Consider the following 118,297-nt stretch of genomic DNA (forward strand, 5'->3'; position numbering starts at 1 on the left):
AAAACAAGATTAAATTATTTTGGGAATCTAGTTGCAGTTTTTATATGTTTCCTGCTTCAAAATGGCAGGAAATTGCTTTATTGATTTTTTACACTTGCACTGTTAAAATCCAGTGGTACGATGGGAGGAGGATTAGATGACTGAAACCTGCATGGAGCTTTGGGATTGTAGATTGTAGGTGGCCTAGCCTTGTTACAAGATGCCACAAGTCCTTGTTAATCTGGTTCCAAGACAGTAAGTACAGGGAAAAGAATTTCCTATAGACAATTCTACTACAATTTCTATCTTTCTCTACAATGAGAAAACTAGCTCAAACTTCTTTTTTTTAAATTTAGCTATTGCTTAATGAGGCTTGAGGAAAAGAAGGAAAATTATGGCACAACATTCAGCTGTATTCCACGTCTTCCCCACATCCTAGCTGCTTTGTCCTGTAGCAGGCAAACGAGAGGCATTGTGCTCTTCTGGCAATAGCTTTCTTCTCCAGGAGAGGCCTAGTTCTCTGAATACCACAGCAACTGAATAAGCACTCCAGTGTCACTTATTAAAAATGCCAGTTGATCTCGTAGCAAAGAACAACTTCCTCAGAAAAGTAAGTTTTTTCAGACAATTGAGATTATATCTACACTTACATATTGACCTTTGCTACTCTGTCTTTCAAATTCAATTACATTTGATACCTGTCCTCCAAATGCTTGCTAATTCTAAACGCCCAGTGGGTGGTGAAATACAAAAGATTATGGGCTTGACAGTCCTTCCACTATACTTTTGTTATTAAAATTATACCGTCAGACTTTACAAATCTGACAAGCCCAATGCCTTTCCACATATTGGCACAGATGCTGAAGAATTAATGGTTTGCCGTTTCCAGAGTCTTTGCTTAAGGCAATTTCTCTTGACAATTACAGGATTAGGGATGTTCAGCTAGTCCCTACAATTAAATAAACTGAGGACTAGAACATCCCTAAGGCATCAATATTATAAAAGTGTTCATGTAGCTAGACTTATTTCTGATTATGTGTCTTCCTAGGTTGGCAACACCATTTCTACAGTGTAACTATTGTAATGGAAAATGGTGCTGGGCAACACAGACAAAGAAGGCTTGGCGGGGATCCAGTGAGTTGCCAAACAAGTTCTTGCCTGGGAGGAAACATTTTGGATTTAAGAAAGCAAGCTTTCATCTCATGAGCGTATTCTTTTTGAAACCAAAGAGAATTTCACAAGTCAGATGAGATAAAGCTTGGAAATTCTGTTATTTAAAGAGGAAGAGAATTAAAAAAAATCCCACTAGACTTTGGATATACTCACAAAACTGGCTGGATTTTAGGCACAGTACCTCTGAAATACATCTCATGTAGAGACATATTTCACACTTGGCAAAGCTCCTGTTGCTCTCTGGAGGCTAAAAAAGTGGAATGTTTGAGCATGTCTGACTTCTTAGAGCCAACAAAGGAAAACAGGAAAACCTTTCAAAATGAAGAGGATCTTTCTTAACAAGGAGAGCATTTGAAGCCTTGTATCACATCATATTACTCTTGAAAGAATATGGTGCAAAGAATCCCCCTTCCACCCTTGCTTATGTTTTTACTGAGACTGTAAGTTACTAAGGCAAATTTTAATTTTAATAATTTTAATGGGCACTAGTATTGCTTAAATCAGACAATCAACATGAAGCTTAAATTATAATTGTACAGTGGGCCTCGCCTAACATTTGTTATAGCCTTTCAGATTCCATGCCTGTGCCCACCCCTGAGCCCCCAGTATTTGCAATAAAAACAGAATGTGTACCCAATTTCTATTAAATTACATCTTCACCTTCACAAGTAGGGCACACTTATCTTTTACTTTAAGATCGAAAAGACAAAAAGGTTTATAGATTTGATTTGCGCAAAAGGCAAGTCCTCTTAGTTCTGACCACATAGTTCCCAGATAAGGAGTCTTTTTATGATAAAGAAACAATGAAAATGGAATTAAGAGCTATGGGAAAAGAATGTAGGAAAGGAAAATACTAATTTTACCTGCTCAAGAGAGCTTCCACAGGATTAACCCACAGGCTGCATATAGGATGTGACATTCATCCTTTGTATGAAATGTCTGAAAAACAGCAGAAATAAAGTATTTTCACTGTGTAAAAAAAACACATTTACAAGGGGCATAAAGTTGAAAGTGACCAAGGATCTACATAAAGTTTTATTTCAGTCTGAATTTGCTGACAGTGAAATACATACATTGGATCCTCAGGCACATTACTTTAGACTATTCTCCATGGAACTTAAGTCTTAATCAAAAACTCTGTTGCCGAAACTCAATTAAGTCTCCTAAATTCAATTAATTTCCTAAATCTTCCCCAAACAGAAAAATCCTTCTTTGACAAGAATGTACATATCTGCTTTCCAATTGTAAGCTTATGACTGGACTGGTGTTTACCTTCTTTCTTTATGCATCCAGGGTATCTGAGAAACTGTCTTACCCAGATACAATTATCCTGCCTTACTAATTCCAGTGGAAAGGGCCTACTTCAGATCCTATCAGCCAAAGAATTTCAGCTGGCAGGGTCAAGGAGAAAAGCCTTTTCTGCTATGGCCCCTGACCTCTGGAATATTCTCCCATCAGTGGTGAGATCTACTCCCCCCACATCTGGCCTTCTGGAAGAGCCTAAAAACTTGGTTTGCTGCTTGGCCTGGGCCCCCAATAAGAGCCTGCTATATGGAGGGTGGCTGATGAGATGGAGAAGATTCTCACCCTCTTCTTGCTGCCCATCATCTTGGGTCTTAACTTTTAATCTTTTTATTCTAATTTTACTTGTTTTCAGCACTTTGAAACTTTTTATTATATTGTATGCTACTCAGAGTCACTGTATTAATGAGATGAATGTCATAAACATTTAATAAATAATTAATAATAAATTATAATATTCATGAAAGCATGTTAATTTTAATTGAACCACATTGGATCTGTTCAGGTATTACCATCAGTAGGACGCTTCGATAAACTGATTTTGGATAATATCTAGTTTTGATTTTTTTATAAAGTACTCTGTCATATTGCTATCATGTTTTTCAAGTCATAAATCTCTGTAAACTTCAACACGTAGTTAAAGCAAACACTGCTACAAATTCTGGAAGTTGACACTTCTGGAGATAGGTCAGGGAACACATAATGGATAAAGATGTGAAGATAATTTATTTAAAAAAACCCAAAAGTACAAAAATATCAACAAACCAATTAACAGAAAAAAAACAATTAAACAACTACTGATAATATCATCACCAGTGATATGAATTTGACTCCTAGGCTAGTTAAGCAATAAGGAATTAGACTCAAAGTTAATTCTGAAGGTGGTTGTTTTTCCAAGTAATATATACATTATCAAAGACATTCTGGGGAAAAAGGGGGGAAAATTGGCAATAACACTTAGCATATTATTTATCATATGAGTAGGAAGTATGTGATGTTAAAAATGAGGATGAGTAGGAGAGAATGGCATGAATATTGAAAGGTGACTCACTGGCCTGCTGCACTAGTTTGTTGTTTTTTTTGTTTTTTTTTTTTTGTTTGTTTGTTTTTCAAGGTGGCAAACATATTAAATACACCTACCTCCTCTTGGTGTCTTCAGAAAAACAGGAAACCTGGCTGTCAAAATGTATGTAAAACTCATTTTCCAGCTTCGTGTTATAATGAAGCGTGGCTGCTTGCTGCTGAAATTAGACTGATTCAAGCAAAAGATGAAGTGGGACCACTTTACCTCAGAAGCAAAAGAAAGAGGTATAAAGGAAGTATTTCTCAGAGTATTGAATTAATGTTTTATCTCCATGGTGGTCAAGTCATACTCTTAAATTTTAAAATGGGGGTGGCTCCTATGAATTGCTCTTTATAATTTATTTTATAGATTGCACTTTTCCCTGAAGCTTAAAGTTAGCTATAGTAATAATAACGTGTGTTAGAGTTATAGAATATTATAGGACATTTTCTGTCTTTTTATAGAAATGTTAATTTATCTGGCAACATATTTGCAGTGTTCTTTCTAAAACATAGAAAAGATATTTTTGCAATAGCAACTCTTGTGTATTTTGAATCTCATGGATGATTGATCACTTACTAAATTTGAAATCCACACACACACACACACACACACACACACACACACACACACACGGTAGGGTATGTGGCTGACCTCTGATCTCAAGACAAAGGGAAACAGATTTAATTTCCATCTGCTCCATTCCCTGGGGTGGAGCAGATGAGTCTGAACATGATACAGTATATTCCATTGCAGTATTGAGCCTTAATACTGGTCTGAACTGTTTTTCTGAGAAACAGATAGTAACACATAGGATATCCCAAAGATGCTTTTCAAAAGGCAACTGGACTTTCTTTTGTTTTTTTCCTTGAAGACATTTCACTTCTCATCCAAGAAGCTTCTTCAGTTCTGACTGAAAGGATTCCCCACCATTCCCCACCATTCAGTCCCAACTTAAGAAGCTTCTTGGATGAGAAGCAAAATGTCCTCAAGGAAAAATAAAGAAAGAAAGTCCATTTTCCTTATGAAAAGCACCTTTGGGACAACCATGCCCTGGATGACTGAGAATCTCCATAGATAGATAGACTCACACCCTGGACGGTATCTCTTTACTCTCCTACCATCCGGTAGGAGATACAGGAATATAGCCAGATACAGGAATATAGCCAGCCGTACCAACAGGCTGAAAAATAGCTTTTATCCGTGGGCTGTTAGGCTTTTAAATGGGACATAATCTTATGCAGAATTGACTTGGGAGGCCGGTGTGTGGTGTAGTTGGTTCACATAGTGTGGTGGGATGGAGGGTTTGTTGTCACTGTGTGTTGGGGGGAGAGAGCAACGGGGGGAGGCTCAGCTAATCTCGATGTACACATGTTGTACTTTGACAATAAAGGTTTATTATTTATTATTTATTATTATTATTATTATTATTATTATTATTATTATTATTATTAAGCATAGGATAGTAACTGTTGGAGGGAGGGAGAGAGGGAGAGAGAGAAATTAGACATAATGACTAACAGCCATGCTTTGAAATGAGCATTTTCCAGTCAGACCACCTCTGTCAACTCAATAGTAGCATCTGAGCAGATGGATGGAACATAATATAAAGAGCTTTTGTAATTGTATTATTTACTCCTTGTGGGTATGCATGATTGTTGTCAGTCTGTCATCCTGATTACAATGATCTTCTCCAAATTGTATTGCTAGCTGATTTGATCTATTAAATAATTTATTTCTCAGAACAGACCAGAAAGTTAATCCCTATGCTTCCTTCTCAGCCTTTAACAATGATCTCTAGCTTATTTATGAAGAGTCATGATTTCCTTTGCAGTCTGAACTTTGGCATAGCTGTTCCCACTAAGTTACCGCTGCAAATGTCATCACATGTTCTCCCCAATTGATGACATTTAGTAGGTTTTAAAGAAGCATAGCTCAGCCTACTTGCATCAATCTCTATGACATTTGGCATGTTCAATTTTCTTACAAAACTGTAACTTGTCTGCCAACGTTACTTCAATTTAGTGAGAATTTTGAAAAATGTATAGTTGCTCATATTTTCTTTGTGATATATTGAGAGAGAATGGAATTACATGCTTTTACAAGCTGGATTGGGTGAGCTCTTCTCACTACTATCATTTAGAGATGCCATTCTATTCAAAAAAGTTCCTTTGACCCCACACAGCGTTGGAAATAATGGAGAGGTAAACTTAGTCATATCCTTTACCATAAGACAGAACAAAGCTAGTCCCATACTGCCTGACATTCTGAGCACACCTCCATTCCCCAAATTCAGCTAAGAAAAGGCCACCTGGACCTCTTACCTTCAAGAATTTCACAATCCATGTTGGCAGTATATAATTTTTATTTATTTATTATTAAATTTCTATGCTGCTCATCTCACCAAGGTGACTCTAGGGCCAAGTTCTGTTAATCAAGAATTAATTATTTCAAACAATGTATCCAGAATTAGCTTGTGCCGAGATGATGCCTGCCTCATTAAAGCTTTCCAATCTGGTGGGGGGGGGGAGAGAATCAGTGTCTTCTCATGTCTTATTGGAGTAAGAGACTAATCTGAATTCTGATACTGGTGTCCAACCACTTTTGTCCCCTTCAGAGCCCTCCTTCATAATACTTTGACCATCTCAATTTTATAATAATGCAGTTTTATTACAATTTGTATTTACTATTTCAGAAGTTATTTTCTATCTTTTTTTTAATTCATACATGGCTGTAATCAAGTTTATTTTATTTTTAAAAATACTTTTACTATTTTTTAAAAAAAACATTAAAATACAAACTAACATCAAGGGGAAAGGGGGAAGGGAATAAATGAGCAAAATTAAAAAGTGACAAAAATACATAAAACACATACATATAACAAAGGTGACCTCTGACTTTTTTTTAGTACACAGACAATAATTCAGTACAACTCTCTCTAAATTGAATTAAATATCAATACTTTAAAATCCTTAGAATACTAATAATCAACATTAGAAAACTGCAAGCAAATCTATTGATTATTGATTGATTGATCTCTTCTTGCACAACTGTTCTAAGAATGCAGTTGTATGCAGAATTCTGTTCCTCATTCTAATTACTGCATTGAATTATTATTGTTATTACTTTATTATGGCTGATCACTCCAATATAATCTGGGCAGCCTGCAATATTGAAACATTACACTAGAAAGAAAAGAATGAAAAGAAAAGCTGATTATTTCAGTTTCTCTGATTCAATCAGAAATTGGGTTCTTGAGGAACTTAAAGGTGTAGATTCAGATTTAGATTGGGGTGTTAGATCACTTAGGCTTGTTAGGGTTAAATCACTGATTCAGTGGCTCTGTATAAACTAAAAACTCTGACTTAATCTAGATTCAAATCTAGTATATACTGTATAACTTTGATTCTGCAGTTGACTTTTATAAATAACATTCTGTATCAATGATTGTGACAATATAATTAATTATGTGGAGTTGCAGGTCTGGTTTCTCCAAATCCTATTCAATCTGATTTCAAACCACTTCTTCAATATAAATGAAGAACAAAGTGCAGGATTTCTAAAATAACTGAGAAAAATTGACAGAAATATATAACTATGTGCATTATATCATGTACACAGTGCTTTTTTCCTAAAAAAAAAAGGTGCCGGAACTCTCATCTTGTTAATCTGGCATGGGTGTGGCCTACAGTGTGGGCGTGGCCAGCTCAACGTCACTTGCGTCAGGTGCACTTGTTTGGAGCTGGGCAGGACTGGGGCAAATCTGAAGGTCTCTGGCGAAGGGGGAATGGGACCGGGGCGAGCACCAGGTCATGGTCCATTGGAGGAGCCTCATTGATATTAAAGGGGGTGGGGAAAGACATGATATTAAAGGGGGTGGGGGAGAGAGATTAAAGGGGGTGGGGGAAGACATGATATTAAAGGGTGGGGGAAGACGGGGTGAGCAACTTCAGGAGCTGGGAAACGAGGAAGGGGCTGTCGCCTTAGTGGAACCTGGATCTGGGAAGCTGCACGTAACTGCTTTGGGTAAGAAGTGGAAGGAGGCATCACCTATCCTCAAATTTTTTACACATTCTAAAAATTATGTCACGAGTGATGTTTTTATTATAGGTATATAATTGACAGTACAATTGGCAGTGCAGACATGCCAAATGCTTCTAAAGTCAGAACCAAAATACATATATACACAATTTTTTCTCCCCTAAATTTTCAGCTAATGTATCTGTTCCATATAAATATAAAAGCATGATAGGCTCTGTATTTGTACAAATGGCCAATTATCTCAGTGTGCAGAAATGTGGATAACTACAACCAGAAGTTGCAAGCCCTCTCCTTTTCACAGCATGGGAATTCAGACCCGAGATGAACTGGGCTGACAGATCTAGAATCTCATATAATTATTTATTGACTAGCAGTCTATTTTATAACCGTGTAATAATATCAGACACAGGTATGTGATATACTGTCCAATTCAAAGATTAGTTGTGGATTCAAAGAAATAAGAAATATTAAGTTTCAGACTATCTATCTGGATTCTTTACTGACCCAGATCTTTGTATTTGCATAGTGTGTTATCAGTACCTCTGATCACAAGGAAGGAGATGCATGATTCTGCCTCCTGGCCAAGGATTTAGTTTATGAAAAGTGAGCATCTGTAAACTCTAGTCTGGCTCTTAAAGCTCCATTGATTGATACAGGCCATAAAATTAGAAACTGAACACTCCAGAAGGTAGAGGTCAGCCGGTGATTCATTGTGATCTAATGTGCTGGGCAGCAGCTCTTTATGGTCGAGTAACAGGCTGTGTGAGGAATGGAAGGGTGGGACAATGGAAAGGGATCAACCTGCACTGCTAAGCAAGGCAAGAACTAGTTTGTTTTTCACTGTCTTGACCTTGGAAAGTAATAATTGGGACCCACATTCTGCGGCTTGCTTGCTGCCGGCTGCTCCAGCTGAGGGACCTCTCGAGGCTCTCTAGTCAGGCCCTCCCTGATGGGCAGGAAGATGTTCATGGGCTTCTACACCCCGGAGGCGCCTGCCAGTGGCTGGGTGGAGCACCCATTCCAGCCGGCCCCAGCCCCGCTGATGCCACCCTCGACAGCCCGGCCAGAGAAGGTGAAGCAGCCCATGAACACCTTCATGGTCTGGTCGTGCATGCAGTGGCGGTGGATTGCACAGGAGCAGCCCCGGCTGCACAACTCAGAGATCTCCAAGCTGCTGGGTGCCGTATGGCAGCACCTCGCCCCTGCCCAGAAGCAGCCCTTCATAGAAGAGGCCAAGTGGCTCTGAGTGCGCCACATGCTTGACTACCCAGACTACAAGTAGCGGCTGAGGCAGTGGAGCCGGGCCAGTCAGGAGCCCAGCAGACACTCCCCCAGGGCTGGCCCCAGGCAGCAGCTGCATGATAGGGGCCGCGGCGGCACCCTGCAGCAGCCTGGTCTACAGCATGCCAAGCCCCCTCCCTTCGCCACCATGCCAAGGAAGCTGGACACTGGCCTTCAGCACCCACTGGGGGACTTCCCGGACATTGTGGCTATTTATGGGCTGCAGGGCTGTGAGGTGTCTGACACAGCCACCCTGGGCTGCCTCCCCGAGCCCCCTCCCCAGCCCCTGGGGTTCAGCTGTGCTGCCCACTTGGCCCCCCCTCTAGCAACAATGCCTGCTGCAGCTCCATGTCTGGGTTTCATCACACAAGGAAGGCACAGCCGGGAAAGACCAAATGTGGACGTAGTTTGCAGACGCACGCTAACCCCCGAGGTCCAGCACCGGGTAGGCCACCAGCCTGGCTGACAGGTGAGCACAAGGAAGGAGTGCACATGCACTCCGCAGAACCCACCTCCCACTCCTTGCCCTCTCTTACTTAACTAGTTGAGATGGTGTAGTTGGGCAGCAGGAAGAGGTGCAAAGTTCCTGACAACTGGCCTTCGCTGCAGACAACTTGCCTTTGCAAAGTTTGCTGGCCGGGTCTTTTGGCGGGCTCAGCAGCAATTCCTATTGGCTTTCGAAAGCCAATAGGCTTTCGAAAGCCAATAGAGGGAGTAGCACAGCTTGTGCAAAAGGGATTTGTGTATGTGTGTGTGTGTGTGTGCAAAAAAAGGTGCCAGAACGCCATTCTGAGCATTCTATGAGAAAAAAGCCCTTTATGTACATACTTGAATACACACATATTCATACCTCTATATTTATGTACATACATACATGTAAAGAGATTGATAAATAATACCACTAAAAGGCAGAAAGAGAAATATGGACTTAGATTTGCATGTAAGAGAATGAGGTTGGTGATATCAGACACTGAGAATGTTAATGTAAATTGTAGGAAATACCAAAAGTGTGAGAAATTTGCAGTGCACTCTCTTCAAAAATAAATTATATGACAAGGAGACCAATACATCAGGAATTCAGAATCTAAGCATGCTATAACATAATGTAGAATTGCTATATTATTATGTGAGAAACATTTTAGAAGAGACATTATAGAGGAATTGTTAATAACAAATTATATCTTTCAAGCAATAGAAATATGTTACTGCTAGAATGAAAAAAATATTTTCCTAGGCAGGTGCCCAATAACAAGTTTATTCTTTTTAACACAGGAGTGTTAATGAAGTAAAGAAACACAGAATGAAATAGTCCATGCAGGAAGGATCTTCTGAGTTGGTTAGTATGTAGAATGATTCTAACCTGGCCTCTTAATAAAAAGATTGTCAACTTCTACATTTCTGCTGTGCAAGGAAACATTATATCTGCCTGTATTACTGAGCAGAGTGAATACAAAAAACCAGGGCTGGTGCCAACACTTAGGTTACCTGGGCAACTTGCTCAGAGACTCAACAGACAATACCAGAGGCACATGGCAACTTTGGAGGAGGGGAAGGCCTGCTGCCACATTGCCATTGGCATTAACACCAAATTAGAATCAAATGTAACATATCCCATATTGTAGCATAGTCAGAAAGTCATTCCAAATGTTTTCTGGTTAGCATTTTTTTTTTGCTGGATAAAGGCCCACACTTTGGAAACAGAAATAATGCTGCCGTGGCCTCCAACTCTATTGCTTGAAGCAGAATTTATATTAAAAAAAAAACTGGGATCAAGGACAGAGACACCACTTAGCTGAAAGTGATTTCAAAGAGAAATTAAAGTTTGGGAACAGGATCTTTGGGGTGTGTTGGAAACTGGATGATTGGCAAAAGTGCCATGTGCAAGTCTTCATCATTAGCAACTATTATTTAAATTTTAACTGATGGTGCACTCTTTCATGTCCCTCGGAAATAAGATCCACTATGTTCAAAGATATTGACCCTTGTTAAATGAACAGAAAATTGCAAACTGAGTGATGATCTGAACTTGAATCAGTTGAGTCAGGGCTGTTAAAATTAGAAGCTTGGGTTCAGGAAGGAAGGAAGGAAGGAAGGAAGGAAGGAAGGAAGGAAGGAAGGAAGGAAGGCAGGCAAGCATGGACACATGGACATGTAGCTGAAATCAGTCTTCAGCATTTTGTTCCCCTCAGTATATATTGGATGACAACTCATCACCTTCAACTAGTATGCTACCTTAGGATGATGGTAAATAGATCAACACAAATGGAAGGCAATCGACTGGCAAAGTCAAAATTGCATTGCCATGGACTGATACGGTTCTCTAAGCTGGAAGGACTACATGTTGGATTTGAACTTAACTTCTCTTCATTGCTCAGCAACAAAAGTAATTGGGCTATATGAGGAATATAAAGAAATCTCCCAATGAATTCAATGAACTCAAGGAAGAACACTTGGAGGCAACCTTTCTAGCCTTGCTAATCACTAGAACAGCAGTTGGTGCCTTTTTCCCTCTGAAGGATTTCCTAAGGATGAGTTCTCTTGAGGAGGCATTATGATTATGCAGCATGCCATCTTGAACACAGGACCTCTCCCTTTCATTGTTAGTAGCATAAACATGGTAATCTAATAGTTTTATTAAATTGAAGCTTATCTTTCTGTTAGAAGTGTCTGACAACTGAATTCAATTTATGGAATGTATAGTTTGATCTGTTTTCTACCAGGTCTTTCATCATAAATAATAAGGATGGCAAATGGATACTTCTTGCTTTCAATAAATTGCAAACACATGCATCTTTTATAATTTATTCTTATTATATTTTTCATACATGCAATATTTTATTAGAGATCAGAGTTATATCCAGGGAAAGGTTCAGTGTCTGGGATAAGTTTCATCTATATTCCAAAAAATAAGTTTGGCATTTCAGTAAAAAAACACTGGTTTAAAAATATACATCAAGTGAAACAATAGAATTCTAGGGTAATAAAACCCTAGACAGGATTATTTTAAATGGAGGAATGGATATCAGTCAAAGATGTCTATAGAGCTAAACTTCAAAATGCCTACTTTATATAAGAAAAAAATGGGACTTAAACCAATCAACTACATTCTGATTTTTTTTTACAAATTCCTTAAAGCTAGTAAAATAACTGGACTAACTTGTCAATGCGTAGATCAAGTAATTTTCTTAAGAGATAATAAGCACTGGATAAACACGAAAAGGACATTGGGATCTCAATTTGCATGCAGTTATATTTAGAACTCAGATGTTTTATATGAGTGCTTTTATGTGGTATGTCTTACATACACACAATGGCATCTGTAGGGCCAGTTAAAAAAAGAAAAGTTAAGATTAAGTATTCATAGCAGCATGAAGGAATCCCTGATCCTTTTGCAATTAATCAGTGCATACATGTTGTTGCAAATATCACCTTAATTTCTTTAAATCTCCCCTACATATTATTTCCCCATCTGTATGCATACAAGGGTATGGGCTTGTGCAACCATATATTATTACCAACAGTTGCATCATAGATATGAGGTCTGGTATAATCACATTGGGATGGGTGAATAAGAGAAGAGCTATGTACCACGTATGTGCTTTATCCAGGACAAAACACACATCACTATTATAAATCAATTAAATATGCCTGACAAGATTCACATGCCATTGACAAAAAGAAAAATCCAGTAAGCTCAAAACAATGGTGCTATATCTCTGGCATATACCCAGCACTTTTTCGCCATTTAAGCAATATGTGACACAACAGCGGCATCAATCCTTCAATCCAGCATTGACCGAATTAGTCCTCATAAGGGTTTAAATCTCTTTGTATTCCATGGTATGAATCATTTCCAGTACAATAACTAGAAGTGGAAAATCTTAAGGGTATACCTACATATATGCTTGGTAGTATGCAGGCAAATAAAGCCATTTTGTTTGTTCATTAGATTCATATTTTGCCTTATCAGCATACTTCATGTGCCTACATTTGCCCCTGTGAGGTGGATTGTACCATAAGATATTGACTGGTCAAAGACAATCTGTGATTTTCTATGGTTTTCTATGCAAAGTATTATATAAGCACAGCATATCTGAGCCAAACAAAGGATTATGTCATAAAGCAATAGAGTGACCTCTACATAGGCCAACTAGTTCTTTTGACTCATCTCCTCCCTTTCTGGGTAGACCAGTTCTACCAAGTAGATTTCAGAAGCCCCCCCCTTTCTTTCTCTTACAACTCTCCAATTGATTGCTAAGATACTACAGTAAGTGCTGAAATCAAATAATAAAGGGGCACTTCAAAAATACAAATGATTACATTAACTTTTGTGTGTATTTTTCTGTTTTAGCCTAATACTTTGAGTATGAAGTGACATCATCAAGCCTTCACAATGGAATGCAGGAAGATATAAGGGAATGAAGACCATGCATCAAGTATAATATAAACATGAATTATTTTTAGCATTGCCCTTTTTCATTCAGTTAGTTCAACCTGCCTTAATATGGATTTTGCTCAGGGAAGGGCAACTGAGTCATATGTCAACAACATAAAACAATAGCTCCAGATGGTCTTGGCACGTGGGGACATGGGTAAAGGTAAAAAACCATTGCATAATGTGACTTACATCTTATAATTATTTATTTTATACACAGTAATCAGTCATTTCTATATTGTGTTTTCACCTTCAAATGATGTATTTAACATTACAAATTAATCAAATAGATATAACTAGAAAGAACTGAAACAAGGCATCAAAACAAATCCACAAGGAAGTATTAAAAGAAATCCTAATTAAAAATTAACAATGAAAGAGCCAATTAGAAAGAAGACTCAAAACTGGACTACTAAAATCAAAAGGCCATGTTCCAACCTAGGTTGTTCATGGATGAACATTCTCAAATGTATTTTAGAAGTTTATTGCTTTATCATAGAGAATAGAGAACAGAACAGTGAAATAAAATGTAACAAAACAAAAACATGCATTCAATCCTAACCACAAGAAAATAGAAAAAATAGTGGTCAATTAAATTTAACATTTAACATGTAGGATCCACCCTGGCTGAGTGCTGAAAGAAAAGAAAAAAGCAATAAATTCTCCTCCCTTTTTACAAATGTGTGTGTGTGTGTGTACATATACATATATACATATACATATACACATACACATATATTTATTTTTCTATCCTGGTGCTCGATTCTTTTCTTTCTAACATACACACATCCAGGATTTGCATTTTTAGTCTTATTAAGGATATACATAGCTGTCTAGTCCATTATCTCTAATCAAAGAAGTTAGTTTTACCATCTCTACTAATTCAGTCAATTTCAAAATCTATTCTTCAACAGTCGGTATCTCTTTTTCTTTCCAGTGTTTGGTAAGTATAATCCTCGCAGCTGTCACCATGTGAAGGCATAGCATCCCAAATTGTTCTTCAATTGACTTGTCCATCATACCTAAAAGAAAAGTTTCAGGTTTCATTAACATTTGTATTTGTAATTTTTTTTTGCATTGTCATTATTATGTTTATCCAGTATGTTTTCACATATTTGCAAGACCACTACATTTGATAAAATGAAGCTGGATTTTGACTACTTAGAAATCCCTTTATATATTTCGCTAGTCTATCTGGGGTGAAGTAAACAATGCATCATTTTATAAAAAAATTCTTTATAATTTAATGTAAATTTTAGTCCTTTAATCCATACATTCTCCTATTTATCTAGCATTATATTATACCCATTTTTTGCCCGTTTTACCATACACGCTTTAACATATTCATCTTTTAGCTTAATCTTAATAATTTTATATACTTTAGAAATCATTCTCAAATGTATTTTTGTTGAGCCAGTCCTTGAAGATCAGAGTATGACTGAACTTCTACTGACTTCAGTAACTCTGACAGGAATATTCTCAGTTGAACTATTTTACATTTATTTATGAAATGTGTTTAAGCATTATCCATTTCAGTGAAATCAGACTGAAAGAATCAACCTGACAAGCATGAGGTTTCATTCTTCTGGCATAGAAGGACAATAGTACAATACAGCATTGATGGTTTGAAATCAGCGGATTGCCAACACTGTGGGAAATGGTAAGATCATCCAGGGGCAATTTCATGAAGATGGCAGTATGGATAAGATGGATAGGAGATATTGGCTAATCACTCTGAAAGGGAGGCTGGACTTCAAGGTACTTGAAAGTGTCAAGTACAGTGTCCCAGTACAGTAACCATAAGAGCTGCGTAATCCACAGGAATAGGAAAAAAAGACTGAATTCTATAAAGTGAACCTCTTTGCGATATTAAAAATATATACTTTTTAAAATTACACAACTGTGAGTGGAGATACAAGTGTCTAACTTTCCTTCTAAGAGGACAAAATTGTGAACTGAAAGGGCATTATTGAGTAGCTACTAAACCCATATCTCCCGGATCATCTTCCCCTAATACAGGGGTGTCAAACTCAATTTCATTGAGGGCCACATCAGCATTGCGGTTGCCCTCAGGGGGCCGGGTGGGTATGGACAGGGTGGGCATGGCGTACTGGATGGGCGTGGCCAGCTCTACATCGTTCGCATCAAGGGTGCCTATGGGGGCCTGGGCAGGAGTGGGACAGATCTGAGGGTCTCTGGCAGAAGGAGCGTCTCTGGGCCATGGCCAAGGCAGTGGGGGCCGTTCCCTCACTGTTTCCAGGATGGCTTCGCGGGCCACATGAAACCACTTTGCGGGCCGGATCCGGCCCCCGGGCCTTGTGTTTGACATGTCTGCATATAGAATCAGAATTCTGAGAGTTGTAGTCACAACATATCTAGAGGACAGCAGACTGTCTGTTATGGAAAGGGACAACTTCTCTCTATATGGCCATTGATGCAGTATATTATTTATACCTCTGTACAACAAAGGGATTTGATTGCAATCATGCTAATTCATATTTTTTTATCTCTCAGGCTTTTGTCCTGTAAACACTGAAAGTTTAAAATATTATTTTAAAGCAATTTATGAGTATTTTTTTAAAAAGCTGATGATATAGTTGAGTAGGATTATAAAATATTTTGGGGAAGAGTAGACCCAGGTAGGCAGTAGCATTTAGCCAAGGATGCCTGATTCCTAAATGTTAAGCAGGGCTGCTTTTGATTTGTACTTGAATGAGAGATCCTCAGCAATTATCAAGACTGTAGGGTCGATTGCAAAGTCAAAAATATCACTAAGGCAATAGGAAAGCACTGCTGTATGTTGTCAAAAATAATTCCGTGGATATGTTGCTGAAGTTGTCAGGAGCTATATTTTTAAAAATATGTAGACTTCACTGCTCCCGACTACTATCATCAAACTGATGCATCAAACTATAGTATCGTCTGTTAATTTTCTAGGTAACTGTTAAAAATATTGAACCATTTTCTTCTCTCACTACCGTTAATCTCTGAAACTTCTTTCAATCTGCAAAACAGCCATCCATAAATTTAGTAGTACATTTCAAAATCCCAATTAGACCCTATAGCTAGAAGGCATGAACTATACTTGCAGCCTTGTCTTCTACTTACTTGATTACTTTCACATCTTCATAGACGGATAATCACTTGAAAAGGGCTGTGTTCAGTGTATATAAATAGTTAAATCACAGGGTGTGGATCCCATATTATGTTAATTAGGCTTTATGATTAACTTTTGCTTTGATTTTAGTGGGATTAAAGCATGGCTAACAGCATATATCCCAGCATATATTGTTAATGGCACATTTGTTCAGATTCATTCAGTTTAGAGCATTTCTTTCACTTGTAAAGAAAGAAAAACTTAGTCTTAGAACATTTCCATGTCACCATTATTTTCAAAGCAGTTTGTAAGTGACCTGCAAATGAGGCTGCCAGCCTCAAAGGGAACTTTCTGAGATCAGGGTGATGCAATCAAAATTCCCTGTAGATGACCTGGAGGAGAGTGCAAAAATATCACTTAGCCAGATTCCCCCAGATTAGTTTGGAATCAGAAAAAGCTGAGTCGGCTCTCAGAATAAGTCAACTTCATTTGATCAAACTCATCTAAAGTTATTTTGAAGTGACACAATGTCTTCAAGCTGAGATATCCTTTCTCTGATTTCTATCATGACAAGTCTTTATTCAGTTTTTACTTTAATTGTTCATATGGAGATGTGAAGCCTTTAATCTCTTCATAAATCCTACATCAGCCAACAGTTCTTTTGGGGAAAATAAGAGGCTTAAAAAAGGACAGTGTCATTACATGCTAAAAACAAGTAGCATGAATAATGATGACATAAGAAAACTGCTGTTTTCTTTTATATGAACCGATTCAAAGTAACGTGTCAGACATTACTCAAACTATCTGAAATATAATATACAGTGATATTCATGAATGATGACTGAGTGGAGTAGAAAGAGTACTTATTTTTCAGTTCTTTGCTAAGAACAGGACACAGGGTTTAACAATACCAGCTCAACAACTTTTCCAGTATAAAACATGTGTTTCTAGCCAGTAAAAATGAACTGAGATTTCATGTTTTAACTTCACTCCTGCCAACTGGAGTATTGTATGTATTGACCCAGAATTGTGATCAATACAGCTTTCAAAGGCATCTTCCCTAATCTAGCATTATAAAAGTAGTCCTTTGGATTCAAAGAAGATATCCTGTTGTGCAGTTTATCTGTGCACATGGAGCTAGTTCTACAGTCCCAGTCTGGTACTTCAGAGTCTAGCGCAATGGAGGCTCTGGAAGTCCATTATTATAACAACGGTGAGCGTTATTCTGTGATGCTGTTCGTGGTTTTCTATGTTTTTGGTGATACCTGTCTTCAAAACAGATTCTGTCAGCAGCTGCAGCTTCTATTTCCCATGGCTGGATGTCACAGTGGCATAGCGTTTCCTTCACAGCATCTTTGTAGTGCTTGCATGGGTAGTCTTGATGTTTCTTCCCAGTCTCTGGTACACCATAGAGCAACTGATGAGGCATATAGTGGTCATCCATTCTGATTGCACATCTCACTCACTGCATCTGGGGTCTGATAATGATAGACTCAATGCTGGAGGACCTTGGCCAATCCAAGACCTCCAGGTTGGAGACAACCTTGCTAAAGAATTACAAGGATGGAACAGAGAGTGGGCATGTGAAATTTCTCCACTTGTTTGATGTGTTACTGGTACAGAATCCAGGACTCATGCATATAGAAGGGTTAACCACAGTTCTGTAGACTTTGTGGAGATATCGGCATTGTATTGAATAAGCTCTCTAGTACACAGTCTCCCCAGAAGCCTGGCTGGCTTTGCTGATCCTGGAGTCAAATTATTTATACAACATTGCTCAAGGTCATGCTTCCAAGTATTTGAAGCTGTTTACATTTGTCAGCTGGGTGTAATCAACAGTGATTTTGGTTCTGGTATTTGGTATGGGCTGGTAAAGTACTTCAATCTTGTCAGTCTGATAGTCAGACTGAGAGCAGTGTCTGAGAATTTATTCAGCATCAACTATACTGTAGTTCACCACCTTGGGTTGCCAGGAGAATACAGTTATCGGCAAAGAGAGTTTCCTGAATGAACACAGAGGCACTTCATCCATGTGTTCAAGTGGCAAAGTGAAAGAGACAGCTGTCCAATTAGTACAGCTGGCTCAGGAATTCTGGGAATTGAAGTCCACGAATCATAAAAAAGCCAAGGTTGCCTACCCCTGAAGTAGTACAACTAAACTCCCTACTTCGGAGCCTGGACAGCAAGTGATAACATGCAAGCAAAGAACAGACTGAACAGTACTGGGGCTAGCACTTCTTCACCCCATTGGATGTGGCATATTCAGCTGACATATCATTGTTGTGAACGACCTGTCCTGTCATTTTATGTACAGTAACTGAATCAACTTCACAAATTTCCTCAGGCATCCATAATGTCTTAGGATGGTCCAGAGAGTCTTCCAGTTTATAGTGTTAAATGCCTTTGCCAGGTCAATGAAGACAGAATAAAGAATATAAAAAAATAACACAATCCTGGATTTCCCTCACAGCAAATCATGCCTGCTGTACAAAAGCCATGTTGTGGCTGTGGAAGGTTCCTTTTGAAGATAGTGACTAGCCTGTTCAGATTTTGCCTGTGATGGACAGCAGTGAGATTATCTTCTAGTTTCTGCATTAGTTATTAATTATATATTAGCATAATTAGCATTAGAGAGCTATAAACTGGTAGAGAAGTCATTAGAAAGGTAGCTGATTTATGAAGTGCTAACTAATCAGCTAACATAATGAAGAGAAGGGTGAGGGGTGACATGATAGCAATGTTCCAATATCTCAGTGGCTGCCACAAAGAAGAGGGAGCCAAGCTATTCTCCAAAGCACCTGAAAGCAGGACAAGAAGCAACGGATGGAAACTAGTCAAGGACAGAAGCAACCTAGAACTAAGGAGAAGCTTCCCGACAGAACAACTAACCAGTGAAACAACCTGCCTCCAGAAGTGGTGACTGCTCCAACACTGGAAGTTTTTAAGAAGAGACTGGACAGCCATTTGTCTGAAATGGTATAGGGTTTCCTGCCTTAGCAGGGGGTTGGACTAGATGACCTCCAAGGTCCCTTCCAACTTATTATTATTATTATTAACTGCAGTTCAAGCCCCTATTCTGCCAGAAACTGGAGTATTATATTATCATCCTGAGAAGAGGCTGGCTGGGAATATTTCCTTTTGTTTATTAGCTAAAGTAAAAGGCCCACCAAACTTCCTAGGTCAAATTTCCAGTTCCATGGCACCATCATACAGGATGATTTTGCTTCCCTCTTCTGTTGCTGGTGAAAGGTGGGGGAGGGAACGTAGGTCTCCTAATCATAGTTTCCCCATTCCTCCTGAGAATGAGGGGAGGAGGAAGAATCAATCTGTCTCCTTTCCTCATGCCTTGGCAGGCAAAGTAAGGAACCAAGGAAGGGAAGTGGGTCCCTTTCCCTATAGAGTTGCTACCTTTTGTTTGTTGTTGTTGTTGTTTTGGTCTGGACAGAAATCCAGGGCATGGGAAAATTACTCTTAAACGTACCTTGATATGATGTATTTTAGAAAATATTTCTAGTTCAGGGTTGAACTGCAGACTGATGATGCTACCTAGTTTGGTAATGGAATGTCCGCAAGAAAATAAACAAGCTCAGAGAGCACCAGTGACCCCACATGATGCATTTTAGACAGACCGGGTTTGTGATTTGTGGTGGAAGAAGTTGGAAAAGAATTTATAACTGTGGGAGGAAAAGGCCATCTCGACTGCTTTCTTGGCAAGTCATTATTTGCTGAAGGACCTCTGCTCCATGATTAACAAGTTGTGTGGAAGAGCTTAATGTAACCCCCACAGTACGCCATAATTAAGAGTCAGGCAGTTAACTTGTCCATTCAAATGTGAGGCAATTCCAAGCCCTTCCTTATCAGTTTCCGATGTTGGATAGTTGAAAACACAATTTCTATAAATTGACTCTTCCTTAAAGAACACAGAGAAGCCTGGCAGCCATAAAACATGTCTCCAGAACATGCTAAGTGATGTGTGGTCAGGCAATGGGAAAGGAACCATTGATGTAATGAAGCCTTGCCAGGTTTTTGAAGTAAGCCAGGAAACAGAGATACGATGGAACTATCGGAACTCTATACTTTATTGCTCTACGATGTAATAACAAAATCTTGAAAGTCATACCAATAGCACATTTCTCTCTCCCTCTTATAACAAAGAGAATCAAGGTGGGGCAACCTTGAGTTTCTACCTCAGCCTTTCTTATCTTTCTGGGCTAGATTTATGTTTCCCACTTGCCATATACTTTCCTCAATGCTATTTTAGAACTCTTCTACACTAGTCAGCCAGTTAATACTGTAAGATTTGGCATTTTGTTTAATTAGTTACACTAATCTAGTATCTTCATTGAATATTCAGTCAAACAAGATGAATGCCATCAGTATGGGTTCAGTTTCTATTTTAAATAGAAATTAAATTATTATTATTATTATTAAATCAAATCAGAAGAGAAAAATGATATATAAATGAAAATTGCCAGGTAGCTAAATCACGATAGTATTGCTATTAGAAAAGTCAGTCATGGATGAGTAGGAGCAGGAATATTTGATTGCAATTAAATGTATAATCCAATCCTATGAAACCTACTTAGTGTGAAGCTAAGTTAATATAATTATGCAAATGTATTTGGAAAAAGTTCTAACCAGTAACAATTTCCCCCCAAATAAAGTTAGGAAAGCTTAGGAAGTAAAACAGGAATGCTTTTTCTATTGAAATAATCCGCACCCAAACCATAGTTGCAAACTATCAGAAAACTAAACGTTGATGTGGACTGAATGACAAGCTGCTTGATTTAATGATTTAAAGAAATCAGTACATCAACCACATTGCTTGAACGGTATACGCAACCCAACAATATTCAGCAAATAACAAATGTATCACAGCGTGTATAGCATTGCATGCAGACGATCAGACAAAGAGACGTCTTAGAACCGCAACTCTGTCGGAATAATCAAGAAGAGAATTAATCGCGCCGCACCGACGGCCTGATCTCAGACTGCAGGTTTAAAAAAATAATAATAATAACAATTTTATTGATATACCACCCTTCTCCCGAAGGACTCAGGGCGGTGAACAGGGCAAGCATTAAAAATACAAAAATAAAGCATGTAAGGGGGCTGTAGCCCGCGACCAGCGACTGCAAACGAAGAATGGAAGGGGGTTACTGACACTCCACGCGCGCAGGAACCCGGAGAATCCCCGAGGAACATACGCCCAGCCCACCGACATCTTTCCAGGCGGCTAAAATCTCTACATTCTCCCAGTCCCGCATTACGAGCCGCATGCAACGCTCGGAGAATGCAGACCAGTTAAGTGGCGCGGCTTCCTCCGCTCCACCCCTCGGCGTCCTCCTGCGTGCCGCGCCTCCAAACCCCCCCCCCCCTCCCCGTTCCCCGAGCCGGTGTGTCTCGAGCGAGCCGCTTGCGCGTTGCGTTATTTTCTGCTTTTCCCAACTCTCCCACCTTCCCTTGTTCTCTTCTTCTCCTCCTCCTCCTCCCCGCCCCTCGCGCGCCAGCCTCGCGGCGCTTCCAGCCTCGATTTATTCCCTTCCCCCTCCCTCCCTCCCTCCCTCCCTCTCCTCTCCCTGCTATTCCTTCCCTCCCTCGACTCCCCGCTGTGGTCGGGGTGGGCCAAGCAGCGAAAGCGGAGGGTGCAGGCAGCCGAGTCAGCCCGAGGGTTGCCAAGGCAGGGGACTGGCTGGCGCCTGAAGGAGAGACCCCCCCCCCTCCCCGCTCTTTTTCCTCCTCCTGTCCTCGGCGCCTACAGAGAGCAGCAAACCGGGCCGGCTCATAAGAGAAGAGCGAGGAGTAGGGGGGGGGAGAAACGCCCCCCCCGGACCTCGAGCAGCAACATGAGGTGAAGTAGGGGCTTCTTCGAACGAGAGAAATCGCTGGGGAGGGTGGGGAAGGCGTCTCTCCCCCCCCATCCCCAAGCATTGGGCTCGTCCTTTCGGGGTGGTGGGGGGGGGAAGAGAAACGCTTGATGGAAACGGTGTGCGGCGGCTAAGTTTGAGAAGGGGCCCAGCCCCTCAACACGAAGCGAGGGCTTGGCTGGGAAACCCCGGCGAAATGGAGAAGGGGAGAGTCGTCCTAACAGGGAAGCCTCGTGTACTATAATGTACTTCGGTTTAGACCAGGGGTCGGCAACCTCGGCTCTTTTATGACTCGTGGACTTCAACTCCCAGAATTCCTGAGCCAGCTATGCTGGCTCAGGAATTCTGGGAGTTGAAGTCCACGAGTCATAAAAGAGCCGAGGTTGCCGACCCCTGGTTTAGACGAAAAGGTGCATGAAAGACCACCATGAGTCGCTTTGGGGCGGGGAGGGAGAGTGTTCCCCACTCCCTCCCCCTGCTGGACACGCGTGTTCATTCACTCCCCACACACACACACACACACACCCGGTCCCCTCTCCCCGGTATCTGGCGATGAATTTCTATTTATCCAGTGGTTGTGTTTGGGGCTGCCTTTCACGAAAGTGGGGGAAGTTTGTGACTGTGTGTTGTTAGTCGATGGAGGAAAAAAAAAAAGGAAAGGGGATGATGCTGTGTTCCCAAGGACCAAAAGGCTTCGTTTGACATGTACGGCTTTTTGTTGCATTAGCAGAGTCGTGAAAGAGGTCTATAAGGCTATGATAAGAGGAAGAGGGAGGGAGGGGAGGGGAGGTCATTGCATTTAAAAGAGTTAAAAGAAGCGTTTTTAAAAATAAAAAAAACAGGAGGGAAGGATAGGAACTCGAGGAGGGAAGATGATGAGGGCCTGGCTGTTTTCCGAGATTTGATGTGCATTTTTTTCAAAAGCAAAATATTCACCTTTTTAGATGGTGACCATCGCTTCAGGAGATTACATGGAATGAAAAAGTAATTACACCCCCCCTCAAATTGACGCGTGTTGCATTGCAGTAGCTCATACTGGGTTTTTTTTCTTTGTGTGATCAATAAATAGGAAAAAGTCACTGACATAATACCCCAGCAACGGTATGTATTTGCATGTAGAATTTTTAAAGGGGCCCCGTCAAAGCGTTATTACTAGTCGGTATTCTCTTGTCTTTCTCCCCCTTCACCCATGCCGGGATTCCTTTCATTTTGAAACATTTTTTCCCCCCTGTGTATTTTGCATTCTGTGACCACCTCTCTGGCTTTGACGCAATACTTCAGAAATGGGACCCGGTAGGCTCTAAAATCAGCTCCCAGGAAACTATCCTCTTAAATATAAACAGTGCAGGTTAGGTATAAATTATCCTTTCTTTCCAGATAGTTGACATGATTTGTATAAAATTCATGTAAATGTTGGTAAGCTTTTATAATACAGTAAAATTCACACGATACAGTCTTAATATGTTGGCGAGATGAAAAGAATCTGACTCTACATAAAATTTAAATACTTTCCCGATTAAACTGCCCAGGAATTAGTGCCCTTTCTCCCTCCGTGTGAGCTGTATAATCTTCAAAACTTCTTTTAACAAGATGCCCAGTTACTCCTTTTGATTCCTAATACTCCGCTTATAAATCTTCAATATTCTGATCGCCATTGGCTGCCCTGTGTGTGTTTTGGGACGAAGATTTTTCCAAGTTGTTATTTTTTTGTATTATGAAAAATCAATTAACTATATGTGTACTTGTTGACAAAACAGGATGGTTATATGCTTTAACTGAATTTGAATGTATATCTTAAATGTCTTGTATCTTTAAAACATTTTGGTCAGAATATTTTGGTTTTTTAATACTTTGTGGGGTTGTGGCTAGATACTGCAAAAACTATTTTCAGGAACTTGTATTGCTTTTAAAATTTCAAATAGGGTGGCCACTATTAATTATAGGGTGTGTCTATATGATGAGTTGAACACATGATACAAAGAAATATTAGTACGTCTTCCAGTAAATACCATGTCCTATTTTCTTAAGTTTTGCTCTATTAATACCTCTGAAAAAAGATTGTAAATTCATTGGATTTATTGTAAGTATGATTAAGAAGGTAGACACAGAGATTATCCTAATCCAAACAAAGGTCTGATAATTTATGGCTTTTGGTCAACTGTAGCAGTAAATAGTGTTGCTTATTTTGGGGCGAATTATCTCATTGGATTCTCCAAGTGGTCAAATAGATTTTTAACAATATCACCTTTCTGCTATTTATTGAGAGGAGATATTCTTTTGATAGGTAACTTAAGACAATTAGAATTTCAGTTCTGTGAAGAGAAATTGAAGAAGCTGGGTATATTTAGCTTTAGGAAAAGACAACTGGGATGTGGTTGTGTGTGTGTGTGTGTGTGTGTGTGTATGATAGCATTTTTAAAATAACTTGAAACAATGTCATATAGAAGACTGCAGGGCACTTAACAGTAGATTTTAAGTTACTTTTTCCTAACTTAGTAACAGAATTAAATCATAAAGAAAAGTAGTTGATAACCCATACTGAATATATTCAATGTATCTGACATGAATTAAAAACAAAGGGAAGGCTATCTGGAATGCTCTACTTTGGACTCCTGTGTTGAGGAGATTATTGGACTTGATGGGGTAAACTTTGATTTTATTCTGTTCCCCCTCCATAAAATTGGAACAGTTGTTTAAAATACTGATGACCACAGTTTAACATGTAGAAGAACTTTTATTATATGCTTATATGAAACCAGTATTGCTAAGATTTGTCTATTCTCTCAGGAAATGAAATCCTCTCTTCTGCCTTCTATTTAATATGTATATGTATGTAATGTAGCAACTTTGGTTACATTCTTTTAGGATCAAGGCACCATGAAAAAACAGGCTATAGTACTTAAAGGTTAATGTGCTGTGATAGGCAGCAGGCTAATACAAAAAAATGGAGATACTACTTTTTTCTTCCTTATTTAAGATTCTGGACAACTGTATGAGAAAATGCTATGGCATTCCCTGCTTCCTCTAATTATTTCACTGTACTCTATACCACTGTAAACCGGTATAGGTAGTCCTCGTCTTACAACCAGTTGTTTAGTGAGTGTTCAAATTTACACAGGACTGAAAAAAGTGATTTACAAGCATGCACTGAACATCATTGCAGCATTCCCATGGTCAAGTGATCAAAATTCAAACACCTGGCAACTGGTGTGTATTTATGACATCTTGGGATCATGTGATTGCCATTTATTTATTTTATTTTAATTCCATTTATATCCCGCCCTTCTCCGAAGACTCAGGGCGGCTTACAAGCTTACAACTTTTGCAGCTAGCTTCTGACAAGCAAAGTCAATGGGAGATTCACTTAATCACAGTGGCAAAAGTCATAAAGTTGGGTGCAAGTCACTTAACAACCACCTTGCTTAGCAATAGAGATTCTTGTCCCAATTGTGGTTGTAAATTGAGGACTATCTATAATCCAAAAAGGTGAGGTAGGAAATTTAATAATGCAGAATTAATATAGTTTTCTCTTTTTAGATCTTTTATCAGTGACTGCTAAATTATGAGAGATTCTGGAAGTTTATATGATGAATTTTAAAGGCTTTGACTAGAGATGTGCGAGAATTGTCTGAATTACCTTGAGATCAAATCCTCAGTTTGGAGATTCATCTCCCATATGTTGTTTAATGGATGGCATGTCTTGACTGCTTTGGATTCTAGAGAATAAATCTGAAAAATGCCATCATCACATGATGTGTCGCGACGTAGCATGATTTTTCCCCCATTGCCGGCAATGGAGTGGGTGCGGTTTTGGCATCCGGCCTGCGGGCTGGCAGTTTTGACACCCTGATCTAGATGGAAAAAACCCTATGGCACTTTGTTTTTTATTAGTGCAGGATGAACTTCGCTGGATATTTGGAAAGCAGAGAAGTTTTTGAGCTAGGTTTTCCCCCCATTTTTTTCTTTTTTAAAAACATCCCTGACAACTTTATTTGGTGATAGATTATAATGAAAATTGCATGAAGAATGTCTGTAGCAAGTTTCAAGCGGGCATGTTGAAGAGATTTTTGCAGAAAAAAAGTTGGTGGAAAGAAATAATGTTCCTTTGTAATGATTGGTGCTAAGCATAGTAGAAGAGAGTCACTCATCTTTTTTTTATAAAAATATATCTCTTTAACAAGATGGGTGAGTTATCTACAAAACATCTTACAACTTGTAAGAGGAGTTGGGAAATAGTTAGGTGGACAAACAGTTAATGTAAGTTCTCTTCACACCAATCTCAACATGCTGCAACTGATGGCAGCCTGATTAAGGCATATTTCTGATTTGAGAGAAGACCGTTTCAGTCATTTGCATGTACTACTGCTATTCCCTCTTCCTTAGTAAGAATTTTTTTTAGCAGAAGAGGACATATGTAACTCAGGATTGAACTATGGAATCCTTGGTGCTCTCTGAGTTTGGTTGTTTGCTTCCAGATGTTTTAGAAACCTAGTTATTTTTTAAAAACATTAGAAAAAGCCAAATATACCTTGTCTTTTTAATATTGGGGGAGGTGTTGTATCAGTTATTTCCATCCAGTACACTAAATTGTATTCAGTTCATGCACTGAATTGTATATGAGAGGAATTTGTACGGGACTTGAATTTTAGTACAGGACTTCAGGAGCTAAAGACACCCTAAATTGCTCTGTACTTCTTTGGAACAGTTTTACAGTAAGATAGTACTACAATCTCAGTTTTTACCATTAACACATATTTCCATAAACGGGTTAGATATGAAGATAATATGCTGTTAATTATTTAAATTACTTGTGGGAAATTATCATTGATGCCTTTCAAAACATTGTTTCAATCTATGTTATATTCAGCTGCTCTTGATAAGCTTTAAAATAGGAATTGTTGTTGAAAAGAGAAAATGTTTATAAATAATCTGAAATATTTATACGTAGACCAGTTTATATGAAGAGCTATTGGGGTTAAGGTTAGTGGTGTGTTCAATTTTAAATGTAAGCTTATACTGGAATATTGATATTAATAATTGATCTTGAATTCTGCTTTCAGTATAACAATAGCAATAGCATTTAGACTTATACACCACTTTATAGTGATTTACAGCTGCCTGAAATACTGCATTCTAACTTGTGCCACCATGGCCCAGTGGTTAGAACACAGTACAGTATATAGAATACTATATAATTTCTATACATTTATTAAAACTTTGAATTTAAGCAACACTATAAATGTATTCATTGCCACTACAGCTATTCAAAATGTAAATACTTCCACTCTTAAAAAGAAAGTATTTTACCATTACCCTAATTAGAAAAATAATGTATTGTTCTGTAATAAGTTTATTAAATAGCATTGCTTAAATTTATTTTGTAATGAGAGAAGTGGAAATAAGTACATATAATGGTGAATGCTAAAATGTTAAAATTGCTTGTATGTGAATCATAAATGTTTTCTCTTGGAATGTAAATGAAGGATAACACTTCTCAAATGCAATCAAATTTGAGCAAGAACTCATTATCAAGTAGTGATAGAGATAGGAAGCAGTTTTTCTTTCACTATTGTAGCTTTTTGGTGTCATCCTGCAGTGCTTTCTTGACCGGGATGCCTTGCGTACAGTCACTCATGGGCTCGTGACTTCTCGTTTGGACTACTGCAATGCTCTCTACATGGGGCTGCCCTTGAGGACCACTCGGAGGCTTCAACTGGTGCAGAATGCAGCCGTGCGAGTTGTGTTGGGGGTCTCCCGATACTCCCATGTTACACCTCTGCTCCGCGAGCTGCATTGGCTGCATGACCTATAAAGCCCTACATGGCATGGGTCCGGATTACCTACGGCAACACCTGCTGCCGGCGTCAACCTCCCTCCGTCCAGTGCACTCCCACAGAGAGGGCCTCCTCACGGTGCCACTGATCAGAGAATGTTGACTGGTGGCCCCCAGGGAGAGGGCATTCTCTGTGGGCGCGCCAGACCTGTGGAACCACTTACCGGTTGAGCTCCGGATGGCCCCCGACCTTCGCTCCTTCCAACGGGATCTAAAAACCTATTTATTTGAACAAGCCGGCCTGGTCTGATGGGTTTGGGGTTTGGGTTTTAACATGGCTTTTAACTATTGTATTATATTGGGCATAATTATTTAATGTTTTTTAACTTTTGTACTTTGTATTTTGATATTTATTGCCCTGTACACCGCCCTGAGTTTTTTGGGAGAAGGGCGGTATAAAAATTTAATAAATAATAAATAATAATAATATTTGGCTTTTAAAGATCTGTTTCACTGGAAATTTGACAGAAATTTCACTCTGGAATATAATTGCCAAACAAATATATTTGTATTTGTAACTTTGAGCTCACTTCATATAGCTTAGTTTGTGGGGTATCCCACATCACTATCTGATCAGATTTAACTAAATAGCTTTAAATTTCTTGATGACTATAAAGTACTCAGTATATAGTTGATGGGATACTTGTTTGCTCAATTCTTTTTTTGTAGGGTTTATTACATCTAGTAAGGAGAGGATCTGTTAAACAAATATATCACTGGAATATTTATGGGCTGTTGTTAACTTTGTTCTTTGTTTCTTTTGCTACACTGAAGAAAAGCTATTATAGCCATTGCTTGCATATGATAGAAATAGTTTGCTAGAAAGTCTGGAAAATACCAGATTTGGCAAGGATTTTATATTTTACCAAGGATTTTTATGATCTGTTTATTTAATATTTAAATAAGGGATTACAGGCAGTAGCAGAAGCAATGCACCTTAATATAGAAATATTTGTAAATTAAAAAATGATTATTTCAAGTCATACATTCAAGGTAAAAACTATAAATTAAATCATGTAAGAATGTAAGAATTTCAGTTTCTCTCTCAGTGGTTGTATTATATAAATAATTTTAGTTTCTACTTTGAAAAAAGATTGATCATATTTGTTCTAAATTCAGCAAACTGTCAGAATGCTTCCTTTGCTTTGGAAATGTATATTTTCCATTGATTTTTTTAAAAAGATAATATTTGATATATCAAAATGATCCACTCTGTATCATAGTTAACAAATTCCATATTCTTGCATCTTATGTTCATCCATTTTCTTCCAAGTGTAATATAATGCTAAGCTTGTAAGCCGCCCTGAGTCTTCGGAGAAGGGCGGGATATAAATGGAATTAAAATAAAAATAAAAATAAAATAATTTAATGGAACTTCTGAGGAAGTCTTATTAAGAGTTGTAACTAACAAATACAATTTGTAGGACTAGTTATCTCATAAATTGAAATATTAAGTAGTAACAGATATTAATAAATTTGCTGAGACAGATTGTTTACCTTTTTGTTTACAATTTTGTGTTGGCAGCTTAATATATCCTTCCAGATGGTAGGGAAACCAATAATGTATTAAAGTCAAGATTTTTCTCCCTTTCTTTTTCAGTACTAATAATAGAGCTTTTAATATTGTGAAGCCAGTACACTCACATGTAAGCATAATTATGAAGAAAATGTTTGGAATATAATCTCTGAGATGATTTAGTTCATAATTTGATTAGATATGTTAAATATGCCTTTTGGATGTAGTCATTTTTGGTATATGTTCTTCTTTAATGTTGGTTTATTTATTACAAAACTTTATGTGCCACTTGGCATTTTTTAAACCTTGATAATTGCGCCTGTTTTTCCAGAAGCAAAATTACAGGTAGTCCTCAACTTACAGCCACAATTCAGTCCAAAATTTCTGATGCTAAAGGAGACATTTGTTAAGTGGCTTTTTGACCCATTTTATGACTTTTCTTGCCACAAATGTTAAGTGAATCGCTGCAGTTGTTAAGTTAGTAACACAGTTGTGAAATGAATCTGGCTTCCCCACTGGCTTTGCTTGTCAGAAGGTCACAAAAGGTAATCACATGATCCTGGGACACTGCAACTGTCATAAATATGAGTCACTTATCAAATGTATGAATTTTGATCATGTGGCCATGGGATGCTGCACAGTTGTAAGTGTGACAAATGGTCATAAGTCACTTTTTTCAGTGTTATTATAAGTTTGAATGGTAACAAACTGTTTTAAGTTGAGACCATCTCTACAGCAATTCCGTGATCAGCATATAATAAAAATATATAGGAAAAAATGGTCTTCAGACATCTATTTTAGCAGTATTTCCTGACAGTAATTTTACAAAACTTAACACAAGTTTTATTAAAAATATATCAGTTATCTGTTTAGAGATGGAGGTCAAGAGGTTGCATATGGAATTGTGCATACATAGACATATGTTCTCTCTAGAAATAATCATTTTATGCTAAGCTGCTATAGAGCTATAAATCCAACTATATACTATTAAGCAATAAATTGACATTACTCACCCATAAAACCAATGGATAGGTTTAGTATGCAGACTTTGCTAAGCAATTGCAAACCATAATTTGCTTGTTCAGATGTAGTAATGTAATTCTGAACTAAGAAGGTTCTGACAAATTAACTATGTAAATAAACTACCATTCTATGGTGAATGTGATATAAGCAAACTTTATTTCAGTGTTGAAACTGAAAAGTGATAGTATTTAGATCAGGCATGTCAAACTGCCGGCACACGGGCCGGATACATAACACCAAAACCGTGCCCACCCCATTCCCTGCAATGGAGAAAAAGTCACGATACATCACATGATGTCAGGCGAGTTTGACATGCCTGATTTAGATTGTCTGGTAAACTTTTCAGGTTTGGAAGAAGAATAGAGGGACATTTAGGGCATTTATGTCAGTTGGGAACAAATTGTCAAGTTCTGTATTTTTATGCTTTAGTACGGGAAAAGAAGACAATAAGACAATTTTTTGACTGCTACACTATATATTTCTGTGCAACAATGGCTAAAAATGGCTTGCTTTGTTCTACCTTTTCATGTGGAGGCATAGAGTTCCTTAAGTGGTCTTGTCAAAGGGATAAAAGCAAAAGAAAGTGGCTGCAGAACTTGATCAGCTCAAGATTTCATTGTTTTTAAAATCTGCAGACACTGGACATGTAGATAGAATTTCCACAAAATCTTTAACACAGATTTTGACTGTCACTCCATAAAACAGAATTCTAAAAATATTTAAAAACAAACAGTACCTAATTTTGATTTATGACTGGCTTGTAAGCATACGTTGTAGAAGACATTAAGCAGTAAATTGCTAACCTTGTTTCAGAAAAAAATTGCTTGCCATTATAGTTCAGTATTTGGATTACTTAATAAATTCTAAAGTTATTTCCAGGAGCCTTCTTCAGTGTGAAGTTTTCCAGAGGGGTTGAATGTAATCATCTCCAATCACCTTTCAGGTATCTTAGTTACTTGAGCAAGATCTGCTTAACAGCACATTAACAACTTCTAAAATAATGAAATTATTATTGTTCAGGTCAGCATGGCAATATTTGAATTTTAATTCAGTTGCCTTGAATAATGCATAGAGTTAAAATCTTGGTTGCTGAAGGGAAGGAAAAACATTGGTTCAATTCACATTATATGGAATGTATATACAACCTGAATGCAGTATCTGTCTTTTGTTGCTGTATCCAAATTTGATAGTTGGTGCACATTATATCTTCACTGCTAAATATAATTAGAAATTATTATTGAAATGGGGTTTCAATTATGGTTTAGGGTGCAGGCTAAAATGATTGAGAACACATTCTTGATAACTAGATTATAGTTGGACAATGACATCAGCATTCAGGCATTGTTACGAAACAATATGCTGGGCTGGTGTTGTTTAAAAGTTTAGTTACCTGTATTTATTTTGGGTATAAAAATATTGTTAGTGTACTGTATTAGTTTTACATATATAGATAATATATGCCTGAGGAGCTAAATAAAATTGTTCGGCAGAAAAGGAACAGGCGGTGCCATTTTGGGATATGACATTTCAAAAATTGATTTAAAACATGTTCTTCGTGTATGTTACTATTTTTTTCTTATCACAGAGTGGAAAGAAAATGGAAAATATTCAGAAAAAAATCTAAGAAAAAGTTCTGACCATAGAAGCTTTAAGAAATAATGTAATTTGCTTAGCTTAAAAAGTTTTATCCTTCTTAAAGTAATTTTGTATATTCCAAAACAGTATAAAATAAAATTTCAACTAAACATTATTAGAGAATCTAAACTTTTATGTTATTACTGATACTTGCATTATTTTCTATTGGATTCTGAAATATGCCTTGGATCTTGAAGTGCTAGCTAATATAGAAAAGGCTATATTTTAAACCAGAGGTCCCCAACCTTTTGGGCACCAGGGACCCGTTCCGTGGAGAGAGGTTTTTCCGCGGACCAGAGGGTGAGTGGAGGTTTGTGTGCTGCCTGCGTCCCACAGATGGGGCTTTGCTTGCTTGTGCAGACTGTTTCCTGGCATGTTGCAGCCCGGTACTGGTCCACGGACCGGGGATTGAGGACCCCTGTTTTAAACCTTAAAGAAAAGAGTTGGTAGACTTCAAGGCTTCACAAACTATTATTTTTCCCTTAAAGGGCATACATTTTAAGTCAAGGTTGAGCAAATTGATGTTGTCCAGATGTTTTGAATGTAGTTCCCATAAATCTTATTATTATGGGTATTGGTAAGAAATTATAACAATTATTCAGAAAATTTGGAGGACACTAGTCTGCTGATGTTGCACTAGGAACAGTCACTGAACAGAATCAGTTCTGCTTAGCCCTAGCAAGGTCTTGTGCTGTTGGACTGAGATATAAATATTATTTAGTTTGCTCTCCTCTCTTAAAAAATCTGTGTGCTCAGACCAAAGATGAAAGTTTAGATATAGTCACTATTTCCAAAAATGACTGATTAACCCATGCTTGTTTCTTCTCAGCACTCTAGAAGACCAATCTTAAGTGCAGCATGTCTTTGTAATGACATTAGTGGTTCTTGTTTGTTTGTGGTGGGCATTGAAACTATTTTCAGGTTCACAATAAATAATCAAAAAAGAAAATGTACACATGGAATATGTGGTGTTTATAAGAGAAAAAAAATCCATTTGTTGCAAAGTTGTGACAAGATAAATAATTTTGAAAACTTATTTATTTGAAATTGGGTACAGCAGAATTTCTGAAATGCAAATAAGTAATATTGTATAGATTTCTTCTTCCTAGCATTATTCCTGCGCTATGGTAGAGTCCACTTGTTGGCAAAGCTATCTCCATTTGGGTAAATCCAGGGCATCTACAAGAGCAACGCCCACATATTTCGTGTCCTCCTTGATGTGATCCATCCACCTTTTCTTGGATCTGCCATGTGGTTGCTGGCCATCAGGATCCAGAGGAATGGCCGTCCTTGCCACTAAATCATCTTTACTGCGTACAATGTGTCCATACCATCTAAATCTTCTTTCACACATTTTTGCAATGATTGGTATGACTCCTAGTCAGTGTCGGATGTCGTCCTTCATAGTGTGGTCAGATCACATTAGTCCATGGCACCATTGGAGCATTCACATTTCCATCACATGTATGGCTGCCTCATGCTTTGCCGTTGCTGACCAGCACTGTGATCCATAGAGGGCGACTGGGTGCACTGTTCTGTAAATCTTTGACTTGAAGCATAGGGGCAGCTGAGGACCACACAGGACTCCAGTCACCTGGCACTGCTTCATCCAGATGGTGTTGACACGGGCGCAGGTACCTGGAAAGCTATTGCTGTTGCTGCATAAGAAGGAGCCGAGGTACTTGAATTGCTCTACTTTCTTAAGGTCTTCTCCACCAGTGCTAATGGTTCCATTGGTTTGGGGGCCACATTCCATATATTTGGTTTTCTTGATCTTCAGTTGAAGTCCAAATTCACCAAGCTGTTCAGTCCTGTGTTTGCTCTTGGAAGTCTTCACGTTGCTTATTCACCAAGAAGACAATGTTGGCATAGAGAAGTGATCGTGGATGGGGCGATTGGAGGTCAAGCATCACAGTGTCCATGCAAAGGACAACTAGTAGGAGCAAAAGTGCCAATCCTTGATATACTCCGAGGTTGATAGTGAAGGGAGGCAATGTTCCCATTGCACATCAGACCATGCTAGTGACACCAATAGTTGAATCCACTGGATGTAGACTTCTGGGACATTGTGGGATCATAGGGCGTGCCAAATGAGTTTGTGTGGGATGTGGTTGAAGCCTTTTCCAGGTCAAGGAATACCATGTGGACAGGCTTGGTCTTCTCACAATGCTTCTCTAAAAGCAACTGAGTAGCATGAATGGCATCCATCGTTTCACTCCCTTTCAAAAAGCCATATTGGTTTGGAGTGATGGAGACAATCTTGCGGAGTCTAGTATCAAAAATTCGTTCAAATATTTTTCTGGTGTGACACAGGAGCCAGATTGGATGATAATTTGAGTATTTGGACATGTCACTCTTGCCCTTCCAAATTGGCACCATGGTACTGGTTGCCCAGGATGCTGGGGCTGCACCCTCCTCGATTCGGTTAAAGAGGACAGCAAGAATCCTGGCACCTTGGCTGAGGATTTTCCACATTTTGGCTTGGGTGTTGTCGGGGCCAGTTGCCTATTCATTTTTCATCTTCTTCATTGATGGTATTAGTGGCACAGGTCCAGAGATCAGATCGGCATTTTGGATTGAAAGGTGGTCAAATTCCTCATTGCTAATTTTGGAGAATAATTGCTCCATCAGCGGAGGAAGGCAGCTGGATCTCGAAGGAGTTGGTGGTCCTCATCTTTTAGGTGCTTGACTTGGTCACTGTCCTAAGTGGTTTGACAACATGCATTGGCCAAGCGGTTGTTATTGTATAGGTTTAATAACATGTTAGTTAATAATATGTTTCTGAGAAACTCAGCCAGATTATTTTTATTTTTATTATTTTTATGATCTGAAAAAAATGCCAATATTGGGAAAGTACATCTGTTGTTCATGTATTAATTTGTTTCTTGATTTGATGTGAATATTTCAAATGCAAATTTCTTCAAATTTTCTTTCAATAACCATTTGAAATTACAACAGCACAAAACGGGGAGACTTATTATGAGTCTTAGTTGCGGACATTGCAATGTCTGTGGTCATATAATCGTGATCTAGGTACTTGGCAGCTGGCTTGCAATTATGATGTTGAAACATTTTGTGGTCACAGAATTATTTGTGACTTTCATTGTTGGTTTCTCACAAGGAAAGTCAACTGGGAAGTTGACAGGAGGTCACAAATGATCACATGACTGGGATACTACAGCTGCACAGTATTCATGTAATGGTAGCAACTGGAACTGCTGCAACTGCTACCTTAAATCAGCGCCGTTACACAATGTGGGTTTTATGATTGTCTCTTAGTGATGGAGTTGCTGATTCCAATTACCATTATTAAGTGAGGACTAAGTGTATATAGTTGCGTGTTTTTAATATGTTGAATATTTGTGTGTATATGTATGTGTGTGTGTGTGTGTGTGTGTGTGTGTGTGTGTGTGTGTGTGTAATATATATATATATATATATATATATATATATATATATATATATATATATATATATATATATATATATATATATATATATATATATATATATATAAAATGTACAGGTCTACCAACAGTGTTCATTGTAGTAATTTATAATTTTAATCTGCCAACTGCCATCATGGTAGCAAAGGATGAAGATGGCAATGTTCAAGGACCTACTGTGGTTTTGCTAAGAATAGTTTTGAGGAAAACTAATAGTTTTGGGGAAAAACATTGTCGATTCCCATTGCAATTTATTCTTATGTTCTTGAATTCTGCTCAGAAGCTGCAGCTGGTCCAGAATGCAGTGGCGTGGGCAGTTATGGGTATGCTAGCCACAGTACATCCATGTAATACCTTTGTTTTGGAGCTGTTCTAGTTATTAGTAGGATTCTGGATGCAATTCAGTGTACTCATTATCATGTATAAAGCCCTTTATGGCACGGCTTTTCAACCTTTTCACAGATTGTACCACTTTTAGAACATGACAATATTTGAGTATCACCAGTGCTTAGCAAGGTGTCAAAAACTTGATGACTAAAAAAAAAAGGGGGGGGGATTTTGGGTTTTATTGATTAGATTCATTTGTTGTTATAGAAATGGCTAGTTTATAATACTATGGAAAAGTAAAAAGTTGAGGTTTAATGTTGATGCTTCCTTCTACTGCAGCAGAGGAAGTCTGTTCTTTTTCCCTTCTCCCCCTCACTTTTCTCCCCTTTTCCTCCCCACTGTGTCCTCCTATTTGCTTTTGTATTATTGTATTTTATTCTATAATCTAATAAAATATTTCAAACTGTAGAAAAAAGGGGGAAAAAGTACCAGTTTTAATTTCTTTGGTGGCTGTTCCTTTGCTGAATCACTTTCCCTTTGCGCTGACAAATGTATGATGAATTTATCCATGTTTAAAGTTGCTAAGTTTGTAGACTCCTGAGCTAGCTGGTCAGCCCTTCTTCCTCTCTCCCTTCTCAGCTCTTTCCACAGTGTAGTAAGAATGCACCCCCACCCACCCAACCCCTTACTGTACCCTTAAAGACACAGGAATCAAGTGCAAAGCAAGAAAGGCTGGCAAAATAAAGAAACACATAAACTTCATTTTTTCCCCCCTTTAAGCTGCCTCAGGCATGTCAAGTGTCACAGTGTTGCAACCCGAGACTGAATTTCAGCAATTGTGAAAAGCTTTAGCTTGAGATTAAGCATGTTTACTTTCAAAGAAAACTTTCTGAAAGCCATACACAGACTCAAGTAAAGGGGGGTAAAAGTAATTACATTTGTTTAAAGGGATCAAACCTTTCCCTGTGGTCTTTTTTCCCCCCCTTTCCTGTCCAAACCACCTCCTTTTATAGCAGGGGTCTTCAAACTTGGCCCTTTTATGACTTGTGGACTTCAACTCCCAGAATTCCTCAGCCAGGGTCCTTGGCTGAGGAATCTGGGAGTTGAAGTCCACAAGTCATAAAAGGGCCAAGTTTGAAGATCCCTGTTTTATAGCGTCTCCTCTCCCCCCTCCCCTTTTCTTCAGTTCATCTCCAGCTCCCAGCTGCTTTGGAAGCACCAATCATCTGGAGCCAATCAGCTGGAGCCCTGCCGGCTCCTGGAGCTTCTGCCGAGGCCAGACAGTGCTGCCGCTGCCTCTCCCTCAGGCTTGGGTCCGCTTCTACTCATTCCCCTCCCCCGCTACACTTCTCTAGAATGGTCGCATACCATCTGCCACGTGGCAAAGTACCACAGGTTGAAAAGCCCAGCTTTATTGCATAGACTAGCGCAGGGGTGTCAAACTCAATTTCATTGAGGGCCGCATCAGCATTGCGGTTGCCCTCAGGGGGCCGGGTGGGCGTGGCCTACTGGGTGGGCGTGGCCTACTGGGTGGGCGTGGCCTACTGGGTGGGCGTGGCTAGAGTGCGTATGGCCTACTGGGTGGGCATGGCCAGCTCTACATCGTTTGCATCAAGGGTGCCTATGGGGCAGGAGTGGGACAGATATGAGGGTCTCTGGCAGGAGGAGGGTCTCTGGGCCAGGGCCAAGGCAGTGGGGGCCATTCCCTCACTGTTTCCAGGATGGCTTCACGGGCCGCATGAAACCACTTCACGGGCCGGATCTGGCCCCCGGGCCTTGTGTTTGACATGTCTGGACTAGCGGTTCCCAACCTTTTCTATACTCTGCACCCCTAGAACATTTCTGATATACTCTCACACCCCTTTGAAAAGTTTGAAATAACAGCAAACAAATTATGCATATACACTATAATTTTGAAAACCCAAGTTTTTGCACCCCCTGGAATATTGTCTTGCACCCCTGGTTGGGAACCCCTGGCATAGATCCTTGTTAGGCCCTCTGGCTTCCATAGTGTTTATCTCTACCATACAATTGCTAAAGTTCATTTGCTTCAGAGCCCATTTAATTAAAAGGCATATGCTGACGGGACCCTAGAAGTGGGCCTCTGTCGCTGTATAATCCCTCTGGAATGATATTCTCCCAATTTTATGTGGCTCTTACTTGGACTCTATTTAAACAAGTCTTAAAAATCTGACACTCAAGCCTTGGGCTAGGGTGGACCCTTTGTTGAAAGTTTGGTCTTCATTTTATAAAGAACTTTGGCTATGTTGAACTTGAGGGTAGAAATAAATTAAGTCTTTAGATGTTAAAGAGTGGATTCCAGACATTTATTCTCTATCTTTGAAATGTTCTTAAACAGCATTTTGTTTTTATATGGTCTACATTTAATAATGTGTTAAAAGAACTGAGCTTGCTATATATTGAGCAGCTGCCATATAATAAATTGCCAACATTGCTAGTAGTTATTTATATAGTATATGTTATTGTGAGATGCCCAGAGTCAGTTCGAGTTTGGGGTGTGAGTGCCTAAATTGAGTTTAATTAATATTTTTAGCTGGGATTTGTTATATGGATCTTTTTTCTCTTTCTTTTTTCAGTTCATTCTTTTGTTATATTATTGTTGTTGTATTACTTTGCCATTTAATTTTACCTATGAAATATTTTAAAAAATCAATATTCTTTAATTAATTGTTTTGAGTGAATGGAAATGATACATAGAATGAGTCTGTGTAACAGCTTTGCAAACCATTCTCTATGATCGTGGATAGAGAACATAGGATTCAAAGATTTGAATTGAGCTGGAGGCCGGGAATCTTTTGAAGGAATTTAGGTAAATGGAGAGTTCTAAATGTGGAGAAGATAAAGATAGTGAAGCAGAAGAATATGTACAGAAGAGTGTGGAATGTGGAAAGAAAATTGTGGAAATGGAAAACAAGAAAGAATAAGGAAGGGAAATTGAAACCGAAGAAAGAAAGAAAGACATACTTCTGGCGTGCAGCAGAGAAATTGTGAGAACGTGAGATGAGAGAGCCATACAGACAAAAGAATGGACATTTTTTTGTATGAGATTAATATAGAAAGTAAACGGTGAGAAAGCATAAATGGGGCAAGAGGTCTAAAGAAATCAGTAGAAATCAGTGACCTCCTGCATCATTGCCTGTGGTGAATAAAGAAGGGATGGTGTTAGGGAAAAATAAAAGAAAGTTGCTGACATTAGTGAAGAGGAGGTTCAGACTCATGGGTGAGGGAGGCTGTGTGGGAACTGCTGCAGCTACCACTGCTGGCAATTTATTATACAGCAGCTGTTAAATACTGAAGTTCTTCAAAAACATTTGTTAGGAGACCATAGAACCTGGCATGTGTGACTCAACAAGCAGCTGCTTGGCTCCCTCAGAAGACACATCCAGCAAAGTGTTAAATGGGGAATTAAGTGGAAGGCTCCCTGTTTTCCAGAACTGAGGCAAGAACTGAGCAGTGAATTAGAAGGGGCATTAGAGTACAGTGGTATCTGATTGACTGAGGAAGTAGATTTGTTTGTTGGAAAGAAAAAGTACAGAATGGAAGATGGTGAGCTAATTGGAGGTGGTGAGCTAATTGGACTGGAGAAGTTGGTAGTGAATTGGATAAAGTATGTGCTGGAGTTTTTATGCCTCTATAATTTGAGCAGTGTGGATGGACTGGTGTTGGTGTCACGAAACTTCATATGTGGTGATATTAGATTATCATTCCATCCAGAATACTAGTTCTGGAAAAATTTCCCCTTATGTGACCTTGGTGAGAGCAGATCCTGGGTTGGAGAGATAAGGAATTTGTAGAAATACAGGTTGATAGACATTGTCTTCGATTGCAGTGAAGGCTTTTGCATAATCACTTCTATACAAGCTTCAAGCCTTTCCTGTATCGGGTGGCTTTAATTGTTGTCACCCATGCCCTTTCTGCTGGATTGTTGTAGGGTGCTGCCCTTGAAATCATCTGGATGCTTCAGTGGGTGCAATATGCAGCAGCCTGTTTCCTCTTGTAATACTTCTACTGCAGAAACTGTTTCCAAGTACAGTTAAGATGCTGCTTATCATGGATGGGTAGATTCAACTTTGTCAAGGCAGGTAGAGAAATAATGTAAGTGCCATTGCATAGTTGAGTCTGCCCTTCCAGTAAGATCTGGGATTGAGACCTTGTTGTGGATTCTACCAGTGAAGAAATGCTATCTTAAATGACTCTGGGTTAGAATTTTCTCAGCAATGTTTTCTTTACATGGCATAGCTTACTCTGGATAATCAAACTACCCCTTCTTTATTTTTGGAGAACTGTAAAATGTGATTGAGGACAGGTAAAATCATATTGCCCAAATGGTGCTGCATTGGACTGACAGTTTATCATTAATTTGTTTTAATCTACATCAGACATGTCGAACACAAGGCCCGGGGGCCGGATCCGGCCCGCGAAGTGGTTTCATGCGGCCCGTGAAGCCATCCTGGAAACAGTGAGGGAACGGCCCCCACTGCCTTGGCCCTGGCCCAGAGACCCTCAGATCTGTCCCACTCCTGCCCGGGCCCCCATAGGCACCCTTGATGCGAACGATGTAGAGCTGGCCACACCCACCCAGTAGGCCATACGCACTCTAGCCACGCCCACCCAGTAGGCCATGCCCACCCTGGCCATACCCACCCGGCCCCCTGAGGGCAACCGCAATGCTGATGTGGCCCTCAGTGAAATTGAGTTTGACACCCCTGATCTACATAGTTAAAATTGTTTAAAGAAATTAAGAAATTTCTTTAAAATTTTTTTTTAAAATGACAGCTGCCCTCAGGTGACCCTGAGGACATAGATAAACTTCCAAATGGCCTCAGCAACTCTCTAAAAGAATGCAAATGACCAGCTGTCTGGTCCTGCCATTTCCCACCATCTAGTCAGAGCTGAAGAAGCTTCTTGGATGAAAAGCGAAACGTCTTCAAGAAAAACAAAGTCCAGTTGCCTTGTGAAAAAAGCTCCTTTGGGACAACCAGGACCTGGATGACTGAGAATCTCCATAGACAGGTTTACTGTGGACAATATATTCGATTATCATAAGTTCCATAAAAGCATTATGTATTATGGACCAGTATATAATGATGAATATGGGTATGTTGTTGGAAGACCTGGTTGGGACAGAACATCCTGGGCAAGACTTAGATGATTGTTGACAGTTCACACCAACCATGGCACACAGTCAGATATAGTGAACACTGTCGTTATTAACAATAGTCACTTTTGGTGCTACCTAATTATTAAATAAGGCTGCTTCATATGTCGTTATTGATAACGGATGCTTTGGAGAAATTTATAATGGTTTAGATGCCAGTTGGGTGACTTTGGGCCAATCATTCTCACAGGGTTGTTGTGAGGAAAATAGATGTGTTGGATATTTTTGCTGCCTTGAGTTAGTTGTAAAAATAATAAAGGTGGGATACAATTAAATAAAAATAATCCTGTTTAACTGAATGGAGCTTCCTTCCTAAGCAGAGAAATGCATGATTATATTCTAACTAACTAAAAATTAACTTCCAAAGTAGAAATCTGTATCTCAGCTGCATAAATGTTAAAGAGCAGGTAGAAAGCTGATTATACTTGTTTTTCAATAAGATGTGTGTAAATGACTGGGTTTCAGTGCCCTTTAAGGATGCCATGACCTAACTCTTTTGAAAAGCCTTTTATTTTTAAAAGCCAGATTTTTATTGATCTGGAAGTCAAACTGTTAGAGCCAAAAAAAGCTAAGCAAATAACAGGTGGGAAACTATGTATCAAATACCATAAGCTAGTTTGTCTCATTCACAACAGATGTCCTTGAAGTTTCTTTGAGGCTGAACTAAGTAGACATTGTTTCTAATTTTTCTGGTTCATTTTTTATTATGCCTCTAAAGTCATAGTAGTAAGCTTTCCTTGTAGAAGAATAGAACTTGAATGGTGGGCAGTTTATATTAAAAATGCAGAGGGATGTGGTATAGTTTCTTGGCTTAGTACAGTGTTATTTATTTTCTAGATTTGAATCAACATTTTGTTTACACTATCTTAAATTCATGAAAATTTGTCTCTGGAGTTATATTTAAGTTTAATAAATAAATGAATAAAAGCTGATCTATGTACTACTAAAACTCTTGTGTCTGTTTGTAACCTTTAATTGGGCGAAATGGTGCACCGTAGGGCAACAATTTTTGAACCAAGGTACCTCAAATGGGTTAAATTACAGAATGTCAGGACCCATTATTCCTGTCGGAATGAAATTTGGGAAAGTTGTGGCTGCTTCAATGCTGCCATAGACAGCTGTGGTCATTTCCAGCACTCCCTGACAACTTTCCACAAGCAAAGTCTTTGATTGTTGGGAGCTTGCAGGGAGTGTTAAAAATGGGGAAGCAGCAGGAAAGGTTACAAGTTGTTTGGATAGTGTCCCCAACCCATGCAACCTTCTTAATCCTTCTGTGCTTGCACTGCGTTGGCCACTCATACACCTCCATGCACTCTTCCTGATCTGTGTCACCACTCCCGGTGCACCCTCCTGACCCACTTAATACCTTTTAATGTCCTTGTGCTTTTTTCCTGACCTGCAACACACCCTTGCATGTCCTCCCCGCCCCTGCAGTTTCCCATGCACACTTGCATACTTTTTCCAACCTCTTCATTGGGGAGGAAGTGCGGAGGTGTGCAAAAGGCACTATGGGGTGGGGAGTGTGCAGGGGTGCACGGTTGTTAGGTAAGAAAATGTCTCTGAAATGATGACTCAAGGGTCATGGATTTTCTGATATACTGTAAAATTATCGTAATGCTTTATTAAATGGCAGACTTCTTGAAATAAAACATCTGTCTAGAAAATTTTTTTGATTATGATGCTCAGAAAAAAATGACTTTATATAGTTTTTAGGGGTAGTTCTGAAAAATATAATTTCAGCCTTTGATTTTAGATGTAATTATTGATACATCTATTTGAATTTCTTATTTTGATTAAATGGCAACATATTGACCCCTCTGCACAAGCATTTAACAGCTGGTGTGGGGTTGTCCACTACTCCTATAGTGTTTCAAAGTTGTCACTTCATTTGTCCCATATTGGCATGTATGGAAATTTATTGAATTGATTAAGCAAGTATATGTGCTGTTTGTATTGTATTCAGCTTTGCCTGTTATCTTCAGTTGCTAACTGTGTCTCACATTCGGGCCAAAACCTTTTTGGACCAAAGAAGTTGATGGCCAAAGTTGAAGCTGATGTGATATGTCCACATTAATACAGAAGAAAAAAGGAAAATATACATGTTCCTCTGTCTCCAACTTTTGCTAAAGAATGAAGGAAAAATAAATATCAACTAAAGCAGTGGAGAAGGAAAAAATAGGCATTTGGGTAAAGAAACCATCATGGTGGCCAACTTTTAGCCTGTGGTTTGTTTTCTTACCAGTCTTTTTTTATGACTAAATCTATATTTTTAAAGGCTAGTAACTATTAAGAGGGTTATAATTATTTTCTATTAGAGCTGTGAACCTTATTACTTCTTATTCTTATCTGGACTAAGTAATGGTCATATAGGATTAACATGAAGAATAGGTGTTCAGGAACAAATAGGTTATTTAAAAGTTTCTTCCCTAAGAAAAATATAATATAATTATCAAAATAAAGAACTATTTGAGAGGTCCTTGGTGCTCTCTGAGCTTGCTTGTTTTCTTGCAGACATTTCATTACCCAAACTAGGTAATATCAGGATGTTATCTAGTTTGGGTAATTAAACATCTGCAAGAAAACAAGCATGCTCAGAGAGCATCAAGGACCCCCTCATGTCAACCCTGACCTATAAATGTTGTTGTTGTTGTTAGTTGCGAAGTTGTGTCCAACCCATCGCAACCCCATGGACAATGTTCCTCCAGGCCTTCCTGTCCTCTACCATGTTGTCCTTTAAAGAACTATTTATATCATGTGACACAAAATTTAACCAAATAGGACATAAGTTCTTTTCAGTCAAATAAAAGAAATTCTAGAATTGAGTTTGATGAGCTGAGTTGAATGCTATAATAATGTCTTTGTCATAGGATGCTATTTTCATGAAAACATTTCAGATTTATGCTTGTACTCTTTTCTACCCATTTATTTTTCTTTGCCTTAATAGTGAGCAGAGCATCTGCCAAGCACGAGCTGCTGTAATGGTCTACGATGATGCCAATAAGAAGTGGGTACCAGCTGGTGGGTCTACTGGATTTAGCAGAGTTCATATATATCATCATACAGGCAACAATACATTCAGAGTAGTTGGCAGGAAGATTCAGGATCATCAGGTGAGTTATTTAATAATCTTTTTTTACAAATAATAAACATTGTCTTTTTAGTTGATTACAACCAGTGCAAAGAGAAAACGGATGAAAGGGAAGTTTACTGTATTATTCAGACATTAATGATTTCTAAAAAGCCTTGGTGGAACAGTGGGCTAATGCCTCCCTAAGTAACACCAGCTGCCTGCAATTAGTGCAGGTTCGAGTCCCACCAGGCTCAAGGTTGACTCAGCCTTCCATCCTTCCGAGGAAGGTAAAATGAGGACCCAGATTGTTGGGGGCAATAAGCTGACTTTGTAAAAATGCCGCTTGGCCCCCCCAAAAGCCCTAATAAGCAGGCATATACATAGAATGAAGGCTATTGCTAAGCACATTGATTTGTGCTTCTTAGATTGTAAGCCGCCCTGAGTCTTCGGAGAAGGGCGGGATATAAATGGGATTAAAAATAAATAAATTAGGAAACCAATTAAAATTTGTTATATTGATCAGATAATATTAACTGAAGTAAGTGGCTGAGTGTTGGAAAAGTAGTGGCTGAGTGTTGGAAAAGTAGAATATAAGGAATATTATAGGATTGGTTGGGACCAATATTTCATGTACTGATTTATCCAAGGTATTTTTTTGGTCTCCATCTTCTACTTAGAAATGTTCCTTTTGATTAAAAAAACAACAGATTGTTTTGTTTAAAGACTTTTTCATCCTTCCATTAATAAATTAGTTTTGATAATTTATTTATGCTCTCAGGGTTATTTCAATACTGTAGATCTTACTGAAAATATTCTTGCCTCCATAAATAAGAGGATGTATGTTTCCAGAACTGAATTGTTATTGGGGTACAATTTTAGTTTTATATTTATTTCATGGGGAAATCAGAGACTCTGAAAGTTAATATTATAATAATTTATATAATTATATTTGCTATGGCAGATTATGGATCTGAACAAGGGCCTGATTGCTTGCCTAATTGCTCTGGGCTCTGTACAATAGGACAAGGAAGGGAGCTCCATTTGGGGACACTGCTATGTTCACTGTTTCCTCAGGTATACCAGTTTCCCTCATTGCATACCACTTTACCTCATAGGATTTGGTTTTGATTCTGTGCATAACTCAATCTCAGATCCTGAAGTTGAAACTCAAATACTTTGGCCACCTAATGAGAAGGAAGGACTCACCGGAGAAGAACCTAATGCTGGGAAAGATTGAGGGCAAGAGAAGAAGGGAACGACAGAGAATGAGGTGGCTGGATGGAGTCACTGAAGCAGTAGGCGTGAGCTTAAATGGACTCCAGAAGATGGTAGAGGACAGGAAGGCCTGGAGGAACGTTGTCCATAGGGTCGCGATGGGTCGGACATGACTTCGCAACTAACAACAACAATAACTCAATCTAGATGGCTCTTGATCAAAAGCCATCAGTCTTTCAGAATACATGCACCCATACCCAGGATTTGTCTCTAGCCATCATTATGCACACTACCAATGTTCCTGCCAGAGAAGAATTGTAGGCCCCAGCTTAAAGCTTCAGATTATGTTTCTGATTTTGATATTCCCTCATATCATTCATGAACAGCCTGGTTTTTCCCCCCTAAATTAAAAAAAAAATGTGGCTTCTGCCATTTATTTTATGGAGTTATCATGCTATCTTCTGGGCTAAGCTCACCCCAAATCACCCTGTCATTTCTAAGGCATCTCCCATGTTACACCATACTTTTATCTTCTTTTCTAGTATTTTAAAATACAGGCTCTGAACTTGCCATTACCATCCTACCTCTTATTTTTTAGGATAGTATTAACTACATCTGTCCTTTCCCTCTTGCAGAATGTGATTCATATCCATAGACTTGCAGGATGATACATTAATATACCTATGGTATTTATCTTTAGTCTTTCACTGGTTTATCGTAATAGATCCATTTATCTATCTTTTGTTTTACTATTTGTCATTTCTGAGGCAAGAGGTTTTTTCCCCTAAATGCATGACATACATTCTGTTTCTCTGCTTCCTTGGTATCATTTTATTCCCTTATCTAGATAACAGGCTTTTACTGTCTATTCTCATACTGATCTGTTACTTAGCTTACGTATTTCTCTTTGTATAGCATGTTAGCCTCCAGATTAATTATGAGAACTCTTCCATTGTTCTCTTGCAGTTTATGTAGTTCACAGGCACAATATACCACTAGAGGAGATGTTTTCCTACTGTTGCTGCAATTCCATTTACCTCAAGCTTTTCTACATACCGTTTTCCCCCAAAAATACGACCTAGACATAAGACCTAGCTTATTTTGGGGGGGGGGTTGGGCTAATATAAGACCTACACCAAAATGTAAGCCCTACTTAACCCCACCCACTCTGTCGCACTGTAGTTTTTTTTGGCAGGCCTCCCCCTGCCTTACCTGCTGCCTGTGCCACTGCTGCGAGTTCAATTTTGCGGCTCAGCTAAATTGTTCAGCTGCGGTGGGCTGCAGTTCCCATCAGCTTCAGGAAACCTTAGGTCAGGCTTCTCGCAGCTGAAGCAATCTGGCTTGCCCAGGGTCAGGTCGGCTGTCGTGGGAGGTGTGACCTGTCCCCATCCTCCAGCTCTACTGCACATGCAGGATGAGCCTCCCACGATGGCCAACCTGACCCTTGGCAAGCCGGATTGCTTACAGGGAGAGGCTGCGCATTGCAGGAGGACAACTGCAAAGGGCACGCCCAGATCCCTGAAGCTCCTGGAGGCTCCAAGTGCTGCTCTTCGTGCCACTCAGTTTCCCACCCATCCCTGCCAGGCTGATATGGTGGGCAGGACTGCCTTCCTTCTTCCCCGCTGCTGCATTGGCAGCTGACGCTGTCCTCTTGAGAGGCGGCGAGGCGATTGGACGGCAGCCACACTGCGAATAGGGATAGACCATCCCCCCCAAAGCACCACTGAAAACAGTGAAGCAAACACACAGAGAGACGTGGGACCAAAAACAGCGGCGTGAAAAGGGCGCATATGGATCCCTGCAGCTTCTAGAGGCTCCGAGCACAGCCCTGGGGCGGCCATGCTGGGCGGTGGCGGGAAGGGTGCCAGAGGCTCAGGGAGGGAAGGTGGTGAAGTGGGTGGTGGCGCGCACGTGCCCTTCTTGTGCCAGGCCAGCCCCTGCAGCCCTGGGGTGGCTGTGCTGGGCAACGGTGGGAAGGACGCCGAGATCTGGGTGACCAGGCTGGAGGCTCAGGGAGGGAGGATGGTGAAGCAGCCAGGCATCCTGCTGTCAGCATCCATCAATTCAATTCAAACTTTGTGAGATCTTTTTTTTTTCACGAGAAGTTGGAATTGTTTGAATTGACCTTTTCCCCCCCCCCAACAAATTTCTTTTGTTTTCCTGCATGCGACGGCAGCAGATCATGAAGGAGAAATGGTACGGGCGTGGGAGTCAGGTGAGAAAAGGGATGGGTGCTGACAGCAGGACACCCCCCCCGTTTTACCACCCTCCCTCCCCGAGCCTCTGGTCCTTCACCTGCCGCTTTGTTTGGCCTGGCCACTCCCACCTCAGCACCCTTCCCACTGCTGTCCAGCACGGCCAGCCCGGGGCTGCAAGGGCTGGCCTGGCACAGGAAGGGCACACACTCTGTCCTGCCCCGCTCTGGTACCATACATGTTCTGCCACCACGCTCTCGTTGATGTGTTGCTTCTCCACCCCATGCACAGGCCCTGCCCCACCCTCACTCGTGATCCACCAGTACCGGCAAAAAGTAAGCCCTCCCCAAAAGTAAATCCTAGTGCTTACTTCAGAACCCAAAAGAAAGTAAGACCAGGTCTTACTTTTGGGGAAACACAGTAACATCTCCCTAAAAAAAATAAAACACTGTTTTGGATGTCAGTTGCAATCTATATGGTAGTGTCGTTTGGTCATTTTGCTTATGTTTAAATATGGCATCTCTGTTTTTCTTTGGACACAGATATAATATAGCTCCTCCTTTAGGTTCTACTCTCGTTCAAGGAATCCAGTTGATGGCTGGTTTCAGTCTTATTTGTTTGTTCTATTTCAACATTTCTGAACCATCCCATCTCCCTCCTATAGAGACCCTGGATGGTGTACATTAACCAACAAAATATAAAACAGTATATAAAAATTAAAATGTTAAAAGTAAAAATTTTAGAACTAAATTTTTAAAAAATTGTAAATTTTTAAGAAGACAAGAATTGTTGTTGTTAGCTGCAAAGTCATGTCTGACCCATCGCGACCCTATGGACAATGTTCCTCCAGGCCTTCCTGTCCTCTACCATCTTCTGGAGTCCATTAAAGCTCACTCCTACTGCTTCAGTGATTCCATCCAGCCACCTCATTCTTTGTCATCCCCTTCTTCTCTTGCCCTCAATCTTTCCCAGCATGAGGCTCTTGTCCAGTGAGTCCTTCCTTCTCATTAGGTGGCCAAAGTATTTGAGTTTTAGCTTCAGGATCTGGCCTTCTAAAGAGCAGTCAGGGTTGATCTCCTCTAGGACTGACCGGTTTGATCGCCTTGCAGTCCAAGGGACTCTCAGGAGTCTTCTCCAGCACCATAGTTCAAAGGCCTCAATTCTTTGGCGCTCAGCCTTTCTTATGGTACAGCTTTCACTGCCATACATTGCAACTGGGAAGACCATAACCTTGACTATACGCACTTTTGTTGACAGGGTGATGTCTCTGCTTTTTAGTGTGCTGTCTAGATTTGCCATGGCTTTCCTCCCCAGGAGCAAGCGTCTTTTAATTTCTTGGCTACAGTCCCCATCTGCAGTGATCTTGGAGCCCAGGAAAATAAAATCTGTCACTACCTCCATTTCTTCCCCATCTATTTGCCAGGAATTGAGAGGGCTGGATGCCATGATCTTGGTTTTCTTAATGTTAAGTTTCAACCCAAGTTTTGCACTCTCCTTCTTCACACGTAACACGAGGCTCTTTAGTTCTTCTTCACTTTCTGCCATTAGAGTGGTATCATCTGCATATCTTAGGTTGTTGATATTTCTTCCGGCAATCTTAATTCCACCTTTTGATTCATCTAGCCCTGCCTTTCTCATGATGTGCTCTGCATATAAGTTAAATAGGCAGGATGACAGTATACAGTATACACCCTTGCCGGACTCCTTTCCCAATTTTGAACCAATCAGTGGTTCCGTGTCCAGTTCTCACTGTTGCTTCTTGGCCCACATATAGGTTTCTCAAGAGACAAATAAGATGGTCTGGTACTCCCATCTCTTTAAGAACTTGCCACAATTTGTTATGATCCACACAATCAAAGGCTTTAGCATAGTCAATGAAGCAAAAGTAGATGTTTTTCTGGAACTCTCTAGCTTTCTCCACGATCCAGTGTATCTTGGCAATTTGATCTCTAGTTCCTCTGCCTCTTCGAAATCCTGCCTGCACTTCTGGTAGTTCTCGATCCACATACTGCTGAAGTCTAGCTTGTAGGATTTTAAGCATAACTTTACTAGCATGTGAAATGAGTGCAATGGTGCGATAGTTTGAACATTACAAACTGCTAAGTTTGTAAGCCGCCCTGAGTCTTCGGAGAAGGGCGGGATATAAATGGAATTAAATAAAAAAATTCTTTGGCACTGCCTTTCTTTGGAATTGGAATGTAAACTGACCTTTTCCAATCCTGTGGCCACTGTTGAGTTTTCCAAATTTGCTGGCAAATTGAGTGTAGCACTTTTACTGCATCATCTTTTAAGATTTTGAATAGCTCAGCTGGAATACTGTCACCTCTACTAGCTTTGTTGTTGCTCAGTTTTTCTAAGGCCAACTTCACTTCACATTCTAGGATGTCTGGCTCGAGGTCAGTGACCACCTCATTGTGATTATCAGGGACGTTAAGCTCATTCTTGTATAGTTCTTCTGTGTAATTTTGCCATCTCTTCTTAATCTCTTCTGCCTCTGTTAGGTCCCTGTCATTTTGGTCCTTTATCATGCCCATTTTTGCATGAAACGTTCCCTTCATCTCTCCAATTTTCTTGAAAAGATCTCTGGTCCTCCCTATTCTATTGTTTTCTTCTATTTCTTTGCACTGTTCATTTAAGAAGGCATTCTTATCTCTTCTACCTATTCTTTGGAATTCTGCATTTAATTGGGCGTATCTTTCTTTTTCTCCCTTGCCTTTTGCTTCCCTCCTTTCCTGAGCTATTTGAAAAGCTTCCTCAGACAGCCATTTTGCTTTCTTGCATTTCTTTTTCTTTGGGATGGTTTTAGTTGCTACCTCTTGTACAATGTTGCGAACCTCTGTCCATAGTTCTTCAGGCACTCTGTCTATCAGATCTAATTCCTTAAATCTATTTGTCACCTCTACTGTATATTCAACAGGGATATGATTTAATTCATACTTAAACCCTGATAAAAATTAGCTGACAAAGGCAAAGAGCAGGGTGTCATGGCACCAACCAACCCTACAACTCTGTGGTACTTTGGGGTCCCCACACACGGCCACAGAGCCATGTTTAAACTCCCTTTCGGAAGGCCAGGAGAGTGGGGCCCCATCTCAAATATTCCATTGAGTGTGGGCAGAGGCAGAGAAGGCTCTCTTTCTTGTGTAATTGAAGGGGTCTGCAACATGCCTTTTCCAACTGACCCAATGGGACAGGCCAATGTGATGGGACAAAGCTGGTTCCAGAGATAGACTGGCTCCATACCATGTAGGACTTTATAGATCATAACCAATAACTTGAATTGGACCTGGAAGTCTTCCTGGAAATGTTTCCTTCATGTCTATCAAACTTTTCCCTGGAAACTGGATTTGAAACAATTCTGCCTAAACTATTAAGGAGATGGACAGTTCTATGTTTTGGTTGAAACTCAGTTGTCATCTTGTTTTGGCAGTGGCCACATCTGATATCCGTATGAGAATTAAGTCTCATGATGCCTCTCTTTCCAAGATTTATTGTCAATGCTGATACATCTTGGTTTATAAAAGTAGTTGAGTCATCTGCATCCAAAACACTTAGTCCAGGACAACAATAAACAAAAAAACTTGAGTTCAGTGCAGCTTGGAAGGTATTCTTAGACGTTCAAAACTAACTTCTGAGAGGTTGAGGTTGTATCAGATAAACTCGCGGTAATGTGGTACAAAAATAAGGTGGTACAAAGTGCACCCCTAGTTTGCAGCATATGTTACAGATTTAATATTGGTACATTTGTCATTTCATTTTCATCCTGGAAAACTATATGCCTAGAAGCAACAAGAACCAGCTCAGACAAATCTGAATGGCTACTTATAAATAGAAACTACATCCATAAGCAATGGCTTTCGTTAAGTCCCACTAAGGAAAACTCAAGTCTTATTTTTTGCATAATGGGAGATAGGCAATGTCTAACCTTTTGCAGCTAGGCGGTTTCCAAGTCTCTTGCTAAAGCTTTCCTTTTGGGATGTTCATTAAATGTTCCTGCCCATTCTCCAGTCTCCATTAATATCAACAGAGAAACTGATTTCAAATGAATTGCCTTGTTGTGATTAAAAAAAGCAAAGCACTGAAAGATGAACCAAAGCAATGGAGATCCCAAATGAAGTTGTTTATATTTCAAAATAATAATTTATTGGGCTTCTAGATAACCAGATTGTGAGCCCCAAGTGCAGGTTTCCAAAGTATTATATAGTACAAGATACATTATCACTTATGAATAATTATATTTTCATAGATAAGATGTATATATTAGTAATAAAATAATCACTAAATCCAAACCTTGAAGCTGGGGCCTTAGTTTTGCTATTACCCTTTCACTATTATAAGTATTATAAGATAACCAATTTTGCATTACCCTTTGTCTTACATTTTTACGCCTTGTTTTCTGGCTGCTTCTATCTTTGAGGTCACATCACATTCTGACCAAATTAAATTACAATACCTGTGGTCCTCGGAGCTGTGATGATTTTTAAATCACATTCCTAATCTATTTATATACTGAACTGTTGTAAGTTACACTCTCATGGAAAAGTGCTTTTGTAGTTTAAGATTTTTGTTATGTTCTCTGTACAATATCAGTGGATACAGGTACTCCTTGACTTACGACTATTTGTTTAATGACAGTGCTAAAAAATGTGACAACTGACCATTGGACTTATGATGGTAGCAGTGTCCCTGTAGTCACAGGATCAAAATCAGGATCCTTGCTAACTGGCATGTATTTACACAGCTGCAGTCTTCTGGGGTCATGTGATCATCATTTATGACCTTCGCAGGGGATATTCAACCAGCAAAATCATTTGGAGTCAAATTCACTTAACAGTCTGCTTAACAATCATTGCAAAAGAGGTCATAAAATTGGAAGCTACTCACTTAACGACTACATTGCTTAGAATCTCAGTTATGGTCCTAAGATAAGGGCTACTTACTCATTCAGAATAAGCTAAGGAAAGCTGTAAGAGTTAAGTTCCCCCCACTGGGACCCAATCTCCTGTTCATTTCTTTAAGTTTGAAAATGCTACTACCAATATTATTTGATATTATTATTATTCTCAGTTTAAATATCAGAGCAATTATTTTTTAAAAAATGGTTCTTTGGTTGTTAAATTTGCCATGTCTGAGTCTCTGGCATGTCCTCTATGCTCACTGAGTACTCTAGGGTAGTGATCATTGGATACGCAACAATTATGGGAACAAGTGTCTTCCCTTAAGTGAATGCTGCATTGTATACTTTGTGCTTAAGTAAGAGACATATTAGGGACGCGGTGGCTCAGTGGGTTAGGATGCTGAGCTTGTCGATCAGAAGGTCGGCAGTTTGGCGGGTCGAATCCCGAGTGCCGCATAACAGTGAGCGCCTGTTACTCGTCCCAGCTTCTGCCAACCTAGCAGTTCGAAAGCACGTAAAAATGCAAGTAGAAAAATAGGGACCACTAGGGTGGGAAGGTAACAGCGCTCCGTGCGCCTTTGGCATCTAGTCATGCTGGCCACATGACCACGGAGACGTCCTCGGACAAGTGCTGGCTCTTCGGCTTTGGAACAGAGATGAGCACCGCCCCCTAGAGTTGGAAACGACTAGCACGCATGTGCGGGGGAACCTTTACCTTTACCTTAAGAGACATATTAATAATAATTTGGATAAAGCATTAGCCCATATTGCTTTAACTTAATCCAGCAAATCCAAGGAACTGCTTATTACAGCTGGGACCATAGATTCGAGATCAAGTTCTGGAGACAGCATATATTATACTAGACAGGGCCAGCCTTTTATGAAGAAATCTTCACACCTTTATTGCACAATGGAACCAAGTGCTAAAATATGTGTTGCTGAAGTATTGGATCTCCCTATATGTTTTTGGTTTCTAATCATTGCACAATAGCATCATGTCTCAAACTTCCCTTCTTAATATATTGGTATTGTATCTGTGGATTTTTGTATTCAGAAAGGTTTAAGATTCTCTAACCAGTAGGGTGAGGTCAAGACGAAAAAGGAGTCTTGATTTAGTTTCAGAATCCTCATATGTGATCTCTGCTTCTTTATGCCTATGTCAGAGATTAGTACACTCTGCCTCCTACAGATTCAAAGCAGATTCTCTAAGTAAATACAGTGCATCCAGAAAATATTCAGACCCCCTTCACTTTTGTCAATTTTGTTATGCTCCAGCCTGATTCTACAATTGTTGAAATTCATTTTTTTCTCAGTACCCCATAATGACAAAGTAAAAACAAAATTTTAGAATTGTCTGTAAAGAAAAAAAAACTGAAATATCACTTTGAAGGAAGTAGTGATATGGATGCACCACCTGCTTTGAAGGAAATGGTGATGTGCCCCCTTCTCAAGAGGCCATCCATGGCCCCTAATGGTTTTAGACAATTTTTGTCCAGTTTCCAACCTTCCCTTTTTAGGAAAAGCTGAGAAGCTGTTTGGTGCTTAGTTACAGATAGCCCTGGATGAAGCATATTATTTGGATCCTGTCTAGGCTGGATTCAGGCTGAGGTACACTACTACGTTAGCACTGGTTGGCACTTTCAGATTGGAGGTTTTAAGACAGAGATAGTGTAATTGTAACTCTCCTTGATCTCTCAGCAGTTTTCAGTTCCATAAACCGTAGTATCCTTCTGAGCTGGCTTCAGGGACTGGAAGTGGAAGATGCTGTTTTTCTCCTTTCACCACAGCCACTTTCATTCAGTGTTGGTGGGACAAGAAGAGTTTGAACCCTAGGCCCTGCAATGTAGGGTGTCTGAGGGCTTGGGCTTCTCGCCTCTCCTCTTCAGCATCCACATAAAACAGTGAGGTGAGATCACCTGCCAGCATACAATGCTGTTATACTACCCCTGATTGCAATCACGCTACTGAACAAATGCCTGGAGGTTAGGAGGATCTGGATGGGAAGAACAAACTTCGATTCAACCCTGGCAAGACGGAGTGCCTTTTTGCCCTGTTGAGGTCTAATTATATGCCATCTTCTACTCTGAATGGGAGTTCCCTGGATAGAGCTGGTGTGCAGATTGGAGGTGCTGCTATACTCGCATATATGCAATATAATGCAAATATTAAATTAAATTATTAAATTAAATATACTGCTTGATGAGCAGGTGGCAGCTGTGGCTAGGGAATTTTTAGCCCACGTTTGCCTTGTCTACCAATTGTGTCCTTTTCCTGGACTGGAAACAGTTCAATTGTGATAGTCACTTCCTGTTGGATTCCAGCAATACGCTGTACGTGGGGCTGCTCATGAAGACCACTTGAAAGTTACAACTGGTTCAGAATGCAGTGATGCATGCTGTGTCGGGTGCCCCTTGGTTTGCCCATATTATATCCCTGTTGTGCGCTTACTCCCAGTTTCTTTCCAGGTACAATTCAAGGTGCTGGTTATCACCTTAGAAGTACTTCATATCACGAGACCAGGCTATCTGAGGGTATCTGTCCATCTCACCAGAGTGGAGAGGGTAGGCATGCTCCAGGTTCCTTCCCTTAAACATTGCCACTTGCAGGTCGTTGGAAGTGTGCCTGGCCCTACCCTTTAGAACATCCTCCCTCTTCACATTTGACAAGCTCCTGCCCCTTTAACATTTCCAAATGTTAGGTATTTTTGAACTTTTCTTGGCTATACCAGTACCAACAAAAAGGATACTTCAAAAGCCCGCATAAGAATAGAAGTTCACACAGATGTTCAGTTGACATAGAAAAAATGGGATTTTTCAAGACACTGAGTTATCAGATTGATTTTTTTAAAAAGTGCTGTCAGATTGGTATTTGATTTTTTGGGATGACATAGATCTTTTTCAGAGTGATCTGTCTTTACCTCCTCAAAAGTGCACTTCTCATCCACCTTGCTGCTATTTATTCTCTTGTCTTTCCTTCTAACATGCTCTGCATTTTAGTTTTCTCAAGAGAGCTGGGTCTTTGCATAATATGCCCCCCAATACTAATAATAATAATTTGCAGATTCAAATTATCCTACTTTGGATGCATTATAAAAAAAATCAAGGTCTCTGGAGAAGGTTCTAATTCTGGGAAAGATGGAAAGAAAGAGAAGAGGACATCTAGGATTAAGGTGGTGATGAGTGCATCATTGTCAAATCTGAAGGACTAGGATAGGAACAGATTGCCAGGGAAAAACTTTATCTGTATGGTTGCTAATTGTGACCCCCACAATGGCATATAGTCAGATGATTTGAATCTGGTTATTTCTATTTTGAGTGCAATAATTAGTTTATTTTGCTGTCCCTTGTATAGATTTTTCCCAAGACCAAAGTTCTTCTATCCTGCTTCTTCAAAGTTCAGTTTTTGTTTCCATAAAGTGGCACAGGGAAAACCATTATTGATATGATCCTAGTTGTTGTATCCATGTCATCTGGATATCATTTGCAAACCTTTCTTTGCATTTGCCAAATGCAAGTTTGTGATGTATTTGTTTTTTTCCATAAATGTTTTATTTTATTCAGAAAGTTAGAATACAAACTCCAAAGAAAAAAGAAATCTTACAAAAACAAAGCAAAACATTAAAATGTGCATTAGAAAAGAAAAAAGACAAAGACGCATATACATAAATTGTCTACCCAGTTGAATACTGATAAATATATTGCAGCAATAATAATTTCCTCTCTTGTGAAGCAGGTCCACAGTTTATAAACTTCTAAAAATCTGTTTGCAACCAATTTGACCAGTTAGCTATCTACTGTATATACAAAGGGTAGTTAACAGGTAACCTTCAAAACTCTGTTAACAATCTATTATTGTATTTAAATTGTAAGGGGTCTACAATGGTTTCTTATCTACCACAAATCACAATCCTTATCTCTGATCCATCCAGTACAAAATATCCTTGTTTGATTCTTAATAATAAAAAATTTTTTCCTTAAGATTTTGGTTGGTATCTTTTCCAACAATTGCATCTCATTCCCCAGTCATAAGTCTCTATTATGGTATTAAGTATCTCCACAGCATTTGTTGTTCAGAAAAGCTTCTTGTAAATAAAAACACAGCATCTCGTCAATTGGTTTCTGATTAAATATAATAAATCCACTATCCAAACTCCAGCCATCTACTTAAGAAAGCTCAGTGCATCACTGATCAGTTCTATCATCTCTGATTTTTTTGTATGCAAAAGATCTGTAATCTTTCAGCCTTCTTCTCCAAGCCTGCAGTTCTCAAACCAGCCTCTTTTTCCTTCACAGCTCCCAACAAAAGATTAGGTTCCAGTATATTTGATTGTGAATTTAGTTCAGCTGCTGTTATTTGTATTTGGGTGTTGTCTTGAGATTGATTTAAAGCCTTTGTTAATTTATCAAACTTTTTATCTTGTAAGTTAAAAAGCATTTTTCCAAAGGCTTCCCAAAGGGCTTTATCTCTTTTTGTAGACATTGTAAATATATAATGTCTAGTATTCAAATCCTTGATTTATTGTTTACATTTTAATATAGTCCAAAACTCTTTTGTAGTTGAGCTTTCATGATAAAAGCATAAACTGTTTAATTCTCAAGGACAAGAGAAATAAATGTAACATAACAGAATGACCACAGAGAAAAATTGAGATAAAATTTCCTACAATAAAAAGTAGTTTAAAAAAGGAAATTTCCCATCAGAAGTTTTTTAAAAATCAGTTTTTAAAAACTAGTACAATACATAACTTCTTGTAGTAAAAATGCAGTATAAATGTAAATTAAAGCAGATAACTTTCATTATCCAAGGATGAGTCCTCCTTACAGGAAAAATGAAAGTGATTTAAAACTCTGAAATAAACAGAAAAACAATGAAAAAAAGTTTATGTTAAAATCCAGCAGAAGGATAAGTCAGCATTCAACTAGTCAATTAACAGTTAAAGATATAAATCAAAAAGTAAAGAAAACTTTAAAATGTGCAGTTAAAGCCAAAACTTGTTTAAAGATAACAAACAGTTGAAAGGAAAAGATGGAAGACCCAGTCCTTCAATCTCTGCTACTTAAAATTGGGATCGTCAAGATCCCTTTTCCCAGCAGGTACATGATCATCCGAGGACCAGCTCAGATCATTCCTTGCTGCTCCCATTCATGCACTGTCAAATAGTCAGCTTTGATGGTATTAAACAGCTACTTGTTGGCAGGAGACAAAAATCGCCCTGCTGCTCAGCACGCCATCTTGGGGGAAATCTCGTTTGTGATGTATTTCTTAATTACTGGTTTCTTTAGTGTTAATAGTTGACAACTTTTATTTTTATTGTCAATTCTAAGTTTGGTAGCTCTTTACCTGTTGTCATTAGTTTGTACGCCCATTCTTTTCACTGTGTTGCTTCACTTTCATGCTACAGCTTGCAGATAGGTTGTATTTTCAACTTTCAAAGTAGCGTAAACGGCATAGATTATTGATGTTTCTACTTGCAGTTTTAAAACCACACTCATCCAATCCAGCCTTTCTCAATATTTATTTAGGACGTAGTTTGAATAAGTAAGGGGAGAGAACACAGCTTTGTTGCATACCTTTGCTGACCTGGACTCATGTTTTGCCATGTTCCATCTGGACTGTTGCTTCCTGACCTGTCTGTAGGCCTTGCATTATGGTATTTACATTTTTCCTAGGGACATTGCACAACTTGACGTGGTTAACCAAATCAGAGGTATTTCTATAATACATGAAGCATGCATTGTCTTATTTTTTATATTATTTAGCTTTTGGATTCATTCACTATGTGTCATCAATAATGTGTCTTATTCCTTGCCTTTTTCTAAAGCCAATGGGTACTGGTGTGAAAAGACTGGGGAAAAGAGATTCAAAACTTTTAAGGAGATCCTAATTTAACGAACTAAGTAACAACAACAACAACAACAACAACAACAAATAATAATAATAATAATAATAATAATAATAATAATAATAATAATAATAATAATAATGAGTACCTAGTGCAGATTTTGTTTTTGTGGCTGACTAATCCAGTTGAGCTGTGTAATGAGGCACAGCAAACATTGCTTTTCAAGAGTTACTAAACAGTTAACAGTATCTGAATGCCTTACCCATTTCTTCAAGAGTTGAGAGTTCTGAAGTGCAGGCCATGTATGTTTCCGGTCAGGGCTTTTTTTCTCATAGAACGCTCAGAACGGAGTTCCGGCACCTTTTTTGGATGGAACCTTGTAGGGTAGGCAAGGCGGGTTGTATGACATGTGTGAGTTCCGGCACCTTTTTCTTTTACAAAAAAAGCACTGTTTCCGGTACTCCAGAAGACACTTTAGGACAACGTTTTTATCACTGTCTTTATACATATGTAAAAGTTGTATATTGATTGCATCTCTATATGACACAATCATAGAAAAACAATTAGATTGTTTACTTACAATTTTTAGTGCTGTCCTTTTATTGATACAGCCTGCCAATCTTCAAATAGTCTTTTTTCTGACCTACTGTGGAAGGGAAATGGATGTGGGAAATGAAACTGTACTTATGAGCAGGCAGACCCAGAGGACAGATGTACAGATAACATCCTGAAAAATCACAGTTAACACATACACAGCCTACTTTTGACACAAAAGGTTACATACAAGCATTTTTATACCTTTATACCTTACTTTGGAATGCAACTCAGCTTTTTATATGCTAAAATATGCTTTTATGTGTTATTAGTCTTGCATGTTTCTAGAAATCATCATTTCTGGTAGTTCCATCATGAATAAATCCAAAGAAAATCTGTGCTTAGGATCCTTTTAGGATCTCATGCAGATATGGACTTTTTCTATTATCCTTAGCATATGGACTTTTTCTTTTATGATTTATCCCATCCTATTTGTAATTATAGTTAAATATTCATGTTTAGCAACTATTTGGAAGATTGTATACTAAGTATCATTGTGTTATTTTAGAGTTTTCAACTACATAACTAAATCCATTTAATTGTTTTGGAACAAGAGAGTAAAATTGTGTGCATTATAATAAACCCAATTAAGGCATAACTTTTCCATTGCTTGTTTAGGTGGTAATCAATTGTGCCATTCCAAAAGGATTAAAATACAATCAAGCAACACAGACTTTTCATCAGTGGCGGGATGCTAGACAAGTATATGGTCTCAACTTTGGCAGCAAAGAGGATGCCAATGTCTTTGCAAGTGCCATGATGCATGCCTTAGAAGTGTTAAATTCACAAGACTCTGGTAAGGGTACTATTCATTTCTATAGTATTTCTATATTAATTTCTGTGTATCTGATATCTATATTATAAACTGTTTTAACTTTTAAATGGTGATATAGACAGTTTGTAATTTATATCTGAATCTGAAAGTGTATATTTCCAAACTGAGATGTTTCATTGTATATAGAATATACAATTTCATAAGGAAAATAATAAACCCAACAATTTCATAATTATAACTTTCTCCTTTTTAGGCTTTCCTTATTGGAGACAATTATAGTTAGAAAAATGTAATTACGTATGTAGATATGATCATCTAGAAAAATGTAATTACATATGTAGATATGATCATCTAGAAAAATGTAATTACGTATGTAGATATGATCATCTAGGCTCCACAAATATTAAAGACTGATTTGATTTGGTATCATAAAGAACATTAAAAATGTACTTCAGAAATTTGCTTCAGAAATCAGTAAATAGGACAATTCATTCTGGGTAGCTTTATTTCTTTTCTGCAGCCCACCAAAAACTTTGATGTACTACTTATCAGCATATTCAGGTTGATTTAATCAGTACTCATGAGAGCCAGTTACTGTTTCTTGAAGCTCCAGCACATTCTTATCTAAGAGGAAGAAACCATATCTCAAAAGACATATTAAGAGCATCTGCATAAATTTTTAATGGCTTCAAATCATGAGAAAGCAGTTTTAAAATTACAAGCACATCCAAAGTTGATGGATTCTCTGGGGTCTCTGAATCTTCAGAGAAATCTAGAGTTAAAATAGCTTTTTGAAGTTCCTTGGAGACTGGGACTTTTAATTTAGATACATAAGTGCAGCTGCAGCTTCTTATTGTATTCTTTCTTCAAAAAGAGACCGAAGTAGGAAAAGAATTTTTCCTGTTGGCATGATTTTGGATCATTATCTCTTTAAAGAACTGTGAGCTAAGAAGAAGATACTAACAATATTACAATTACCAAACAGTTTGGAATTAACAGAAAACTTCAAAATTGGGAGGGGAATAACAGATCAGGCAATCACCATAGCGAACCATTATAATTTCTAGCATCTTATACCACTGATTGCAGCAGTTGTAGCTGCTGATGGTTTAAGTTCATTAATTTGGAGGGTCTCAGATTGCCCTAACTTATATGTTGCCTGAAATCCATGTGAACTTGAGCATGGGGCAGCCTTCAATTTTAAAATAATAAAAATCCTGCAAGTCTAGTGAATGAGGTAAAAGATGTTTCCATTGTTTGGAAAAAAGCAGACGGTTTTATTCGACATTCTAAATTTTCAAATCTGTAAATTTATTAGTCTCATGAAACAAAGAACACCTTTTTGAAAAATAGTTGGCTCTTGAAAGGTTTCATGCTATTTAAAAAAAGAGGCTTCTTATTTGGTAGAAATCATTGTTTAAAATACAGCATTAAAGTATTCTCATATTTGCCATCTACAGAGATGTACTGTAAAACTTTTAAAATGTACTGTAAAACTTTTCAATAAAAAAAAATACCAGCAAGATTAGACAGAAAGATTGGTCTGTATATCTAGTAATGAATATGTGAATGATACTGACTAGTTTATTTTTTGTTCAATGTATTAATCTCAACTGTCTTCCTAGGCTTGGTTAATATATAATACAACTTCTTTCATTCTTTTGCTTTTTAACTATATTGTGTATATAAACCATCCTTCTCTTTGTTTAAGAGAAAGAACTTTTAAGAACTTTTTTAAGTGTGCAACTTTTTCTTTCATGGTTGTCTATTAAAATATAGAAACCCTGTATTGAGTGATATTTATTTATTTATTTATTATTTGGATTTATATACCACCCCTCTCCCGAAGGACTCGGGGCAGTGTACAGGGCAATTAAAACACTATATACAACACATAATATACAAAAATTAAAATAAATTAAACCAAGTAGCCCTAAACAATAAAAGACGTTCTAAAATTTAAAATTTAAAATCTAAAACCCCAGTCCCTCAGTCCAGGTCGGCAAGTTCAAATAGCCAAGTCTTCAGGTCGCGGCGAAAAGAGCGAAGGTCAGGAGCCATCTGGAGCTCAACAGGAAGCTGGTTCCAGAGGGCAGGCGCGCCCACAGAGAATGCTCTCCCCCTGGGGGCCGCCAGTCGACATTCCCTGACCGACAGCACCCTGAGGAGGCCCTCTCTGTGGGAGCGCACAGGACAATGGGAAGTTAACGCCGGCAAAAGGTACTCCCATAAATAATCCGGGCCCATGCCATTTAGGGCTTTATAGGTCATCACCAGCACCTTGAATCTCACCCGGAAGACAACTGGAAGCCAATGCAGCTCGCGGAGCAGAGGTGTTACATGGGAGTATCGGGAGACCCCCATCACAACTCACGCAGCCGCATTCTGCACCAGTTGGAGCCTCCGAGTGGTATTCAAGGGCAGCCCCATGTAGAGAGCGTTGCAGTAGTCTATCCAAGAGGTCACGAGCGAATGAGTGACTGTGCGTAGGGCATCTCGGTCCAAATAGGGCCGCAACTGGCGCACCAGGCGAACCTGGGCAAAAGCCCCCCTGGTCACAGCTCCTATATGATCTTCTAAACTGAGCTGTGAGTCAAGGAGGACACCCAAGTTGCGAGCCCTATCTACGGGGGGGGGAACACCTCACCCCTATAGATAAAGATGGAATAGAGTGCATCCTTACTTGCCTTCAGAAATCATTCTGATTCTTCTGTCAATCATACCTCCTTCTCCCCTCTATCAGCATTTGATTTAGGTGAATACTTGACTTCAAACTTTGCTAGCCCAAAATCAGAAGGCAGTTTTGTAGGGGTACCAAATTTGATGAGCTGAATATGCTTTTATTTAAAAGTATCAGAAATAACACATTAGTACAGGGGTCTTCAAACTTGGCCCTTTTATGACTTGTGGACTTCAACAGTGTGCCTGGCTGAGGAATTCTGGGAGTTGAAGTCCACAAGTCATAAAAGGGCCAAGTTTGAAGACTCCTGCATTAATACCTTGGTGGAGCAGTGGGCTAATGCCTCCTTAAGTAATACCAGCTGCCTGCAATTAGTGCAGGTTCTCATCCCACCAGGCTCAAGGTTGACTCAGCCTTCCATCCTTCCGAGGTAGGTAAAATGAGGACCCAGATTGTTGGGGGCAATAAGCTGACTTTGTAATGATGCCGCTTGGGGGGGGGAAGCCCTAATAAGCAGGCATATACATAGAATGAAGGCTATTGCTAAGCACATTGGTTTGTGCTTAAATTGTAAGCCGCCCTGAGTCTTCGGAGAAGGGCGGGATATAAATGGGATTAAAAAATAAAAAATAAAATACAAAGTCAAAACTTGATGGAACTTTTTTTAAAAAAATGGATCATTTTTACAAATGATATTGTAATAAAATATAAAATATAACTTAACTTTCCTCAGGTCCAACGTTGCCTCGACAAAATGCACAAATTCCCCCACAAGTGCAAAATGGCCCAGCACAAGAAGATTTGGAAAACCAGAGAAGGTTAGTTTTAAAAAGGAAACAACTATTGAAATTTAACTATTTTTGCTGTTCTCCGGAAACTTAAGGGATTTTTTTTGTTATACATTGCTTGATGATGAGTGCTGAATATTTAAACTTTTACATAGCCTTTTGTGTAATTGGCAGATACTATCCAATATCTTTGAATTTTGCATTTTTATGCAGCTCAAAACAAATAATTGCTTTTGATTTGAATGTAAGAATGTCCAGGAAGGAGGATTCAAGGTTCGTGTGAACTCAGGGAGGCCTGGAAAACAGGGTATGTGTGAACACCAGGAGGCCAAGAAAGAGACTGTGAGATGTGGGTAAGTTCAGGGAGACCTGAGAAAGAGGGTGCAGGTTGCTTGCAAGTGCCACATGGAGGCTGGGAAAAAAACATGTTTGATTGAAGGGGAAAGGAGGACATGGTGTATGCAAGTGAAGAAAGATGGAGGGGAGAGATTTATCCAAGAGACTTATAACCTTTCCTGATGGCTTATCTTTTGGCTTGCTTGTGGAATTTGGCAACAAGGTTGCAAATGGTGAGCATGTGAGCATGGGATGCTGTAACGCATTGTTAATGCAAGCTAGTTGCCAAGTGCTCAAATTTTGTTCACATGACTGCAGGAACACTGCAACAGCCAGAACTTTGAGGACTAGTCATATGCCTCTTTGTTCATTTTCTACATAGCTTTAAACAGTTGCTGAACAAATGGTTGTAACTTGAAGACACTCTGTATATGAAATGGTGTTACCTACTGTATGTGCCTGGGTTTGGCTTTTATGGTCATTCACTCACACACATAGCCTGTGAGGCATGAGGCTTGTAAGCCCCCTTTGTTTTCTACTTGGTTCTCTAGGAAGATGCAACTAAAGCAGACAAACACACACAGAACTACACAGTGATACAGGCGTCCAAGCAAGTTTTAAACAAGACAAACATTAATTTGGGTTAAATGGTGCAATTTTCAAAAAGTTATGATTGTTTATTCATTGATGGTTTGAAATTACAACATGCTAAACAAAAGAACTTACCATTACTCCAGCCACTGCAGTGCCTCCATGGTCATGTGAACAATATCTGAGTGCTTGGCAACCAGCTTGCAAGGAGTAGAATAGAATAGAGCTGGAAGGGACCTTGGAGGTCTTCTAGCTCAGCCCCCTGCTCAAGCAGGAAAACTGATTGCAGTATCCTACGGTCATGTGATCACCATTTGCAACCTTCCCTCCTTGCTTTCCATAAGCAAACACAATGGGGAAGCTTGCAAGTCACTTGGGTAAAACTCCCCTTTCCCACACACCCCAACTTTCTTCACTCCTATGTATCATATTCTCCTTTCCCCTTTGCTTGCACTTGTTCCTTGGCCCTCCTGCACCTACCTTCACATTACCCACCCACAAATGCCCTCTTACTTGGGCTGCTCTGTGCTCACACATGTCCCCTCCCCTCTTTCCCTGTCCTCTTGGTGCTTGCACACATCCTGGGCCTCACTGTTCTTGCATGCACTTGCACGCAGTCAAACCCTCTTTCTCCAGCCCCTCTGCACTCAACCCCTCAGAATGGGACAACTCGCTATGGCCAACTTACTGCACGACAACTTGCTGTGGGACAACTCAGCAAATTAATTTTGACGGAACACTGGCCAATAATAATAAAATAAAATGGATCAAAAAAAAAAATAAAAGAGTTACAATAATTTTGACAGAAACGTGGCCACCAATAATAAAAGTACCTCAATGAAACGATTAATGCAGCGTTGAATTGTTCCATATCAAGTTGTACCGCAGCAAATTGGCCGCATTGAGTTGTTCTAGACCTAGACCCTACCCCCATGCCCTCTTTGTGCCCTTCTTCCTGAGCCTCCTGGTGTTCACACATATTCATGTACCCAGTGCCATTCTTCTCCAGCCTTCCTGAGCATGTGCAGCTTTTGCTGTCACATCCATGTGCTCTTAACCTAGTACTCCTATTACTTCGCATTTCGCAACTGGTCCTAGTTGCAATTCTAAATTGAAGACTATTTGTATTTGAAAGAATCAGATTTCAGTAGCATCATTCATTTGTTAATACAAATGCACAACTGTTTGGATGTAGTGAATGCAATGGAAACTAACAAAAAATCCTGCTTGTATCTGTTCACTAAGCCCAGAGGTCACATTAATTGACTAGTAAATTATGTTAAAAGTAACATTTTCTTATATAATTGTATATTACAAACTGCATTATTAAAATTATTATAAATTAAAACACTTTATTGATTATAAGCAGTGTGTGTAAGTAGTATTCTTTTTCCCAGTAAGGGCACATGGTTGTGGGGGGCACAAGCAAAACAGAATGGGTGAAGAAAGGTTGAGAAACATTGGTCTATATATTCTCTATGGATATAATTATTAGAATTTACTTAAAATTCTTAGAATGGAATGGCATAATTTTTGTTTTTAAATAGAACATTTAGTTCATGTTATTACATTGAATGATTCATGATGTTAATATAGTATCCTCGTTAGAAGTGTTATAGAGTCATGAAGGTAAATCATTGCTATATCAGCTGATACCTAGTTTAGTTAATGCCTATAAATAAACTTATTACAGTATGCCAGTACATATAAAGAGGGGAACAGTAAAAAATATATAGACTACAGAATATGAAAGTGTATAGACATCTCTTTAACATTCAGAAACATAATGGACCAAATGTTGATTGGCTTCTGCTGTAAGTAATCAATTGTATTTTGAAGAAAGTTGAATTAGTATTAAACCTTCCATGTAAATAGCAGATTTAACTGAATTTATATTATTGTTCATTGAAAATAAACAATGTTATTGCTTTAAGAAAAATTATCGGGCTGATATGGTTGTTTCACCATGCCGGTATTTTGTTATGTCTGAAATATTTGTATAGGGTTGTGTGTAACAAACCAGAAACATTAGCATTATTTATAATAGTATTCTGCTGTTGAGTTTTTTCATAAAGGATTCCTAGGAATGAGAGGGAGTGATTAGCCCAAGATCATCCAGCTGGCTTTTTGCCTAAAGTGGGACTAGAACTCAGGGTCTCCTGTTTTCTAGTCGGCCTTAACCACTACATCATACTGACTCTCTTTTAATAGAGTATAATGTTGCATTATTTTATTTATACTTAAGTATGTTATTTCTCTACAGCTAGATCTTATATCTTTGTTTGAAACTGATGATAGACCAAAATGAAGTTACCTATTTATTATCAGGGAATCCCAGTGACTGAGTGAGATATTAAACTTTAAACAAATCTAATCTTAATATTTTCAGTACAAACCAAGTTGAATATAAACATTTTTAGTATTTATGCATATAATAACATCAACATATTTCCATTGTATTTATAAAAGTCATCTTATTAAATCATTATATGTCCTGTTTTCAAGATTCTTATTGAAGCTTAGTTTCCCCTCAGTATTCAAACCACTTTTATCAGTCAGTTTTCTCAAATTCATTACTTTTAAATATCCAAACTTTTCATTTAAATAGACCCTCTCAGTGTTTTAACATTTCATATATTCTAAAAGTATTATATTACTTATATATCTTATTTCTCTTACTATAGGGCCCCTTTACAAGCTTTATTCTTTTGGCTATATTCCAACAATATTTAGTCCTATAATACACCATCTAATAATCTTTCAAATGTTATTTGAACTCTTGAAGGCAAGTCATTATCATCGATATCATTAGTTATTATCTAGTATACACCAAAGCAACTGTCTTCTTGGATAGCTGCAAAGTATTTACAACTTTTAAATATAAAAAACCCAAACTGAAAAAAACCATAGTACAACGTCACTTAGACTGTGGCATAATTTAGAATTTTACATTTCTCATGTTTTGACTTACTTATATTAAATTTGTAAAATACAATATGCTTCAGCTCTGTTTTCCTTAAAGCTGTACTTGGTAATTTTTTTTGTTCTGCTATTCTATTAAAAATTCCCTTTTGGGGCTTGCAATGAATATGGTTGACTGTCCAGTCACAGGGGAATTCCCTCTGGACCAAAGCTTCTTCAACTACTAACAAGAGAACGATGTTCCTTTTGTTTATATATTATTCCTGAGTTAGAGAGAGTCCTAGAATCACCCCACAAGATCCTCCATACAGCAGCGGTCTTCAGGAAGCCTGAGCAGCTGTGCTTCAGAGCAGCCAGTGAACCAATCACTTCACTGTTGAAAAAGCAGCCAATTTGGAATTTAGTTTTCAAATGGACAATAAGTCGTATCTTTCATTTCTTCATCATTTTATGGGTTTATTATCTTTATTAAGCTAAAAGAGGCTCTTTTTAACCACAGCCTGTTACAATTTTTTGGAGATCTGCACCATTTTTGAGACTTGAGGCTTTTGAGTTTCAGGCTATAATGTTGTTATCTTTTTTTATTTTTTATTAAAGAGTTTTACAAAAAAAATTTTTACAATACATATCCCCAAAACCCACCCGCCCCAAACCACCCCGCTTCCCCCCCTCCACTTCCCAGAGCTGAATACAGGGTTATAGATATAATAATCATATTCTAACTAAGATTATCCATTATAAAATTAACCAAATTCATAATGTGCTTTAACTCCCCTTTAACATAGATACACTACATTCAAATTATTAAAAACATAATAATAATAACTTAAACAAAAATATAATCAATAATAATACTAAAATTAATAACAATCTAAAATCTACTCATAAGCTAAATGGAAATTTTTAGTCCCATATTTATTCTGAATATAATCTATCCATCTCCTCCAAACTGAAATATATCTTTCTTGCGAGTCCTTCAAATAAGCAGAAATCTTAGACATTTTATAATGTTGTTATCTTCTACTGTGGTAAAAAGAGTCAAGACGCCTATGCCTTTTTTTTTTTCTTCCCCTCCTCTACCTTATACTCTCTCCTCTTCCCTTTTTCTTCTAGTTTCCCATTATTTTCACTTTCCTTTGTGTTTTATAGTCTGATAAACTAATAAAAATTAAAACATGGAAAAAATGAATGTGTCCTTTTAAAACCTCTGTTTAAATGTTTTATAAGGAGCATGTGGAATTAAGATTTAAGTATGTTCCATTCTGCCATTTCATTTGGACTTTGCTGTTGTGGGGGTGTCCAGAGGGTTTTTGAAAATAAATCTCCAAGATGGAAGTTGTCACATAGTACTCCAGCCTTAAAACAGGTCTGTTTAATTTGGAATGTTGTTCTACATGCTGAAGATCTATTATCGTCCAGAGCAGTTTTGAGTATTGCAGATGTGATTAGTAAAAATTTCAACAGAATTACAGTGGGACAAAAAAGTACTTAGTTAGCCACCAATTGTGCAAGTTCTCCCACTTAAAAAGATGAGAGAGACCTGTAATTTTCATGATAGGTATACCTCAACTATGAGAGACAAAATGGGGGGAAAGAATCCAGGAAATCACATTGTAGGATTTCTAATGAATTAATTCGTACATTCCTCGGTAAAATAAGTATTTGGTCACCTACAAACAAGCAAGATTTCTGGCTCTCACAGACCTGTAACTTCTTCTTTAAGAGGCTCCTCTGTCCTCCACTCGTTACCTGTATGAATGGCACCTGGTTGAACTTGTTATCAGTATAAAAGACACCAGTCCACAACCTCAAACAGTCACACTCCAAACTCCACTATGGCCAAGACCAAAGAGCTGTCGAAGGACACCAGAAACAAAATTGTAGACCTGCACCATGCTGGGAAGACTGAATTTGCAATAGGCAAGCAGCTTGGTGTGAAGAAATCAACTGTGGGAGCAATTATTAGAAAATGGAAGACATACAAGACCACTGATAGTCTCCCTTGTTCTGGGGCTCCACGCAAGATCTCACCCCGTGGGGTCAAAATGATCACAAGAACGGTGAGCAAAAATCCCAGAACCACACGGGCTTCCGGTGGCTGCGCGGCGCCGGAGACAGCCTTCCCGGGCTGCCTGCGGCTCAGCTGTGTGTTTATTCGCCCGAAACAGCGCCGATCAGCTGTTCGGGCGAATTTAATGCCCCCTCCTCGGGAGAAGAGGAGGGGGTGAGGCCCCAGGTAGGGGTAGAGTTCTCCGGGGCCGCCTGAGCTTGGAGCTTGGGCGGCTGAAGGATTGAACTCCCCCGAAGCCTGGGTTGCTCCCAGCTGGCCAGCGTCTCTGCTCCGGTCTTCTTGGAGCAGAGCCAGGCGTCTGCGACCACCCCTGCCTGAAGAAAAGACTATGGATTAAAAGGAGCAGGCAGAGCGGTACAAGAGGAAAAGGTGAAGAGGATTATTTTATTTTACTCTCGAGCTTGATGGATTTTCTAAACTTTAAAGTGAAAGTGCGTCACAATTGAAAGTAAAAGATGGCGGCTAAACCTCCCTCTAAAACTCTTCGGAATGGTGGATCTTCTCCGGTGCAACAATCATTATTACAGGCGTTGCACCCTCCTGATGTATTGACATCGAAGGACTTACGAGATGCTTTGGATAAACATGCTCAGGTACTTTTGGAATCAATCAATCAATCAATGGGTGATAAATTTGCACAGATGGAGGACAAATTGGAGAAACTGGAGGAGAGAATAGAAGAGAGGATGGAACAGAAGCTTAGCGTGATGAAGGTAGCCATTTTATCTTCAGTGTATAAAGTGGCTAAATGTGTGGAGGATTTGGATGAAAAAGTGGATGACTTGACTCAAAAGAATGCTATATTAGAAGCAAAAGTACGGGAGAATGAAGATTTAAGAGAGAAAATGGAAAGGGAATTAAGTCTTGCTCAATATTACCAGATGCAGTTTGCTGTTAGAATCAGAGGCTTAAAAGAGAATATTAAGGAAGATTTAAAGCAGCTGGTTTCTGAGGCTTTCGAAGTGGTATTGAAACAGCCAGCATCTGAAATAAGAGAAGCTATGGATAAAGTGTTCCGTGTGAATTCATGGATTGCTAGACAGAGAAAGCTACCTAGAGATGTGGTGGTCTACTTTGTAAAAAGAGAAATTAGAGATGAAGTTATACAAGTTGCCTATGATGCTAAAGTTGTGACTGCTGATCAAGAAGTCTTGGTTTTAAAAGAAATTCCTCCAAAGATTTTAAGGAAAAGAAAAGACTTCACATTTCTTGTGCAAGAGCTCAAGCAACGAGATATAAGGTTCAGATGGGAGATCCCAGTTGGGTTGATGGTGATGTATCAAGGTAAAAGGTACCGTCTGGTTACTGTGATGCAAGTGTGTGATTTCTATAATAACGTTCTAAAAGCAATCCCATTAACACTTTTGGAAGCTGCAAAGGGATCTGGAGAAGGAGAACATCAAGAGGCTGAAGATGGACAGACAGAGGAGAATGGTGTTGGAGGAGATCAAGTTATAACTCTTTTGGATGATCCCAGAGAACAGAGGGTGACGCGTGCTGTTTTAAAACGACCAAAAAAGATAAAAGAACAAGATCAGCAGAAGTCTATGGAATTTTTACAACGTACTTACAGCCAAGCAGTGGGAGGTGGGAAAAGATTTGGGTGAGGAATGTAAAATTTATACAAGCTTGAAATTTAAGAGAGAATTTTTATAAAATGTTTTATGGATGGCTATTAGATCTTAAAAAGCTAAGTATGTATCTGAATTATTAGCCTAAATGTTGGAGGTGCGGTGATGAAGACGCAATATATTTTTATATATGGTGGACTTGTAAAAAGGTTAAGGTTTTTTGGATAAAAGTTTGGTGGAACATACAGAAGATTTTTAAACGGAGGTTAAAGTTTTGTCCGAAACTTTTTTCTTTTTTTGTTTTGTTGGGAATAATTATAGATGCTACAGTGGTGGACACTAAGTTGATGTTGAATCTAATTACGGCAGCAAGACTTTTGATAGGTCAGTACTGGAAGAAAGAGGAATTGCCGATCATAGAAGAGTGGACTTTAAAGGTTTCCGATCTGGTTGAAATGGTGAAGATTTCGGACTATTTGAAAGATTACTTGCAAGAATGCTATATTATGGAAGGGAGAAAATGGATTGAGTTTATTTAGAATAAGTATAGGGTTAAGAAGTTTCATGTAGTATGTGATTAAGTCTTCTTTCTTTTTTTTCTTTTTCTATTTTAGTTTTTTTTATATATATTTAATATTATTAAGGTTTGTTTTATCCTATATAAGTTAGAGAGTGATAGATTTTAGAGTTTATGGTTGGTTGTATATGGTTGTTTATGATTGTTTTTTTATATATATACCTTGTATTTAGCTCTGGGAAGTCGGGGGGGTAACGGGGGTGGGGGGGAGGAAGGGGGGGGAGGGGGAAGGGAGGGGGAGGGGGGATTTTTAAGGGAAAAATTGTATGTTAAAACTTTTTAATAAAAAAAAAAATCCCAGAACCACACGGAGGGGACCTAGTGAATGACCTGCAGAGAGCTGGGACCAAAGTAACCAAGGCTACCATCAGTAACACACTACGCCGCCAGGGACTCAAATCCTGCAGTGCCAGACGTGTCCCCCTGCTTAAGCCAGTACATGTCCAGGCCCGTCTGAAGTTTGCTAGAGAGCATTTGGATGATCCAGAACAGGATTGGGAGAATGTCATATGGTAAGATGAAACCAAAGTAGAACTTTTTGGTAAAAACTCAACTCGTCGTGTTTGGAGGAGAAAGAATGCTGAGTTGCATCCAAAGAACACCATACCTACTGTGAAGCATGGGGGTAGAAACATCATGATTTGGGGCTGTTTTTCTGCAAAGGGACCAGGACAACTGATCCATGTAAAGGAAAGAATAAATGGGGCCATGTATCGTGAGATTTTGAGTGAAAACCTCCTTCCATCAGCAAGGGCATTGAAGATGAAACGTGGCTGGGTCTTTCAGCATGACAATGATCCCAAACACACCGCCCGGGCAATGAAGGAGTGGCTTCGTAAGAAGCATTTCAAGGTCCTGGAGTGGCCTAGCCAGTCTCCAGATCTCAACCCCATAGAAAACCTTTGGAGGGAGTTGAAAGTCCATGTTGCCCAGCGACAGCCCCAAAACATCACTGCTCTAGAGGAGATCTGCATGGAGGAATGGGCCAAAATACCAGCAACAGTGTGTGCAAACCTTGTGAAGACTTACAGAAAACGTTTGACCTCTATCATTGCCAACAAAGGGTATATAACAAAGTATTGAGATGAACTTTTGTTATTGACCAAATATTTATTTTCCACCATAATTTTCAAATAAATTTGTTAGAAATCCTACAATGTGATTTCCTGGATTCTTTTCCCCCATTTTGTCTCTCATAGTTGAGGTATACCTATGATGAAAATTACAGGCCTCTCTCATCTTTTTAAGTGGGAGAACTTGCACAATTGGTGGCTGACTAAATACTTTTTTGTCCCACTGTATGCAGACAAAACATCCATCCATAGATATTATGGAAATAGCAGCGGAATACTATTTTATGATAACTAATAAATTCTGGATCAAAAAACAAGCTTAACAGTAAATTAAGGAATACTGTGGTGGTTATAGTTTAAAGTATATAAGACCAAATCTCTTTCCATAACATCCTGTGTATTTAAAAACTAATGACCAAGTTTCTGTTAATCTGATTTAAATACTTCATTTCACTCTTCTTATTTTCTTTATTTTAGACAATTGCAGGAACAGCAACGACAAAAAGAGTTGGAAAGGGAGAGGCTGGAACGGGACAAAATGGAACGCGAAAGGCTGGAACGAGACAGACTAGAGCGAGAGAGGCTAGAACGAGAAAGGATAGAAAAAGAAAGACTGGAACGAGAACGATTAGAACAGGAGCAACTGGAGAGGGAGCGTCAGGAAAGAGAAAGACGAGAACGAGAATGGCAAGAGCGCCTAGAGAGAGAGAGGCAAGAACGGGAAAGACAAGAGCGGGAGAGATTGGAATGGGAAAAACAGGAAAGAGAGCGGCAAGACCAACTAGAAAGAGAGCAACTGGAATGGGAACAAGAGAGGAAACTGTCAAGTGCTGGTAAGAATTTCAAAATGTTTAAAATGCAGATTTCTGATTAATTATTATTTCCCAATTACTTGTATGTTACCTAATTAACAAAAGCAGTTATATTCAGAATATTCTGCTTTTGAAATATAAAGTATTTCAGTATGACTATATTCATATTCAGTTTTTAATGTAAAGTATCTGGAGGGATTGTCATATCTCAAAAAAAATGCTTACTTAATGTTAATTAGTAAGCAAGTAGTCTTTTCAATTAATAAGCTACTCTCCCATTTTCTGCACAAAGACTATAGATTCTATGCTTTACAATGAATTAGGGTAATTAATGAGAATGAGCTGTTATTTATTGAAAAAAAGTTTTTTCCTCAGAATTAAAATTATAAATATTTGCATTGTGTCAGATTTCAGTGTTCTCCAAATTTTTATTTCTTTTAAAATAGTCAATTTTGCAAAAAAAATAATGCTCATTAATATAAACACAAATTTTCTGGCTTCATTCTGTACATATTGTACAATCAGAGGAATGCAGTTAAAAAAACTGCATAAAAAAAGAAAACATGACACTTGGACAACATCATGGTTGCTGTACAGATACAATTTCAGTGAGACTAGAATGTAAATATTCACTTTGTTCCAAAATATCTGTACCTTGTCCTTCAAATAAGTCCTTGGTTTTGCTATTCAGTAGTTCTGATACTAGTACTAATCCTACTGCCAGAATTTAAGATCTCTTGCTTTGTTTCATTTCAAGTGCTTTATTTTTGTTTCTGGCTTCTTATTCTTGTCTCTTTGTTTATTGTTTTCCATTCCTTTTCTCTTACTTGTAGCCTCCTCTGTCAGGCCCAATAACAAGGCAGCCAACTTTCAGCTTTTAGTCTGGGCAATGTGGTTTCAGGGCCTAGAGGAGAAACATATGATTGAAGTTATTTTCAAATCAGTTGGACGTACAGGGGAAACATTGCATGTGTGAGGCAATATGAATTATAAACTAAGCTGAAACTATATATACTATATATTTAGTAGCTATATTTTCTGGCTGTTTTATTTACTAATTTGATAACAAAAGATAAATTTTAACAGCTAGTTGTCTGTAATTGCATGAGAAGCATGAGAGTTTAATAATGTTATTAGGCTGATCACATGAAGATTTTTTTCTTAAATCTTATGGCAGATTATATATATATATATATATATATATATATATATATATATATATATATATATATATATATATATATATATATATATATATATATATATATATATATATATATATATATATATATATAATTATTTTACATTGCGTATTCCATGTATGTAGGCTGAATTGTCAGTACATAGTTGATTATTACAAGTGTTATGTGAACAGAAAATTGAATCAGACTTGTTTTGGGACTGTTATTATGCAGATTGCATTCTTTCAAGGGTTTCTGTTTCAAAAGATGATTGTAGAAATCTGCAGTATGAAACTATTTTCAGTTTTCAACAGAAGTAAATGTGTGTGTGAATTTTCCTATGAAGTTGAATGGCTGAGGGATTTATGTGGTGCAAAATCTAACCCATATTTCAGAATGATAAGAACAGCTTCTAGGAGCTAGCTATTGTTATCTAGTCTTAACCTGGCCATACTATACACATGGAGTTTGTGAAAACTAATTAAAACCATAGCTAAAGTAAAATACAATTTAATGTTTAGATGACTGTTATTTCGACAAATAAACTGCCATAAATTTTAAATAGAACCAGAGTTTTTTGCTGTTATCGTGAATAACTCTGAACACATAGTCATGTGAAGAACTCGGTACACCCCATCTATTTTTTTCCTTTTTTAACATATTTGAATATAGCAATATTTTATTTTCATTCAAACAGTATATAAAGATAAGGGTGATATAATTGAATTAAAAATTGACTTTGCAATCATTTATTCAACAAAAATTGACATATACATCATTTAATTCTGTGGAATAAGTAAGTATTGTAAACTCTTGGTTCTAACAACTGGTATTGGCTCTTGGCAGAAAAACCCCTCAAGTTGGTATTTCTTACAACTACCAATCTGACATTGATTGGGAGGATTTTTTCCCCCACTCCTCTATGCAGATTTTTTTTTAGCTGTGTGATGTTTGGAGGGTTCCTTGCATGCACAGCCTGCATGAAGTCACACCGTAGCATCTCAATGGGATTTAAATCCAGGTTTTGACTTCACCATGTCAGAACCCTCTATTTTCTTGTCTTTCGCCCCGGTCATTCTTTGGTGGATTTATTGGAATATTTAGGGCCATTTTCATTTTGCAAGATCTACTTTCAAGTTGCTCTCAAATTACCTTCAAGCACACTTTGGTATAATGAAGGAGTCATAGTGGATTCCATGATGGTGACTGGCTCAGGCACTGAAATAGCAAAGCAGCCCCAAATCCTAGCTTTTCCACCACTATGCTTTACATTTGGTAAAGTTCTTTTGGTGACATATTTGGATTTTGCTAAACACGTCTTTTGGTAGCGTGGCTAATCTTTGCCCCATCTATCAAAACACATTGTTCCACACATCCTGGTCTTTGCCTACAGGTTCATGAGCAAACTTTAGTCTTGCTTTGATACGTTTTCTTGAGGCAAAAGTTTCCTCCTAGCACACACCCGTATCGATCTCAGGGAAGGCCTCTCCGCTACTTGCAAGCGGTGAGGCGTTCCGACCCTCTTGTTCTGCCCCGAGGTCCCGGGAGTGAGGATGTGCAGCCTCCTGAGCTCCGGCTGGTGTACTTGAATGCCAGGTCTGTCGTTAATAAAGCTCTTCTCGTCCGTGACTTGGTCGAGGGTGAGCAGGCGGACCTGGCTTGCATCACGGAGACTTGGTTGGGCCCAGAGGGCGGTATTCCTCTGGCTGATCTTTGCCCACCAGGTTTCCGGGTGCTACACCGGCCTCGGGCTCAGGGTAGGGGTGGGGGAGTGGCTGTTATGAGGGAGACCTTAGCTCTGCGGGAGGCCACCGTTCCGCAGATAGTCGGGTGTGAGTCTCTCTTCTTGAGATGCGGCCCTGGTGTGCAGTTGGGCTTGCTGCTGGTGTACCTTTCGCCTAGTCATGCAGCAGCAGCCCTGCCTGAGCTTCTCGATGTCCTCTCTGGGTTGGTGGTTGAGTTCCCGAAACTTATAGTTTTGGGGGACTTCAATCTACCATCTCTGGGAGGATCATCTGAGTTGGCTCGGGAGTTCATGGCTTCCATGACGGCCATGGACCTGACGCAAGTAATTTCAGGACCGACTCATGAGGGAGGCCACACCCCTGACCTAGTTTTCTTATCTGGTCGGTGGTTAGATGATCTTGGTGGGGGCTCCCCAATTATTATGCCCCTGTCATGGACCGATCATCATCTCCTGCAGCTGGTCTTCCGCTTTGCCACCCCCCGCCGTGGGTGTGTGGAACCAGTTAGATGGTACCGCCCCAGACGCTTAATGGATTCCGCGAGGTTCCAGGCAGCGCTGGGGTCCCCACCTGCCTCCCCCACTCACAGCTCGGCAGATGCCTTAGTGGAAGCTTGGGAAAGGGCAGCCACTGAGGCTCTTGACCGAGTTGTACCCTTGCGGCCCCTGACCCGATGCAGATCCCGTCGAGCTCCATGGTTCTCCGCAGAGCTCCGGGAGATGAAGCGCCGGAGACGGGGCCTAGAGAGCGGTTGGAGGTCCAGCCGATCCGAATCCGACCGATTGCGACTAAGAACCCATATTAGGTCTTATCTCGCTGCGATAAGGGTGGCGAGGTCTAATCACTTCGCTACCCTTATCGCGTCCGCAGATAATCGCCCGGCCGCTCTGTTTAGGGTGACTCGCTCCCTCCTTAATCAGGAGGTGAGGGAGGAACCCTTGCAGGGGCGTGCCGAGGAGTTTAACAATTATCTGTCGGACAAAATCGCTCGGATTCGGACCGGTCTGGACTCTGACTGGGCAGAGTCTGGCGATCAGGACGCGGGTGGTCTTGTTGATATCACTTGGGAGGAGTTTGATTCTGTGACTCCGGAGGAAGTGGACAGGATTATGGGGAGACTGAGCTCCACCACATGTTTATTGGACCCGTGCCCTTCCTGGCTGGTTTATGCAGCCCGGGAGAGGACACGCAGCTGGTTCCAGGCAGTTATATCTGCTTCTTTGAGTGAGGGTAGCTTCCCTGCCGTCTTGAAAGAGGCGGTGGTGAGGCCCCTCCTCAAGAAGCCTGCCTTGGACCCAGCTGTATTGAACAACTTTCGTCCGGTCTCCAACCTTCGCTTTCTTGCGAAGGTTGTTGAGAGTGTGGTGGTGCATCAGCTCCCTTTGGTCCTGGATGAAGCGGATTATCTAGACCCGTACCAATCGGGTTTCAGGCCTGGGCACAGCACGGAGACGGCATTGGTCGCGCTGGTGAATGATCTCTGGAGGGCTCGGGACAGGGGTAATTCCTCTGTTCTAGTCCTATTAGACCTCTCAGCGGCTTTCGATACCATCGACCATGGTATCCTGCTGCGGCGTCTCAGGGGATTGGGAGTGGGAGGCACGGTTTTACAGTGGTTCTCCTCCTATCTCCAGGGACGCTCGCAGTCGGTGTTGACAGGAGGGCAGAGGTCGACCGCGAGGTCTCTCGTTTGTGGAGTTCCTCAGGGGTCGGTCCTCTCGCCTCTCCTGTTCAACATCTATATGAAACCGCTGGGTGAGATCATTCGTGGCTTTGGAGTTGGGTATCATCAGTACGCTGATGATACCCAGCTTTTTCTTTCTACCCCAAACCACCCCAGTGATGCCCTCAACGTGATGTCCCGTTGCCTGGAGGCGGTTCGGGTCTGGATGGGGAGGAACAGACTTCAACTCAACCCCGACAAGACCGAGTGGCTTTGCATACCTTCATCCCGGGTTTATTCGGATATTCCATCTCTTTCTATGGGGGGTGAATTATTACCCCCCGTAGATAGGGCTCGCAACTTGGGAGTCCTCCTAGATTCGCGGCTCACCTTGGAAGATCACATGGTGGCTGTGACTAGGGGGGCTTTCGCCCAGGTTCGCCTGGTGCGCCAGTTGCGGCCCTATCTAAGCCGGGATGATTTATGCACGGTCACTCACGCGCTCGTGACCTCTCGTCTAGACTACTGCAACGCTCTCTACATGGGGCTTCCCTTGAGGACCACCCGGAGGCTCCAACTGGTACAGAATGCAGCCGCGAGAGTTGTGTTGGGAGTCTCCCGATACTCCCATGTTACACCTCTGCTCCGTGAGCTGCATTGGTTGCCAGTTGTCTTCCGGGTGAGATTCAAGGTGCTAGTAATGGTGTTCAAAGCCCTCCATGGCATGGGGCCGGAGTACCTCAGGGAACATCTGCTGCCGGCATCAAGCTCCCTGCGCCCTGTGCGTTCCCACAGAGAGGGCCTCCTCAGGGTGCCACCGGTCAGAGAATGCCGACTGGTGGCCCCCAGGGGGAGATCCTTCTCTGTGGGCGCCCCGGAGCTATGGAACCAGTTACCGGTTGAGCTCCGGACGGCGCCCGATCTGCGCTCCTTTCGCCGCGATCTGAAAACATACTTGTTCGAGCAAGCCGGCCTGGCCTGAGGGGGGATTGGTGGGTTTTTTTATTATTTTTATTGGGGTTTTTTACTATGTATTAATTGTATTTTAATCGGGCATGTATTTAATTACCTTTTAGTTTTTGTAAATTTCTGTGTTTTATTCTTGCCCTGTACACCGCCCTGAGTCCTCCGGGAGAAGGGCGGTATAGAAATATTAATAAATTAAATTAAATTAAATTGTGCAGGTAATTTTTGGCCCTTCTTTCTAATGGTAGGCTTATGTACTTTGACATCAGTTGTACTGAGATTCAAGGGTCGCATGATGAAATTCTGAGCTCTTTCAATCTAGATATAGTGATATTGTGCATTTCCACAACAAAGGGCAAATAAACTAAATGTCTGAGGTTTAAATAAGACAGATTTTTCCAGCATATAGTACTTAATGGAACTACATCTACACGGAGGAAAGCATGCAGTGGGTTACCTCAAGGTTCTGTCTTGGCCCAGTACTCTTCAACATCTTCATAAATTATATAGATGAGGGGATAAAAGAGGAATTCATCAAATTTGCAAATGACACCAAGTTGGGGGGAATTGCTAACACTTTAGAAGATAGATTAAGGATTCAGGAGCTTGACAGACTTGAGCATTGGGCCCTGTCCAACAAGATGCAATTTAGTGGTGAGAAAAGTAAGATCGTGCACTTAGGAAAAAACCAAATGCATAGGTACAAAATAGGTGTATCTGTGAGAGAGATCTAAGTATCCTAGTGAACTATCACTTAACTATGAGCCAGCAATGTGCTACAACTGCTAAAAAAAGCCAATTCATTCCTGGGCTGCATCAGTAGAGGGATAACATCAAGGTTATGAAAAGTGATAATACTGCTTTATACTGTACTTGTGAAACCACACTTGGAATACTGCATACAGTTCTGATCACCATGATACAGAAAAGATGCTGAGACCCTAGAAAGGGTGCAAAGAAGAGCAACAGAGATGATAAAGAGTCTGGAGGTTAAATCATATGATGGATGGTTGAGGAGCTAGGTACTCTTCTAGCCCACCAAAGAGAAGGACTTTGTGGGCGGGGGAACATGATAACTGTCTTTCAGTACTTTAAAGGCTATCACAGAGAAAAAAGGATTGATGTATTCCCCAAAGCACCAAATAGCAGACAAGAAATAATGGGTGGAAGCTTGTTAAAGAGAGATCCAACCTAGAATTAAAGAGAATTTTTCTGACAGAACAATTAATCAGTGGAATAGCTTGCCTCCTGAAACTGTGGGTGCTCCATCATTGGAAGTTTTCAACAATAGACTGGCAACCTTTTGACCAGAATGCTATAAGGTCTCCTGCCTTGAGCAGGATATTGGACTAGTAAATCTCCAAGGTCCCTTCCAGCTTATGATTCTATGTTTGCCTAGATCGGGTAGGCAACCTTTTATGACTTGTGGACTTCAACTCCCAGAATTCCTGAGCCAGCCATGCTGAGGAAAAAGGGAAAGGTTTTCAAGCTGAGCCATGCTGGCTCAGGAATTCTGGGAGCTGAAGTCCGCAAGTCATAAAAGAACCAAGGTTGCCTACCCCTGGCCTAGATCCTCACTAATGATGTTCTAATAATTTGTACCTGATCTGGTGCATCTGATTTTAATTTTAGCTATGTGAGATAAATGTATGTTTGTGAGGGAATATTTACTTTTTTCACAAGCAAAAGTTGCCTACATGTTTATTTAAATTACGCAATGGTCTACAAAGTGTAAATGGTACATGATATTTGTTATATCTCCTTTATCAATATTGTTGAAATGATCAAATATCTGTATATTAAAATAGTTTGAAAAATTCAATGGGATATATTTATTTTTTCACATGATTGTAAACCTGGAGAGTAAATGGTATCAAGTTCATTCTCATCGTGTTATAGACCATGAATCTAAACATGTGGTACTATTGCCTTATAGCTTTGTAGAACTTCTTTTAATAGTAAAACATGATTAATTTGCAACTTTGGAAATAGCTATTATTAGCTTACAATATTTTTCTAGCTTTCCTTCCCACACTTATTACTCATTATTCAACTGCTTAAAACAATGTTATTTCAGCTAGAAAAAATACATTCTGCCTTTTAATCTAAAAAGTCTTCTTAACCCTGACAAGCACACCTACAGCTATTTACATATTGAATTTACAGCAGTTCTTTTGCCCTACTGTATTTCCTGTCTCAGTAGTGTTATTTTTAGCTATCCATTTCAGGAAGAATACTTTCATTTTTTTATGCTTTTCAAAGATTATTTATTTGAAATGTGATATCTACTTTCTTTAAAGGAAATCTGAGATATTAGCTGCAATTTGATACGGTCTGTAGTAGTAGGCAGCCCCTAGCCAACCTTGTTTTGATTTTTTTTTTAAATTCCATTTATATCCCGCCCTTCTCCGAAGACTCAGGGCGGTTTACAAGCTTTAGCAGTAGATTTAGATTTTAAAATGCTAAGGAGGCTAAAAGCTTGTTAGTACCTGGATGGTAGACCATCCGGGAAGAACAGAACTTTAGACCAGATTGGGAAGTCTCATCTTAGAGAAGAGCAATAATAAATCTTTTGTGTTGTATTCTTATCAAGCAAACCAGATTGACATGTTTATATATTTACTAGGAATTGACATTATCCTAAAGGAGCCTGTATTTTTTATACTGTAGATATCTGAGGGAAAGTTCCATTGGACTCAGTGGGGTTTACTTGTGAATAGGTATGATGATGCTTAAAAATTTGTGAACCTTTTTGAAGTTTCGCTGTTTTTGCATATAGCACAATCTGTTCTCCCCACAACCGCTAAAACTAGATAAAGAGAACCCAATTAAACAAATCAGTCAAAAACATTATACTTGTTCATTGATTTATTGATGAAAATTATCAAAGCTACTTATTTGTGTGTGGCAAAAGGATGAAAACCTTTGCTTTTAGAAAGTGGTATGCCTGCCTTGGGCAGCAATAAATAAATGCAACTAAATGTTTCTGAATGTTGATTAGCCCTGCACATTGGCTTGGAGAAATTTTAGCCTATTTCTAATTACAGTACAGCTTCAACTCAGAGAGTTGGTGGCTTTCATTATATGAAGTTCCTGCTTTAGCTCCTTCAATAATATTTCTATAGGATTAATGACAGGACTTCGACTTGGCATTCTAAAACATTAACTTTCATATGCTTTAACCATTTTTTGATCACAGGACTTGCGTATTTTGAATCGTTGTCTTGCTGTGTGATCCACTTCCCCTTGAGCTTCAGTTTATAGACTAATACCATGACATTTTCCTCTAGAATTTGCTACTGCAATTCAGAATTCATAGTTCCATCAATGATGGCAAGCCATCCTACTTCAGAGGCAACAAAGCAGTCCCAAATCATGATACTACCACACCAAGTTTGACAGATGGGATAAGATTCCTGGGCTGGAATACTGTGTTTATTTTTGGCAAACAACATTTTTCATTGAAGCCAAAAAGTTCTATTTTAGTCTCATTCATCCACAGAACATTCTTCCAGAAGCCTTCTGACTTACCCAGGTAGTCTTTTGCAAAGTGTAGATGGCAGCAATGTTCTTTTTGGAGAATAGTGGTTTTCTCCTTGCAACCCTGCCATGCACACCATTGTTCAGTATGATTATCATCTAATTGAATGAAACATCTGACTCTTAATTTCTCCTTCAAATGAACTGATAATCCTAGAGGTTCACATACTTTTGCTACATACAAATGTGTAGCTTTGGGCCACTTTCCTTAATAAATCATGTTTTTGACTCAATTGTTCAATTGAATTCTCTTTATTTCAAAATGTGAGTCAAACATGACTGTTTCTCCAGACTTAAAAATAGAGAAACAGTCATGTTTAGCTCGCATTTATGCAGAAATATAGAAAATTCAAACAGCTCACAAATATTCTAGCACTATTGCAGTACAATGGCATTACTTTGATTCAGAAGAGTTGCTTTGGAACATAAACCCATAATCTTTCTGAGATAAATTAAGAGAATCATCTTTTTCTAGGATCATGTGGCTACAGCAGTTGTGGATTTTTGCTGCAATTGTGCAGTCCTGAAAGTTCTGAAAATATTTGTGGCTGCAAAAAGGTGCAGCTGCTCCTGCAAGTTTCATATTTAAACTAAATCAAAGCCCTGGGAGTCAAGATTATATTATTCCTATAATGAAATTATACCCTCCTCTGTAAAAACTATTAAGATCACTAACCCCCAGAATGATTAAGGTCTGACCTAGGATGGTTTTTGGAATATGGTAGGAGACTGGCAGCGGGCTTTTCATGGAGAAAGCACCCTTGGTGTGCTTTCTGTCTACTAAATCCATGATATGAACCCCAGGACCTGATCATTAGGTTCTTGATGGTTCTGGTCTTAGTCTACTGCTGCTTAATATCAGATTGGCTAATAATAAGGCTCTTATTCAATATCTTATTTTGAAGGAGAAGGCCAATCTGCTTTAAATTACTGAAAGTTGAGGGACCATAGAAAGAAGTCATCCTGTTTTATAAATGTCTTCCTAGGATGCAAGCATCAGCTTTAGTTCAAGGGCAAGGATGAAAGAATGGCTGCTAGATACCTATTTAAAGGTAAAGGTAAAGGTTCCCCCGCACATGCGTGCTAGTCGTTTCCAACTCTAGGGGCCGGTGCTCATCTCCGTTTCAAAGCCGAAGAGCCAGCGCTTGTCCGAGGATGTCTCCGTGGTCATGTGGCCGGCATGACTAGATGCCAGAGGCACACGGAACGCTGTTACCTTCCCACCGTACTGGTTCCTATTTTTCTACTTGCCTTTTTACATGCTTTCGAACTGCTAGGTTGGTAGAAGCTGGGACAAGTAACAGGCGCTCACTTTGTTACGCGGCACTCGGGATTCGACCTGCCAAACTGCTGACCATCTGATCGACAAGCTCAGCGTCCTAACCCACTGAGCCACCGCGTCCGTATGACCTATTTACCTATTTAGAGTTATCTAAGCAGGGCTTTTCAACCAATGGTACGTGTACCACCTGTGGTACTTTGCCACGTGGCAGGTGCTAGCCAAGTGTAGTGGGGGAGGGGAATGAGCCAAAGCGACCCAAGCCTGAGGGAGAAGCAGCTGCAGGACTGTGTGGGCTCAGCAGAAGCCTCAGGAGCCGGCAGAGCTGGAGCTGATTGGCTCCAGCTGATTGGCGCTTCCAGAAGGTGCGCGGAACTGGAGGTGAACTGAAGTGGGGGGGAGGAGAAGAGAGGCTATAAAAGGTGGTTTGGGCAGGAAATGGAAAAAAAAAGACAACAGGGAAAGAGAAGGAGAGGTCAGCAAGCAGGGAAGAAACAGGGACAGAGAAGAAACAACAGCTGTTGCTGAAAGACAAGGTCCCCTGGTTCGTTTTCTTCAGCCAGGAGAATGCAATCAGTGCTGATGAAATGAAAAATCAGCTGGCAGCTTGATTGGGTTACCATAAGGATTTCTGTACAGTTTTTACAGTGTTTTGTAATTCAGAGGCTTTTTTATGTGCTTTGGTTACTGGAATATTTTAGTTTGTATTTTAGGCTAGCAATGAGTCCAAAGTGTTGACTTCCGAAGGGTTTAATCCCTTTAAACCAGGGGTGTCAAACTCAATTTCATTGAGGGCCGCATCAGCATTGTGGTTGGCCTCAGGGGGCTGGGTGGGCATGGCTAGAGTGTGTATGGCCTACTGGGTGAGCATGGCCAGCTCTACATCGTTTGCATCAAGGGTGCCTATGGGGGCCTGGGCAGGAGTGGGACAGATCTGAGGGTCTCTGGTAGAAGGAGGGTCTCTGGGCCAGGGCCAAGGCAGTGGGGGCCGTTCCCTCACTGTTTCCAGGATGGCTTCACGGGCCACATGAAACCACTTCACGTGCCGGATCCGGCCCCCGGGCCTTGTGTTTGACATATCTGGTTTAAACAAATGTAATTAGTTTTACCCCCTTATCTTGATAAGAACTTTTAAAAGTCTATGGCTTTTAGAAAGTTTTCTTTGAAGATAAACAGGCTTAAAGCTATTCACAATTGCAGGAGCCTTTCAGTCTTAGTTGCAACATTGTGACACTTGACATGCCTATGGCAGCTTAAAGACACACACCCCACTCCGGAGTTTATGTGTTTCTTTATTTTGTGAGCCTTTCTTGCTTTGCACTTGATTCCTGTGCCTTTAAGGGTACAGGGGAGGGTGCATTGTTACTACACTGTGGAAATACCTTAGAAGGGAAAGAGGAAGAAGGGCCAACCAGCTAGCTCAGGAGTCAACAAACTTAGCAACTTTAAGACCTGTGGACTTCAACTCCCAGAATTCCTCATCCAGCCATAATGGCTGAGGAATTCAGTCTTAAAAGTGCCAAGTTTGAAGACCTCTCAGCTGGCTGTAGTGGTGCATATTAATAAACATGGATAAATTCATCATACGTTTGTCAGTACAAAGGGAAAAATGATTCAGCAAAGGAACAGCTACCAAAGAAATTAAAACTGGTACTTTTTTAGTTTTTTCTACAGTTTGTATAATTTATTAGATTATAGAATAAAATACAAAAGCAAATAGTAGGACACAGTGGGGAGGAAAAAGGGGGGAAAGTGAGGGGGAGAAGGGAAAAAGAACAGACTTCCTCTGCTGCAGTAGAAGGAAGCATCAACACTGAACCTCAACTTTTTACTTTTCCATTATATTATAAACTAGCCATTTCTATAACAACAAATGAATCTAATCCAGGGGTCTTCAAACTTGGCCCTTTTATGACTTGTGGACTTCAACTCCCAGAATTCCTCAGCCAGTGTGCCTGGCTGAGGAATTCTGGGAGTTGAAGTCCACAAGTCATAAAAGGGCCAAGTTTGAATACCCCTGATCTAATCAGTAAAACCCCAAATCCCTCCCTCCCCTTTTTTTTAGTCATCAAGTTTTTGATACCTTGCTAAGCACTGGTGGTACTCAAATATTGTCATGACCTAAAAGTGGTACAATCTGTGAAAAGGTTGAAAAGCCCTGATCTAAAGATCTTATTGGGGAGTTAGGAAATGGATGTAATTTCTGCATCTCTGCAGTATCCTTGTCTGAACTGCTCAATTCAGTTGTTGGGCTGTTGGTAGACTGTGGCAGGCTTATGGTTCTGGGGAACTTCATTCTGCCATCCTTTGGCGTTGGAGTGGCTCAGATTTCATGACCACCATAGCAACTATATACCTGCAGTCCATCAGTGATACATTCTGGATCTGTTTTAATGTCAAGTCAATGGGAAGTTGGGAAGTGTTTCTGTTTGTCTCTTGTTATGAACAAATGACTCATTGATTGCTTTGGAATTTTAGCTACCTACTTTCCCCATAAGGAAGTGGGATTTATTCATCTGGTTCAGTTTGGATATCTGATGGACCTAGTTAGGTTTCAGTGGGCACAAGGTGGTATTCCTAAGGATCTGAGGTATTATTTAACTAAGGCCTTAGTCACTACTTAGAATGACTGTGCCTTAGACTGGTGCCTCTCTAAATTTGTGGACACTGGAAACCAGCTGATTTTCAGAAACATTCCATGAAATGAAATGGCAGAGTAGACTTCTAGAACAATGCTGGAGGAAAAAAACAATTATTCTGACCATACATAGGTAAAAGCCTTTGTTAAAATCTACACTGTGGTACAAAACAGATATTTTGCCAGTTTTACCTTAATCTGCATCCACAGATTACCATCCAACAGCCTATTTAAGATGACTTGATTCTTGCTGTTGACCAGTGTATCAGTGTAATGGAATGTGTGGATAACCTTAGGAAATTGAGGGGAAGAGATGCTGGCTACAAAACAATCAGACAAGAGAGGCAGGAGATCCCACTGGTTTAATGGTCAGAGATAGAAACTTAGGAAGGGCCCACTCTTATTGCTCAGGCAGTTAAAAGTGGCAACAGGAAGTTTGTACTTTCATACTTAAAAGATTCTGTTAATGTAGTCTTACAATAAAGTAGAATTAGTTCATCTAATTTTTTCCCCCCGTTAGCTTTACCTGGGAGGGTTGACAACCAAGCAGGATTTTTCATGGAAATTTTCAAATAAAATTGCTTGGTACTTTATGGACTTGGATTCTGATTGTGCAGGTTCTATGAAGTTGGCTGAGACATGATTTGACATGGTTAACTGGGAAGAATTTAATCCTGTTAGGCTTGAAAAAAATGGATGAGATATTTAGACCTATGAGTGCATTCACGTGTATTTTAAATCCATTTCATTCCTGGTTAGTTAAGACCTCCTGGGAGGCAGAATATGACTGGGTCCAAATGGTGGTGGATACTTTTTTAAGATAGAGGGAGAAGTCTCACTCTATGTTTAAGGAAGCAGTAGTTTACCCTCTCCTCAAGAAGCCAGTCTTGAATCTGACCACTCTGGGTAATTTCTGGCCTGTATCCGACTTTCCCTTCTTGGGGAAGATCATTACAGTTTATGCTTAGGAAAAGTCATATGGCTGGACCCAGGAAATGTGCTGGCAGTCCTTGTTTACTGACCACTCATTCAGAAACCCTTCAAAGTTGGAATGGAGCTGAATGAGTACCATTTACAATCAGTCTTCACCAGTGCTTTTTTTGTAAAAGAAAAAGGTGCCGGAACTCACACATGTCATACAACCCGCCTTGCCTACCCTACAAGGTTCCATCCAAAAAAGGTGCCGGAACTCCGTTCTGAGCTATGAGAAAAAAAGCCTTGGTCTTCACCATTCTCATCATTGCAGTGCCTCCATAGTCACCTCCACCCAACTTAGTGTCCAGGAGTGGTATTATTTCATAGGATCACTTTTTTCCTGGCATTTATGTGTTCGTATGTTGTTGTTGTTTTATGTTTTTAAGATTTCATTTTATTATGTAGTTTTTTTATTGTTTCATTATTATTGATGTGCACCACCCTGAGTCATGTGCTGAATAGGGCAGCCATGTAAATAAATAAATGAGGGAAATCGCTACACTTAATTCCAACCAGCTAATTTTTATGATTAGTTTGAAAGCATACTCTGTAGTGCAGCTTCTTTTATAGAACAAAGTTGTAATTTTAGATACTAATGCAAATACGAGTGGCAAAAATGAATTAAAAATTGATACTATATAAACTCTCCTAACAGTAATTTACTTGTGCCTAATCCTCTGGTACTAACTATAGTCTGCATTGTAAATATCGTTTGAATGCTGGTTTTGTTGCTTCATTAGCTCCCTTTTTCTCTTTCTCTCTCTCCTCTTTTATCCTGCCTTTGCTGATGCTGTCTTCTGTCCAGCTCCATCTTTTGACAACTCCCTGTATAATACTTCACTTCCTGAATATGCCAGTTGCCAGCCTCCTTCAGCACCACCTCCTTCATATGCTAAAGCAATGTCAGAATCTACCCCGGACTATGCTATAGTGACTTCTGCACAGTCGATTTCCTCCCCCCCTACACCACCACTAAGGCACTCTGCATCACGTTTTGCTACATCTTTGGGCTCTGCCTTCCACCCTGTTCTTCCCCATTATGCTACAGTTCCTCGTCCAGTCAATAAAAATTCTCAACCACCTTCACCTGTAAACCCCCCTCCCTCTTTGCCCACAACTACCAAGTCAACTACTTGGTCAGCTTCTAGTTTTGCACCCCTTCCTCCTTCACCTCCTGTCATGATTAGCAGCCCTCCAGGCAAAGCCACTGGCCCCAAGCCCGTTCTCCCTATTCCTGTTACTGTTCAGTTATCTCATATGTCCCCCACTGCACCTAATGGTCTTCCGGAATTGACAAATTATTCAGTTTCTTCACCACCTACCTCAGGTCCAGCACCACTACCACCATCTTCCTTTCAACCTCTCTCAGTCTCTGGACTTCAAGCTTCTTCTCCAACCTCCCCTAATGCCTCAGCTCCCTCATCCAAGCCTAGTGTTCTCCCTTCTCCCTCTGCAGCTCCCCCTGCCTTTGTTGAGAACTCTCTAAACTCTATGCTGGGAGACTCCTCTGCTTCTGAGCCAGTCTTGCAGGCAGCCTCTCAGTCGGCTGAATCTACGTCTCAGCAGGGTAAGGTTTCTGACGTTCGTACTAATTAACTAATAAAAAATGGACTCAAACTAATTTGCATCCCAAACTTGATTTATCCTGAAGAACTAACACTTTTAAAGCTCTTCTAATATCCAAAATAATAATAATAATAATAGCAAAGCGTTAAATTTGTCAATGTTTTACTTTGGAAAAACACTTTGGAAGAATGGTTTGCTTATTTGTTGAAATAGTTTCTAAACTGTTATTTGTGGAGAAGGGATTTACTGAAAGTAAACATAAACTTGATTAAATGAAAAATTCTGACAGTGAATTGCAGTTTTTGTGTTTTAATATTTTTTTCCTTAGAATATTTAGATTTATTTTGTTGTTTCTTTTGAGAGTCTTTCCATTGATACTCCATTGGGAATAGGGTGGATCAGAAATGGAGATAGCTAACTAGCTAGCTAGGTAGGCAGGCAGGCGTATTAATTCATGTCATCTGTGTATATGGATAACTTCAAGCTCCTCTTATTTAATATATTTAACAGAAAATTCTTAGGAGTCTAACTGATGTGTTTTTATAAATCAGTTTTGTAACAAATTAATTGTTTATCTATCATACTTACCCGAAAGGAAGATGACAGGGTTTTTCCCCCCCTCCAAATGGGATTGAAATGAGAGAATTATCTTACATTTACAGTAAATTTTGTAATAGAGGCAGAAGAAACTCTTCAAGAAGGAACAGGTATGAAGACCCTGGTCACTGTACAGAGTGCCTGAAATGGAAAGCCTGTCTGCCATGAGTTGATATCCTGATTAAAAAAACAACAACAGAATTATCAAATCATGAAGAGAACTTCCACACAGAGACAGGCTCTCCATTACAGGCATTTATCTTCAAATATTATTCCTAATACATAACAAATCTCTCCGTACTACTGCTACACAGAGTAGACTAGGTGAAACATCTTTTTTCGCATAATAGCAGCTCATGCATGCTTACATATGAGTAAGCACTATTAAACTTTGTGGGACTTACCATAGGGTAAACATATATAGGCTTATGCTTATAAAACATAGCTTTCTTCAGATAAATTCTTTTTGTTTCTATATGTTTGTGGAATTATGTGGGATAGAAAATGGAGAAACAATTTAACAAATAAGGAGCCTTTTTTACATATAATTAAATTTAATTATCATTAATATGGATTTTTTTTTTGAAGAGGAAGAACAGATTCTGGCCATTGTGTACATACACACACATACAAATGTCACATGTACAAATTTGTTGGTGAAAATAAATCTTAAGGATTTCTTGCCTTTGAGGTTGTCAACTCTAATAAAATAAGGAAATGGTGGAGTATCCAAAATGTTTTCATGTGTTTAATTTTTCTTCCATGTAATTATTTTTTGGAGAAATATCTGAATTTCAATGTCATATTCCTATCGGGTAAATATCACTATATAGCGTTATTTTTAGATAAACGTCTAAGGAATCTCTTTTTTCTAAATAAAGTCATAATTCAAGATTAGGCAAACTCTTAAGAGAGTTGTGATAATCTGTACTTCCAGGCAAAATTATATCCCAATTACAGAATATTTTTGTTTTCATTAATGCTGTTGGGGAAAATAATCATTCCATCAACAGATTGAAATGTTCTAACACACTAATATATGTTTTATTAATACTTCTGGAGAAAAACCAAAAGCATGGAATGTGAATAGAAATGTAAATATTACTTTCTGGTATTTTGTATTTAAAACACACTTAAATGATAGAATTGGAGGAATGAAAAATGCATTTTTTAGGTAAAGAAGGAACAAATTATATTATGATATTGCTGTAATTCAGTTTAAAAATATACGTATATGTTTAACTATAAAAGCTTTTCCATCATTATACTTGACGTTATTTTCATCATTATTCTCTTTAAGAAATGTTGAGTGCTGTTTTTCCAACCTAAATTGTTCGTGTTAATTGAAGAATATTAATATGGCTGAATGTTTTTCTGAAATGACATTGACTGGTTTCCTAATGAAAGCCACATTAGGATATATATGGTGTTTTTTTTTCCTTCGAAGTACTAGAGAATTAGTTCTTTTGGATTTTACTTGGTATCTCAAGTCCTGTATTTGGTTTCTGTATGTGTGTATGTATTTTTCACCAGGTGTTACACAAGGACCACCTGCACCCCCTCCCCCTCCCCCACTTCCATCTGGCCCTGTTCAGTCCCCATCAGCAGTTCCTCCTCCTCCTGGACCACCACCTCCTCCTCCACCTCTTCCGACTTTAGGGCCGCCTCCCCCTCCTCCCCCTCCCCCCCTTCCTCCTCAGGTTCCTCTTCCCCCTCCTGCTCCTCCTCTGCCTGCTACTGGCTTTTCCATGGGAATCATGTATGAAGATTATCGACCTTTAACAGGACTGGCTGCTGCTCTTGCTGGAGCCAAACTCAGAAAAGTATCACGGGTAAGTACAATTCAAATTCAAGTGTTTAAATTCAGTTTAAAAATCTTAGTTTTAGATTTTCACCATAATGGCAAGAAGTGTCTTATGAAACTCTCCACGTTAAGTATATATAGTATGTGATGTTCAGATACAAATGTTTCTGGGCTATTTTGAAATGTGATGTGTTTCTCTCTCTCTCTCTCTCTCTCTCTCTCTCTCTCTCTCTCTCTCTCTCTCTCTGTGTGTGTGTGTGTGTGTTGTATGTATAAATAAATAAATGGGCAGCTTGACAGTATCTTTCCCATATACTTTAGTATCACTATATGTTCTTAATAATAATGCTACCATCATCACTGTTTTTCTGCACACTTATAGAATGAAGATTCTCCTATTCCAAGTGGAGCAACAAATTCTGCTTCACCCAAAACAGATACTAGTCGTGGAAACGGGCCACTGCCACTTGGAGGAAGTGGATTAATGGAAGAAATGAGTGCTCTACTTGCAAGAAGGTAAGAATTTAACTATACTATTTTTTAAATGTATGCACCTTTGAACAAACTTGTGATTCTTGATGACTATCTGGAGTAGTTGGTGTAATATTTTTGGGAAGATATTTTTGGAAGTAGTTGTCATTGTGTTCATCCTAAGGCTGAGATGACTAGCCCAAAGTAATCTAGCTGGTTTGCATAAGGCGGGATTAGAACACACTACCTCCTAGTGCCTTTAACCGCTACACAAAACTGGGACCCAACTAATTTTTCAGAGAACTAAGTGATATCACCAAGACTTGCTTTTTTAATCACTTTTCTTATCAGAATTTATGTTAGAACAGATGAATAAGAGAGTCAGATATTGGCAGATGGTAACCAATACCCTTTTATCCTTACCTGAAGGAGAAGAATTGCTGAGAAGGGGTCATCAGAAACAGAAACAAAAGAAGAAAAAAGTGTAAGTTGAAAATACTCTGGCAAATTACATGATATTCCGCAATTAAATGTTATAATCATAGAAATTAATCTGTGTAATTGAAAAATATTTCAAACTTAATAGAGCTTGAGATTTCAGAATTAGATTTCCATGTTGGTTCTGGAATTATGTGTTTTTCCTTTAGTCACAAATTTAAGCAGAATTGTAAAATATTATATTTTTTTATCTCATTGAACAGGAAGAACCAGAGCCTTTAGCTCCTAAGGCTCCTTCAACAAGCACACCTGGTAAGCTGTATAAATTGTGTAACATGAGTTTGCATAGCTGATAACTTTCCCTTGTACAGTATTATTATTTTATTATTAGACTCCGGATGGTTTACAGCATAAAAAATCCACAACATAACCACCCCCCATACCCTTCCCTCACTACCAATGGCAGCAGCAACAAAATGAAACCAACAGTTAATTGACTCAATCTCCATTCCTGGTCCCCAGGCTAAGGATAAAACATGTCTTCAGAGCCTTTCAGAAAAGAAACAAGTTGGGGGCCAATCATATCTCAGGGGGGATTATATTTCCATAGAAAAGGGGCAACCAGCAAGAAGATCCTTTTCCATGGTCCCACCAGATATACATCACTAATAAATGGGACTTGTAACATATCCTGCCTTCCCATCTGCTGGACTAGTTGTACGTAATGGGGGAGAGTGGTCCTTCAAATAGGCTGGCCCGAAGCCATGAAGTCTGCATGCTTCAGAGGTTTTGGACCATTTCATGAATAAAAAGGTCTGGTTGAATCAATGCAAAAAACAAGCCTTTTTGATCTGAGCAGCAATGTATATGGGGAACAGAAAAAGGTTAAAGAGAAGAGGAATGGAATAAAGGAGGATGGTTTTATCTGAAGAGAAATGGTTGGTGTCATGGTTCGGACAGATACAAACAAAACAGAACTACGAGGCTTGCAAGTTTCTCAAAGAACATGTTTATTGATACAAAGTATCAGCATGTCAAAAGTGAAACTAAGTCTGAATAGACACATAACAATCCCCAATACAAAGTTAAGTAATCCCACTCCTAAAGCTTCGTAAGCTACTACATCCCCCAATACATCTTCTTGGCAGGCTTTTCACGAACCACCCCACCTGCAGTCCTGGGAGCAGCATTTCCACAGGAACAAATCTGTTTAGTCTAGCGAAGCACCTGCTAAATCTCTCTCCCTCTGTGCTATGTGTCAACCAAAACTGAGTAGCAAAAATGGCTGCAACCACGCTCATTTTCAAAGTTGACAGTCTGCTCCTCTTCAGAAAGAAAGAGTCTGCAAGGGGAAACAAAAATCAGGTTAGGTATCCCCTCAAGGCTTGCGAGGGTATTTATCATAAAACTTCTTTTATCAATCTATCTGCCTTCACATTTGTACATTTCACCCATGTAGCCTCTGAAAGGGGGTAACCTTTCCACTGGACAAGGTATCGTAACTTTCCCTTGTACAGCCTAGAATCGAGAATACATTTTATCTCATAATGCGTCTCTTCCTCTACCACCATTGGACCAGGTGGATCTTTGGGAATAGGTCTTAAAGTGGATTCTGACACAGGTTTCAAAAGTGCAATGAAACACCAGGTGAACTTTCCCCAACCATCATGGAAGTTTTAACTCCACCATTACAGGGTTTATGATCCTGATAATGGGGAAAGGACCAAGGAATTTCGGACTCAATTTTTTGCTGGGCAACTTCAATTGTAGATATTTAGTTGAAAGATAAACTAATTGTCCAACAGAAAAAGGGATTTGAGGGGAACATCATTGTCTGCTTGCTCCTTGTAAACCTTGGTAGCTTTGGTCAATGCCTTCTTCACGTTCACCCAACCCCCTTGGAAAGATGTCACCCATTGGTCCAAAATCTGGGAAGGAGGAGGCTCCTGTGGGAACTCAGGCATGGGCACAAAATCTTGACCCGTCACTATTTTAAATGGTGTGAGACCAGTGCTACTGTGCACAGTATTATTGTAGGCTACCTTGGTAAAAGGTCAGCCAAATTAGACTGTTGGTAATTTACATAACATCTGAGGTACTGTTCCACCATTGTGTTAGCTTTCTGAGCAGCTCTATTAGTACTTGGATGAAAAGCAAATGAAAGCCCCTGGGAAGACCCAGTCAGTTTAACAAACTCCCTCCAGAACTTTGCAGTAAACTGGACCCCTCTGTCAAAAATAATCCTCTTTGCGGCACCATGGAGTCGGTATATGTGCTTCAGAAAGAGTTTGGTTAGCTTCTGGGCAGAGGGAAGTCCTGAGCAAGCAATGAAATGCGCCTGTTTGGAAAATAGATCAATTAAAGCCCATATCACAGTGTTTCCCTTGCTCTCAGGTAATTCTACTATAAAATCCATGGCTATTTCCTCCCAAGGCTGAGAGGAGTTGGCCACTTGCTGCAATAAACCTGGTGGTTTTCCAGGATGCTTCTCCATGGTGGCACAAGTGGAACAAATTTTTACATAATTCTCAACGTCCTATTTCATTCTCGGCCACCAGAACTACCTGCGCACTAGGTGCAATGTTTTTAAAAATCCAGAGTGACCCACTTGCATAGCGTCATGACTCTGTTGCAACACCTGGAGTCTGAGGCCTTCTGGGAGATATAACTTAGAATCTTTCCAAGCTAATAACCCCCTTAAAGTCAGTATAGATTTATTATCTTTAAACCAGGCATCGGTCTCTAACTTCTCCTTCAATTCCTTTAGCGATCAATTGTCAGGACCAGCAGAGGGTCTCTGTGTGTGCAATCTGACTGTTTTGGGGAAGCGGATTGTGGCAGAAGAATAATGGAGTGAATTATTTCCTCTTGGTTGCTCTTGAACTGGGGCATCCTAGACAAGGCATCAGCCAAAAAGTTCTTGCCTCCAGGAAAATACTTTAAAGTGAAACTAAAATGGTTGAAGTATTGAGCCCACTGAACTTGCTTGGGGGATAATTTGCGGGGAGTCTTGAGAGCGTCCAAATTCTTGTGATCAGTCCATACCTCAAAAGTATTTTTCTCCCTCCAAGAAATGACGCCCGGGCCTTGATGTGTCCAGTTGGTTTTAATCTTCCCCCTCTGGGACTTCTTCGTGGTTTTGCGGCAGTAACTGGCACGCTGGGTTGAGGGTGAGGAGCAGGGCACTCAGAGCACGATGACCCATCTGACCGCACTGGAAGCATTTGATGGGAGCCCTGGCTGGTGCTTGGGAGACGCAGGTGGCTGCAGAGGCTTGGGACGTCAGCCATACAGGCATTTCTCTTGGACGCGCGGTGGCTTGGGTTCGGTGGTACTTGACTTTTTGGGGTGGTTCAGTTCGATGTCTAGCACCACTGCCATATGATAACACTCACGTAATAGATTAGAAAAACCTTGAATGATGCAGGCTTGAAGCAAGTTGCGATCTAGCCCATTTGAAATAATTGACCAGTGACCCATTCAGGCCACCACCCCAGCCAATTAGCAACTCTTCTGAATTCATAGATGTACTCCTTTCCGGGGCGACCTCTTTGCCTCAGGCAGTGGATTTCTTCCTTGGTCATCAGGAGTCAGGATTCATCTTCAAACTGACCCCTCATTTGCTCCATGAATAGATTAATGTTGTACAATTCAGGAACCCCTTCATCTTGGAGGTTAGTAACCCAGTCGGCCACTTCCCCCTCTAAATATGCCACAACATTCACCATCATAGGGGCATGGTCCTAGGGACATGGCCAAACCACTCTCAGGACTTCTCTTGGCTGGGCTCTGGGACTGGCATCCTGAGGCCATGGCGACGGGCTTAGCTGGGATACAGGGCTGATATTGCAGCTGGTTGGGGGGTGGGAGAAGCAGCATAGGCTCCAGCGGTTGGGCTGGAACTCCAGCAAGGGAGAGGTGGGTAGTTTTTGGCATTTCTCTCCACGGCACCCACCTCCTGGGCAACAGGAATTGTATCTTTTACCTCCAGCTGGCTGAACTTCTCCTTCAGCTGTTCCAGCGAGGGGCTGTGGACTGTGACTGAAATCTCCATTCTCCAGTGTCGTCTCATCCCATCAAGCTCTTTCCTTTCTTGCCGTCCACAGATGAAGAACCCTGGGATGGCAGCAATAAAAGCTCCTCTCCAGCGGTTACAGGAGTGCTCCTGCACTGAGGGGCAGCCTCGGCTTGGAATAGGTCCGCTAAGGATGTAGTTCCTTCCTGTGGTACCAGTTTCCCAGGTTGGAACAACCTGGTTTTCGGCCAAGCCCCTGCCAGCAACACCTCCTGGATGGCTGGAGCGCCAGCCTGCGCTCTGATAGCCTGAGTCCTGTTGCCGCTAGCAATGGTTTCAACTTTCTCCTCCATTTCAAGTCTTCAAGTCTTTACTGGTCTCCCAAAAGTGAGTGGGTAGGCGGTTGGTGCCCAGCACCCCCAAAAACAAGAGTTTTTAGGAGACTTGGTTTCAACAGACAGAGACAAATAAAACAACTCCAACGTAAGTTTCTCAAAGAATTTGTTTATTGATACAAAGTATCGGCACATCAAAAGTGAAACCAAGTCTGAATAGACATGTAACAGTCCCCTAAATCTATGCAAGCTAAAGCTATGCAAGACACGTAATCCCACCTCTAAAGCTATGCAAGCTACTACATCCCCCAATACATCTTCTTTTCACGAAACACCCAGCATGCAGTCCCAGGAGCAGCTGATGACCTTGGTTCCCACGGGAGAAAATCTGTTTAATCTAGCAAAGCACCTGGTAAACCACCCTTCCTCCATGCTATGTATCAACCAGAAATGAGTAGGGAAAATGGCTGCAGCCACGCTCATTTTCAAAGTTGACAGTTGGAGGAGAATGGGGAAAAACAAGGTACATTTCACTGCATCTCAGAATTGGTTCCAAGTGCAATTCAAGGCATTTGTTGTCACCTATAAAGCTTCCTGTGACATAGATGGGGCAAGGTTATTTGCAGGACTGCCTCTCCCCAATTGTTTCTACCCGTTTCATTAGAAACACACTGTAAATTCCTTCATTGAAAAATATCATCCTGCAAAACCAGAAATCGGGAGTTTTCTGTTCCTGTGCTTGCCCTATGGACACCCCTCCCTCCATTGTTTAGACTTGACCTAGCCTGATGGTTTCCCAAAAAGCTTTAAAGACTTTATAGGCATAGAGATTAGGAGTCGGTTGGGAGCTCATGGTTGCTTTTAAATGACTACCTTGGTAGACATTATCAGTTTTGTATATTTATTTATTTTTTTATTTTGTATGGTATACTTACCTGTTGTTAGCTACCCAGAGTCATTACAGTGAGATGGGGCAGAAGGCAGATTGATATAATACAAGGTTCTGGAATAAGCAGTTGAAGAGAGGGTAAAAAGATAAGTTGCTGGGTAAATGGGGGCCAGTAGACCATTGGGATATGCCATAATGGGGACAGTTGATAGAGGAAATAGACACAAATCAGTCTTGCTCTTCTTCTTCATCTGGATTTTGCTTTGTTCAAAGCTTGGAAGAACCAAAGTTTTTTTGGTTTGGCCTACATTTGTTCTACCAAGCAGTGATTTATTCAAAGTAGTACAAAAAATTATTCTCTTTTAAGTGTGATAATTCTTTCAGAGTTATCGGTGCATAGAAGGCTAAATCTCAGACATTTTATTTCCTGTAGAATTAACAAGAAAGCCTTGGGAAAGAACAAATACAATGAATGGAAGCAAATCACCTATTATCTCAAGGTATTTATCACTTATTTTAAAAGCAATTTATATTACCCACAAATGACTGGAATAGAAGAGTTTTAAGTTAATTTGATTAGTAGCTTGTATAGTCAGAACCATAAAGTTAAGAGAGGGAATAAAGCATCTTTGCTGTTTTGTCTTTTACATTTTTTTTAATCATAGAAAATATCCCTTGTGATGTGCTAAGGTATGGAAAGGAAAAACATGCTTTTGGTTTTCTTGGAAACCAGCTATTGAAACATTGGAAATTTTGGAATGAAGCCCTTCTTGAAGATTTATTCAAATTTTGTAGATTTTTTTGCAGACCTATTTTTATTTCTTTTATGACATAACCAATTTTACAGAGCTTATTTTAGTTGCAACTGGGAAAATTAACCTTTAGCCGTCCATTTATTGTGTACCTCAATCCCTATAATCCTTGGTTAACATGTTCAGTTTCAACTATGCAATAAGAAACTGTTCAATTGTTTGGAAAAATTATGATAAGCAGTGTGGAAATGTCATAATTTATACTGTTTTTGTTTCTAGACCAAAATCTGCATCTTCTGGGCAACCAAATACTAATGGAGTACAGTCTGAAGGACTAGACTATGACAGATTGAAACAGGTAGATATTTTCTGCTAGAAAAAAATTCTAAGCTTAGTATGGCTTATGCTATGCTCCTTTTAAATTAAGCATTTTATTTTTGTATTGAATCAGCAGTGCTTGTGATAAAAATATGAAAATATGTTACAATTATCAGTGAATAACCAAGAATTTGAATTATGTACTCCTAAAATGTTATACTGTAAGATCTACAGAAACATTGCCCCCAACACCAAAGACTTAAAAAATGTTTTAACTAGATATCAACATTTGTACAATTAAGGCATGTGAACAAACAAATTTGTTGGCATATGAATCCTTTGCAGGGCTTTTTTTCTCATAGAACGCTCAGAACGGAGTTCCGGCACCTTTTTTTGATGGAACCTTGTAGGGTAGGCAAGGCGGGTTGTATGATATGTGTGAGTTCCGGCACCTTTTTCTTTTACAAAAAAAGCACTGATCCTTTGTGAAAGTAAGGAGAATGTTGAAGCTTTTAATTTTAATACATTTTAATTAATTTACTTTACAATAGGGAACAGACACTATTTTTGTTTGGAATATCTTTGGAAAAAATAAACTTAGCCTTATTCTATTATCACAGGATATTTTAGAGGAAATGAGGAAGGAATTAACAAAACTAAAAGAAGAATTAATTGATGGTAAGTATATAAATTTGTGATTATTTGGGGGAGGGAGGTTCCTATGCAATTCTAGGAATGCATCAGAAGATTGAAAATTCCATTTGTCCCATTTTCCCTTCCTAGTCTTTCACTCATATTTTCAGTTTTTATGATTTGAATGGGTCAGGTAATGATTTTTCAGTTCCAGTAGGAACTCGCTAAGCTTCGTATCAGTCATTTTATTTAATAACTTCATTTCTTAGCTGATTTTTAAAACCATATCTTCCCCAGGTGTAGCTTACAACAAGAAAACAATATAATGGAAACTTATTAATATACAGTAATAATCTATTTTCTCAAATTTATATGACAACTTATCTCACATGAATTGACTTATGTTAAATATAAATAATTTTAAGTACAATTTATTATAGATAAAAGTAAATAATATAAATAATATAAAAATTAAAAGAAAATTCAGGAACAAACAAGTCATAATTATTTAATGTTTTTTAACTTTTGTACTTTGTATTTTGATATTTATTGCCCTGTACATCGCCCTGAGTCCTTCGGGAGAAGGGCGTATCAGGCAATATATTTAGACTATAATTCATATGAAATTTGTGTAGATTACTCCAAAGATGGATATTGTGTACATTTTCATCACTTACATAACTTGGATTTTACAGACAACCCTTCCCCTCAAATGATCTTTTTAACCGATCATGTTGTATTTTACCATATTGCAGCCACACTAATGACAGCAGAAGCAACAACAGTAATCAGTTGGATTTCCATCATTGATACCCATGAATATTAATAGCAAATAAATAGATTCCCTAAAATCTTTCTCCCATACATAGTCATAATTATTCTTAAGCAACATAACCCTAAATTTACCCCTCATGTTATCATGCCTCTTCTATTCAGTTTACTTTACTATGTATCATGAATAGTTGTTTTTATGTTTTTGTCAAATTTCATCAAATTTCAGTTTGATCATAATCTCTAAAACAGTGCTATTTGTCCAAATACAGTGTTCTACAATCTTTCCACTTCATTTTCTATTTACGATAAATCAAACATGTAAATATTGCGAATCATAATACAGTAATATTGTGGTGCTATCTAAGCTTTAATATCTTAATAGACAAGTTTTTGAAAAGTATCCGTTCACATCTTTCTTCACCAGTTAACAGACTGTTTTTTTTCCCTCCCATTGCTCAAATCAGCAATTCGACAAGAACTGAATAAGTCGAATACAGTGTAGAAAGATTAGGACTAATATGTTTGGACCACTGGTCTTGCACAAAATCAGCTACATTTTGTGAGCTGCTGGAAGATAATGAAAAAATATTCTTGGAAGAAGGAGAAAACAAGATTCTGAACTTTCAGACAACAACATGGTTATACACTATTTCCTTTTGCTGCTGTTTTCTGACTTTCAACACGATGGAAAATAGTCTTAAATTGTGGCAATGATTTATGCAGAAAATCATAAGCCTGTTAGGCAGGTGCATTGAAATGTTGCATATCAATATTGAAGCTGCATATTTACAGTGTATTAAGTTTTTTAAAAGGAGAAAAACTTAAGGAGGCTTTTCAGAGAGGTTTTTTTAGTAGAGATTTTAGCAAGTGAGATTGATAAACAATTGTATCTCAGGTAGTCTTCCTATCACATTAGATATTTCCTTGATTAAAAACAAAGCATGACTTCAATTCACAGCATAGATACTGTAAGACCCAATATTGATGAATGAGAGATCCAGGATATCATGGTATATTGAATATTGGATTCTTCAGATAAGCAAGCCTCTCTGATTAGCCTTCATGAAGTTTTTTAAAGAAAAATGCAAATGCTGCCCAGATTATGAAGATATAGATGCCTTCCTAAAATGATATGCTTTACCAAATCTGAGATTTCTCCTGAATACAAATCAATATGATCAAATGTAAATTGTTAGATTGTTATAGACTTACCATAGGTTTTTGAGCTTTTAAGATTTATGCATGCAGACATTTTTGTAACATAAATAACCACAGAGTTGGCTTTTAATTTAAACCATTCTTGCATGCCACAAATAGCCTTTTTACAATAAGGCCTAGTTAATGCCCAGGCAAAACTTGGGGAGGTGTTGGGTTGGGAATTGGGGCAACTTTTTTATTTAAACAATTTGTATTAATTGCTGCACTATTTTTCCTTATATTGCATGCATGTGTAATAATAAGGAAAATGTGATTTATCAGTAAACATGTTAAATAGAACCAGGTACTTAATACTTTTTGTATCATTTCATTTGTATTTCAAACTTAGTAATGTTTCAGTAGCAGTTCTTTAAAACCTGCTTTTTGCTTCTTTTTTCAGCTTGATATAAAGTTAAGCATTAAGCGTCAAGATAATAGAATTTTTTTTCTAAAACGCAATGAAAAGTAATAGCATATTATTTTCACATTGGCTACCTGCATTTGTTCATTGAATTAAGTTTTGGTATGATCCTAAAATAAATAAATCATGTGTTATTTTTCTACTCTTCTCCATCACTGACCTTAACAAAGCTTGTTTTAACCTGAATTTGTAAATGATCAGTGTCAGTAAAGTGAGAAGAAATGGGATTGGGGGAAAAGTGTTATTTCATTGGTATTTTTTGGGTTCTATTTTTTTCACCATGCATTGGATTTTATTTCACAATTAAATATTGATATGTGGAAAAAAGAAAAAAAATGAAAAGAAAAAATGGAAAAAGGTCTTAAGAATTGATGTAGCAATTTAGTTTTAGAGGGGGGAAAATCACATATCCAGTTTTATCTCCTTCCCCATTTATACATTTGCATTACATTTTTTTAAACTTTTGTGTGTAATCTGTTTTGTGATTTGGAAAAAATATATGTATTCCTGATTACATCTTAAATTCACCATGTTGCAGTAATGGAATACTGATTTTATGATCTATGCTGATTTCAAAATAATGTTTGAGTTTTAATTACTTGTTTTCTTAAATTACCCAGTTAACATCCAGTTTAGTTCACAACAAAGCTTTAACTAGCATATCCTCTCTCACTATTGGACACCAAAGCAAATGAACAGCCCATTTTGGCTGTTTTCAGACAAACAGTCTCATTTTCCCTCTTTGTATAAGACAGAAATATGGCTTATAACATATAATCAGTGGCCATGACTTTAAATTATTTTTTCCACATTCTTTAATTGAAGGCATTTAAATCTCAAAGCAAATAATTGCTTGAAATTAAGAGGAGGCATTTTCATCTTTCGAAAGTAATGTATGTTTAAACAGTATAAGCTAAAATGCTTATTCCTGTCAGAAATCATGTTTGATTTTGTTTGTAAAGAAAATTCAAATATGGGCTCGCAGAATCTTAAACATGTAAGTGGTCCAAAGGTAAGAACATTAAGTTACTAGATTGTGAATGAAACTGGTTAATGCACTAAACGTTTTGTGCCTTGGTCTAAAATTAATGAGTTCTGTGTAAAGGGAAAAAGAAAAAAAATGAAACGGAGACCTTGTCGTTCAACATGCATAGTTAACATGATCCTGAACTGAACCATTTCAGGAATCTCAGTCTAATTAAACTGCTAAATCAGGCTGTAAAAGTGACAGTTATGCCATTGCCAGATAATTCTGTAAGTAAAATTAGCTACAGGTTATTAGATTCTTTTAATAATTCTTTTGAAAATGTAATGATGGTACCTGTGCTTTTTGTAAGTAGATGCCTTAAGCTGAATATGGTTTAGGGGATCACTTTTAATTCCAGGAAGGCAATGCTTTCCTCAACACTGTGATCTGATCTGTGATAAACCTGTCCTATCATACACAAATGGCTAATAAGTCAATTGAATACAAACTGAATGTACAAATCTTAGTGCTGGTGCTGAAATCTCTTCAGAGTTGTCATGAAAAAAAAAGTTCATTGTTTTAAAAGGTTTGCAAGCATCAAGTGTCAATCAAAACTGAAGATGAAACATTAATGAATGTTACAATTTCATCAATTTAATTTTACTTCTTTTTTGAGTTTCTCAGTTAATTCTCTGCTATTTTTACCATATTGTGTCATTTTAAAATTTCTTAAATGCTAACGCTGTTTTGTTTGAGCAGAAGAAATAAAATTGCAATATATACGTGCTGTTACTATTGTTTGTGAAACTTCATGTTATGGGGGGAGGGACTTACACCTCTTTTCTTTACATTACCTTTATTACCCTTTTGAATCCATAGCATATTAAAAGTACTACCTCAACTAAAAAGTTCATAATTCAACAGTGATGCTTAATGTTCATGTTAATATTGCTTTTCCACATTGATTTCTTTCCACATTGTTTATGCTCTAAATGTATATCTAACTCCACAAAATCACTCATAAGTTTTGCTCTAGATCTTTGCCTTTGTTCAGAACTTCACAGTGAATTTCCTGGTTGTAATCCAATAATTTTCATCTTTCCCCCCCTCTTCTAGCATTTTGCTTTGTCAAGTTATTGTACAGTTAAAATTGTTCTGGAAACAGGTTTCTAATAAAATTGTTTATCACATTAGATAATTCCATGTATATGATTTGACAAGATAGATCCTTATAAAAAGTGGCTGTTGTAAAAGGCCCTGTGCTTTTAAAACATTTTTTTAAAAAAATTAAAAACACAAGAACTGCACTAACAACAGAATTTAGAATTTCATTAATGAAGTTTGATGATCATAGTGTGAAATAGAGAGCATGACAAAATTTCAGCAGAATAATGTGATGAAATGAGTACGTTCTAAAATTTTACATTGAAGAACTGAGATAATTTGTAGATTATTGACTAGGGATGAGTGTTACATATAATTGCTAAAATATTAAATGTGTATTGTATTTACAAAAGCAGAGCTTCAAAAGAAGAGATTGGACAGCCATTTTTCTGAAATGGTATAGGGTTTCCTGCCTGGGCAGGGGGTTGGACTAGATGACTTCCCAAGGTCCCTTCCAACCTCCTCCTCCTCCTCCTCCTTATTATTATTATTATTATTATTATTATTATTATTATTATTATTATATTTATTTAAATGAAAAGTAGTATAAAAACATTTTTTTAAAAAAGATTTTTGCTAGATGCCTACTTGTGAATTGGAGGTAGGAGGGAAGTTTTCTTATATTCAGAAGTAAGCAAGTAGCTGCACTGGAGGGAAGAAAATGGGGAAATTATTGTAGTATCATCTAATCATTCTTTTTTGAACAACTGGTCTAGGCACAAACCTATGTTTTGTCAGGTATTAGAAGGTGAATGTTTACAGAAATAACTTCTATTGACTGATGCTGTTGATATAAATGTGGATTCTGGAAAATCAGGCTCCTCAATTGTTGAAGAGCCTACAAGCAGGCAGAGTTTTTATGGCAAATAATTTGTGTAGGGAGAAATGAGAATAAAGGAAGACTGGAACTCTGAATATACTTATAAGAGAAATGGGCTAGAACTTTTTCCATGTTTAAAACTTTCCACTTGAGACAGATTTGGCAATTACAATGTTGTGTGATGTTGGCATTTCAGGTGATTATTTTTTTAAAATTGAAATGTTAAATTATTGCCTATTACCTAATACTCTTTCCAACATTCCAGTAAAAACATTTTTTCTCAACATATCCAAGCTTTAAATTGCTTTGAACACATTGTTCAAGCATAAATTTTAAAACTTATCTTAAAATTTATTTAACTTGTTATAATAATAAATTCCATAGTCTTTCAGTAGTTTACAATTTCTTAAACAATCAAGAAATTAGGGGTCTTGAGATGGAGAAGAAATTAGACAGCTGGAAAAACATTCAACTCTCAATCCTAGGACGAATCGCAGTGATTAAGACTCATATTTTGCCAAAGTGGTTATACCTATTCCAAACTGCTCCTGCAAAACTAGATAAGAATTTTTTAAAAAAACTAGAACAGATGGTTGGTAGATTCATATGGAATAATCGAAAGCCGCGTATTAAAAGAAGAATGCTGCAGGAGCACAAAACAAGGGGAGGACTGGGGCTCCCACATTGGGAGCCGTATTACCATGCCTCTGCCTTGGCTTGGATTAGGGACTGGGTTGTGTTATCTAGAAGGAGGGTGTTAACTATTGAAGGATATAACTTAACACAGGGATGGCATGCCTATCTCTGGCCAAGGAAGGATAGTCAATATAAAGTTTTCTCTAATCATTATATTAGGGATGTATTGATAAACTCTTGGCGTATGGTGAGAGGGTGGATCTATACAAAGATACCTGGCTGGTTTACTCCTTTGGAAGCTGTAACTTATTCAACGTTACACAATCCAGACAGAAACTATAGGTATAAAGATCTCATAGATCTGAGAGGCAATCTTAAATCCAGGGAGGAGTTACATTCTGGGGGTATAGAGTTGGATTGGTGGTCGTATTCTCAAATGAGCTCAAGGTTTAATAGGGATAAGCAGGAATTTGGAATCAATATAATCCCACAAGAATTAGACAAGATTTTATGGGGAAGTAATGCTAAATTTTTATCTAAGACCTATAATCTACTTTTGTTCCATGGGATGGAAGGGGGAACAATAAATGACGTAATGAATGCCTGGGGGAGAAATATTGGTCGCACTATAGAATTAGAAGAGTGGGAACAAATAAAAATATAAAATTAACGTTAGCAATAGCATTTAAAGAAAATACGTACAAAATGTTGTATAGATGGTACTTAGCTCCCGCACGAATTTCAAAAATGTTTCCCAATGCAAATGACAAATGTTGGAAATGTGATTCTGCCAGGGGCACTTTCTACCATCAATGGTGGACTTGTCCAAAGGTTAGGCGTTACTGGACCAATATAAAAAATTGGTTATTTCAAATAACAGGATATGATCTTCAATTGGACCCAGCTATTTTCCTCTTGGGGATGAAGCCACAAGAAGTACCAAAAAATGTTTGGGATCTAGTAATACATATTACAACAGCGGCGCGTATGATTTATGCGCAATATTGGAAGACGATGGAAATCCCAACGGACTATCAAGTAATAGAGAAAGTATTACTATGCGCAGAGTCAGATTGAATGACATATATTCTCAAAGGGAAAAGTGAATCACTTTTCAATAAAAGTTGGGACTCCTGGTATTCATGGTTACAAAATAGAATATTTAATCTCAACGGGGGAAATACCAGATGATTGTGTATTTTTATTTGAGGTATAGAATCTGGAGATATATACAATTATAGATTTCTAATATTTGGTAATTAAAAGTTACTTAGCCTGGGATGTACGAGAAAAAGAAATTAGGGGTAGTATTACACTCCCCGGTCCTGTCTAATGTTGTTGTTCTTGTTTTTTTGGTGTCTAAGATGTCTTGGTGTTTTTCTATTTGATGCACTTTTCAGTACTTTGTAATAATGTTCTTGTTTTTTTTATTTAAAATTTGTTTAATAAAAAATATTTTTTTAAAAAAGAAAGTAGGGGTCTTCGGTGCTCTCTGAGCTTTTTTGTTTTCTTGCAGATGTTTTACTACCCAAACTAGGTTAACACCATCAGTGCACTGATGATTTACCTACTTTGGGTAATGAAATGTTTGCAAGAAAACAACAAAGCTCAGAGAGCACCAAGTACCATTCATTTCAACCCTGAGCTACAAGTATTCTCCTTTATTGGAATCAAGAAATTAAAAATCAGACGGCCTGGTACCATAGGGCTAGCTTTGAAATGGTTAGTCACAAACACTTCCTAGTTTTCATAGAATCCAGTTCAACGCAAAAACTTTTAATGACAGGCCATCCTAGTTAGACCAATCTCCCTAGCAGAGGTTATTCAATCATAACAATAGGAAAACCTGAGGTGTCCCCACTTACGGAATACTCCTCTGATAAAAACAAAGTTATTGATAAGATATTCATATTGTGTTGGCCCTGTTCCCAACTGGGACAGATGCATTGTCATTGCACAAACAAACCAATCCCAATATGGATGTTAACATCTCTAAACATCATAATCATAGAGGTCTCCAGCAGGGGTAGCTGAAGCCAAAGGGCCTTCATATAAATCTATTGTTTGATTAAATGCACCTCTTCCTGAATTAGGAAGCCCTACTTGTGGTCACTCATGTTCCAGCCATCTTCCTTCTAGGATGTATATATATGGAACTGCCTTGAAAACCACCTGGAATCTGCAGTTCAGAATACAGTGAGGGAGGTAGCTATGGATGCATCTTGGTGTGACCATATTATGCTACTCTTTTGTAAGCTGTACTGGCTCCCTAATAAGTGTCCAGGTTAAGTTCAAGCTAATGATTACCTACTGCATAAAGGCAGTATGATTAAAGGCAGGTTATTTATTTAGTAATGCCCATCACATGTGCCTCCTAAATACAATGACTATAACTCTTGTCTTCCTTTTCCACCTTAACATGCCATTTCTCACCCATGCTATTGTTCACCCATCAGTTTGCTTTGCTTGACTGATATTTTATTTCATATCCATGCACCTGAAACACCTTTGTAGTGAAAGCAACATGGGGAGGAACTCAAAGGACATGTCAAAACAGTTAGATGATGTGTATGCATACATGCACATATATGCACAGTCAGACACCTGACATTGTAAACAATTCTTCCCTTCACACTTTGCTGAGAACACAGTTGTGGCTCTCTAGTTAATATTACCTTAAGTTGAAGTATGACATGCAGTTTGGTCTACAGTCCACCAGGTGGAGAAATAAATGTTCCACATCTCTGCAGTTTGTTGCTTTCTTTTCCCAGCTTCCATACACAAACAGGTTTCTTATGAAATATGTTATTATAATAAAATGAATTGAATTTTTAGAGTATTTCTGAGGAAACACTGTAGAAACATGTGTGGAATTCGGGGTGGGGAAAGTGATGTGTGACAGGAAATTTGCTGCACAGGATATGGATACATGTTATTTTGATTATTTGCTGCTTATAGAGGTGAAAATAAATCTTGTTTAACATTACAAAAATATCAGAAATTTAGTGTTTTTCTTCTTCATGGAAGCTAGCTCTCCTGAGAGACATGAGATATAACAAAAGTAGGAGGCCTGTGAGAATAGCCAAAAATAAAGCAAAACAAAAGCAATATTTTATGCAGAAAATGTGTTCTTAAATGAGATTAAAATGAGATGATTCTTCCTGTGTGAAATCAATCAGAATTTTTCTATAATTTTACAGCCAAATATTCCTTTGTTTTCTCTGATGAATCTCAGAGCGTAAGCCAATTGTTTAATTATATGGCTGCTAGTTATGTGATTTCAACGTGGTGAGTTTATCTTGACTCTAGAGAGGTGCAATATTTTGCCTTGTGGTTCACCAATTTTTCACAATGAACTTCTGTGTTTCATAGTTATTTCTTTATAAGTGGGGAGGATTACCAGCTCCTGACTTAAGAATGCTGTCACAAACCTTTCATTCCTAACCAACCTAGATTACGTTTGGTAAAAACAACAATCATCACAAAAAGCTCAGGTGTTCAAATGCACATTTTTATGTTTTGCAACTAAAATCAACTACAAATTCTTTAACAAGTGAGCAAAATAATATAAATTACATTGTTGAAGATGTTGGTTGGTACATCAGACATCTTGAAATGAGGGGCAGAGTATGAAAACAAAAATGAGTGGTTCTGCTCACGAAGCTTTTTAAGGAAGTTCCAGATGCTAGTACAATACCACTATGTGGCTTAAGCTTTTTATGTGTGAATAGAAAGTTAAACTTCCCTAAAACAGTAAGTTGGAACTACATCAGTTATGCATTGTAAAAATACAACTTAACATTGCGCTAAATTGAAAGTAATACATCAAAGACTCAGACTGAAGAAGCTATATGGATTAGTAGCAAAACATTTCAAATCTAAAAAGAAAAGTCAGTTGCTGTGACTCAACTTCCATGCATCAAAGGTAATAAATAGTAATTGTCTTGGCTGTAATTTACAGTGAAATTGAGTTTATTCTAGAGGACTGAAAGAGAATAACTACTAGAACATAATGATTCTGTGCTAAACAAACCTGAACATTTTTCAGGTAGAATATTTGAATAACATCTCCTGTGTATGATCAAGCCTATTATTTTTATTGTGATTAATTTGTTATAGAATCATCAATGCTAAGGTAGTACATAGGGCAAGAGAATCACTGCCTCGATGTGCTTACAATCTAATATTAAACAGGAGAAATAGGTATGTATTTCTTTCACAGAAGGCCAGTTGAAGGCATACAGAATATGATGGTAACACCTACCCATTAGCAATTCTGTAATTTGTGACTCTAGAGCTTTAAAAAAGTGTGCATGGCAAGTGTCAAATTGTCATGACTTAAAATTCTGCTATACTCGACAAATAAACATAGAAGAGAGATTTAAAACCCACTGTCACCAATCAAAAAACTCTGCTTTGGAACTGGGTAACAGAGCTTTCAATGATCTATAGCTTTTTTAAAAAAATTGTAACCCACCTTTTAGCTCTGAAAGGGCTGAGATACCATTCAAAGTATAACACATAAAATGAACAACCACAGAGTTGGTATAGCAAGATCCTAGTGAGTGGGTGCGGGATGATAAAAACAAATTCTGGCTGAAAAGAATATTAAAATAAAACAGGTAGCATAAAATCAAAATCCATAACAGGAATATACTTTAAGGTAGATTAAAAGCAAGATCAAAAAGCCCTCCTGTGGACTAGATGTGAAAGCATATTTTAATTACATGAGTACCTGCTTTAGCGGAAATCACTGGCAGCTGGACTCTCACATGTTCAGAAGGACAAAAGAAACTAGTGATCTCACAGATCACTATATCATTGACTGGAAATTCAGACAAAAACTTCAGGGGGAAAAGGGGATTTCAATTTATTTTGAATTATTTTATATATTGGATTTCTACCTGTCATAATTTAAAAAAATCTCTCAAGTTTGGTTATCAAATAATGTAATTGCCAGTGGAATAATAATGAATAATTTTAATAATAAATAGAAAACATAATCACAGTGTATTTCAAACCATTTTGAAGAACAGAGAAAACAAAACACTTTATATAAAATGTGGTAGGTCTTGCTACTCTGATATCATTGGCATGTCATAGAAAGTTTTTCCCTGATCCATTTCAACCCTTTAGGGTAAAAATCAGACTCTACAACTGCAACTAAAAAGACACTTCCTTGTGCTACTAAACCCTAAACAAAGAGATGTGTACCATCTTACTTCTTCCTCAGAGGTTGCCCAAGAGACCATCATTTCCTTTTCCTGGGCAATGTGGTTTGCGTAAAGCTGTTTCTGGAGGGCAGAAATGTCCTTCTCATCTAAATGTTGCATGTCAGTTTCCAGTTAAGCCTGAGCTTGTTTACAGCTCACCTGATTCTTAAGTTTTCATTTTGAAATATAGTGGACTTCCCTTGAAAAGTCCCTAAATGTGAAATTGATAAAACTGGCACAATATGTCAATAGAAGTTATCACACTGAGATGAAAAATGTCAATTTACAAGCATGCACGCTGCACTGTCGCATGTCTAATTTCTACCAGAGACTGATAAAAACTGAGAACCCAGATCTGATTTATTTATGGATTTAAGACTTTTTCACAGCACCTGTTCAAAATAAAGGTTTCTTAATAGATAAGAAACAAGAAATTGTTTGCTTTAAAGCCTAAGCATAATGAGGACTGAAATCAAAAAGGAATCTTAATGAGCTTGGTGTAACAGCTATCTCTCACATCTGGATTCCAGAGTACTGTTGAAAAAAACAAAAAAGAAACACAAGCAAGTACTCAGGATCTTATCTGTTTCTCTCTGATGAGGTAATATGAAAAGTGCAAGTCCTTTGTACTATAAATTTCCATTCTATTAAAGACAAGTTAGCTCCTTAGCATAGGAAGAGCTGTTTCAAATAGATTTTGAACTCTTTTCAAGTGTTTACAATATGGCTTAAATCTGAGATATTATGTCAAATAAGAATAAGGTAGATAAAAAAAATTTGGCAAGGAGAAAAATATCACGTCTAGTTCATTTGTCAAAGTTGGGCTTGTGATTTTTTAAAAATGTTTTTTGCTAATCAGACTTTACTGACAGGAAATTATCTAAACCACAGCTCTGGGTGAGCTGATGAGTGAGTGTGCTGGTTAACACAGCAAGCAAGCAACAAGAAAGTTGGAGAGATTCTATTTCAGGATTTTAATACAGAATTTTAGAATGTAGTAGCATATAAAAAAATGTTTTCATTTCCAAAATTTAGAAATTGATCTACAAATTCGAATTTCCCCATTGGTGACTTGCTGCTTCTTCACTGTATCACTGGCCATCTTCTGGAAGACTTGTGGTGAGAAAGAGACCAGTTCACAACTTGGTGGATTGTGGGAGGAGCTCAGCCAGCTTGTTGAGAGAGCTCTCTTCCATTTTATCCTGGCCTATCCTCCGCTCTACCAACTCGTCAACTGGGCTATATTTTGACAGAAATATACCAGTCTCCCCTATTCTCCCCTTCCCCCTTTTAAAAGAAACCAGACAACCATTTTCAACCAACAAATCTTTCAAAAAGTTTGAAGGATCCTCAAATATCCCTTTAATAACAAGTCTAGCCATCTTCAAGAAGATAAATGTCCATAAGGAGCATGAATAATGTCTGGGTACTGCTTTGCAAAGTGCAGGAAGGCATGACATGGACAGAGGCTTCTAAGGTCCGATTCCTAGTTTCTCTTGCAACACAAGCCAAATTGATCCTGCAAGACAGGGACTAGTGATTAGGGGGTGCAGGCTGATAGCAGGCTCTGCTGGCAATAAAAGGTCAGCAAAGGCCCCCTGCTAACTGAAATATCATTTTTTTATTTGTTGTGAGTCGCCTAGAACCATTGAGAGGCAGGCAGCATATAGGTTTAATAAATTAAAACACTAATCATTTGTATGCCAAGACTTATGGAAGATGAAAACACCGTTTTAAAATGGGATAGACACAATTTAGGCACGCGTGTGCACAGACACAGTTTGCCACCTAAATATTGTAAAGGTTGCTGTGTCCTGCAAAAACAGTTAATGGGAGGGCCTTTGAACCACAATTAGCAGTGTGTGTAGTAAAATTCATAGAACCAATATAAGTTGCTAGTTAGGAAATAACTTCTTAAAACTAAGAAATTCCCTCTGCGGGTCATATATTACTTTTATGCAAGTCTTGGAATGCTCCTGTCAGGCCAGGTGCCTTTAAGGTGCCACGTGAGTGCGGCTCACTGGCTGTACGGGGAGGGGCATGAGGACTCAGATGGCAACCCCGTATGGCTGGGGAGCCATGGGATGAAATCCTAGTGCCCTCTGGTACCAATTGCATAAATAGCTGAGGGAAAGAGGGATCTGCATCTCAGATACTGTTGGACGCCAGGGCTAAAATGGATATAAAAATATGGCTGCGATCACTTATCCTAGACCATGGAATGTTATGTTATGGTATAGTATGGTGTATAGTATGGTATGGTGTATGGTATATGGTATGGTATTGTTGAAAGAAAAATCTTCAGGTTCAGTTCCAAGCTGGGAGTAAACAAAATGGAGACTAAGACAGTGGAAATAAAAATGGAGGCTATTTGGAAAGATGATTTGTTTACTGAAAAGCAGAACATGCAGCTCTAGGACAGCTGAAGAAATGGAGTTGGGAGTGGTGGATTTTTATACCTTCTTGGGCTTTGTATTTGTGGTTGTTTCTGTTCCTGTGCAATGTACTTTGACATGAGCTTGAGTGTGCCCTGTTGGTGTTCTAATGGTGGTGGGTTAATCCTATTACTACTAAAGATCATGTTCCTGTCCTTGGAGTCTCTGTCAAGGTCATCTTCCTTACTCTTACATCAGCCTCCATAATGTTTGATAGGTTTCACAAAAATCTCTGTCTGACCTGAGAGGCAGCTAGCACTGCTTGCAGTACAAACTGTCACTCGGGCAGCTTTTCCCCCAACATGTCTAGCAGCTTTGTGCATATTTTAAAAAGGTTCTAATAGGGAACAGCTTGGGTGGCTAAGCACCACTGGTTCAAGCAGGAGGGAGGTTCTCCACATGCATTGGTAGAAGTCCCTCCAGATTTAGGAAATCACTTGTCCTGCAATTAAATGTGTGAATATGTGTGAAGATTGAGCACTGAATGCAGTATATAGTATGCTAGCACGATTTGGTGCTGCTTCAGGAAGTAGAGCCATGTGCACCAGGATTGAAAGGAAAGTTTCCATTTAATAAGAGAAGTGTCTTTCAATAGGAAAGGATGGAATGTGCATTTAATCAATTCCATACTTCTATAACCCTCAGAACGTATAGTCTCAGATCTGGTTCAGATAAATGAACAAACTGAAAAGAATGGAGGGGGTGGTGGTGCAGGGGTGAGAGAAATATTAAAAAAATCTACCCATCTCCATTTTGCTATAATAATTTATGAAGTCTAACATTATTTTCAATAGAAATTATTTATTAATACATTGAATAGATAAGAAATATACTTGATGGTGACAGAATACTGTATGTACTTATATGTTGGTGCATTGGCTTGTCTTTTAATTGCATAATAGTTTTGAGTTTCCTTGGCTACATATTTCAAAATGAACTGTAGAAATCATTACCTGAATGGTTTCCTTTATCCAGCACACTCTGCCAATGTATTTTAACAATTAAGGAATGTGATATTGGCTGTGTGGTGACAAGCAAATCAGGTCGAGTTATTTGAAGAAAGAAATCTGATACAGCCAGAGGAAGAACCAGGCATGACCTTGATTTCTTCTCCCTTCTAAAGCTGCTGCCTAAATTTGGGTCTTGGATTTGCCTAGTTCAGGGGTAGGCAACCTCGGCTCTTTTATGATTCATGGACTTCAACTCCCAGAATTCCTGATTCTGCTGACTCAGGAATTCTGGGAGTTGAAGTCCATGAGTCATAAAAGAGCCGAGGTTGCCTACCCCTGGCCTAGTTCAACATTCAAAAACAATTTTGATTGTCTCATAATCCTTTTGCTTGAGAAAAAGGGAAAACAGAGTTTTAAATAGATTCTTCTACCCACGCAAAGCTTGAAAACCACTCCTTACAAAATGCTTTGTTTTATTGTAAAAAGTATATTTCTTGACTAATTTATATTTTTATCTTTCATACCTGAAAACATGGTGTCAAAATGCATGCAGTGCTACAAATGCAAAACTACATTTACACCACTAATCTCGAGCCAAATTTAAGATTTGCTTTAGTTTCAATCATTAGTATCTTTCATTGGTGTGTGTGCGTGCGCCCATTTGAGTTTTGCAGAAAGTAGAATTGTGTGTTTTAATTCATTCTCTTTTCTAACTTTCTAAAATGTTAAATGAAGTATCAAATGTTTTAAACAAACAAACCTCATTCCTCAGTGAAGAATTAATCTGAAAAACAGGAGACAAATAGCAAAACTGCACATAAACTTTGGGCCATTTCCTCTTTTTAAAGTTAAGTTTAAAGTTTTAAAAAATAAAATAGACACAGGGAATTGATATTAAGACTAGAGGTCCCATCATCTCTGGCCACTGCTCATGCTGAAATAAAAGGTGTTTAGCGTGGGAATTGTCATTGGGGATACTTGGCAGTCACTCCTCAGCTTGATAGTAAAAGTAAAACCATAAAGCAATATAGCAGTAAAGAAAAAAAGGAAATATCTCAAATGGACCATTTCTCTGTTATGTGCTGTTGTATCTGTGTTCCTCCTCCAACATAGGCTTGAACTGTAAAATGGGTTTTACAGAAGCCTTCTAAAGAAAATAATTTCCCCTTGTTCATGAAAACATTCACATTGATAATTATAGAATGTTAAAATAGCCTTACGTACTCCATAAGTTTAAAAAAAATGATCTGAAAACTGCTTATCACTGCATGACTTTACAAGTCAGCTCCTTAGTTCTCTTTATTATGTAATTTCTCGTATTCCTGAAAAACAGAATTACATACCCTCAACTCTAAAATATTTCTATAAACTTTGTACTCTGTAAACAAAGTATCTGTACACAGTAGTGCTGCTCTTCTGAATAGTAATAGCAAATATATAATGGCACATAAGACACAGCACTTGAGAAGAATCAACTTTGACAGGCCCAATGTGTTACTTCATTGCAAACAAAAAAATACAGACTCCTCCTTGGTTATTGCTGGTAAAGTAATTGAAAAGCTTTCTCCTTCTCTTGTCACATTTACTATATCTAGCACATACTGTGTTTCCCCCCAAATAAGATCCAGTCATATTTTTTTTGCCTCCAAAAGAGGTACTAGGTCATATTTTGGGGGGATGTATTTTGCACTGTTTCACCTCATGGTGGCGGCACCAACAGCCCTCTCCAACAGGAGCCTGTGTGGCCGGCGGCGGCTCACTTCTTCTGTGGCTCTCACCGCCATTTGCACGCCTCACCCTTGGCGTCCATTTTGCCGGCAGAGGCCTTCAGGAAAAAAATCTGCAGCCCAGAACAGAGCTCCATGATAACATGCGCATTGCCCCTGGCCTCTGTTTTGCCAGTAGAGGCCTTTTCCTGAAGGCCAGGGCTGACATGTGTGAGATGAGGCAAAAGGCCGCAGAAGAAGTAGGGCGGTAGCCAGGCTCCTTGATGGGGTTGTTGGAGCCGCCATGAGGCGCAACAGGTGTTGAGGCGTCGGAGGCCTGACTGTGGGGGCCCTGTGGCATGGTAAGTGGGTGCAGGGCATATGGGCCAGCTCCCCCCGCCTCATCTCGTGTCTATCAACCAGGAGGAATGGGCAAGCGGCCGGCTGTGCAGGCTCTTAAGTAGGGCTTATTTTCAGGGTGGGGTTTATATTAGACTTATTTTGGGGAAGCACGGTAGTTTATGTGAGGATGGAAATTGAGGGAGGCCCACAGCAATAGTCCTCCACATATTTTTATTTATTTTTAATTTTTATTTTAATTCCATTTATATCCTGCCCTTCTCCGAAGACTCAGGGCGGCTTACAAGCTTAGCAGTAGCCTTCATTCTATGTATATGCCTGCTTATTAGGGCTTATGGAAGGGAACTTGAAGGTATCTGACAGCCTTTTGCAAGATCAATGTAGAACAGTAAGAATACAAGATAACATATATACACAATACACAAGAATGTGGGTTATGCACACAAGCAGTGTATATGCTATAGATACATGAATGTGTGAACAAGCACCACATACGCACACACAAAACCACAACTGCTTTAAGTGTCAATAGAATAACTGGAGCTACAATAAAGCCTTTTTTAAAAAAATAAAGGGAGGAAATGTAGTTCGAAACAAAAAAAATATATTCAAAAGCCTGTATGCAGCTGTGACAGGAAGGCAAACAAGAAATGCTCTGCTTCAAAGCAAACATTTCCTTTCAAAGCAAAATACTAAAAGTTCCTTTGGCACAACGAAGCACAAATAAATTGTAGCCAACTCTATTTTAGCAGTGATTCATGAACAAAGAGTGGTGAGATATAAAAGTAGTCCTTGACTTACAACAGTTCATTTAGTGGACTTTCGAAATTACAAAGACACTGAAAAAAGTGACTTCTGACCATTTTTCAAACCTATGGCCGTTGCAGCATCCCCATGATCATGTGATCAAAATTCAGATGCTTGGTAACCAACTCATTTATGACGGTTGTGGTGTCTCGGGGTCACCTGATCGTTTGTGACTTTCTGACAAGCAAAGTAAATGGGAAAGCCAGATGAGTGATAATTCCCTTTGTTCAGCACTACCCTAACTTCAAACAGTTGCTGAATAGTCACATGTTGAGGTCTATCTCCTCAACATGTATGTGCATCAAGACATTGCACACATGTACATGAGGAGAAAGGCTTGCATTGTCACTTCTTTTGTGATTTTGCTGAAACTGATTATTTCTATATTCCGTATTTTTATGGATGTTTCCTTGGAATATAAAAATCAAACTTTCTAGTACCATTACTTGTGAGAGAACGCTAAAGTAGAATATCCAAGATGTTTAAACACTCTCTTACGTATCTTTTGCAATAATTTTATTGCCAATTTATCCTTCTTACAAATACATGAAAAACAACTGCATAGCTTACTAGTTAGTCAAGAATATTTTGGGGATGAGCTTAAATATGATTATTTTCAACCCCGCTAAACTCACAAAAATGCAATAACGTCTATAAACAAATATTGCCTTTTTGTGCTTTGCTGGTTTAGTTCAAGTTTATTAAGAAACTAAATTCCAGACATTGCTGAGCTAAAGTTGCTCTAAGCTGAAGTTGACCTGATACACTTTTTATTGAAAACATGTAGAAACTCATGCCAGCACAGATGCTCCTGAAGACTATAAAATATGTCAGCAAGCAAGCTTCTCTTCTAATCCTTCCACCGTTAACCCTAGTAATTCTGCAATATATACAAATCACTTGTGGGAGTCATTTAAGTTAAACTTGTTCTTGGAGCAAAGTGAAGCATTGCTTTGGGCAGCAATAGCCTGGGGCAGCAGTGGAAACCTCCCAGCTATTCCTGTATTCTCTGGCCATTCTCTGCTGAATGATTGGACTAAATGTGTGATACTAAAGAGGGTATTAACTCATCACTGCTGCTCAAGGTTCAGCTGCTACTCTTCTTGCTTTCTGTACACAGAGGAGTAAGGATACCATTCACCCAGCATAGAACCTTGTCTGGTCCCGATTTATTTTTATTCAGCAAACATTTCCTAGGCATCACAAAGACTCTTGAAAACTTGCACAGAGAAAGTACAATTTTAAATAACCACACTAAAAAGGTAAAAAAAACACTGTGACAATGCAAAAAGTAAAACCATAAAAATAAAGATGGCAACAGCAAATCAGGGGAAGGGCCCTCTGAAAAAGCTTGGTCTTCCAGGGCTTCTGAAAGACCAATAGTGACCATTGCAATACTGCACATTTTTTGATCTAAATTCTGGCCCAGTGTTTTTTTTTTCATTTGGAATTAGGCTGTGTGGTTTTCAATTATGCTTCCTACCAACCAGTTTCAGAAGGTACTGCACTTTTCTTGGCAAGGTGTTTTGTTTTTTTTTAGAAATTGTCAATACCTCCTTCTTAGAGCTTGAGAGGGTGGGAACTGGTCCAAAGTCACCCAGCTGGCTTTGTGTCTAATGTTGGACTAGAATTCAGGCTCCAGGTTTCTAGCCAAGATATTAATCTTAATCACTATACCAAACTGGGTCTCATTCTAACCTATGGCTGCTTTTAAATAAAATACTACACCAGGTTTTAAAAATCACGATTGGCAGTCACAGTGGCTATTTTCACATATGTCCCAATGGCATTCACGCATCCCACAAAGGACTTGCTTTACAACACTTTCAGAATTCA

At 38.8% G+C, this 118,297-nt stretch overlaps 1 protein-coding gene and 1 pseudogene across 4 annotated transcripts; both read left to right on the forward strand.

Annotated features, from left to right (window-relative positions):
• Window positions 1-8,519: 8,519 nt before the first annotated feature.
• LOC310649034 lies at window positions 8,520-10,461 on the forward strand (annotated as a pseudogene). The gene is made up of 2 exons: window positions 8,520-9,284; window positions 10,219-10,461. The product of its transcript is annotated as an uncharacterized misc_RNA (transcript).
• An 11,366-nt stretch (window positions 10,462-21,827) lies between these two features.
• ENAH (ENAH actin regulator) lies at window positions 21,828-103,551 on the forward strand. 3 transcript variants are annotated; one of them, XM_083374243.1, is made up of 14 exons: window positions 21,828-22,222; window positions 44,142-44,307; window positions 59,629-59,806; window positions 63,199-63,283; window positions 72,872-73,227; window positions 87,999-88,760; window positions 90,890-91,188; window positions 91,543-91,676; window positions 92,061-92,115; window positions 92,333-92,381; window positions 97,742-97,808; window positions 98,340-98,418; window positions 98,999-99,056; window positions 100,250-103,551. In XM_083374243.1, the coding sequence occupies exons 1-14, from the start codon at window positions 22,218-22,220 to the stop codon at window positions 100,285-100,287; spliced, it is 2,331 nt and encodes a 776-aa protein (XP_083230369.1). In that variant the 5' UTR covers window positions 21,828-22,217; the 3' UTR covers window positions 100,288-103,551. The 3 variants fall into 3 exon arrangements, with proteins under 3 accessions (XP_083230369.1, XP_083230370.1, XP_083230371.1); XM_083374244.1 differs by having other exon boundaries at window positions 88,650-88,760; XM_083374245.1 differs by lacking the exon at window positions 87,999-88,760.
• The last annotated feature ends 14,746 nt before the right edge of the window (window positions 103,552-118,297 follow it).

Source organism: Vipera ursinii, assembly GCF_947247035.1.
Source record: "Vipera ursinii genome assembly, chromosome: 1".
NCBI classification, from domain to species: Eukaryota; Metazoa; Chordata; class Lepidosauria; order Squamata; family Viperidae; genus Vipera; species Vipera ursinii.

Excerpts from the sequence above, each read along its gene's own strand:
- ENAH (XM_083374243.1), top strand. Across the intron at positions 73,228-87,998 it reads GAGGAAACTGTCAAGTGCTG|CTCCATCTTTTGACAACTCC; the intron begins GTAAGAATTTCA and ends TCTTCTGTCCAG. Across the intron at positions 99,057-100,249 it reads AAAAGAAGAATTAATTGATG|CAATTCGACAAGAACTGAAT; the intron begins GTAAGTATATAA and ends TGCTCAAATCAG.